The sequence below is a fragment of the Chelon labrosus genome, assembly GCF_963514085.1.
Source record: "Chelon labrosus genome assembly, chromosome: 20".
Lineage (NCBI taxonomy): Eukaryota > Metazoa > Chordata > Actinopteri > Mugiliformes > Mugilidae > Chelon > Chelon labrosus.
The window spans coordinates 22,959,503-23,103,681 of NC_140353.1; the positions used below are offsets into that span (position 1 = coordinate 22,959,503).

Sequence of the window (144,179 nt, forward strand, 5' to 3'; positions counted from 1 at the left end):
TTGTACACAAGACCAGCGGGAGAATCTTGCAGCTGCTCCGTCAGGTCGTCCGGCACCCTACGGAGGGAGAACTCCCTTGCATAGGGGCAGGCTTTGCCCGTATGGCAGGTTCGGCAGCCTTCAACCGGGTGGTTGGAGGCATTGATGGCTGCCACGTACGGGTGAAGCCACCATCTGATGATGCAGCCTGCTATTTCAACCGGAAGCTTTTCTGTTCGAGTCGGCCATCTGTGATCACACTGCCAAATTCGTGGATGTGTTTGTTGGTTACCCTGGGTCAGTACACGACGCCAGGGTCCTGAAGAATATCCCTGTGTACTATGCCCAAGCCTATCCTCCACCGGGGTACTGCATCATCGGGGATGGTGGCTACCCCTGCCTGACCCACCCAATCCACCTCATGACCCAGGTACAGGCAGCCTGTCCGCAATCACCTCCAGGCTCGCTTCAACAGCCACCTGTCGGAAGCGAGGTGTGTTGTGGAGAGGTCCTTTGGGATCATGAAGACCAGATGGAGGTCCATTTTCCAGTAGGACGTGAAGTTTGTACCGGAGGTCATCACCTGCTGCATGATCCTCCATAACATCTGCCTAAGCAACGGGGACCTGCTGGAGCCTGATGAGCCAGATGTCAACCGGGAGGGTGCAGCAGGAGACCAGCCAGTACCACCAGGTGCTCTCCTTTCTGATTGAGCACAGATCTCCCCATGCCACCTTGTTCCAGGACACAGACTGGCTTGCAAAGCTCTGCTATCTGGCAGATATATTCAGCAAACTCAACGAACTGAATATGTCTCTGCAGGGCAAGGACACCAGCATTTTAAACATGTATGACAAGGTGGGTGGCTTCCTGAAGAAAGCAGAGCTGTGGAGAAGGGCCTGTGCACAGGAGGATTTCACCTGCTTTCCTCAGCTGGATGATTTTCTCTGTAGTGAGGATGTGGACAGAGCTCCAGTCAAGTTGGTCATAGTGGGACATTTGAACAAGTTGATTCAGGATTTTCATTCCTACTTTCCTGACATGGAGGAGAAATCTGCACAGGTGGATTGGGTGAGAAACCCATTTCTCTTGTCTGAAGCAAACCGAAGCAAGCTCCCAGTCACCTATCAGGAAAAACTCTTGGAAGTGTCATCTGATCGTGGCCTCCAGATGAAGTTTGCCATGTTGATACTTACACAGTTTTGGGTGTGTGTGAAGCAGGAGTGTGTCAGTGTTGACAGTTTGTAATGTTAAGATGTCAGTCTTCTTTTTGATTCTTAAAAAGATATTTTAAGATGATAAATACTTTTATTTTTAGCAATTTCTGCTTTTATTTAAAATTCATTCATTCATTCATTCATTCATCTTCTATACCCGTTTAGTCCTGTTAAGGGTCACGGGGGTCTGCTGGAGCCTATCCCAGCTGTCATCGGGCGAGAGGCAGGGGTACACCCTGGGCAGGTCGCCAGTCCATTGCAGGGCCAACACAGAGAGACAGACAACCATTCACACTCACATGCACACCTACGGCCAATTTAGAATCACCAATTAACCTAATGAGCATGTCTTTGGATGGTGGGAGGAAGCTGGAGTACCCGGAGAGAACCCACGCAGACACAGGGAGAACATGCAAACTCCACACAGAAAGGCCAGCCGGGCCATGGATTCGAACTGGTGACCTTCTTGCTGTGAGGCATCAGTGCTAACCACCTCGACACTGTGCCACCCCTTTATTTAAAATTAAGTTAATGATTTCTTTTTGAGAACAGATCTTTTGGATTATTAACATTTAAAAAGTTTAATAAATTAGACACTGATGGCACAGTGCTCTGTTTTAAGTCTTTTTTTTCTCAACTAAAAATGCTTTGCGCTGGTTAGGGGGTACTTGGCTGAAAAAATATTTCATAGGGGGTACATCACTGAAAAAAGGTTGAGAACCACTGGTCTAAACCATCAAACCTGTTCCTTCTCCTCTTGATCCTTCCCGGGTTTGGCTTTCCTCTATGTGAAGAAAAAAACATTAGCCTATAGGGTTTGATAAAATGGGCAGACATGTCATGCTAATAAGTTTTACAAATGATTAAAAGCACAAGAACATCTTCACTTGTTTTTGTTGCCTGATGAGTTTGATTAACGTTAACGTGAGCTAATCTCAGCTAGCTTGGAGACTACACGGCTAGTTTGGAAAACTAACGTTAGCTGTGTTGTTATTGTGCATGCAACCTGTGGCGAGCCTGTCGACTTTTGTAGATTAATAAAAAGTAATGAGATTCCCGAGTCTTGATTTTCTTCTTTTTAAAGAAGTCTCTGACATCGCATTGTCCAGCCGCTCGTTTTATGCTGACATTGCAGTGCAATTCGCCTTTGGCTAAGCCACACCCTAGAATATAGATTGACCAATCACAGCGCAGCCAAGAGAGCTCCCACAGGGGTCCGACACTTTTTCTATTGACTTTAACACAGGCTATACTGTCGTAGTTTATCAAAAATATGGTTAAACGTTGTGCCTGGGGCATTTGTAACACAGATACGCGTTTCCCAGAAAGGTTGGAAGGGGGTGTCCGTTTTTTCCCCTTCCCAAAACCGAAGTCAAATCCTGACAAGTGTCGTCTTTGGATTAAACTGTGTGGACGTCCTCACAGTCAGCTCAACCCTCAAAACCCCCAATGATGTGCGCGCAAAACCCTGTGGAGCTAACCAAAACATCACCGTTACAGCTCAAGTTGCATAGTTGTTGATACGCTAGCACACGCTGAAGAAATACAACGTTATACGTGCGTAACATTAGTCCGTTTTCTTCGTAATAACGATTATAGAAGTGAATAGAGACGTACCCAGCTTTGCATGAACAGTGTTGCTCCTTGATATTGTCAGTCCCAACCTCCGTCTCGATTAATAGGATATGCGGTGGTTCATTTTTTGACTGTGACCGGTATGCTTTTGCCTCTATTTGGATGCCTTATTGTTCGTTGCGTTTCACTTGTATGTCCTGAATATAGCCTTCGAACGCATATTGCAGCCCCTTTTGCCTACTTCTATCGGACACTTTATTTGCTGCTTTATAAAAGTTTGACAAAAGTTCAGCAGGAAGAGCTGTCACAGCATAAGCCATGTTGATACCAGAGCCTTATAGATAACCAGAAAACCAAAGCCCAGAAGAGAATGTCGGACGTAGCAACAGTAACTAAGGGGGGCGGGGCTTAGCCAAAGGCGAATTACTCCTCAAGATGTCATAGGTAAGATGTAAGTAAGGGATAATCTATAGTGTGAGCAGGTTGTTATGAAATAAACCCTGACAGGACGGACAGAACCCCTCAGCTTCGAGTCCGGGTTCTATCCATGATATAAAAACAGACCCAGACTGCAGTGATTGATCGGTTAGAATACAGCATCTAATAGAGCTAATACATTGATTATTATTAGCTCTATTAGATGGAATTATTTTTTGTTGTAGACAATTCTTTATCTCTCGCTACGTTTCTCATATTTTTAAAGTTTCCCAAAGACAGCAGTTTAAAGAGACGATGGGAACTGGCAGTGAAACGGGAAGGTTTTGTGGCAACTGAGAGGTCCTTGCTCTGCAGTGAGCACTTCAAGCCAGATGACTTTGACAGAACAGGGCAAACTGTCCAGCTGAGACATGGAGTCAAACCATCTGTCTTTAACTTCCCATCTCATTCACAAAAGGTATGTGTGCCATTTGGCTAAAGAATTCATTAATTTCTATGATTCATATGTCCATGTAAGCATTTGATAGCTACTTAATGCCACAATTTTTTAAACTTTTTTTCTGTCTGCATGTTTAGGAATAAAGTACAGTATACTTTCTACACTAAACTTTTTAAAAATGAGTCTCAAGATCTTCCTCTGCCACATCCCCATACATTGCAATGGTATTCTCCATGTTGCCTGATTGTTAAATACATTGTGAGGGACCGAGCTGGACTAGTGTGTGGTATTTATTCATAATGTGCTCAAAAAATGTAAATGTAAACTAAATAAGGATAACATGTAGGTGCAGAGGGTTACCGACATTCAAGTTGGTTGTGTGGCTACAGGTGTGGCCATCACATACCACTTTAGTCCTACAGACTATGTTTTGTGACAATGAAAATTACCAATTTAAAAGCTCACATCACACACTGTGTTCTGATACATTTTGAGCTTTCAGATATGCTATTTTCTGTTTATTTTGTTTTTTTCTGAAGGGGTTGGGGTGGTCAAATGATCACATGGTCACATTTTATTTTTCAAAGGTGGCTGACTTCAGTGGATGCAAAGCCTGGTCTCAATAAGATGATGCTGGGCATGCTGGGAAGAAGATGCAAGGAAGACCAGACAAAATATGGATTGGTGACAATGATTTTAGATGCCATGGCCATAAAAAAACATGTGCAATACAATCCCCAAACTTAAAGAATGTCAGGGTTTGTGGACATGAGGGATGGATTAAATGAGACGGATGTTGCCTCTGAGGCTCTCGTGTTTATGGTGGTAGGCATACAAGGGCACTGGAAAGCTCCAGTTGCTTACTATCTGACCAGTGCTCTCTCTCTCTCTCTAGGTCTTAGTTGTCCATGCATTGGAGGAACTTCATGCTCGTGGTCTCAGAGTGGTGTGCATGACAATGGATGGACATGCATCTAACATCAGCATGTGCAACCAACTCGGCTGTGACCTCAAGGCAAACCCTCGTGAACCCCTGAAGACCTCTTCTGCACATCCAGTGACTGGTGAGACAGTGTTCGTCATGATGGATGCCTGCCACATGCTGAAGCTTGCACGCAGCATGTTACAGGTAAATGCTGAATGTTGTTCCAGGCTTATTTATTTTTTTATTATTTTATTGTTGTGTGTTTTATTTACATAGTTATGACTGCATGTGATGCACTACATTTTCCTGTCTGTACTTGTGTGAGCTGTGACGAAAAAGGATTCTAATTCTGATTCTGATTTTGAAGGCATACAGCCCAATAATGAACACCACTGGCCCCATCAACTGGAAATACATCGTTTGTCTCAACGATGTTCAGACGAAGGACGGACTGCATGCTGCAAACAAAATCACACACAAGCATGTCCACTTTGACAACCAGAAGATGAAGGGTATAATAAAGATAATTGACAGGCTCTTTGACACCTTGAACAGCTGCAATCCCCGTACCAAAGGATTCAAAGCTCACCTTGGGGCTTTGTGCAATTATCAGTAGTATATCACCATATATACCCCATTTCGTGCCCCACAAGGTGACAACGGGCAGCTTTTGAAAGGCAAGTCTATTAGAAAATGTTGTGCTGTGTAACCACAGAAGTATTTTGCACATTTTTATTTCATGACAATTTGTTGGACAATTTGTTTTTATCCTGGTTTAAGACCTTGCCATCCAAAAGATGACAGGGATGCTTGCTGAAGTGCTAGTGGTGGTAAAGCAACTTTCAAGAGATGTGCATTTCATCATGGGGGAACTAGCCGAGGGTAGAACCCCAGCTAGTGGACCAGCCACAAGCCAAGAGCCGTTCCCCATCCAGCTGCCCATCACCAACGAGGAGGACTTTAATGAGGCCGAAGCCCTCTTAAAAACAGAGGCAGTCCGACAAAAGATGGTAATTTGTTTGATAAATTGAGCTGCATAATGAGACATTCTGCATATTAGGCGGGGCCTTACCAGGCGCTACTGGGCCTTACCGCGCACCCCACCCCCTACCCCATAATCCAACAAAATTTTTTTTGAAAGGTCTGACCATGCTGAACATTGATCAGAATGTTAAGTAAGGAATAATGTATAGAACGCCGGTCATTATCGGGATTCGCCTTGTGAATCAAGTAGAAAGACTTTTACATTTTGGTCTCTACTAATTAGGGAAAGCCAATATACCACTCAAACCTTACATTTTCTGAAAGCTTATGTCCTCTACATGTTATTAAACATGCAAAGACAGACCTTCCCCTAGCTCATGGAGAGTCATGTTCCTGTAATGCATTTCCCAACATTTCTATATTTCAACATTTTAACATTTCACTGTTAACATTTTTTATCCATGTTCTGCATGGTCGGACCTTTAAAACCCGTGTTCCAATTGAGTTACATCAACAGGCAAACTGGCATTGTACTAAAATCCATTTTTCCTCTCATCTCAATAGATTGCCCGCTTGGCCATGGTGGGAGGCACCAGCTCTACATGTATGATCAGGAGGATGCTGGCTGCAGCCCTGACAAACGGCCTGGCCTACAAATTTAGTTGGGCAGGCAAATCTGCCATTTAAAGACACTTGCCTGCAAGACTGCATGTTTGGTGAGTTTAACTTAAAGGTTGTATCAGCGATTTCTGGCCCAAAAAAGGCCCAAACATAAATGATCACATTCATCTAATCTTTCCTAACGATCCGCTAGCTGCCTGCCCCATAAGCAGGCCGTCAAAACACTGCGTCTCTGTAGGCAGCCTAGGCTCCGAGATCTGTATACAAAAACAATTGCTATGTCACTCTGTTAACATGTTGTCTCTGCTTCTCTCCCACAGTGTCCTCTTCATATGGGCTATGGCCCTGGTTGGCCCTGGTGTCATAAACACACACACACACACACACACACACAAAATACACAGCACAGTCCTATACAAAATGGAGAATGACAAAAATGACAGAAAAGGTTTGAGAACCACTGGTGTGGGGTCACTCGTTTAGCTCTGTTAGTTGGACCTGGGTGATGCTGTTATTTGTGTAACGGACCCTTTTTCTGTATTTCCTAGTGCCACAAGATGATTGGCAGCAAGAGACACCCAGTGATGAAGGGATGTGCTCTCCTGAATGTAAGTTAATTAACACGCAGACACAGAACAGAGTCTGTAAAGAAACTTTGTAAGCAATTAAAGCTGTGTCACACACAGACACTCAGTGCGGTTACATGACCTGTCCAGTCTAGTCTAGTCATCAAGTCCGTTCTCCTGCAATCAGACTAGCTGTCTTAGTCTAAAACTGTGCAGAGTGCAAAAAGGCTGCCCTCATTCATACGGTCATTCTGACTGAATCCGATATCATCTGACACTGATTACCTGAATCAGTGTCAGAATCATTAATCTTTGTTTTAACCTTTTTAATCTTTGTGTTTCAAGTGTCCCCTCTATCTCGTCCAGGCCTTCCACACAGGATCCCTCAAAGTAAGACATATTTTATTGTATGATGTGTTTTATGTGTCTGTACTTCTTACTCTGTGTTATGGTAGGCAAGAGGCTGAGACATAGATTGCACTTGGTAGTCACTGCCTGTTTCGGTTTTAATTTGGGTAGGAAGTCTCTCTCTCTCTCTCTCTCTCTCTCTCTCTCTCTCTCTCTCTCACACACACACACACACACACACACAGTTTTATTAAAAAACAAGACACATTTCATACATTGTATTTTTGTTAACACCTATATTTTTTCTGTTTTCCACAGGTCAAAGATTTCCCAGATCAGCTCCTGCTGGATGCACAGGTATTTTGGACAGGTTCTCTATGCTGTTGTCAGTACACTACTGTATTATGAGCATTGCTTGTTAATTGTTTTATTGTATAATTTTGTATATTTTCTTCCTGTACTTTCCCCAGCTGTTGAAAGGCTCCTTTTGGAGCAGGTTGGAGAACTGCAGCTAAAAATGGATTACATCATCAAATTACTGCAAAAAAATAATTCGGTTCCACATGACGACAATTTCAATTTGAACATGCTACCGCTGCTTACCCTGCAAGACCTGGAAGATTTTGATGAAAAACTTCGGACCGATAGTACATTTAAGAAAAAAGTGGTATGTCCCATCTGTGTCTATCTCTAAAGCACAAACGCCCTGATTTATCGTCAGATAAGACACCTATATATAGAGCATAGATACTCTTTTGATCATGTGAGGGAAATTTGGTCTCTGCATTTATCCCATCCGTGATTAGTGAAACACACAGAGCACACAGTGAGGTGAAGCACACACTAACCCAGAGCAGTGAGCTGCCTGCTACAGTGGCGCTTGGGAAGCAGTGAGGGGTTAGGTGCCTTGCTCAAGGGCACGTAAGCCATGGATGTGGGCATGGGAGAGCAGTGCTTCAAAGACAATGTAATACAGCAGGTTGTGAAATGGGGTTAGTCAAATTTATCTTTTACTTTACAGATAACTAAACTGTCATTGTCTGGTGGCAAGAATCTGAAAGAAACGGTCTGGAGAATCTGTACGAAGATTTTTCATCAGCATCTTTCAACCCAGCTGAACTGGTGCGGTAGGGGACAGAAGACAGGCCTTAAATCAAGGCCTGTTCATCATGTACTCCTGAGTAAGTCCTACAATGTGCTGAAGCAACATTCTGTCACTATTCAACCCATATGTGTATATCTGAATTGTCTTTATAGAAACAATCAAACGAAGCTATAGACTTTTGTGCTACTGTCTTATTTTTTCCCTCTGTTGCTTTATTTTTTTTTTGTTTAGGTGCTGTGTTAAAAGATCCTGCCCAACAAAACTCCACTGAGGCTGATGTCGAGATGACAGTGAGAAACTGGCTGCGGCTGAGCAGGGACAGGAATGGGGGGCGGCAAAGGCGGGGCGAGCAAAATAATTGACTGGACTGAACTGACTAACTGACTGACTATTTTTCTTTTGAACTGACTGACTATTTTCTTTTAAACTGACTGACTATTTTGGAGGGAGTTTCTTCCCGTGAGGATGGACACTGGTTTTCAGCGGCCCTCACAACCCACCCCCATCCCCCCTTCCCGTGAGGATGGACACTGGTTTTCAGTGTTGTATAAAGTACTTAACAATCACACTCAAGTAAAAGTATCGGTAGCTCTCCAAAAAATGACTTTGGTAAAAGTCAAAGTCACTGACTGAAATATTACTTGAGTTAAAGTCTTAAAGTATCTGAAATTTCTTGCACTTAAGTATTACAAGTACTGTAAAAATAAATGTACTCAAGTAATGTAATTAAAAGTACAAGTAAAAGTAAATAACAAGCAAAGGCAGTCTGAAGTTCCTTTTTTTTTATTATGATTTACTTGGTCAAGTACACTATGAGGCTACCAGTTAGGACCAGTTGATCCGTGTAAACCATTTCTCACATGTCAGCCCAGAACATTGCACAACAGTGCGAATCACACCATTAATAGAAAGGTGGCAAGTGCAGATTTTTTTTTTCCTTCTACAAACATGACCAATGGCATCACATCAATACAAGTCAAATAGGGAGAAAACTGAAGCTTATCTGGCTTGTGAAGGAGTCCAGTTTGAAAGCCCTTTTTGTAAACCTTTTAAAAATAAAAAAAAAGTCAGCATTGAAAGTGAGGCGAATCACCAAGCAAGGAAAAGCTGCCATTACTGCACTTTAAAACTAGAGGTACACAAAACCAATTGGCATTATTTTAACAAAACACAAATTGGCAGAAGAGAGGAGATCAGTTTGAAACCCCCTGTAAACTCTTAAAAAAGTGCTGGAAATGAGGTCACAGAAAACACTATTGCTACCCTTCTTGCACTTTTGAGCCAAAATCTTAACATTTTACATAGAACCAACTTTGCAAGTCAAGCCCCTCATCCCAACCCCCACACACCTTTGCCCTTGGCCTTTACTTTTCTCCCTCTTCAACTTAAACCTTATTTGAGGGCGTCCTTGCTCATAACCCCATGATCACTTGAAACTGTAAAACTTTTTGTTCATCTTCAAAAGCAGCTGGCTTTCAAAATGCCTAGAATTTAGCCGTACTCTTCGTGGGCTGAAAACAAGGCCTGCTATGCTGAAGAGCCTTTCGCATGCTGCCGACGCTGGGACGGGCGTGTTGAGTTTGACAGACAACTTGCAGACAGAAGGAAAGGACTTAAGCAGGTCCATGTGGTCAGCGGAGCAGGAGAGGTAGGCATCAAATTGCTTGACGCCATCTTGGGTCTTTGATGATGCTTGCAGAGAAGAGAAGAAGTCATCCTCGTCTGATGAACTCGACCTGATCACATCACCTGGCTGCATCGAGGGATCCTCGATATGCTGCTTGATGTAATCGATTCCTGAAATGTAAAAACAAAGAAGGGTTATACCCAGGGATATAAGTCAACTTCTCATCACTAGCTAAATTTGGCTCGTTGATTTGCACTAGTCAGACATCCACTCACTACCAGTGAAAGTGGCTACTAAGCTTCATTTTCTACCAGCCAAACTGAATTTACCAGAATTTGGCCGGTCGGCGGGTGTTAATTTAGAACCCTAGTTATAGCACTTATTAATGCAACTCTACCATGTCATCTCTGCCTGAACAAGTGAAACATTAAAGCATTTGATTCTCTCCCCATGTTCCTTTTCATGCACCAACCAATATGCAAACCCAATATGTTGATACTAACTGTCAAGGCATAGACAAACTTAAGTACAGTATATGTATGCCTTACCCATTTTAATGGTAGCATCATCCTTCGTCCATGTCGTCCGGAATTTTGGAAGAAGAATTGCAGCTGCAACCAGCTCGGCATCCATGAACATGTGCCCGAAGCGGTTCTGAATTCCAGACTGTAAAGCATCAACAAGAGGCTTGCAGTACTTCAGCTGCAACTTCACCTTCTCGAGTTTGACCTGCAGCAGTTGAATTGTAGGAAGCAGCCACCCCATTTGTGCCTTGGTTTCTGCTTGCAATATGTTGGTTGCCTGGGCGACAGGGCTCATTACAGCAGCATATTCTGTCAGAAATGCGAGTTCGGCTGGGTTGAACCTGCGCACACACAAACACACACAAAAAATTATGCATGATAGGAAGTGAACAGCGTCTGTGATGCATTAAACCTCTATTATATGGAGCAGTCATTCCACTTTTATCTCATCATTTTTAAATCTTCGGCCTACTTACATTGGGACCTTCAGGTCAGTGGCAATGGCTCTCAACGCTGCTTCTCCCTTCTCTTTAGAAATCCTGAGCAGGCGTTCAACGGCCATGAACAAGGAATTCCATCTCGTTTTATTTGGTCTTAGAAGCTGAAGGGAACAGACATCTTCAATCAGCTCAGCTGCAAGTGTGGATCTTCCACATTTGTTCCATAGGCCATAACACTTTCCAAATGTTGCATGGTGCAGCTTCTTGTATGCGTCGCTGGAGGTTGCAGTAGAGGAATCTTCACTGGCGATAAGATTCAGGAGATGGCATGCACAGCGTTGGTGTCTCGGTAGCTGAAATTCGAACCCATCATCTTCATTCAGAAGAGCTGCTGTGTCAATGTACTCCACATCTTCCTCCTCATCTGCTCCATCCCCTTCCTCTTCAGACTGTGCAGACTCTTCAGAAACTTCTTCATTGTTGTTTTCGTCTTCCCCAAACACACGAAAGGCCTTCAGAAAATTTGAACCGTTGTCAGTGGTTGTTCGCACTATCTTGCCTCTAATATCAAATTCTGCATGAATGTCATTCAAAGCATTGGCCAATCGGTCGAACGTGTGGGATCCTCTCAGCTGCCGGCACGCCAAGGCTGCTGAACATCGCTCGAGATTCTCCGGGTCAATCCAGTGTGCCGTAACCCCAATGAACCCTCGCCTTCTGACTGACCAACAGTCAGTAGTAGTAGCGATGTATTCGACCCCCTTCATTGTCTCAATCAGAGCTGCTTTCATTTTGTTGAAGACATCTTCAATCTTGGAGGTGAGAGTCACCCGGGACATCATTTTGGCATTAGGGACGAGGTCACTGACAAATTCTCTGAAGGGTTCCTGCTCAACTATTGAGAAAGGTCGAAGCCCATGTACAACATAATTCACAATGGCCTTGTCAACGGTCTTCTGAGGGGTCATGGACACGGTCTGGGTTAATGTGGTCTGCTTGCTGCTGGGGGTGGGTGGTCCACTGGCCCTTTTTCGTTTTGCTGTGGTCAACTCAACATATTTTTGAAGATGGTGCGGATGCTTTCTCTAAAACAGACAAGAAAATGAAATTAAATGTCAGCCTGGAAACAAATTGCCTCACCCAGTTACAAAGAGGGGGGGGGGGGGGGGGGGGCTAATGGCTTTAAAGTTTAAAATAAATAAAATCATAGTATTATTTTGTTTAAAATTACTGCGGCTGTACAATTAAGATAATTGACACGGTATAAGTTGTTTGACGCATCTGGGATTTACAACGAAAGTTTAAACTAGAACTTGCCGGTTCAATTAAACACACACACAGACACACACACACACACACACGCTGGCGGGACAGGTCGCACTGGACGACAAAGACAAATGGATAAATAATACGCTAATACGCAAAATGTAAAAGTAGTACACGTTAAATGTTTTGTTTTTAACATGCATGCCTATCGCTATCGTTTCACTTGGCCTATAGCACGCTTCTTCCTTCCCTAGACCCAAAAGGCTAGCCTGCTACAGCCATGTGGAAACGAAACGCTGCCGCACACGAAGTTAATTCCTTCAGGTTATGCTCAGAATTCCACATAAGTCCATGTAATGTCCATCATATACATACTGGACTGCATGAACTTCATGAAACCCACTTACCTCAATATGTTTCTTCAGGTTGGACGGAGAGTTCCTGTATGATAGGATCTCCACATTTCTTGGAAGGCATAGCAGGCACTTCATCCGGTACGATGAATCCCTGACATCGGAAAATGAAAACAAACGGCTCAAATAAGGCCACGGGTGCTCGTCGGGTTGTGGTTCCCCTTCATTTGTAGTCGACGTTGTCGCTGTCGCTGTGTCTGGCGTCTCCTCTTCTTCTTCCATTGTTGACTGCGAGACTCGCAGGTGTTGTCAATGTAGGCTAAGCAAAGGTAATTGCCAACAAGCCCGGGCATGCACTAACTTCGCTGCGTCAGACAGTGAGGGTGGGGCGGAGCCAAAACACTGTTTCCTTTTATTTCTTTGTTTTGTTTCATTTTTTTTTTTTTTTTTTTTTTTTTTGTAACGAGTAACGAAATGGGACTTTGAAAATATATCGGAGTAAAAGTATGCAATTAAGCTCGGAAATATAGTGAAGTAAAAGTGAAAGTTGTAAAAAAAAAATCAACTCCAGAAAAGTACAAAGTATCCCAAAATATACTTAAGTACAGTAGTGAAGTATTTTTACTTCGTTACTATACAACACTGCTGGTTTTCAGCGGCCCTCACAACCCACCCCCATCCCCCCTTCCCGTGAGGATGGACACTGGTTTTCAGCGGCCCTCACAACCCCACACCACCACCCCACTCCTTTCAAGTGTACATATTGTATGTAGTTCTCTGCAAACCTATGGTGGCATCATGCCTTCAGTGTGCATATTGTATGTAGTTCTCTGCAAACCTATGGTGGCATCATGCCTTCAGTGTGTCTTGAACAACCACACATTATATTGGTATTTTATCGTATTTGACTGTAGATTTATGAGTGAAGTTACCAACACAATAGATTGGCCGTAACACACTCACCCATTTTAGAATCACATTCCCTCTCTCTGTCTCTCTCTCTCACTTTCTCACAAACACACATACAGACACAGGGAGAGAATGTTAACTTGTGTCTTTATTATTTTGTCAGAATGCACCAGAATGCTTCGTTTGTATGTGAAAATCACAAAAAATTCACCAGCCGCCACTGATCATGAGTTATAGTAATACTAACCCACTCTATTTCTCTCTTTCTTCCCCTCTTAACCTCACTTGTGAGGTAAACCTTTTCCAGTCATCAGCCATCCTTGTATTTGATGTCCCACTGGCCCTCATCGCACTTGAAGTCCCAACCCAACGACTGCAGCTACCATCTCTTGTTGCTGTCCCCTTGTCCAGACTTCCTGGCCCGCACAGCCTAGCGACCCACAACCTGCCAACCTATTCACTTATCACTTCATCATCACTTATCATGCCCAGCAGGATGAGGACCAGAACCAGCACCACCGTGACACTGGGACACCTTGTTACCCATCAAATGTCTCTAACACCTCCGTCCAAACATTGATTTTAATAAATCTTCAAAAATCTTTGAAAAGTGCCTTTATAATGTCTAAACAAACTGGTTTACTACCAATTTATGTTTAAAAATATTTGCTGTGTTATTGTCATCTCTGTAGCTACAGGGTGGGGATTTCAACATGCAGCGTTTCTTGATGTATATTTGTTAAGGGAAATCTTGTAGGCCTAGTCTACCTATTCTAGAACATTATTCTATTTTTTAGAACATAAGATAATTATTCAAAGTATTCAGTGTCGTAACTACATCTTTGACGTTTATAATAAACCAAACTGTTTGAAAATCGGTTGAAAATTGAGCAAGTTATGGCTATTTAAAAATTACATGTTTTACTATCAATGTTTTGGGTGAGCGAGCTGCCTGTGGTAAGATGGCCGCCATATGCGGACGTTCGACTCCGTTGGCCAGCAACGCGGACGAGACGAGTCATTCTATATATATCTATGGTGTAGACGTCCAGAATTGGTCATGGACCGACGGACGCAATATAGACATGATCTGCACGTCCATTAGACGTCTAATGTTTAGTAGTGGGACATTACCTTCAGGAAAATCCTCCGCTGCGTTGAGGATTACCCATAATCCTTTGCTACTACACAGTCGCAATGCAAGCACAGCTTCACAACAGCAGGTGGCGTAGTGGTCCCATTTAGCAGAATTTAACGTGAACCTATTCAACTATGTTACACATACAGCAGCATGCGCTTCGTTGTCCGTCAAAACACAATTAGACGACGATGACGGATTAATGTAGGCGGGAGCGGCTAAATCATTTTGAAGGTAAGACCAGAGAACGTCTAATATGTACACGGGCTCTGGTAAGACGTTCAGGGTTTTTCCTGCACACGTAACGGAGGTAAAATCACGTATCACTGTAGCCTAATTTTACTATGGTCACTAAACGCAACGTCCCTGTGGACTTGGGTCGGACACCCCAAGGGTACAGCAGTCGCCGGACTTCGCTGTCCCCACTTCTGTCCCCTTGGTAAGTGCGCAAGTTATGAGCTCCATCATGGTTTTTATTAATTGTCTTAATTTTATACAAAACGAGTGGTTTATTTTGTGATTATGAAACATATAGCCCCCGAACAGTCGAGCACGTTCTTTTAATGTAAAGTTGACGGTAGTTTTCTTTCTTTATTTATATGATGTGGCCAGTGCAACATGTGTTGCTAGCTAACCAGCTAACCTCTTTTTATTTTGCACTTGCAGTGAGATGTATGTGTGTGACTGGCTGTATGATTAATCCTTTGCTAGATGCTGGATGTATGAAAGATGTAATTTTTTAGATCGGAGCAGCCTTATGGACAGTATATTATCAAAAATACATTGGTTTGACACCCAGCCAGCATTTCCATGTGGGCCCCACAAGGGTTTAATATGGGCTGTGTGGGTACTGAGTGGGCATGGGCTTGAACTGGGCAGATTTTGCAGGTCCCATGTGGTTTCAGTTACATGGGCCCCATATGTGAAACCCATGTGCTGACTGCATGGCCCTATAGGGAATATAAGTGGGCTAAGTGGGCATGGTATGGGACTGGGAAACACTACGTGGGACCCATTTGGTTTTAGTTACATGGGTGCCACATAGGAAGCCCATGTGGGCTGACTGCATGGGCATATTTGGAAAAAAATGGGCTAAGGCAAAGCAATAGAATTTAAAAACATTCCGATCCACACTCGAGTTCAGAAGGTGGCGGTAATGCACCATAAGCTGTTTGCCATAAAAGAAGAAGAAGAAGAACGCATGCTTCCCGCCACATGGGGACGCTTTCACCCTACTGTAACCTTCCGCATCATTGTAGTCCTACATTAAATTCAGTTCGTGATGGTGGTTACATTATATTTGTTAATGCCTAATTCCTTCAAGTTATAATTTAATCATAACCGTCATACGCAATGCAATTATTCGGATTTTACAGCTTAGATGGAGGAGTTAAGCGAGTTCTGTGCGGATGGATATGCTGTTGGAATACCAGCCCCTTGGCATAACGGTTTGGCGCTCAGACTGCTCCTCCTCTCGTCTCACGTCTCCTCAGTCTCGTTTTGATTAAGGTAAGACTAATGATTTGTCAGCATGAGTGAATATTTCCAGTTTGTTTTGTGTGTCCAGAATGTAGTTTACAGAATCTTGGAGGGAATAAATACGTTTAGCGCGGCGTCGTTAGCTAGCAAAACGGCGTCTTTAGCTAGTAAAACTGCGTTGTTAGCTAGCAAAACTGTGTCGTTAGCTAGCAAAACGTGTTTGACCTGACGTGTTTGACCTAACGCTAACCCTGTTTCTGACCATGGGGTACAAAACATATTGAATAAGAAAGCATTGTCAGTAGATAAGCAGCATTGTGGCTTGCCTGCTTGCAGTGTTGCCAGATTGGGCTACTTTTGTTTACTTCAGGCGGGGAAAAAATACATTGGGCGGGTGAATAAAATTTGGGCTGCTTTTGTCCACATTTGGCGAGTTTTTAATATTGTGAAAACAGCACTCTCACTCTCTCTAACTCTCTCTTTTAAATAAATAAATAGCTTTAATAAATAAATAAATAATTGACGTGAGTTGTAGGTTATTCAATCGGCATCTTTTTTTTTTCTTTCTCAATCGGCATCATTTAATTTGGCAACTTAACCGTGACGTCAGGGCGGGAGTGAGGGAGAAGCAGACTGAGACGCACACACTCCATACACCGCGGGGAAATTAAAAGGAAAGTAAAGTGACATGAGTGCGGAAGATAATGCGGCCGGTGGCCGTGCAGAATAGAGGGTGACAATTTTTCGGCTCTCCCGCGGGTCACGGTATTTCCGCTGGAGTCAGTTTCACTCTTGGTAACGTGATAGGGACGGGATAGAGCAAATAATCAACGGGAGCGGGACGGAGCCAGTCACGTGATCGAGATATGACGGGAGTATTTTTGTAGGATGGGATCGACAATTGATTACCGTGTCACCCTCTAGTGCAGAATCTGATTTGGTGCCAAAACATAAATCACCCTCCATTATTTGGAGGTATTTTGGATTTAAAAAGGATGATGTAAACCAGAGTGAGGTGTTGTGCAGGTTGTGCTTGGAGAAAATTGCGACGAAGAGTGTATTGCAATGAGAGAAACACCGGGGACTTCTCAGTCATCCCAAAAGAAGCCCAATCAAAGTTTGATTTCTGATGCGTTCAGTTGAGTCGACGTCCACCAGACATAAACACATTACAGACACTATGACATACCACATTGCAAAAGATATGGTACCTGTGTACACAGTCTAGAAAGAGGGCTTTAAAAATGGTTTGGACGCTCAATATCGAGATATCTGGCATAAGTATCGAGATATGAAATGGGAGACCGACCCTGAACTTAAGACCAGGTCGTTGTGCGTCTTTCAGCACCACAGGTGTGGAAAGCAGCGTGGAGAAAAAGAGGGGGAGGGAGGGAGAGAGGAGAAAAAGAGAGGCAGGGAGAGGTGCTCTGTGCATATTTTTTTTTGTTTTAAATTGTTTTGCAAGTAGTCCTCATACGGGTCATTTGTGATGTAAATAATGAAATTTATTAGGCCTACACGGCTTAAAAGTGCACCTTTTTACGTGCAGCTGACATTATTACTAATCTGGGCCTGGCGCTAGGATGCCAGAGGTTCATCTTGCAATTTGTGTAGCCTATGGTTGATTTACTGCGCTCTTGTTGGTTGCAATTTGCAAAAAACCTATTTATCTATCATTTATGTGTGGTTATTTGATGCAGATATGAAGCTCTGGATACTTACGAGTGTTTTCTATTGCATGTGTATTGCATTTTACGGGTTTACACGGGTGTCTGGCAACTTCGTGGTTTGGGCTGGCTTTTATTGGATTGGGTGGGTTCTAAGATGTGATTGGGCTGGAAACTGTCAATCTGATCTGGCAACACTGGCTGCTTGTCATTTTAAAGAGAGAGAGGGAGAGAGCGGTTGTGTATAGTGCTCAGTAAATTGTTTAGTGAATAAAGCGTTCTGTTATTCACATTTATTTTAATATTATTAATTTTATGAATTTGATCGTTTAACTTATGGCTGCACAGTATTCAAAATAAAATGGTTTGAAGCATGTGACAATTTTGCCATTTGCCAATTCAGCTGGTGCCGAAATTAATTTCTGTGTGTTGTGCTCAAAGAAGCTAATTTACGCTGCTAGCTACAGCGTCACGAAGGAGACCCCAGTCACAGAGCAGCTGTTCGCGCTACAAGTGTACCGGGGTCAATGACTGATCTTGTTTGTGACTTGAAAATATGTGCTTGTTCATTGCAGAACACGATTTATCATTCATGATTGCTGTAGATCTGTGTAAAAATTAGCTGTTGATAAAAATGCTTTGACAAAACTGTCCGTTTCAAATCAGCATGCCAGTTATATGAAGACATTGCACCAGAGTTTAAGAAACGAATGTCTGAGAAGCTCAAAAAGTGTATGTTTTCTCTTAATGTTGTAATATTGTAGAGGTGTTATCAGGAGCTATGTACACTGTGTGTCAGTTTTATGAAAGACAGGGAAGCTTTTACAATTACCCTATTGATTCATCTTGTGTGGGGATCAGAACAGTGACACAACTCTCTGACCAGCTTCATGGTGTGCCTGTGACTGACAAAAAAACTCATACTGCTTCCTATGCAAGAGGGGTATGTTGCTTTTCCACAGTTACATGATGAGTGAATGACCTTATGAACCTTGCAGCATGTCCCTCTTCAGCATTGTGGAGTTCAGAGATGAAGAATCGAGAGAAGGGAAGGCTCCAGTGGATATAATCCCATCGTGCTGGTTTACTGATGAGGACAAGACAGATTGTTTTTGGCCAACAGGCCTAAGTCTTAATATCACTAAGGCAGTTAAGCAGCAAGTCCAGCCAGATGCTTCATGGAGGACGTACAGTGTACGCGTTATTGGAAATGCAGGCAAAAAAAACAGATTTTTGTGGTGTGGAATAAGTGAAGCTGTATGAGATTTGGATTAACCTATACCCTAACCCTAACCTATTTTTGTCTTTTTAAGCTACATATGGAGATGCCCGGCGTAAGCTTGCACGAGCAGAGGTTACATCTGATCTCCAAACAGACAACCCTAACCTCAATCAGGTTTTCTAACCCCTGACCCTGACCCTGGACCAGGACCGAACAGGACCGAAACGTTGCCTTTGATTCTTGCTGTCAAAGCAATAAAAGACTTTGATCGGATTCCGATTTTGGAAGGGTCGTTTTTTCCGAGGTTTGTCCCTTTAAACGCGGCTCGACCTTCAAGATGGCCTTCGATCGGGGGGAAGATGGCTGGACCATGGTGCGGTACGGCAACCGACGGAGAAGAGACAGGTATGGGAGATCTCCGTCACCTGCCAGACACAAAAACAACACCCGCCACAACCCCCGATTGAACACTTATAAGCGCTCGTATGCACAAGTGACCCGTGGGTCGCCAAGACGGGATGCAGTGGCCTACTCCGGCTCCCGTACCAGACAAAATGGCGCCCGGGGTCAGCAGTACACACACCAGAGTTGGGATTATTATAACCCACGTCCTCAACATAATCAGCGATCCCCATTTAATCAGTGCTCTCGACAACGCCAGCGCTCCCAATACAACCAGTGCTCCCAACACGATGCGCGCTCCCGCGACAGAGGAGCCCCCAACGGACAGTGGTGGCGATCGACCACCGCGGACCGGCAGGGGACCGCCGCGTCTTATAACGGGGCCCGCACAACCGCAGCGTCACGCGACGGACCCATGCCTCCACATTCCACCGACCCAGACTTCACCAACAAAGTACAGATTATTCACAGACTCATCAAAGCGATGCATCACCTCCAAAACGTATCGGGTGACCATCCTCCGACCACAATTGACAATATGACACAGACTTTGACCACACTTATAAAGCCAGCGACACCGACGGACAGGACGATGGACTTAATTAGTGGCATTAATTAATGCCAAAAACTGGGCCCTTACCACTGTCTTTATCCTGAGAGATCACCACTCGGACATTATTGAACAGGAATGTGAAAAATTACTGACTTTGCCTGACCCAGACTGGAAACAACCATTTGACGTGGCCGCAAACTGGGCCAGACGCAACTTGGGCAGACGCCTCCTCCCTGAGACTGTGGAGCGCATGGAGGCTCTACTCATTGCCAGACAGGCAGACCGTGGGAACACAACTCCATTAAACATTAGACCGACCCAGACGGAAACCTTACCACTGACTGAGGCACTTCCACCAGCGCCTCCACCTATACCTCCACCCCGGAGGAGACAACTAACCGTCACTGCTCAAGTGCACGGGAGACCGACTTCGTCCCCCATACAAGTGACAGCACCCCCCTTTCTTCCTCCTCCCTCTCTTCTCACCTCCTCCTCCCCTCCAACGAAACACTCACGATCAGCAGAGACACAGACACCACCGATGGTGGACACCATGAGAGACCAGAGGGGTGACTGGTCTTTATCTTCACTATTCGATGACCCGGATATGGTGCCCCCCACGCCACCTATTCCACCACCGAGGAAGACCGTAAATCGGGACACAGAACCCAAGGAACAACGACCAAGACGCACCACCTCCACTAGACCAGGGAAGGATAGGATCGCGCCTCCTCCGCAGCCCACCTCGACTCCATGTGAGAGGGATCAATCGACCGCGACTACGGAACCCCGCCCCCAACTACTTACCTCAACACCGCCGGGATCCAGGATGCCCGGAGCATCACCTCTGCCGTCCGGACCTCCGACGCGCTGCGCTTCTCCCTCGGCCTCGATCCTGGACCGATCCGCCGTTGGAGCCGACGACCTCCGCGAGGACTGTCAGGTAACCAGCAACTTGCTAGGTACCACCACGTCCCCTTTAAAGAAAAATACTGTTCAGTCTCAAATTGACTTTAACAAATACAGTGGAGATGCTACACACACCACATTGGCTAAAGACTTACCACCGTCCACACCCACACGCAGGCCTACAAGGCACATCAACACTCCCTATAAGATCAGAAACTGGAGCCTGGCAGTTAGGGAAAAGTGGCTAATTTTGGGAGACTCCAACGTCGCCAGACTCCCACCTTTCACGGTAGCCAATCTACAGGTAGATAGCTTCCCAGGGGCCGCCTTCAGACATGTGCAGGGGGTCTTATCCAAGATGAACAGTGCCACCACAGTTGAGACAGTGATCCTATCATTGGGCCTCAATAATAGAACCCAAACGACCCAGACTTCAATTAAAGACCTGCAGAGACTAATTAGAGTGGCCAAAACAAAATTCCCTCAGGCAGAAATCTGGCTCCCCCTCATAAACTTTTCTAGAGGTCTCCCTCAGCGTGAACAGATCCACCTACATGCACTTAATAAGTACATCAGATCCAACCAGCAGTTCATCCCTGAGCTCCCTAGGAGCCAGTTCTCCACCAAGAGGGATGGAATCCACTGGACTCACGCCACAGCATCCCGGCTGCTCCGCCATTGGAGTGATCAATTAAACTAGCAGTCCCCGTGAACCTGTGTTCCCAGGAGGGGGATAAAACTGTTATCAATTTGAGTAAAACTCTTTTATTGTCTACCACACAAATTTTCTTACTGAGCAAAGGGCTCACATTTGTTCCCACTAAAGGCAGCAATAAGAATATATGGTATAGCACCAGATTCGACCTACAACAATACCACAGAAAAGTAAAAATTGCAGCTTATTTTGATGGGAAGAGTGATTCCGACCCCCCACCTTTTACCCCCAAATCGGTTTGGACCCCTCCACCAGCACAACTGCCTGCCGAAATTAATAATATTATTCAAAAAGACTTACAACATTTTGACGCCAAATTTAAAATAAGCAGACCTAAATCCAATTTGACCGGAGCCAAAATAGAGGCCTTGAAATCCTTACAAAACAACAAATTCATTGTGATTAAACCGGCTGATAAAGGCAGTACAGTTGTCATTATGGACAGGGACCAATATATTTGGGAGGGGAATAGACAGCTGCTCGACACAAATTATTATACCCCATTGGAGAGACCTATTTATTTGGACACAATTCCTATGGTGGAAAAAATTATACAAAAATTATACAACAAAAAATTCATTAATGCCAAACAAAAGGCATACTTACTTGGCCTGGAAGAACCGAGACCCAAACGGTTCTACATGCTACCCAAGATCCACAAGGAGCCCGAGAAATGGAGTAAACCCCATCAAATTCCTCCTGGTAGGCCTATTGTCTCGGATTGTGACAGTGAGACGTATTATATAGGGCAAACATATGGGGCCTACATGGGTCCTGTGCAACTCACCAAGTTGGGCCCCACCTGAAACCCAGTCAGAACCCACTTGTGACCCATATGGGCAAACACAGGTGGGGCCACCGTGGAAACTGCGGACAAACCCACTTGGGACCCTTATCAGCAGCCCAAATTCAACCCTTATGGGCCCCACATGGACATGCTGGCTGGGCAGTGGTACAGTTTATTTTGGTTACATGATTCTGTAGTATTTCTTGAAGTATCTGTAGTTTTAATGTGTGGTCTTTGTGTTTTCGTCCTTAAGCCCAAAGCAAAACATGGATTCACATATATTTTACAGGATATCAGCAGAGAGGCTGCTCAAGAGGACCAGGCTGAGCAAGTCCTGAGGATCTGTGTCTGCCACACAAGTGAAGAAAATGAAGGTGCATCCGACGCTGCTGTGTCAATTGTTGTTAAAGGGACTGAGGTACTTGGCAACTGTGGAAGTGTTGCAAAGGCCTGTCCCCTGCTGATGGGCATAATTTATGCCATGAACTTAAGTTACCCACCAAAAATGAAGTACATTTTTGAAGTGTTCCAAAAACTTCTTCTAGAGCTTGATGTTCTTAAGCTGTCCCCAAAAATCCTGTCTCTGCGAAACAAGCTTATAGCTTGAGTGCACATGTTTGACCCAAGAGTTATCCTTTCAAAGAGGGCACTAAAAGAAAAAAATGGCACAGTTGTTTATGTGGCCATTTGTCTTCAGACCCATTTTAGCTACCCTTAGATGAAAATTCTGTCATCATCCACTCACGCTGATGCCTATAGAAGGACTGAAGTTTTGTCAACATTCATGCTCTTCTGGGAGATGTTTGTGTCTCACAAAACTGCAGTGAACGGTAGCTTGGCTTCAAACATCCAAAAAATATGAATCAAAAAAAGTGTATGTTTGTGTGCGGCGTTGGAAGGAGCATGCATGGGAAGAGCAGCAAACAAAGCTGAAAACACAAGTTTATGTTTTTTTACAAGTCTCATGGCATATGTGAGCTACAGGACACTTGGATTACTTCAGACGAGCAGTATGGCAACATACTATTGATGTAGTTTTGGACGTTTGAAGCTAAGATATCGCTCACTGCGGAAAAATCTAGTGGAAAAAAACTCACAGAAGAACACAGATGTTAACAAAACTTCACCAATCCTTCTATCGACAAAGGGGTTAGTAAATAATAACAAAAATGTAATCTTAGGGTGAACCATACCTTGTTGTTTTGCCATGCAAACTTGTTGGAAAATGTTTTATTGAAAAAATTATTTTTTCACTCAAGAAAAATTAAGGTGTTAAATTAAACAGTTGCCTCAGTTTTTTAAAGTCGTTTCAATAAACAAAACCGTTAAGAACAAATTTAGGCAATTTAAACTGCAAAAAATGTAAAATGTTGTGTAAATGTTACTTAAATATAGTCCATAAATAAAAGAAAAAGTATTTAAAAATGAATGAAGGGCTGAACATCCTCATTATCCTGAGTCTCTCCTTGCAGAGCGTTTTTGAGTTTGCTGCGTGTTTTTGTATTGATGGTGTTGTAAGTCTATTTGCATTTGTTTTCTCAAGTTGCAGTGCATTGAGCTCTCTCGGCCACCGTACCCCCACCATATGAATGACACTCCTTGATGGTAGCAGTCATTCCCGGCAGGATGCAGACAGGCACACACACAAAAACGCTTTGGGAACAACTCAAAAAACATGAACAGCACAAGGTGTTGACCTGGCCTCCAAATTCACTAGATCAGATGACTCATAACTGTTTTTAAGTCCCAAGGGAGATCTAAACAATATTAGGAAGGTGATCATAAACAGGGCCATGTCTAGCTTCGTGGGGACCCTAAGCAAGATGCTGTTTGGGGCCCCCTAGTTTATCAAACTTTGATGAAGAGATTCCTAACCCTTAGTTGGTCCACTAAGATGCCACACTCTATTACACTTCATGAGCAAAACAGACTACGGTTAAAATTAAACATCTTAAGTTGAGCCACTCAGGCAAGTTAAACTGATAAAAAACTATATACAAGGAAAACAACAATCCTCTATATGTCAATTAAAAAAACAGATTTTGAGTGTTTACAAACCAACATCTATTTTAAGTGCAAAAATGAAAACAAAACAACACTAAAAATAATGCTTTAACATCACAGTCTCACACTTATCAGCATAACACCTAATATACTTGAAGTAATAACGTTTTTTTTTTCACAGTAACAGTCACAGTGTATTGTCCTCAAAATGTCTGCTTCCTGGCTTTTATAACTGCCGTGATGTTGCAGTAATACAGAAAATTTTAATAAATCTGTTTTTATATTACCCCGCGGCACTTAACAGGAATAAGCGGGTACAGAAGATGAATGAATGAATGAATGTTTTTATATTAAATATTGAGATGTCTGCGTTAATTTACACATTGGACTAGTTAAAAGAAATAAAACTAAGATGAATGATCCACTGCCACAATAGTCTAAAATAATAAACAAGATGCCTCAGATTTATAAATCACTTATAAAAACAAACCTTTAAAATTTTGATTTAAATTATAAAACAGCAGCAAACTTCTAATTAGAGGCCTATAAAATACACACTAAACTTCGTAAGTGAATCTTCTGGACCTTTATCTTTTGACAGTTTTTCTTCCTTCTTTTTCTTTTTGATGCCATTACTGTGTTTATTTTGTTTAATATTCGGTAGCTGTCTTTCCCATCATACCTGTCGTTGGGCCGCTACGTCACTTACTGTGTGACAGTGCGGTCCAACGAATATGACCTAGTAATGCCACAAAAACACCAGCCACAGCTTATCATTGCAGTTTATTTTATTTATATCCTACGTTTATTTCCTACGTTTATTTTTAAACGTATAAGGGATACAAAACACACGAGATATCTACAGATAAAGACAGGACATTTTAATTCTCCTCAGATGAGGATGAACATGCAGCTTTGGGGCCCCCTGGTGGCTTGGGGGCCCTAAGCAGTCGCCTAGTTCGCCTATAGCAAGAAACGGCTCTATGTTAAAGTATGTGAACATGTGTTTTCTCAGTTGTTTTAGATCCACGATTCTCAAACTGTGGTCTGTTTATGAGTCATGAAAAAACAATCAAGTATTTCAAGAGGTTTTGTTCTCTATAATACAAAAATGTAATAAATACTTGTTACTTTGCTTTATTTTTTTATTCATATATTTCCCACTTTGAAATAATGAAGCTGTAGGTGACGAATTCAGCGTAGTGTACACTGAATTCCGGCCATGGTCCCGTTCTCCGTGCGGCAGTCAGTCCTTAGTCTCATGGGAATGACACGGAGGTTTCGCACACACGACAGAAAGTAGATAGCGATCATGAAAAAGAAAACCGCGTTACACGGCTCATGGGTTTGCCACAAAATGGGCAAAACATCAGTCAATCACTGTACATCTTGGGTCACCACGAACTCCATCAACGACAACAACAACTCGTATTGACCGCTCCTGTTATCACTTCCTGTTCAACGCTGGAGTTGGTACATTCCCTTTCCGGTTGATGGTTGATATTTGTAAATTTGTTTCAGGAATTGTAAAAGTGTTTCGCGTCTTGTTAATTTGTTTTCTATTTGTTTCATAAAACCGGTCTGCGCCGTCTGTGCTGTGGCACATTGCCATTGTGACCATTGACCGCTGCCCAAGATCGAGTTGTCTTTCAGCCGAGGAAAAGAATAAGAGTGACCTTTTTAACTCAAACGAGTTTATTATTTCTCTTCCTCCAAAAACAAAGTTGTTTCAGATGGACTTACTAGAGTTGATAACGATGATCTAATTATGGTGACTGTGATGTCTGGAAATCCGCATTTCAGCGTTCTCCATTTTTATTAAAAAATAATGTAGTGATGTTGGGGCTATTACCAGGGAGGAGTGGTCTCAATTGCGAAAATTCCATCAGCCAGTTCTGCTCTGTTTTTGTGAGGGCCAGCCAGGCTATTCCATGGGTTGCCGTGGTTTTGTGGGTTTTAATCTAGTTGATGAGAAAAATAAGGATAAATGGATAAATAAGTTGAACATGTACCTGATGTTTGCCTGTATGTTTACCTGCAAGAAATTTTCCTCTCTTATGAACTGCAAACATTTTTTTTTGCATCCATGACGTACTACTTGCAAGTTGTGACCACTTTGTTCTTCCTCAAGGTTTGTACCCGTCTAAAAGATCCAAAATAACTACATATTAATGCGATGGAAACCGTATTAGTGATGGAAACCATTGATAATACCAAAACTAAAAAGAAAACTTACTCAACAACTTTTCCAGCTTCTTCGAGAAGCCGCAGATGAGCTGGTGGGCATGTAGCCTCCCCCCACTTATACTGCTAGAACACCTTGAGTGCTAAAATCTGTTGTACATTTTGCTTGTTCCTGTGGTTCGGGTTGGATCCTAGAAGGATGTGAAGTGACTCATTGAGGATCTAAAAAATATATAATAACAAAATATACAGAACAATCCAGTAAAATGTAATGACACACAAAATAGTTTCTAAACTTTGAACTTAGGGTTACAAACCAATGCTGTTCTTTTCCTTCTCTTTTGTTGGACTTTCCATCTCGTCTCTTTGTTTGGTGTCATGTTTCTTTTTACTCTTTTTCTTTCTTGGAGACCAGTCTTGAATTTGTTGGACTTGTTGTTTGAGAGTCTCAACTTGGTCTTTTAGGTTTTCAATGTTTTGTTCTTTTCCTCTTTTCTTCCGCAGTTCAGATAATTTTGCCCTGATGTCTTTTTTATTTTAGCATCCTGCAAAAGGTCTTGTAGGGAATCATCCTGTAAACGGACCATATGCGTGGGATTTTAATTAGTTCACCAAATATTAATTCCAAAAAATGTTGATTGCATCTACATAGTGTTTACAAAAACTGAAAGACCATACCGTCACTTTGTGTGTCATCTTTAAATGCCTGTCAAGACGAACAAATGTATGGTTCTTACAACCCGGTATTGGGCACTCAAGTTTTCCTCCATATCTGGACAAAAGGCCAGCCAGGTAGAGACAGGAAAAAAAGTGAGAAGAGAAGGGTGGAGAGGAGGATTAAATAATAAGAGGATTATACATTTTTTTAGTAGTAAGATTGTCTCATCTCATAAAATGATTGACTTACCTTCCTGATGTCAGGCCAAGCATGAGCTTTCTCTCTTCCTTTTCAACAACTTTGTGTATGCTTTTAAGATGATCCCAGGCATTGACATAGCATACCCTACAAGTGGGGCACCTTTTTATTTTTTTTCTCCTGTAAATAAATAAACATACAAATTATACACAGACATGTGACAAATACAGACATAGTGTATTCAGTTCAGTTCTATTAAGGTGAATTTACATAGTGTCAATAACAATACAATTGTCTCAATACGTTTTAAATATCCCAGCCTATGTATGTTTATATAAGACAAATACAGAAACATTTAATCGATGAAACAACTTTATCTGTGTTGGGAGACGTAATTTCACATGAATTTTGTTTGAAAACTTTAAAAATATGGATCATATCATATTTGAAGATATACACAAAATTATAAATCTGGTTTCTGATAACGGTTTTGTCTTTTCTGGAGCTCCTATGTTGTGTTGTCTTCAGACACAGTTGTGCAACTGCAAAGGTGGTGGGAGGCAGGATTTCATACATAATTAGTACGTAAATCCTACAATTCGCTTAAAAAAAAAAAGTAAAAAGCTAAGAAAGTTGTTTTAAAACATTAGAAATAGTTACCCTAAATGACCAACCTTGGCATAATATACATAATATACGTTGATGACAATTTACCTCACAAATCTAGCTTTTTTTAAAAAGTGAATCCTCATTTCTTTAATATACGTAACATACGTTGATGACAATTTACCTCACAAATACTGCTGTTTTTCAAAAAAAAGTTTGAAACCTCATTTTTCTTCTAGAACTGAATATTAATAATAATAATAAAAAAAAATAATTAATTAAGCCATGTGACCCCAAACCTTAGAATCATGTCAATACAAGGTGATGACGCCATAATGACACATTCGGCACTGTAAAGTTACCCTAAGTTACCAACCTTGTAAATCTGGTTTCAGATAACGGTTTTCAGTAGCTCCTGTCCTTGCAGCTGTAGTGTTGTCCTCACACTGAGGTGTACTACCTGCTGCAAAGGCGTTGGGAGGCGGGATTTCGTAAAGAGGCATTTTTCATTGGAGAGTTGAGATTGCATAATATACGTAACATACGTGGATGACAATTTACCTCACAAATACAGCTTTTTTAAAAAAGGTTTGAATCCTACTTTTTTTTTTTTAGAACAGAGTATTTAAATAGTATGAATAGAAATTTTTTTTTATTAAGCCACTGACCCCAAACCTTGGCATTTATACAATTGAACGCACAAAGGTGTTCCTTAACCGTGGTGCATTCAATTGACTGAATATGAATGTCAGAAAACATGAAATATCTTCAATAGGTTATTTCACAATACTTACCATGAATTCCTCAACAGCAAAAGGTTTGTAATTAATTCATCTTGATTAGTCACATTTTAATCACATAACAATACTTGCCCCAAAAAGCAACATTTATTTATTTATTTTTTTTAATTTAAATGGATTTTAGTGGACGACTGAATCAAATAATAGACACAGACATGAATATTGTTAACTCAAGCTCTTTTAATGTATGGAAAAATGCATTTAATTGCACTTCAATTCAAAACTGTATAAAAAGAAAATATCCCTGGCCAAAACTGAACAGACCTAAAGTTAAAGTGCCATTTTAAGTACTTTAAGTACTTTCTTAGAACAGTATTGACAGTATTGATTTGCCTTCCATCAGTCCTAGCAACATGCTTTCATCCTATTCCTCCATCTTGGTAGCCGTTAGCTGAGCTCTGACGTGTGCATCAGTGTAATCGGTGTACTGTACCAGGACAAAAGTTGTGCCTTGTTTGGAATGCAAACTGCGATTAAATGCTTGTTTTTTCAATGCGTTAATTTTTTGTAATTAATTAATCATAATTAACGCGTTAAAGTCCCAACCCTGGTTATTACATTAAACAAAGCCCTCTGATCACTGCTGTCCAATGAAATAACAAATGACATTTATCATTTATCTTATTTATTTTATCATTTCCTCACAGCTTTGTGACGGGCTCAAACGTGATTTTGATTTTACGAGGGCTGCAAAGATTTATAATTGACAAACAGAGAAACCCCCTAAAAGACAAGCTGTGAAGACGCTGGTCAACGCTCTTGCAGCTCAACTGATGGAAAGGTTTGGAAACCTTGAGAAGGTCAGTGTACTGGCTGATACAACCGTTCTGGACCCAAGGTTCAAAGGGCATGGCTTTGTGAATGATTTATATGCCAGACAGACCATGTCAAGAGTGGAGAGGGCAACAATGAGGGCAGCTATCTCCCGATGCAGTCTCAGAGGAGAGTGAAGCTGCAGCAACTGGAAGGCCTCAAAGTGAGTCTGTGCCTGTGTTCTGGGCTGACTTTAAAGAGAGAGTGATGAGCCTAAGACCAGATGTGCAGAGCCCCCAAGCTGCAGCCTTGCTTGAGGTCAAGAGATATTTGTCGGAACAACTTATTCCTCGGCACAGCTGACCCTTTTCAGGCACAAGTACAGGTCTACAAAAACCTGTGCACTGTGGAGAAGAGCAGGCTTTTGCATGGTTGCCACCTTAGTGCCCTCAGAGTGAGTTTTTTCTAAAACAGGGCAAATTGTTTCAGATATGAGGTGCCACCTCTCCACTGACAAACTGTCAGCTTGCAATTTTAAACGCCAACCATAAAAAAATCAAGTAAGTAGTCTCACTGTTCATTTCCCCACCAGCTAGCTACTTGTGTCATGTCTCCATGTTGACAAGCCAAATTGTAGTAGGCATTTTTGTTGGCATATTGTTAAGATAATGTAAGATTGTATTTTGCACATCTTAAATTTTAATTACTGTTTATTACTCTTTTGTATTTAAAATGGTTCTGTTTTTACTGTATTGTACTTTATTCTTAGTCAACTCCCACACATTATTGCACAAGATAATGTAAGGTTGTTTTTTTTGTATTTCACATATCTTGTGATGTTTATAGTATAGCTTTAAAGCAATTTGCACTTTTTCACATTTTTCTGCCATTTGTTGTGTGTACCTTAATATTGTTAGTGAACCTCTACCTTATCTGCACAAATTATTCCATTTGTTGCACATTTATGTTCTATGTTTTTGTGTTGATTTATTTGCCACATTCAATAAAAATTCAATAATGGTCCAACTCTTAGTAGGCTGCTTTCAATAGCTAATTATTAATATTCTGCTGAATGGGCCTACTTGCTGACACGTGTAATATAACTAAAGACATGGCAGGAGAAATAGTAACCCAAAAAGGCAAGGGTATATGCTTTACTTTTTGAAGTGAATGTACTGGAAACACTTTGTTTCGCAGTTGGGCTGTTTTAAATATTCTTAATATTTTTGATTCTGCACTATTTCTGGGTCATCATTCACACTGATGCAAGTTAGTGTCAGTGACCATGATCATTACAAAAGGTCAGATTTCCCAGAAGCTATCCTTCCAGTGAAGCAGTACTCAGATGACACTCATCAGAGGATCGTTCAAGTAAATCCTGTTATAAATATGTCTGTTCAAGTTTCCAGTAGAACATTGCTCACTGAAACATTGCATCAGAACTAAGTGGAAGTAAGAAGTCATGTTGTTATTCTGGAAAAAAAGAGGGCCTTTGTCAGTGTAACGGAGTAAATGGCATGTGTGATTCCACTTGCCACCTCTCACGCAGTTTATTAATTTATTAATATTAAAATCAACATTCCCTGCGATAGACTGGCGACCTGTCCAGGGTGTACCCCCGCCTCTCGCCCGATGACAGCTGGGATAGGCTCCAGCAGACCCCCGCGACCCTTAACAGGAATAAGCGGGTATAGAAGATGGATGAGTGAATGAATGAATAAAAAGAACATTATGCATTCCAAACAACGCGGAACTTTTGTCGGTGCACGATTTTCTGATACACCCATTACACTGATGCACACGGCTACCAAAATGGAGGAATAAGATGAAAGCACGTTGCTAGGACTGAAGGACAGCAAATTTTATTTAAAAAACTACCTGATGGAAGCCTTGATGAATGCGGGGTTTTGTGCAAATTGTGCAAAAAAACCAAAAAGAGTTTGCATACCACCGAAGCACTTCAACCCTATGGCCATCTAAATGCAAAGCATGTTGCAGTGAGCACAGAAACCAGTAGCTGTTGAAGCCACAGCTCGTGTCTCTTCTCTTCCTCCTGCACTCTGTGTGAGGCTGCACCGTGCAGCCCGGTGACGTGTGCCGCCAGCATTGGTGCGACTTCCCCAGTGGTGGTTCGCCTCTCACTTCCCTTAATTTGGCGTGGCACAGGGTGGTTTGGTTTGTAGTGGTTTTCTTTGGGTTTTTTATCTTTTTTTTTGCTTTAGTCTGTCCGCCAAGCAATTTATTACCAAAGAATATGTCAGAAATAGAGTTCGAATGGGGAAATCTTTTAATAATGGTATTGCATGCCGTTTCTAGGTGCATTCCTAAATTTTCTGCTTGTGCTTTTGAAATTTTCAGTAAGGGGCCACAGTGCTCAAAGGAGAAAAAGAAAAGTTAGTCTGGAGCCTTGAGGTGGAAAAATTGATACCAAAAAGAGGGGTGAGTAAGGGATTGGAACTGGTAAAGCTATAAATCATATGACACAAATTCACATGTCTGAGGAGGATGCTCCGTCTAACAATCAATGTTCCACCTAAATTTTGTGTTGCATTGTAATGAGTTGCCTTGTGTTGAACACTTGACAATATGTCTTTAAGAGGGTCTGTCCCTCCCTAACCCTCTGACAATGTTCCATCCAAACATGTTTCCTACTGTTCAGACTTCAATGTTACAGTTTTCAAACTCTTATAGGTTGTATTAGTCATTCAGCTAAATTACAGTCAAACCCATGGTGTGGCTTTCATGCCATAATTTGAACCTGCAAAAAATGTTTTGAAAAATTGAAGTATTTGAAATATTCAAAAAACGCCACAGACAGGCAACTGGACTTAAAGACATTGCACCACTCATCCAGGTAGCTTCTTCAGTTCTGAAGACTGGTAGGGAGTTGGACTTTCAATAGTCATGTGAGGTTCTCATGAGTAACACCCACAGATGTACCTATTTGAACCTCAACACCCCATCAGTCTTTTGGAACTGAAGAAAGTACTTGGATGAGTGGTGAAACGTCCTCAAGAAAACCTACAACTCCAGTTGCCTTTGTTTTTGGATATACCATGACAGAGCTGCAGTGGTGAAGAAAATAATAAAATAATAAGAGATTTTAAGTGTACAAAATATTTTTTTGCAGTTCCAAATTATGGCATGGTATAAACAGAGCACTTAAAACAGTGTACTGCTGCTCTCTAGTGGCTAAAGTCACTGTAACACATGAGTTCTAACTAATTCATCAGTCAATATACAGATCAGGCATAACATTACGACCACTGACATGAGAAGTGAAGACCCCCACCCCATAGCAATGACACTCCTTGATGGCAGCAGCCATCCCCAGCAGGATGCAGCCTGACACAGACACACACACAAATACGTTTTAGGAACAACTCAAAAAAAAGGTGTTGACCTGGCCTCCAAATTCACTAGATCCCAAACTGATCAAGTATCTGTGGGATGATCCACAGAGGCCCCTCCCCTGAACCCATAGGACCCAAAGGCCCCCACTAGTGCACTGTACACAATAATAGGCATAATGTTATACGTGATCGGTGTACAGTGGTCCCTCGTTAATCGCGGGAGTTACGTTCTAAAAATAGCCCGCAATAGGCGAAATCCGTGAAGTAGTCAGCCTTATTTTTTACAATGATTATAAATGTTTTAAACCCCTCACTACACACTTTAAACACTTTTCTCAATAACTTGCAAACATACCGCACTTCAGTCACACTGCCAGTGATCAAAGACACGGTATATGTAAATTTGGCAAGCTGAACGCATTCTGTACTGTACAAGAGACACTGTACGGAGGAGACTGATTGACAATGGTCTACAGTCCCTTAGCCAATCAGGACGCAGAAAACAATGTGCTGTAAAAAAAAAAAAAAAAAGCATGCAAAATTGCACGAAAAAAATCCGCGAAACTGCGAGGCCGTGAAAGGTGAACCGCGTTATAGCGAGGGACAACTGTATACTAAATGTAAAAACATGGCAAATAGTTTAGAGCGGAAAACATTTCTGATCATTTCAGTCATTATCCTGACAGATGAACAGTAGGAAACACCAGTTGAATAGAATATTATCAGGAGACCCTCTTAAAGCTCTTATCTCTGTCAAGAACATATTCAAATTTGGTTTGGACAGAAAATCTCTGACAATAGAAAATCTTTAAATACTTCAAACAAATTACCTGAAATTTCATCTTTAAATTAACAATAGACGTGTTATTATATACCCTTATGTTTTAAATTTGATCTCCAAGGTTGGCGTCATGCACTAGAAAGGCTTGCAATACTTATTTACTGACCAAAAGGAAGTCAAATAGTTCTAATTAAAAAAAAAAAAATAATAATAATTTCAATTCAAATTTTCTTTTTTTAGTTGAAGAATGGTGTTAAAGTCTACAAACTAAGAACTAATGAAAATTCATTCATTCATCTTCTTATTCCTGTGAAGGAATAAGTGGTGTCTGCCGGATCCTATCCCAGCTGTCATTGGGCACGAGACAGGGTATATCCTGGACAGGTCGCCAGTCTAACACAGAGAGACAGACAACCATTCACACTCACATTCACACCTATGGCCAATTTAGAATCACCAATGAATCTAATGAGCATGTCTTTGGACGGTGGGAGGAAGCCGGAGTACCCGGAGAGAACATGCAAACTCCACACAGAAAGGCCCAGTCGGCCCATGGTTTCGAACCCGGGACCTTCTCGCTGGGAGGCATCAGTGCTAACCACCTCGCCACTCCGCGAAAGCTTATTTTGATGGTGGCTACCCCTGCCTGACCCACCCAATCCGCCTCATGACCCCGTACAGGCAGCCTGTCCACAATCACCTCCAGGCTCGCTTCAACAGCCACCTGTCGGAAGCGAGGTGTGTTGTGGAGAGGTCCTTTGGGATCATGAAGACCAGATGGAGGTCCATTTTCCAGCAGACCCTGGTGGTGGACGTGAAGTTTGTGCCGGAGGTCATCATCTGCTGCACGATCCTCCATAACATCTGCCTAAGCAACGGGGACCTGCTGGAGCCTGATGAGCCAGATGTCAACCGGGAGGGTGCAGCAGGAGACCAGCCAGTACCACCAGGTGCCACCTGTGGAGCAGAGGAGAGAAACAGGATGGCAAACCAATGTTACAATCCTGACCATGACTATGTTTAAATTGAATAAAATTGAATAATTAATTTGGCTAATTAGGAGAACTTGTGTGTGTGCGTGTGTGTGTGTAGACATTCACTTGATATTATTTTAAGATGTAGAGTAACAAAAACAGAAAGAATGCTGTGCAACGTTTTCCTTATTATAGCATTTATTATATTTTATTTTTTTAATTTTATCATTCTAATTAATTACAATTTGTTGGCAAGTCTCTCTAGGACTGCCAGGAAGCGTTCCTCCCTGGCAGCCGCCTCCCTATCCCTCCTCTCCCCACTCTCTCTCAACTCCCTGATCAGCCTGTCCTCCCTCTCCTGCATCAGCTGCATTATCCTCTCCTCCCTGTCTGCAGCCTGCCTGGCCTCTCTGGCTCTGGCCTCCTCCCTCTCCTTCTCATCCCTCTGCATCTCGAGCAGCACCGCCTCAAGCTGCTCCTCCTTCCTCTCCATGTCAGCAAAGAGCTCCATGACATCCACCCTCCGCCTTTTTGGGGTGGATGCCATGGAGGTACTGGCCTGTTCAGGGGTCACCACAGAGGGGGGTGAAGCCCCTGCCACATCCCGGGAGGATGAGGAAATGAGGACAGGCGGTGTTACTGATGGCCTGCCCCCAATTGCCTCATCCATCAATGTGTACCACTTCCAAGAAGCGGCAGTGGCCTCACCCCCCTCTGTGCTGACCCCAGTTTTGGGGCACTTCAGATCCTGTTATTAAATGACAGCATAAAAAAAACACACCCCACGCATAATCAGACAGTCTAGTAGGTATAGAGTTGTTTCACCACAGCCATATTGACACAAAATAGTAGGATAAGCACAGTGTAAGTGGGTGTAAACATGGACGTTATTAATTACATCAAACTAGTCCTTTTTATGAAAACTTATTTCAAACAATATAATTCACAACTCATCTTTGTGACGTCTTACCTTACAGGCAAAGTGACAAGTGACATGTGAAACTAATAATCAACTAACCTTGAACTTTTGTTTTAGATTCTCCCATTTTTTTTTTACAGAAGGCTGGGGTAACCTTCCCTCCCAGCCTCTTCTCTGATATGAAGTTTCTAAAGAAAACAAATGTGGACATAGCAATGCAGAAACAGTTAATATAATGTAAATTAATAGTTACACTTTTCATAAAAAGTATTGTTATTTTGTGGCTTAAAAAGGTTAGGTTTCCAATGATGTACTTTAGGTCATACTTACTAATAGTTCATAAACGTATGCTTACTATAGTTGATTCAATAATTTATTTGTGTTTACTTACTCGTATCCATTGATGGCAGCGTTTCGTCTCCCTGTTGGCAGCACGCCATAGAATGAGGCCCCTCGTGTCCTCGTCCGTCCCTAAGAACAAAATGTACCGACAACAGACTCTCAAATCTATAATAATATTACAAATGTACAGTAAAGACTGCCATTAACAGGCTCTGTCGTATGTTTTACGTGACTGACCAACTGCTAGTATTTGCGTTATCGCGTTGACATCAGCCCTCGGTTCCCACTTTGAAAAACCCTGACCTACCTCTACAGGTCATTCAATTACAGACCGACAAACAATAACCTCTAAATATTCACTGAATGCACACATGCATCACTTTAGCTTCCAGTAATGTAGACATGCAACACTTCTACCTGACCATTTTGATCGTGCTTCCTAGCTAGCTTTTTGCGAGTACGTTCACTACAACGAGTCAATCGCTATTCGTGTATCGCGTCGACATCAAGCAACGTTACTTGCACTCGCACCATTAAAGTACAAACTGCCAAAATAGTGAAATAACTTCTATAGACATGCAACACTTCAAACATCTTAAATATGACCATTTTGATCATGCTTCCTAGCTAGCTTTTGCGAGTTCGTTCACTGCACCGAGTCAATACAAATCGCTAATTTAACTAAATTAACATAGTTATGGCGTATATCGAGCAGCAATTTAATAGTACTACGTGTAAAACAGCAATATAGATTATTTTCATTAAATATCATATTATAACTTACATCTGTATGGACCTGTAAGGTCCTGCTCCACCACCGCTTCCAAATCACCGCCGATATCTACCGCCAATCATCGCAAGTTTGAATTGGGTTGATAGTCCCTCCCCTTCCGCTTCGTAGCCAAGATGGCTACCGTTTAGGGTGAAAAGTGTCCATCGTTCCACACTCAGCTTTTTGACCGTTATGAGTACACCATCCGGGTACTTGCAGCGCACTTCGTCTCGTTGGAATTTTCAGTGTGAACACCCTCACGTACTCAAATTAGGTATTGTAAGTGCAGAAGTACGCGATTTGAGACACAGCCTGTGGAGTCGCCTTAGCAAATTCCTAGATGAAGTTGTACATTGTAGTTATTGTTTTTCTCTAGAAAATGACATCAAGTGCAGACAACAGGCCTGCTCCCAGGCAAAAATGGTGGCACGGGTGCCTGAAAACATAGGGGAAATATATTGAGTTGCTAACATTTTTTTAATACAAGCAGCCAACTTCATATTGGTAACACATTAATTTATGTTTGCATCTTGCAGACTTAAATGTAGTTATCTTTTGAGTGTGAAAACCACACATACACCTTGGCAGCTCTCTCATCAAGGTCCTCTGACCCTTCAGCTGCAGGGGGCACCTTTCAATCTGTAACCATGAAGAAAAATCTCTCATTGACTATAGTGTTCTTGTCAGTGATAAGAATTTGCGTTTCTATTTGTTTTCCTTCTCTTATTTGTCGTTTTTATTGTATTATCTTATTTACCCACTGGTGTAACACAGTGATTTCCTTGCCTGGGATTAATAAAGTACATCTTTATCTCAAGTAATTAAATAAATAAAAAAGCGTGAGCAATTTACCTTTTGATATAGCTTGTGCCACCGTTTTTGCCTGGGAGCAGGTCTGTTGCCTGCACTTGATGGCCAGGCACCTGTGGTGGCAAACGTTGTGAGTCGGGACAGCCACTCGCTTTCGTACATGGCTTTGTGGGGCTTTTTGGTCGTCATTTTCTAGGGAAATACAATGCACAACTTCATCTAGGAAACATTTGTGATATGAAGCAATGAGAAAACATCAGGCTAACTTGCAGCAATTAGCTACTTTGCGGCTTCTACTACTTCTACTACAGCCTAAAAACGGTGTAAGAAAATAATATGTGTAATACCATAGCAACCAACCAAACTTCCTATCGCAAATCCTCCCATAGCAATGCGTACCAGCAGAGGTTGTTAACATTAACGTTGATGGCAGTGATCAAAATGAGGAAAGACTTTAAATAAAATTTAATTAAATTCAACCCAAACAAGAAAATAGATATTTTACCTGCGCGCTGCTTCCGAAACTGCGAAGATAGCGGTAAAGACATGAAAAGAGCGGGGGTCGGGATGCGCTGTACGAAGATAGCGTAGACATAGGATTCGGGTTCTGATTGGCTGTTCAAATTTGGTTCTTGTCATTTTACTGGTGGAAAAACAAAGATGGTCTATCCAGTGTGATTGGTTTTCAAATGATTGACTTTTGATTGGCTTCCAAAAGATGGACCGCGCCACATGATTGGTTTCCAAATGTTGAGATTTGTGATGTGATTGGCTGTGTCTATACAGACGAGCGGCTTTGCGGTAGTGCCGCCAGAACTAATGAAAATAAGAAAGTTAACTACTTACTACTAAAAAGATAATTTTTTTGTGTGTTTTTGTTCTTTTTAAGGACATGAAGAACAAACTTTACAGCTAACTAGTAATAAAAAAAATTAAATTTAACTACTTACAAAAAATTGAGAGGGTGAGAAGGTGTTAAGGACTTAAAACTAACCTACAAACTAAGAACTAATAAAAACTAGAGAGTAACCTACAGACTATGAACTAAAAAGATTTTTTTGTGTTTTTGTATTTTTTTAAGGAGATGAAGAAAACGATGTTAAAGACTTTACAACTAACCTACAAACTAAGAAATAATAAAAACTACAAAGTAACCTACGAACTGAAAAAGATATTTTTTTTTTTTGCTTTTTTAAGTTTGCTTTTTTTAAGGCGATGAAGAAGAAAGTGTAAAGTGATAAACATATGTACAAACTAAAAACTAATAAAAACTAGAAAGTGGAGGAAAGGTTTGGTCTACAACTAACTGTACAACTATCTTTGTGAGAACCAGTTTGGGTTTTAGGGTTTTTGGGTTCAGTGGAGTGAATTTATTTATTTATTTATTTATGAAATTGAGGTTGGTTTTTGGGTGAATGGTGGAATTTAGGTTAGGAAGGATTAGGGCTGGGAACATAGCTATAATTGTTAAATTCAGGAGAAGGATCTAGAGAATGCAGTATATCAATGAATGCCCTCACAAAGATAATACTGTGTGTGGGGGTGGGTGTGTTACTATGACAGGTCTGCAGCTGATTGGTCCAGCTATGGAGTCCACATAGGTGGAATGGCGCTCAGCATCTGGCCTGTATCCTGCAGGAGGCTCACATCAACGTGTCCACGGATGCGTTAAAAACATGGACGGGCAAGCCTGAGAGAGAAGGAGAAGGAAGTTCCAGACTGGTTCAGCTACACCCTCTAAACTGATACAGTAGTGTGGGATACATCCGTAGGGACTATGGAGCTGGGGAAGAACAGTCCTGCCCAGAAAAACAAAAAGATGGTGAAAACCAACATACTCATTACTCACCCCTGCATAGGTGGAGGGCTGGGGGCTGGGGCTCCACTCCATAGGGACAGCTGTCGTCACACTGAGCCCCGTCTTTGGAGGTTGCCATGGGAATGTGGAGCTGCTCTTATGCACCTTCCATGAGAGAAAGATGAACAGGTTGAAAGCAAAAGACTACTGATGGAGTAATATGGGACACGTGTAGGGACCATACAGGTGGAATAAAACGGTTCTACTCAACAGAAAAACAAGAAGATGGTGAAAACCAACATATCTGGATTACTCACCCCTGCAGAGGTGGAGGGCTGGGGGCTGGGGCTCCACTCCATGGGGACAGCTGTGGTCACATTGAGCCTTGTCTTTGGAGGTTGCTATGGGAATGTGGAGCTGCTCTTGTGCACCTTCCATGGGAGAAAGATGAACAGGTTGAATGCAAAGGACTACTGATGGAGTAATATGGGACACGTGTAGGGATAATATGGATGTAAAAACAGGATTAGGAAAACCATATACAGCTTTGCAATTGTCTATCAGTGTTTTGAGTATGATTTTATCATTGCTGCTCTGTCTACATTAAGTACCTCAAAAAGGAACATGTCCATTGTTCCTCATGGTACACTCACAACATTTCTTACCTAATCAACTTGTGGTTGTTATTGATATGGACAAGGGATCTTGGGCAAGGGACCGAATATGTGTGTCTCACAATGCACCCCATGGAGGTCAGTCTTGTCAACACCCCTAAGGTGTCAACTCGGTGCATGGAAGCCCTCACACGTTCCCACTGAACCAGGCACCCCCCGGATTTCGGAGCCCTTTTGACCAGTCGATACCCAGAGTGTGGCATTGTCAGCTTTATGTCTGCAACCATGGCATCCAACTTTTCATCTGTTATTTGACTGTACAGTGAAGTAACTGACATGCTGTTTTCAGACAGTCTTCAGTGGATTGTATGTGTTGAGACTCCCAACAAGCCTACAGTGGTTGTGACAGACAAGGGGATTTCAAGTAGATGCTTAAGGTACTCAGGGCTAAAATTCAACTTTGGACGTCCTGTATGCCCTGTAACTCTTTGGATTTGAACATTTGATTTCAAATCTTGGACATGTTCCCTTTCAACCCTGATCAGCCTAGACAGTTCAGATAGTGTGTCCATGATACACACTGAAATGTTGAGGCACTACAGAACACTAGGTCTTGAACACACACAAATTCCATGCGGTCCAAATCCAATGGCCTGTGGTCTAAAATACACTGCAGACAAGAATGTAGCCTCTCAAGGATGCTGTGGCGAAGCACAATCTGTAAAACAGAAATCATTTGGCATTAGTTTAAGAGTACATTTCATTTAACATTACACCTTATTTTAAAGAGTTTGTCAGCAGACCTTACTCATACCAAGGCACTTTACACTGATGATGTGATGACAGCCACCATTAGGTCAATTACTAATCCTGGGAAAGAAGGTGTACCTACATGAAAATGATTCTGTCCTCCAGTTAACTATAACTAAACAAAAAAAACAGGATCCATTATTTCAGTTTTAAAGTTACTGCACAGTGTAATATAGACAAATGCACTACAATAGGTGATTATACGTTAGTTGGGAAACTCACTGAAACACTCTAAACCATAAACAGTGCCAGGGAAGTACAGTCACGGCAGGCAGTGCCTCACCTAAACTAAAAACAAACGTTGAGTTGTTGAGTATAATTAGTAATGTTAGACAGATCATGGCTCTCAGTTCAAGTGACCTACAGTAGCTTCTCTGAGCAGTAGCAACTCCTGCTGTGGACAGTTTGACGGCAGCAGGACGTAGTAGTACATAAGAGGGTGTATTTTGTGAACTGAATGTCAACTGACAGTGTTTGCTAAATACAATAGAGGGAAGAATGCATGGCCCAGTGTACTTGCTGATTATGGTAGCGGGATTGAAAAAATCTTCCTACATTTTTTTTTGGCACCTTCATTGATGATATAGTACTATTTGTGTTAACATTTTCTTATTATTACCAATTTTTGTTATTGCGTTTATTTAAAATTAAAAGACGCAAATGTAAATGTTACTTGCCCATGGGTCGATAGGAGATTCATCCATCTTCCAGGTTTCCGAAACATCGAAAAAAATACGCACCAAGTCAAAGCTGAGTCCATGGATGTGTTTCAAAGGCCCAGTCATTGGGTGCTAGCGCCCTCTGGTGGTATGTAGCTGTATACGTAGCTACGGAGGCACACAGACAAATCTCCACACGCATTTGCAAATCGCTGCGCACATTTGCAGATCTGCCGTGGCAGAAGTGTAGCAAAAGTCACGTGTAAGAACACATCCAATGGAGAGGCCAGATATTTACAGATCACACATTACAGGTCGCTGTACGCATTTACCGATCTGTCTACACATACAGATCAATTACGCATTTGCAAATTTTTTTTTTACCCATTTGCAAATCTGGTTACACAGACAGATTTTTTTTTTTTACACATTTGTAAATCTGGTTACACACACACATGGATTTTTTTTACACATTTGCAGATCTGGTTACACACAGATTTTTTTTTTTTACACATTTGTAAATTTGGTTACACACACACAGATATTTATTACACATTTGTAAATCCGGTGAACACACACGGATATTTTTTACACATTTGTAAATCTGGTAACACACACGGATTGAAATACACATTTGCAGATAGTTTTGCTACAATAATGGCCCCATACAGTTCGACCTCTATGTCCATGAGTGACAAACTGTTGAGGCATCTCTGGATCATTTTTGTCCGAAGTTCATTTTTTATCCTGGCCATTTGAGAAAATGACCGTTCTCCCTCGTAGTTTGTGACAGGAAGCTTCAGATACAGTCTTACGGCAATGTACACATTAGGAAATGTTGGCTGTAATCCACAATCAAGTATTGTTTTAAGATATTTCGTGGGAGGCACATTCTGTCCGTCTGATTTGATGAAAGAGCTGAAGCAAATCAGTTCATTTCCAAGACTGCTGTCCGAGTCAGCGGTATAGGCAAAAGCAAGTGCGGTCACATGTGTTTTCCGGCATCAAAAGAACACCAAACAGATCACACAGGTGCTTGTATGCATCAATTCTGTGGCTGAGACAGCTGACTAACTTATCGATAGCCTCATTGAATGTTTCTGTTTGGAATTTGCGTTTCCCGTCAAATGCCGCATCTTTTTCTGCGCACACCAGGAGTCTTCATCATGATCCCACTGCTGTACGGCACTCTCAGGTTTGTTCCTGGCCGCTAACATCTAATCCTCCGCTGGCGATGTGAGAGGACTTAGCTCAGGCTGACCTGGCTCAGCCGCTGGCTGCTGCCCCCCGTAGTACTGCTAGCATTGTCAGCTATGGTGTCTGTAGGAGGCAGCGCCGCTACACTGCTACCAATCGTCTCCGGTGAACTTGAGCTAGCAGTGTTAGCATCCTGCAGGTCGTCCCGGTGAGTTGTAGTACTGGCACCGCTGCTATGAGTACCATCATCTTGCCTTACTTTTCCGGTGGAAAATGTTGAGATGGATGGAATTTGCTGCACCAAAGCGGGATCTTTGGATTCTTTTTCTTTCCTTTGTTTTTGTTTAGCTGATCCACTGAGCGCCCGCTTCTCCATTTTGAAAGCAAGGCGGCAACCTCCGGGTCTGAAAATTGAAGCCCATGCAGAAGTGCAAAAAAACTGCAGTTCATCGAGTGGCCGCTTGAGGCCATTAGTGGCCCTTAGAGTATTATTATAATAGCAGACTCTCCTTGTGTGCCTGGGTTTTCTCCTGTTGCTCCGTCTTCCTCCCACTATCCAAAAACATACAAATTAGGTTAAGAGATGATTCTGAAATTGGCTGTAGGTGTGCATATGAGTGTAAATGGTTGCTGGTCTCTTTGTGTTAGCCCTGTTACTTTGTCTGTTCTCTTTTAGTTACAGGCTTATTTCTGACAATCACAGTCTCTTGTGTAAGACGCCACTGATATAAATTAATAACAGGGTAATAACACATTTTGGTTCCTTGGCCATCAAAGTTTACAGTACTGTATGACTTCAACACCTAACTCCAGGTCAACATATAACCTTGTTTCAGCATCTAGACTACAACAACTGGATCACTGTCCTCTGTCTCAACTGTTGGTGACTGTTCTTAATGAAGATAATCTTCATCATTGTGCAGGGTGGTTGTAACCTCTAGTTCAGGGGTTTTCAAAGTGTGGGATAGTGGGCCTCCCTCCAAAGCAGACCCCCCCCCCCCCAATAACAGTAATGAAAGTAATAATAATTGCACCTGTTTTACTAGACCGCTGTGGCGGCCTGTCATTGCCCTTGCACCATCAGTACATATTCCACAACAGCGGCTCCAGTCAATATGATTTTCCTGAATGAAGTCATTCAAAGCCTTGAAGATTTCTGCTGCTGTATTGCGCGCTGGCAGAGGATGGCAAAACAGAAACTCCTCCTGGACACTAAGCTCTTTAATAAAGCGCACATACACCATTAGCTGTGCACAGTTAGCCACATCGGTGGACTTGTCCAGCTGAATGGAGAAGAAAGGGCTCTCACGGATAGCGTCCAGCACCTGCTCCTTCACATCAGCATCCAGCTTGGCAGCAGCAGCTTCGCCCATCATTACCGAACACATATCTTTGGTAGCAGGGAGGAGCAATGTCTCACCAATGTTGTGGGGTTTCCCCGCCTTTGCAATGCGTAACGCTACGCGGTATGATGCCTCGGTTGCCTTGGTATTTACAGTAGCAAACGTCTGCATGGCTTTCTTCTGTGACTGCAATTCATTAAGTTTCCTATCATTTAACTCCCGCGGCTTGGTTGTTAAACTGTGATGCTTAGTTTCAATATGACGCCGGAGTTTACATGGTCGCATACTGTCGTTAGCTAGCACCTCTTTGCAAATAACACACTGTGGCAGCGGACAATCGTCAGGCCCAATGCATGAAAAAACAAACTTTAAATAATCAGGGTCATACTTCCTCTGTTTTCTGCTCGCCTCTGTGTCCACTCTCACTTTCACCTTAGGTACTAAAAATCGATCCATTTTGCCCCGCTGTAGTTAGCTAACCAAATGATACACTTTTTTGTATTTTTTCCCACGCCGCGCCTCCCCTGAAGTCCTCTGGCGCCCCCAACACTTTGAAAACCACGGCTCTAGTTCATCTATATATATATAATTGCAATACCCCACTGGTTTATTGTTCACTTCTGATCTGTTGTGTTTTAAGTGTTGTTAAATATTTAAGGAAAATAAATGTTGACATGCAAGTGATGTCCGTGTATTGTTTTTAAAGGACTGTGTAGAACTCCAGGTATTTGGATTTTCACAATACACCCCATTTCATAAACAAACAAACAAACAAAACAATAAAAATTAACTTTGTGTTGGAATGTAATCAGGAGTTTATTTTAGCAGTAACACTAGTTCTGGGAAGATTATAAGAACATTATAAACTACACAATTGGGATCATGTTTGTGTTATCGTGTTACGTCCATGTTTTTAATACTTCAAATGACTTCAATTACTTTTCAGTGTCACCAAAATCACTTCACCCATCAACTAATGAATAAAAATAATAACAAAACTACTAAACTGAAGGCTAAAGAAATGTTTACTTCGGTTTCAGCAGTTTTGCAGCACAGCTCTTTTCAGTAGCTATTACCTGCAAGAGCCGTTTTTTATCATTATATTTAAAATCATTATATTTGAATTACTACATTTTTTTTCTCACTGGTGAACCATTGGAAGGATAATGTTAAACTATCTATTTTTATTCGTTCTTTTTAAAATTCCTGTCCTTTTTTTTTTTTTTTTTTTTTGACTTACAGCTGCGACGCGCGTGGAAAAAAACGTCATCGTGGTGACAGGAAGTGTAGTTTCAATCTGTCACAAACGGCATCAATCTAAAACATTTGCTCATGTTACACTAACGCCCACACCCGCGTCTTATTCAGGAGCAGCATGAATGTAACATCTCTGTCTCAGACCATCGTGCGGTCTCGGCAGCGAACGCACATTTAACGTCTCGTTTCATGTAGTACTACGTTATCCAGAATCCTTTGCGCTCACGTCGGAAACTAGCGAAGAGGTCAAATACAAAACCGGTAAGTGGAAGACAGACACCGTGCGTGCAGTGTGGTAAGGCAGCTAGTCGTTCTCTGTAAAGACTTATTTTTAAAGGTAAACGGCTCGGTGTGAGTGTGACACTCTTGTGTTTTGTTTGCCGACTTGAACGCGCATGTTACAAAACGCAAGCAGTCGTTGCATAACACACGTACAAGTGATCTTTAGGTCACAGCCGCCATATAGCATACTGTACATCAGGGATTCCCAAAGCTACCTCTAGTATTATTGTGTTCTTTTGTAAGAACGTCTAACCTGAACCCACACCAGCAAACACACTTATACGACCTTCTTCTTCTTCGGTCACTGCAGCCTGTTGTGTAGGAACACTGTTGGGAGTGTAACAGCATAACTTGCTTTTGGAGTTGCAATTTACCGGAGTACTTGCCTCTAGCTGCTGTGGGTGAATGCCGAATTGAAGACTGGGTTCTGGTGAGGTCCACAGTGTATTATGTGTCAGTTAAATACTTACAAGTGTGTCTGCACAAACAGGAAATTATTTAATTACGAAATTTATGAATGCAGCTTGGTTAAATTAGTTCCACAGATATACTGGAGTTGGCACAAAAAAAAAAAATAATAAAAAATTCCGATTTAGTTATCAGAATCAGAATGGCCTCTGTTTTGGCTCATAGTTTTTTAAATAAAGTCTTCATTACCAACTGGAGGTGTAGACTTTGACTTAAATTGGAATGTATCAAGAGAAGAAGAAACTCTTGATAAATGCCTCAGTTTTAGAGCTTTTTTTCAGTTAAGTGCTTTTCTGTTTGGGAATTACTTTACAAATACATAATATTCTAAATTGGAATGTTGGGAAATGGGAAATATGGAGGGTTTTTTTGTTTAGTTTTTTTTTTGAGCTAGTGATTAAAAGTCCAGACGGCTGTTGTACATGCACTCTGCATTTCACCTACCTATAGACTGCTTCATCCCTTTTCACTGCACAGTCGCTACTTACTTTTGTGGAAATGACATTCCCTCTTCCTGGAGTAAACAAGATGCTTGACAACAGCTTGTGATCTTAAGCAAAAGATGAATCATCCTAACACAGTGTGTGCATGCTGTATTGTATCTCAGTATTTGCAGTCTGGCATTATATGCGTCATGCCTTCCACACAGCTGAAGGCCCAATCTCTTTGTTCGACCTGAATCTTGGCAGGTCTTCCACTCTGCATGTGTAAATGCTGGTTTAGACATCTTCAGCGTTGTACATGCAGTGTTTGAATGACACAGGCATGACAGCAATTTAAGGCCTACATTCTGTATTACTCTGTGTGTGTTAATAAATATGAATGAAGTCCGAAGAAAACATTTGAAAAAGTCTTGGAGCCAGCATTGACAGTGCTGAGATCATGTCCTCAGTATATGGGGAGCAACTTGGAGGAGGTTTACAGTGCATCTTTAAAAACGCACATGTTCAACCATCACCTTATTAGTTCTCTGAGTCGTTAAATTTGACTATTTTTTCGACCAGTATGTTGTTTAAAAGACTATTTTCTCACTATAAATGTATGACTGGAGAGGATTTTTAATCATGATTTAAAATCATGTTAAAATAATGCATAGAAGGTTTGTATTCGAACAAATCAGATCAAAAATTCACACTACAGTCCTAGAACTTTGTACAATGTTGATAACGAGCTTAAATAGTGAATCAAAACTAGAATCTAAAAGGATTTCAGAATATCAGCACTTGTCCCCTTTTGCTGCAGTGACGGCAGAAACCAAATTGAAGAATTGACTGAAGAATGTTTGTCTTCCTCCGTCTTCAGGTGCCTCAGAAATGTTCAGTGGGGTTGAGATCAGGTGACTGTGGAGGAAAGTCCATGACAGTCAAAACTCCTCCTTCTTTGCTCTTCTTCAAGTAGTTCTTCAAAGCTTTGAGGTGTGTTTGGACTTATTATGCTGCTCCAGTATTAATCCTTCTGTTGTTTTCTCAAATCTATCTGTTTCATCATCGATAATTATGAGTCCTTTTTCATCATTCACTGTTAAATGCTTGTATGTCAGTCAATCCCAAGTGTTTGTCTTATTTCCCCTCCTGAGAAGAAAGGTAGTTGAGACGGAAAACTTGTAACAACCTTCCTTTGAGAGGCTTTTTGTTGATTGCATTATTTATTAGGCAAGTTCTGCATATGTGGTGAAGTTGGTTTTCTATCTCTCTGTAAACAAAGCTTGATGTATTATTCTTCTCATGGTGTCATCACTTTTGGTCTGCCTGAGTCTGATTTGGATAGAACAGATCCAGTTTCCCCGAGGGGAAAGCTCCATGCACTGGATCTTAAAGCTTGGTTTATAGTGGTGGGTCACTTCTACCAATGGCATAGCTCCTGTAGTATAAACAGAGGCTGTTCTGGACCTATGCTGTACTTACGGTAAAGTGTTAAGCGTTGCAGAACTATAAACCAAGCTTTATAAACCCTTACTCTGTGATTTAAGCTGAGAAATAGCCTCTTTTCTCAAAACAACAACATTTGCTACTGACACTAAAACCTGAATCACAATGCTACATACTAAGCAATGTCCTACTGGAAACCTGGAGCCGCAAAAGCTTGCATGAGAGCTCCTCTATTCAGACTTTTTGCAGGTTCAACAAAGTCTAACAATTCAAATGCCATTACCTGCTAAAATGGATAATAGGGGTTATTAGTGACAATAATAATAGCCTGTCAGGTTAAAGACTATAACTGCAAAGCCTAGAAATGTAGCCGCTTAAAACTGCTGCATATCTCATCTTGCAGTAGAATAAATTTCCCTTTGACTTGCCATGGTTAGAATCCATGTATCTCTACCTGAAGGATGAGTCAAAATAAAAATACTTAATTCATCTTTAGAAAGGGTGAAACATTTCTGTCCTTTCTTACTTGTTTTTTTCACTGTGAGGACTTGTGCCATACGATCTGTGTTCTGTCTTCTACCTGCAGGGCCTCTGATGGCTGGTCGGCTCCTGAAAGTCTCCTCTCTGGCCACAGCAGTGTTTGCCTCCTCTGGATTTTACCTCTATAACAGACAGGTGGACCTCAATGACCTGAGTATCATCCGCTTCGGACGTGCCGCAGCCACTGTGAGTTACTGCACACCTTCGCCATGAAAGTATTACTCTGTGGAGTATTGTAAATTCAATGCATTTGTTTGACCTGTGTGTAATGAAGCAAGATTAGTAGGTTGGCTAGTAATCATTGGCATTTTTACATCACACAACTGGCTTCATTTGGATCACTTTGGTAAGTAGATCACAATAGATTTTACAGACCTGACCTGCTCTGGAGCAGATTAATTGATCAAAAACCTGCAGGATTTGACAGGGACACATGTCTACAGGAAAGTAGATCCTTATGAGGCACTTCCTGATTAAGTTTTTTTGCCCCACATCTAATACTAATTAATTAATATTATCGGCCAATCCGAGTCTGATACAATTCGGTTGCCTCTCTTGGTAATTCATTCTTATCTTACTTGTATTCTTGTAGAGTGTGTGTGTAATGTGTAACTGTATTAAGTACAATAAACTTCAAAATCAGTTCAATGTAGGCCTTTATGCTTGACAGTTAGGGTTACCCTAACCCTGTACAAATATCTGCTTCTAAACTATTCTTTTAAGATTTTAATTTTATTGTACAACAGTGGAGCCTTGTTTTTGTGCCAAAAACTAATAATAAAAAAATAACACTAAAGAAACTAAAAGTGTATTGCTTTTATAACAAAAAAACTGGGTTTAATAAAATAAATAACTAACCAGCTAACAAATATCTACAGAAATAGCTGTTGGATATATAGCTTAGCTTGAACATTCACACTAGCATAAGAACTATAGATCACAATACTGGCTCAACCGGTGTTAGAAAACTATATGACAGAAATGTCTTACCTCTGTGGAGAACGTCCAGGCATCAGACATATTTAGTATTTAACATTTGGTTTGGGTTTACGGCAACCACAAAACACATATAAAAGATTGAGATTGTGCTCAATTAAATAAGATAGGATAATTAAAAAAATGTCTTGATTGGTCGTAGTACCTATGTGGACCCTGATTCTTGTGTGTATCAAGTTAAAGCCAACACACAATGATGTGTGCACGTTGTGTAAGTCCTCCTCTTAGACCTTTTAAGAAACAGAAATAGTTTAACACACTTTCAGACACATAAATGGATAGGAAGAACATGCAGACTTTTGCTTATATCTTTTTTGAGTCTAGTATAGCGATGCTTATCATCCATGTAGGAGCAATTTCTGTTAATACCATGTTGACTAAGCAGAACATTAAGTTTTAGACATGTTTGACCGTTCTGCCCATTGCTCCCTCTACATCCGTGGGATGTTTTTCACAGATGTGTGTGACCTACAGAGCACCTTCTCCTTCTCTCTTTACATTCCACTGAGCCAAAGATTAAGATGCCTTGTGTGCTTTCTTTGATATGTTTGCAAGGTTAACTATTAGCTTTCCTGAAGTGTTTTCCCTCATCTTTCTGTTGGAAAAAGTATTTGGATTTATTTGCATGCTCTTTTTGTTGCATTTGTCAGATGGCACCTCAGCCCTGACTGGTGGCAGCTGGAAGGCAGATCACACATTGTGGTTTGCCGACGCTGCTCTCAGTAAAGCCAAACTTGATATACTGTGGCTATTATCATACTTTATTAGTTTGGCTGATTTAGGCTATGTGTCACTTGATGTGGCTATGACCTTGAATTACCCAGCAGCTGATGTGGCCAGCATCATGGTACTGATTGATTTTAAAAAGGTCACTGTAACATAGACAGACAGACAGACAGACAGACAGACAGACAGACAGACTGTGGGGTTCAGTAGGTAGAGCAGGTTATCCACAAACCAGAAGGTTAGAACTTCGATCCCCTGTACATGCTATACGCCGAAGTGTCCTTAAGGAAGACACTGAACCTGCACACACAGCATTGTTTGTGAGTCTTTGTGTGCATTCGTGAATGAACACAAAGTGTTTTGCACAGCAGTAGGTAGAAAATAGCTATATAAATAACGTAGACCATTTACATGGTAAATGTACCGCAACGGTGTATTTGTTTTATTCCACAGACTCCCGTTAAGTTATCATTATTAGACCTGAAATTCTGTATAGCTGCAGCTGTATTCATAGAGCATACTTTTAAGTAGAATGTTTTGGTCATCTAGACCATTTTGGTCATTATCTTGGGAACATTCTTGTACTTCTATGTTTTGCAACAGAAACCTTCTTCTTTACATGAAACTGCGCATCACCAGTTACCTAATAAATTTCACTTTGGATTATTGTTAATGCATTAATTTTCCATAACCAAACACTGAACATGATAGTACTTACATGTAGAACTCCTGATTGTTGATAATTTTTTTTAATCAATCCATATACCATATGGACAAGTGTATATACCATATACACGTGTGCTCATGATTGTAACTTTGTTCATTTGTCCATTTCACTCTGGGTTCATTTTGGTTTTGATAGATAGATAGACAATAAAGCTATCTATCTATCTATCTATCTGTCTATCTATCTATCTGTCTATCTATCTATCTGGATCCTGTTTCAGGTAGGTGACTGGACACTCCTCTGTCTTGTCGTGCAGTATATGATACCATTTTCCTTTTGTAGTTGGAGTATTTTTTTTTTTAAAGAAAATGCTTGCTGCTCTTTACATGTCACTGTTCTGTTTGTCAACAGACGGCGGTCATCAGCTACGACTACCTGACGGCATTCAAACAAGTCGAATATGGCACAGAGGAGTACTGGGCTCTCAAGTCCAAGGTAGGCAACCTCTTCCTTTTCATAGAGATGTGGTGCTAGCACTGAGTTTCTTTCCACAGGACAACAAGGTGAATAGAGTTGTTTACCTTGATGAGGAGTATGAGTTGTGACGGTCTGCACATGCCACAGTGCTGTTTTTATGTTGAATATCTTCCCCTACTATTATTCAATGGGCTGATCTTGGCTTCCAGTGCTCAGTTTGTAATAAGCAATTGAATTTAGTAACTTACTGTAGATATGATATTGTCTGTACCTAGATGTTTCTTTTTGATATCATATCAAAGGGAGGAGCTCACAGAAAATAAGATCTGATCTCAGATGTCTGAGCAGCATACATGTTGTTTCTATATCAGATTTCAGTCAAATCCTCCAAACAGGGTCATATTTGTAGGGGAAATCCCACTAGTAGGATAACGGTAATAACGGTAAATGTCAGCTGATATGCTCTGAATCATTTGTTCTGGTGTTTGTTAAAAGGCCACAGCTCAGTCAGGTTTACTCAAGAGACTGCTACAGGAAAGGTCAGAGACCACCTGCTCTGACAAAAAAGTGCACACAAAGAGCTTCACTGCAGCAAGATAACTGCAGTGAACCCTGAAGAGCGTGGTTCGGCATGGCTGGCCTTGTGTATGTGACACACACATACTCACAGTTGGTACAGCCCCTCGGGCCCTGCTGGTCAAGCCTGGCTACACATGCTGATTAGAATTAATGCACGGCGTGGATTTAATACAGAGAGGAGGCCTGCCTCCTAATTATTATGAAGTCATAGAGGAGAGGTGACAGATTAGCCATCCCACACTTGTTTAGTGTCTTCATGCTGTTGATATTTCCTGCAGTGTAATTTTTTATTCACAATACAGAGGACAAGAGGGAGGGACAACAGGTCACTGACGGGAAGGACGAAACAGGAACTTTAAAATGATTCCAGGTCTTTACATGTGACAGATGGTGTGTTAATGAGTTTCAAGTGGCATGAAACAAAATTGGAAATAATCACCAGCTCATGTATTTTTATGTATTTGCTCAGTTGAGGCATCTTTTGGCTGTAATGTGATTTATTCAGTAACAAGTTGTGTTAGAGATTAGATTTTCAAATCCAGAAATTGCCACTTTTACTGGCCGTTAAATAGCAGGTTGACATCAATTTGTCAATATGGCTTACTTATTATTTTATTCTGGTAGCAACCTGTCAAGTATCTGTCCATACCTGAAATATGTATTATAGAACATGTTCCTGTGTTCCTTTGGTTGCTAACAATCAGATGATGAAGTGGTGATGGAGGCAATTCCAGTAAGGTATTTAAGCCCCTATTAAATATACTTATAGAATCTGAAATGTGGGTGTGACTAAATTCCCCCCAAAAAGTATGAAAACATACCCCAGATCCCACATTCATGTCATTTGTAGTAGACCCCTGTTTGGCATCACGTATAGCTTTGATTCTCCTTGGGTAAGACTCTACAGGCTTGGATTTGGGAAGTTTATCCCATTCACCCATGCCAGGGGCTTGTCCTGAAGTCTTGCTTTGGTTCACTGTCACGTTGACAGGTAAACCACTGTATTTGGCCACATGCATCCTACTCTCAATGGCGTCTTCCACTGCCACTAGGAAGCATTGCGAAGCCTTCCTGTACTGTAGGTAAGGTGTCTGCCTGTGTGATGAATAGTGACTGCTGTCTGCCATACATACTGTTTGAAGTTCACTGGGTCATAGCATGCCTGAGTGAGGGAGTGCAGCTGAGAAATAACCGACATGGCAGGTAAGTCCATCTCTGGACATGGCTTCTGAAGTTCTTTGCAGAGTAACCTTTGGGTTCTTGATAACCTCTCTGACCAAAGCTCTTCTTGCATAGCCCCTGCTCTCCGTGACACCAGTTTTCATAGCGTTAACTGATGTCTTTTCAGATGAGTGTGCATTGCAGTAGAACTTTAGTGGTCTTTCAGGACTGACTTACATATTCTGCTTGTCATGATAGTATGGGCCTCATCTTTAGTGAAGTATTTCCACATACTTAATGAACCGCTGCTAGTTTGCTGCAATGACTGACTGGGCTCATCACCTGTCTTTTAGGAGGCGTCTCTGTTGTTATTGTCACAGTGAAAAGTCAAAGGTCTGCTGGGAAACTGGTCTATGGGGATGTACTTGCTCCTTAGCTTTGCAGTTTTTAATTTGTAATCAAACAATTCCGGTGTGATTTTAAAGGGTGGGTTTATTAAAGGGGATCTGTATATAGTTTGATTACACCATATAGAAATGACAGCCCATTTTATACATAGTCCCCACATTTTAATTTACCATAATAGTTGAGACATAGTGCTGATGTTTATTGAAGTGGTATTATTGAATTTGCTTCTTTGCTGCATATCCTATACAGTACATGACTGCTTGATGTCTGCATTTCATAAACATTACTAGTATTTTCTTTGGAAATGGCCTCTATTGCAGACACTTCTTCTGTCTGACCACTTTTCTCTTCAGCAAATGGAAGACATGATGAATAGGATTTACAAATTTTCTTGTTGAAGAGGCATAATGCCTGACTGGGCCATTCAAGACTATTCCACATTTTAGATTTGAAATGTATTTCTGTAGGATTAAGCGTGGTCAGCCTAGTCTGGAGGCATTTTTATCAAGCATATCACCTCATTAGATGCTTTGGATCTTGGTCAGTTCCTTTATACCTCCACATTTTGTTACTGCCAGCACTTTGAGACTGGTACATCTAGGTCTCATGTGTTCACGGGGCCCTTTTCCATGACTTCTCAAATAACACACCTGCCTCCTGAAGAGCCTCCTGATCTGTCAGATAGGAGTTTGGGGATTTTCTTTCATTATGGTGATAATTTCTCTGTCATCTTCGGTTGGATTGGAGGTCTTTCTTGGCCTTCCTGTGCATTTGCTATTGTTGAGGTCACCAACAAACATTCTTCTTAATGATTTTATAAACAATAATTTATTGTAATAGTAAGGTTTGGTCGATGTCTCTTACTTGTTTTAAATTCTGGTTTTCAGCCTTATAATGGCAACTACCAACTTATACTACTCAAACAATCAAACACATGCGAGTAACTGCAAACACCTGGAAGGCCAAATGTCAAATTATTGTATCCTCCAATAAATTTCAAATGACTCTAGTTTATTTTTGTTTGTATACAAATGCCCTTTAATAAAATCTGTAATGAGTCATTAAAGTTCAATCAATTGTGATGATCACAAAAACAGACACAAATAAAGAAATGTCTTTGTCCCAAACATTACTGAGCAACAGGCTTTAAAAGCATGCCATCCTTTGTGTCAGATAAAGTCATCATGTCAGTATCATCTGACCTCCAACTGTGTATTTGTTTCTTGTTAAAGGGCAAGTATGACTGCTCAGTTAATGAGCTCTTGTTTCTGCATCTCATCTTTCTTGTGTTCTTGTCAGTCTGTCACCCTGTGTTCAACTCTGAGCAAAGCAGCTCTGCTGCTTTCAGCCTCTCATGAAGAGCTTCACTCAAAAGCCACTTAAGCAGCCAGTCTTCCAGGCTCATCAAAGGCCTCCCTGAGTGAACCGAGGGCCCATTCACAGCCAATTAGAGTGTATCACAGAACAAGCATGGAAGCACTTGCAAGTCTGCCAAATGAGCGGTGGAACATGCCCTGCAATAAGAGATTATATGGACTGCTTTTTGTCCTTTACAGTCTGCTAACTTTAACTGGAATTTCTTCTAAGGAAAATGCAGTGGCTCCCCACCCCAGGTAATGGCATTGTAACATGGAGCAAACATATCACCACATGTTGAGATGCCTTTTCTTTTAATTTATTCGAAATTAAATGTTATATAACAACTTACTTAAAAATGTGTGTATGGTTGTCTGTGTTATCACTTAATATACTAATACATAATAGTGTTATGGTATATACTTCTCTATTGAACTGCAATATGCCATCGACAGCTATTCCTTGTTTTCCAGTATTTGTTTCTTCTGTTTTTTCTCTGAGTTGTTTCTTCTGATAACTGAAAAGTCCAGTCCTTACAAGATGGTGTTGTTTCATCCTTGTGGTTTTGTTGTCTTAATATCTGCAGTGTTCTTGTTTTAACAGTTCTACAGCAGATAAGAGGGTTTTGCCAGAGTTTGCGGTCTTCCATTTGTTTGGTTTTTGGGTTGATCTGAAGCTGCCTTATAATGGGGTTGTTTACTTTGTTCACTAGAAAAGCCCATATGAACAGTGTGAATGTGGTATTCACAACCCACCTAACTGAAATGTTTTGCTAAGGTCTGAGTAGTGACGTGTTTGCTGATGTTTCCAGAAATGACTGTGAATTAAGTCAATATATTGTAATTTAGTCTTGCAAAGTGCTCTTGGTAATGTTATGATCTGTCTTAAGGAAATGCTGATATTCCCAGTGACCTCAGCCTTCCATTATGCCTTTGTGTTTACCTATATTCATTTACACAGTCGATAGCTTGGTCAGCTGTTAGCCTCAGTGGTTTCTAGTTGCACTGGTGATGACTTGCCACTTGAATGCCCTTCATTTTGTGTACACGACCTTACATATTGTAATCACAGGCTTACAGGTTCCATTCAAATTCATTGTAACCGTGAAGAAATGTCAGTTCCAGTGGGTTTGTTTGAGGTAGATCCAACTCGCCAGGGAATGACCCACACTCTATGATGTTAGAACCATCCTATGTGGCGCATGGTTGGAGACATGCACAATCGGGTGACAAAACTGTCACAGATTAGCGCAGTAAAGTTGCACCCTATTCACATGTCCCTCTGGTGTTGCCCTCTTCCTCCTCCACCTGCTTTGGCATTGGGGCACGTAACAGGTGTGAAACTAAACACCTGTTTCACAGTTGTCAGGCTTGGCTGAAACAAAGTTTTGTGCAAGAATCGTGTTGCTTTATTTGTATGTCCTGCAAATTCACATATATTGCTCACTGTAAATACCAATACGTGTGTATATATAGATAGATATTTATCATACATGCCATTTAAGTACAATGAGAACCATGAGTCATTCCTTGTATGTGTGCATACACCGATCAGCCACAACATTAAAACCACTGACAGTAACCAACATTGACCGTCTTGTGACAATACAATGTTCTGCTGGGAAACTTTTGGACCTGGCATTCATGTGGATGTTACTTAGACATGTAGCACCCACCTAGACCAGACCAGGCACCCCCACCCCTTAGCAGTGACACTCCTTGATGGCAGCAGCCATCCCCAGCAGGATTCATCCTGACACAGACGCACACACAAAAACGGTTTTGGAACAACTCAAAAATCTGTGGGATGATCCACAAAGGCCCGTCTACTCAACCCATAGGACCCAAAGGCCCCCACTAACAACATTCTGTTGCCAGACACCACAGAACACCCTCAGAAACCCAGTGCCAGACTGCTGATGTTCCCACCTCCATACTTTTTCCACGCAAAGTTTCTTCTATCAGGCCTCTGTAAACTACATATTTAATCCTAGCTAATTCAGGGAGCTTATGAATGGCTTCCATTAGGGTATACGCAGCCTGTATACCCACTTATTGCTGCTTTTTCAAATGGTTTGTCAACTGGGTTATTTGTTGCAATTTTTCCAAATTTTACAACTACACGCTCCAGTCTGCTGCTGGACTGTCTGCCATCCACGTCTGCCTCTGTGCCCTCTGCTGTCAGTCACAGACCTTTTCTGTACTCAAGTAGTGGAGAATCAAAAATATTTATGCAGGATTCTCATAACATTAGGATGCAATATCAGCTGCTACTATATCATACAACAGATTGTCAACAATACAAGGCTGATAGTTCTAGTTTAAATAAATGAAGTAATGTGTTATTGGAAGGTGGGTCTCGTGTCTTTCTGTAACAAGTGGACAATACCACTGTAGTGAACTATGTTATAGAGACCAAACTTTATGATGTAATTAAATTAATAGAGGCAGTGTGTTATTTTAAGTGTGAAAATTATAATGCCTGTACAATAGAGCCTGCCTGACTATTTGTATTTAAGACTAATGTAGACATCAGACTGTTGAATCACTGACAATTGGTAGGGATGTTGATCCTAATCTAGTAGTTCAGACTAGCTTATGCTCTCAGTGCTGTGGTATATGGTTGTGGTCCAGCTTGTCTCTATGTATTTGTCCCGGGTACACTTGGACAAATTCATTGTGTTTATCACAACAGATACGTCAAACAACCGTCTGGGCAGTTGTGTTCAGACATAGCTCCTGTACTGCATATTATGTAGTCCATTTCCTGTTACACATTTTGTTCCCCGAATACAGAATTACTTTGCATGAGTAGGCAAGATTGATCTGCACGCTGTCTTGTGTCTGAGCTGGAAGGGATTCGTTCTCCACTGGTGCAGAAGAATAAAACAAACAAAATTAAAGGATCAAGAAAAAACTCCTGATCCATTTTTGTGTGCATTAAACTATTCATCTTTAACCCCCCCCCCCCTCCCCCTACCAGTATACCCTATTGCAATGTTTAATCACAAGACTGTCTAGACCAACAAAACATGAAGTGATAAGTGATGAAAACAAATTATTGTAGAGATACTAGATAGTAGGGTTGGGTAACGCTAACGATTGCCTGAATTGATTTGATTCAAATGCACAAGTTCCCGATTCAATTCAGCTGCGATTCATTCAGAGAAATTTCAGTTCTGAAACTATTTTTGCTTAGATTTGTGGTATTTCTGCAATATTTCTGTTCAAATCCAGACCGACTTGGGCCTTTCTGTGTGGAGTTTGCATGTTCTCCCTGTGTCTGCATGGGTTCTCTCCGAGTACTCCAGCTTCCTCCCACTGTCCAAAGACATGCTAGGTTAATTGGTGATTCTAAATTGGCCGTAGGTGTGAATGTGAGTGTGAATGGTTGTCTGTCTCTCTGTGTTAGCCCTTACATAGACTGGAGACCTGGGTGTACCCCGCCTCTCGCCCAATGACAGCTGGGATAGGCTCCAGCCCCCTCGTGAACCTTCACAGGACTCGCGGTTACAGAAGATGAATGAATGAATTTACCTATTTTTGGCACATCTTTGTCCAGCTCTTCTCTGTCGTCACACAACAGCTTTCAGGCTTGACGGTGCTCTCAGAGTTAGTGCTTCTGTTGTTTTGTTGGATATCCCAGAGAAACCTCACAGTGCAGTGAGATTTCTAATGAGAGGATGCAGGAAATGGCATATACTTCCCTTGACGTTAAAATAAGTTCTTCTGTCAATATGTGAAGAAGATATTTTACAGTTATTACTGTATTAATGCAGGCTGCTCCTGACACTCTAATAGGCAGCACATCACTCTAGTGAGTAACATATCTTGTCCTTTGGGTATATTCCCTGTAAAGCCATGTAGACCGTGTAGACAACAGTGATACAGATAACTGTATTTTCATTTTTTATTGTATTGTTTTTTATTTCTTCATAACTGTGCAGCTCCCCACTGTCTGTATATGTATGAGTCATATGGTTTATATCCCATAGTGTCTCTATCTGACCCAAAGGTTAACAGACCCTTTTTAAAAAAAAATAAATAAATAATAATGGTTACTGATGGCTACACTTATTAACTGTCTTATTTACTCAGAGCCAGATGCACACTGTTTCTCTGCATCTGTCTTCCTTCCTTCTTTGTTGATTTTCCACACGCCCTCTCCAGCCCTGTCCTGATGAGACAGATTAAAGGACAAAAGAAAGGGAGAAATTAAAACACATCAATAGAATGAAAAAGACCAGAAACATCAGTGAGCTCTTATCTCTGGACTGATTATGCAACCCTAAACGCCTCTCTTTTCACTCTTTCTCTGTTTTCTCCCTCCTGTTTCTCTCCCTCCTTCTCTCCCTCCTTCTCAGGCAGTTCAGGCTTCTGTTAGCATCTCATTACAAGCCATGCCAGCAGATGATTGGGAAATTAAATGTAGCTTATTTAAGTCCCATGAATAATGCATAAAGGGTGGCTGAGGCCTATGTAGCGGGGATTGGCCGAAAGGGTTGAATACCTCACACAGGGGTTTAAAACTGATTTAAAATGTTTTACAAGTTCATATCAAAGTGACTGAAATAAAAACACTGAAACTGACTTGATGTAGTATATCTAAATATCCAAACTCTATTTTATCATTTCTGCTCCCCTCTACATTAGACAGAAACCGTGTCATTGCATTCAAAACAGCATTTGCTATGGCTTCCGTTGTTTGTTGTATTACTGTAAGATAATATCAGCTGGTTTTGGCACATACAGTCTTTCCTCCAAATCATTGGCTCTATGCACGAGGGACATTTTTCCACATGTATGTTTCCTGTTCACATTCAATGCTTTTCCGCTCATCTCTCGAAGAATCTTCCATTACCTAACTGTAAAGGAAGTGATGCTGGTTAAGTGTTTTCACAAACGTTCTGCATCTTAAAGACCCAACAATACTCATGTTAGAACATTAATATAAAAGAAATTCTTTCACATTAGTTGCACCGTGTTTGGCTTAAAAAGCTGTAAAGCAACGAAGGTTAAATAACGCACAGTCTGCATTCAGACTGGTCTTCAACCATTTGTAAATTCATACATTCATTTGTGTGCATGGATTGTGCAGCTGGAAGACCGTGGCAATTATCCCCTCTTGCTCTGACATGTAGATCACTAATGCGCCAATCTTGAACCATATAAGAAAAGGTTTATTAGAAGAAGAGAGGGTTCTAAGAACCTAGAAATTCTGGTGTACATCTTTTGTTCTGGAGCCAGTCCTCTCACTGAGTCATCCCACAATATGCTATAACACTAAATATGGTTATTTGTGATTAAATTAAGTGATAGGTTGTTTATTGTTTGTCAGATTAGAAGAGAACAACCTCAGGATTCGTGCTCCTTTCACTGATGGCGTGTCTTCTGGTGAAAAAATATCAACTTTAAAGTTGAACAACTGGCCTCCGTGTCAGACTTTCATTTTATAAGGTTTGCTGGATCACTACAACTATCATATTTACAGTTTAGCACTGATATTGGTGTTTACCTTGTCAGGCAGCATCTTCAGCATTCTGGATGAATGCCGTGATGGCATACAAAGACAGAGATTGAACACTGATAGTGACAAACTGAAAGCAGCCTCATGACGAGATGAGTGCACTGCAAGTCACATGGCTATTTTAGGGAATGGAGTGAAAAGAGGAGGATAAGGAGGGGAAGGAGAGGACACGACGAACTGGTGACAGCGAGGACAAACAGATACTGATGTCTAATGATCCCCTTGCTTCCTCAGCTGCATGAGAAAAAGGCAGGAGCGTCGAGCGTATTTGGGGAAGCAGCCATTTTGAAGGTGGCTTTTCATGGCTGAGATGAAAGGGGGAACAAAACGCTGATTCACTCGGCACATCTGCATAGTATCATGCAAATTCTCTCTCAACACCACCCCAAGGTTAAAGATAAAGAGTTGTCTTTTACCCCCATTACAGTGAATGTGTCTGAGGTTGTCGCAGTAATATGAAAGCACCGTGGGGAAGGAGATCAGAGGCTTTACGGATGGTGATTATTGACTTCACACCGGAGGAAAAATATCCCCCCACATCAGCTGCTGTGGCAATAAGTTCCTCACTGCTTCCATTTTACATATCCATCATATAGCTGACTCACTTCTATTGAGAACAGCTTAAAGGGTTCACTGCCACAGACAGTTTAGATACACTACAGTTGAGACCTCAATCCACACAATTCTATGATTAAAAAACAGGTGAACATTCTAGTAACTGAATAGCCCAACAGTAGAGGTCACAATGACATCAAAATATTTGGCAAAAATTATTTTTATCAAGTCATGCAACAAGTTTTTTCTGTTTTGAAGCTCACCAGGGGTTTTGCATGTGGCCTTGTTTTTTGATCACTGACAAGGAAACATGTTAGCCTTCAACTTGGAGACCATTCTGGGCTAGCTGCGCAGTCAAAAGGGGTCTTCTTTACCATGCAAAAGCGGGTTTGTCTTGAATAATTTTCACTTTCAAAACTACAGTCTGGAAGGTGTGAAGTGTCAGAATTGCTTCGCCTTCTTCTTGCAAACAATGTGGTTTTGCCAAGGTCTTCAGCACTAACTCGAGTGTTTTTTTCCCCCCTGAGAGTGAAGCTGTCAGGATAAAGCCATGTTTACACAACAAGCGACAACGTTGCAAGACGGCCAAGCGTAGCCTGTTAAATTGTCCGTCAGTCACCACTGAAATGCTCCTCATGCGTTTGTTGATGTTGTTATATCATCATCCTTTTAAAGATTACTATGTTAAACAAACACATGCAATTGGTTGACACATCACTGCATCACTGAGACACTGGAATTTATTTTTTTTATTATTTGCTTTGATTTGTGGTGCATCCTGCCCTTCATGCAGTTCCTTTTTAACAGTAATGGAAACAAGGAGAGTTCTTATGTGGCCATGGTTCACTGCTGGAAGACACTGGACTGCTCAGTTTGAGTTGGGAGTGAGTATCTTGCCTTGACCAGTACCTTTGGAGCTTTTCCATAAGTGAGGACAAATGGAGGACATGTGGTTCCTACTAATGGATCACACACAAGTACTGGTTTAAATCATATGATAATGATGATTTATAGACATGAGGAGGGATTTTCTGACCAAATTGGTGACACAACACCAGTTCAATGAAAAGTCAAATCAGCACCATTATTTAGAAATGATTATATATCTACAATAAGTGTATGTTTTGTGTGTTGTATGCAAGAGTAAAATAAAAACTTACATTGATGCATGTGCATGTTAACATGCGCTTTCTTGTTGAGGTTATAGTAGCTATAGAGACACTAATACAATGCACAGATGTTAAAATCAACAATGGATTAACACTGGGGTGCTTGTATTCTTTAAAATGTTTCCGATGCAAAAAATTTCGTGTAGGTTGCGTTGTGTGGTGTGTCCCAAAATAGGAACATTTGGACCTGGCATTCATGTGGATGTTACTTAGACATGTAGCATCCACCTAGACCAGACCAGGCACCCCCACCCCATAGCAATGACACTCCTTGATGGCAGCAGCCATCCCCAGCAGGATGCAGCCTGACACAGACACACACACAAAAACACTTTAGGAACAACTCAAAAAAACATGAAGAACAGCACAAGGTGTTGACCTGGCCTCCAAATTCACTAGATCCCAAACTGATCAAGTATCTGTGGGATGATCCACAGAGGCCCCTCCACTCAACCCATAAGACCCAAAGGCCCCCACTAATAACATTCTGTTGCCAAACACCACAGGACACCCTCAGAAGGACCAATATTAGTAAAAGTAGATACTTTGTACAAGTAGTAAACAGTAAACTGGTCTTTTTACTCAAATGACCTTTAGGATGCACTTCTAGTATTGCAATTCACCTCTCCACCAGCAGATGTCAGCATTGACTGCATCCTTCAGCACTGCTGCTCTCTCATATGGCAAAAAGATGGTGCTCAGCTCAGATAAGTGCCCGCCGCCACTCCTCCAGCCCTGCACTTGTGTGGGACGCGCTATGTAAATACTGGGGTGGGGCTAGATAACTGCTGACCTTGACGTGCTCGTGGCAGCAGCTTATCAGCCCCACAAGTCTGAGGCGGGAAAATCCTTGAGGGATGTGGAGAGGAGGGGAACGTTTAACATTTGCTTCCCAGCTGCTTGCTGTAGTTAGATCATCGCTGACAAGCTGATCTCCAGCAGCAGCAGCAGCAGCATAAATACAAAATTTCTGTGTCACTGCTATTTTCTATGTGCCACCCAGGGCAAAGGACTCCGACAGCAGCTGGCCACAATGCTGCAGAGCACTGATTTTAGGCATAGTATGTTTTTCAGGAATGGCCACTCTGACAGGAAGGGTACCAGAGAGCAGCTTTAGTGCAGGACTTTTACATATAAAGGAACATCTGTACTATTCAAGTCTTCAAAGGTCAAATTATTTCACACAGTGCTGATTAAGCTAATAAGCTGAATTTCTGAGTTTTGCAGTGTGCCTGAGTTTTAAAACTGGTAACAGTTGCAACATTCGGATGCTAGCGATGTTGTGTTCTGGTGACATTTCACATGTTAAGAGTTTTTTCATCCCTGCTGTACAGGAAATTTGGGGATTTTTCTCTATAATACAGTAAAGTCTTGACCTAACTGTGTAAAGTATCCTCAGATGGCACATGTTAGGATGATTTGGCTCTAAATGATTTTTTATTATACAATTGTTCTTGTGTGTGCCATCAATTTCAGATCTTCGGAAGAAAGAAAATCTGAATCAGAAGGTCAGAAATGTACAGAAATGGACTGGAGCAGCAATGTGCAACAAATACGGAAAACATGACCAAATGCAGAAGCATGGCCTGCAACAGAAATGTTTCTGGGGGTGAACTAAATGTGACGGACAAGTGCTGGGGCTAGACAACTGACATTTTCTGTCACTTTCTTCATAAACCTTCGTTTCCGTAAAGGAATCGCCTTGCTTTTGTGACAGAAGACTGTAGTAAATAAAATGAGTCAAAAGTGAAGATTGTGTAGGAGAGGAGTTAGTCTCAGCCTGGTGTATGGGTAGAGAATTAAGTGTGTGACAAAACAAGCCTCTGGGTGGCCTTTTCAATTTCAAAGGTTGGTGGAATCACCACATTTGCATTTGTTAAGGCTTTTTTTTTTATTATAAACTAGGCTGTCATATCTACTATAGGAGAACAAAATGAAAAGCAGGACAATCCTGGCTAGCTAAATATAATGTAAAGCATCACAGCTTCAGCAGGTATCCAGAGCATGCTAGTGAGCAGGGTAGGTCTGTGTGACTCTGCACTTCACCTCCATGTCACCACTGATTTACAGCAAAACTGCAAGCTGCAGTGTGGTGTGATATCTATATGTCATAGCTAGGCACCCAGTTCTTTGCACGTTGTTGTCTATGTTATAAATATGGTATGGATACAAAAATTATCAGCATTTGAAGAAAACCTAAGGTCTGTGTATTCTGCTGCAGTTATATTAATCTCAAGATATTTTTTTTAAATAATATTTTAGATATTTGCCAGGGGTGCCCTCGCTTTTGCAGTTCTGTTTTTTTACTGAACTACTTTTAAAGTTGACAAAATGCTATAAATAATGTTTGCACGTTCCCAGGAATTATAGAGTCCACTGTGGTCTAATATGTGTGTGTGTGTGTATGTGTGTGTCTATACTGTGTACTAATAGACTGCTCTGCTGTTTCTTACTGATCCTGAGCGTCCACTGATTCGTGGCAGGGAGCGTTTCAGCCGTTCATGTGGCTCTCAGGCACAATTACTGAGGCATGACAATAAAATGCAGAGCATGAAATTAACTGTGGCTCCCACTGAAAAATCACCCCCACCATCTCTCCTCCTCTTGTCCCTTTGTCATTTTGTTCCCCCCACATTTGACACAGAGTCCCACATTTTTACTGTTCTTCTCATATCCCGGTGAGAAAAGAGACGGCACCATCACAGCAGCACAGGAAGGGCTTGCTTCTACACGCGGCCGTGAGAGATAACAAATAGCTTGCATTTTCCCCACCTTGTTGTACTGCTGTTGGGCTCTGTTCAAATAAATGACTTTTTTTAATACGCGGCACAGCAAAGGGGTCTCAGCTGAGCCCCAGACTATTTAGATACCATACATGTATCCCTGTATTAAATGCTGGAGGGTTTCTGGTGAATGGCTTTGATAACTCCTCAGGCTTTGCTGCTATAATACTTGTAGACAAGGCCTATTGACTACACGGGCTTAAATCTAAGCACAAACACACACATCCACGCACAGTTTCCTCTCTCCCCTGTGACAGGCGGCTAGATGAGCCTCAGTGAACTGAGTAACGAGCTAATCATGAGCATCCCAGTAATAAATAGGCCTTGTTCATAGTCCACTAATCCCAGTCATTTAGCCCTGGTGTGGCAGCAGAAATCAATTACTGCAGCTGGGCTCCCAGTATAGGACCCTGCTGTCTGCTGTCCAGCTGCACATCGTACATTCACACCTCTTGCAAAACCTTAGGACATTATTAATTATACATCCCAGTTGGCCGTAATGTCAATTATCCCAGAATCCTGACAAACCCAGTCCAGAATCTAAATGTTTCAACTAATAATCAATTTTATTACCACCTTGCACTGTTTGTACTTAAGTTCTGTTTGCTTGTCATGGTTGGTACTGGTCACTATTTAAAACAGGAATAGCGCGTCAAATTTATTAAAATCTTGTAAGAGTCACTGAAACGATCAGTTTTAGTCATGGCAATTAATATTTTTGAAAGCTACAGCTATAAATCTATCTTAAATCATTTGACTTTATAGGAAACGTTCCTGTTCATGTTTTCTCAGAATGAGATATTAAGAGGAAAAACTTCCTCAAGTCCCTGTATTAACGATTAACGAAGAGGCTTTTGAATTGAGTCTTTGTAAGTCAGGTGGCCTAGGTCTCCGTCTGAACATTAAAATTGATTTAGCTCATTCTTCCTGCTCACACTAAGAAATCCATTCATAGTGCAGTGTCAGCGATGGAGGACAGACTCAAGAATCTTCTGTCCATGCAAAAATGTATTCATGCTGTAACTTTATCTGAAGCTAATCCAAGTTAAAAAAATCGCTCAGTCTTTCAGTACATAAGGAAAGAATCATTTAATGTGCAGTGTGACTAGGAAGAGTAATTACAGCAAGCACATCCAGCTACAATGGGCACGTGAACCTATTCTTTAAGGTAGGAGTTGCTTATAGCAAGCAAATGCACCTACAAACGTATCAACACCCTGAATTTCTTCCTCCCTGTGGCACACTTAGTACACATTACGGTGCTGTCGATCTTCTCCTTGAATGCATATTCCTTTAATAACACGGACATGACTGGAAAGGTGAATAAACATGGAAGTTTCAGATCAGCTTTAGTCTGCCATTCAAAGTAATATAATCTAAATTCATTGTTCTTTTTTTTATTTTATTATTTTTATTATGTGGTTGTTCAAAATTTTAAACCTCACACAACAAATACTGCAGTTTTCAGCTCATGCTCACAAGTTGTAAACATGAATATCCTTCTTTTATCTTCTACCATACATCACATATGAACGTCAGTCTGAGCTGCACCAATTTTGACCATTTCTTTTATGATCACATTTGAGTCACACTATACTGCTATGTACACAATTCATGATGAAATATACTGTAATAAAAGCTGGATGTCTTTGAGCAATCCCCATCTCTGACACTGTGAAGATGATATGGACTGATTTTAGGCATATCATACAATTAAAGAATAATTTTCATTTTTAAAAAACCTGGTGTTTTATGGCTGGAAACATATTTTAACAGGAGTCTGGCTGAGGCCATTGAACTTGTCTGTCTCTTAGTCTGCAGTGAGGATCTATGCGGAATTGATTTAACCATTGTGTGTAATCTTCTGGCTTCATGGGCCTGCTTCACCCTGCAACACTTGCACACAATCAGAGATCACAAAGGGAGGGGAGGAGTTATTCAGAGAAAACAATTTGCCATCTGTGCTTAATGGCATCTGAAGGCTGTCCACCGACCTGCACTACAGGGAACTGGCCTGGAGGCCCATGCTTTAATTACACACGTAAAGAGAGATAGAGTTAAAAAGAAGCGCAAAGTAAAAAAGCAGTCCTTCTCAAACAATAGTGCTTTTTAAAAACCGAGTATGATAGTTATGGGGTCTAAGCTGATGATACCGAACCAAACTGGTAATTCAGAAGTTAATTCAGCTTGTAGCCTCGCAACAGACGGCCTGAAACAGACAGAAGTTTCCTACTGTGCTGTGAATTTATGGATCTGTGCTATGATTTTAGGCACTTAAGATGTTTCAACATTTGTCACAGTTATTTTTTCCTTGTCTACAGTGGTGTGACAGTAGGAAATGCATTTTGTTTAAGTTTTCCATTGGTGAAACATTTTGGTGCTATTAACCAAGAGTACTCATACTATACTATAGCCTAGTCCATGATTAAATTATAATATAAGTGAATTATTGAACAGCGTAATGTGAAGGTTGAAACTAAATCTCTTACTGAAACACACACAGCTATGTAGGGAAGAAAAAGTGGGCCAGGGAAAGGTGAGGTTGCTGAAGAGTGACAGTTTCATCTAAAAATGTTACACCATGGCAAGAACTAGACACAAGGTGAGCATCTTGCATTAGCCAAGTTTCTCAGAAAATTCCCATCAGACATGTGTTTTCAGACAAGGAAAGATACATAAAGCTGATGTCCAACAGTGCCATTAAGACAGTCAAACAGCCATTTCCGTGTTAAAAGAGCAGTTTAGTACTTGGTTGTCCCTGTATGTAGTGTATAACTTTATGTGCATTGACCAAAGTCTACTTTCATCTGTTTTTAATTAGCTTTGTTGCAGTGGTGGGCCGTCAGGGCCAGCAAAGCCTTCTCTGTTGGCCTAAACTTTATCAACATCACTGAAATTATTTTTTTTTCCATTAATCTTATTAAATTATTCCCAATAGCCTATTCTTTTCATTTTATGTCTTGTCTCTCAGCTGTGGTGATTCCTGCAGTGTAACTTTGCATTAGAGCTTTTATCCAGTCATATTTCGGGCATCACTAGCTAGCTAGCCAGACACAGCCGGGAAAACTTTCAGGACAGCGACTACGAGCGCTACCCTTGGTTGACAGGCTCCAACGAGAACTGGATTTGACGTATATGGCAGTGGTACGCATCTGTAGCACATCCGTGGTTGCAGTGAGTGAGAAGAGACTTTTTGAATTTGTTTAAGTGAATTTCTTGCCTTAGTAATGGCATTCATCTTGCTTTATGAGATACGGCGCAACACCCTTTTTTATTGGGTAACATGCAAAAGAAATTAACATGTTAAGTTTTACAGAAATGTAGATGCTGGCTGTTGTGAATTTGGCTGCATTAAAACACAGTAGGTGATTCCTTGCAAGTCTTATTTGACTCTGTTTCAAACATTCTCAGATCTGTGTTCATTGAGTATTTATGTAGATTTTGTCAGATGATTTATGATTGTGAAATAATAATTTGAAATACTACAGATGTTTTATGGGCTTAGTAGAGTGCCAGGCTGTCTATTTTTGGAGTGCAGGGGAGGGGTCTTTGTTTTTGTTTCTCCATCTGGGCATTACCCAGACATTACCTTTTTGTTCTGATAGTATGCCCTTGAAGAATTTAGTCAAATTCATGAAAACATTCATTTGGACGTAGGACCAATCAGTTTTAGTGGTCAAAGTTTACTATGACCTTTAAAAACCTTCATCGCCATAACTCAAGAATTTGTACACAATGACTATGAGTTCATAAAAATGTCTAATTGGATAAAATGAAATTCCTTCAAAGTCTCCACTACATATTACATGAATCCAGACAGACGTTAATGAAAACAGCACTCGACTGGTTGGTGGAGGAGTACATCAATGAGGAAGAAACAATTTTTCTTATTTTTGTGATGGGTGACCATCACAAGTGCACATACAGTGCAACGAGTGAGTGAAGCAGAACAGGGTTGGTAACTTATAGCTCTTGTTGGATCCTTATAGATCTAGTTATATTTGGTTCAGAGGTTGCGCTAGACTTTTTCGTTGTCTGTCATTTTGACTAGGGTTGAAGTGCTTCGGTGACATGCAGACTCTGTTATTTTGCACAAAAACTCATCAGTCCTAGCAACGTGCTTTCATCCGATTCCTCCATTTTGGTAGCCGTTAGCCATATAGACATAGACATACATACATATATATTGTATACATTTCTATGGTTAGCCGAGCTCTGACGTGTGCATCAGTGTAATCGGTGTACCAGGAAATCGTGCACTGATAAAAGTTCTGCGATGTTTGGAATGCAAACTGCGATTGGAGACAAGAGCCAATTAATAATGTCACTCGCCACCAAGTGGTCAGGGGTGTGAATTACAATCTGTTAAAATGACAGATGGCCTTCAGATTTTTCCGTCACAGTTTAAATAAAACGGCCAATTACGGAAAATATTCGGTTAACGTGACCCCTGATTTAGTTACTGTAAAGCTATACCATAGGGCTGGGTTGATTGTACTGTTCCAAAAAGCAGTTTCATTTAGTTCAAGCATACAACCAAAACTAACCATGACAGCATGTGACACATTCAGTTCTTGTCTTCTTTGAGCATTTAGATCAAGAATAGACCCTTTTCATGACTGACTTATTGACTGGTCGCCGTAGGGAAAGAACAGGACATACAATGGCTCACTTCCAGTAACCCAATTAACAATTTCACTTTCACAAGTATAAAGTAAGGAGAGTACTTGAAATGATCACAAGACAAAAATGAGACTTGCACTCTGACCCAGTGCCTGAAGAGAAATATAAAAGCACTGTAAGGCAAGCCTTTTAAATATCAGGTACATGCAGCTGTCCTCAAACTAAACTAATAATCCAACACGAATAAATGGACAAGTTAAATGATTTAATATGAGCAGGCTATGTGCAGTTCTGTCATAAATACAGTACTTGCGTGTGGTTACCATGCATTGATGCATGGAGACTACCTATGTGGAGGTAACTGTATTTCTTCAATAATGACTGTGGCCTTTATTTACCTTTATTGTCAGAGGTGACAATTAAGGTATAATATAAATAAATTATAAATAAATAATAGCCTAACGGGTGTGCTTTCCATGAGTAAGAGAGGCTTCACTCATTAAGCGTTCCAGCACTTTTTGTGTCACGTCGCCATGCGGTGCATACACCCATACAGGCAATACTGTTCACGGTCCTGAAATGCCAGGATCAACAGTGATCCATTATTTTCCATCCATGTTCATTTGAATATTGACAGCAGAAGTGAAATCCAGTCACAAGTGGTCACTGGAGACGTATGTGGAGATGCTTTCAAATGCCATGTGTGAACAGACGTATTTAGAGCTGTCCACTCCAAGTGTGAACAGGGCCAACCACTTTAATGCCCTGTTAAGCTGTGGTGCTGAATCAGCACGCATAAAAACTTTACTTAAACATCATTAATACATCAATACACAAACTAGAGAGGTCCTGATCGGATTGGGAGATCGGTATCAGGACCAATCCGGGCCTTTTTTAAAAAAAAATTATCGGATTGATCGGACTTCAGCCAAGCTCCAGTCATTTAGTTTAGGTTTGCCATGAAATCAAAACTATGACTACTTCTGTTCTAATGGCGGTTGGCTAGCATTAAAGCTGCAGGAATTTTTTTAATTCTGCAATGTGGATGTTTGGTGAGGTGGTAGTAGAAGATTGCCATTGAGTACTACCAACCTGATTCACCACTTCCAAAGAATATCACAAAACAGAATACATCGAGTACACAACAAAAAGTGAACGCTGCGTTTAAAAGAAGAGAAAAGTTTCCCTAGAGACCGAGTTGATCAAGTTGCATGTCTAGAACCTTTCCTGGAGCGAAGGTACACTGAATCTCCAGGGGAGGATATTTTGTCTATTTAAGATGGGATCGGAACTCAGATCGGCCGATACTCAGTAGTAAACGATCAGTATTGGATCGGAGCCAACAAAACAAGAAACAACCAAAAATGAAAATCTGGAAATCAACAAAACCAACTATGAGACAGGGAACTACTTCCTTGTAGGAAGGGAGCTATATTAAAAAAGCAGCTGTCTAGTTAGAGCAGAGGGCTTATGAGAGCCCACTACTACTACTACTACTTTATCTCATCATGTGTGAACGCCGTGTGAAATCTGGATAAACTGAAATACATTTTAGGAATGTTACTGAATAAGAAAAATGTTGAGAATTAAAAATGTTCGATTGCATGGGAGACAAGACAGGCTTTAGTAATAACATCAACTATGGCTGTGGCAAAGCAGCATGTTATGGAACTGTGCGGGAGCATATGCAGTGCTTTTCCTCAGCATGTTACCTGCTCTGTCGGCCGTTCGCTGAACATTAAACACCTGCAGTGAAATATCGTCTTAGTGCGTTCTGATGTGACATTGCCTTCCAAGTCGCAATACTTTAGTGAGTTGCCACTGCGCTTCTGCAGAAGCATCTCATGAGTGTCAGATCTCAATGATGTGAAAGGAAAAAAGAACATAGGTTTGTGTTCCATGCTTTCTCATGCTCTTTCACTGACCATTGTTGCTAGACAACTAAACATTTGTGGTGCTTTTTCTTCAAGCCCGCACTGAAAAGGGCTTTTTAGGTTGGCTTCTTAATATTTGAGCATATCCAAAGGCTTGTTGATGTCCAAGTCTTACATAGAGTTTAAATATACGTGCACCTCTATCCCAGCCTCAGCGACTGTTGTGTATTTTATTTGCTCAAAGCCGGGCCACCAAATATAAAGAGGCAAGAGGCCAAGGAATGAAATGCATCTTCCGAATGGACAAATGTCCAAAGAATGCCCCTAAAACCTGACAAATCCAACATGTTAATCTGAAAATACTATGGAATATTGTCATTTTTTGGATCAAAAGAGGAATATCTGTTTTCATGTAAATGAAAAGCTGCTGAAAATGATGCTGATACAGTAACACAACGTATACTTTGCAGTTACGAATGAGATGTGCTCATAATCTTCTTTTCTACAATCTTGTGAATACATTTTCAATTTATTTAATCGCTAATAGATTTTGAATGGGAGGAATTTGCTTCTGTTAAAGTGTATTTAATTCAGTAAATTAACAGCAGCCAAAGGTGGCTTCTTCTTCCTTCTGACTGATTTCCTTCCACATTTGGTACCTCCCATTTCACCGCTTCTTGCTTTATCCATCCTTTTTACTGTCTTGCTTCCTCTCACCCTCTCATCCATTATACACCATCCTCCAAAGCCCTCACGACACACACAGGCACGCTCTCTCCCTCTCTCTTTCCCGCAGCCTTTTATTTTCTATCCTTTCTAACTGCGTGAAGAGGATGAGAGCAGAGATACCCAGAGGCATTCTGCTCTGATCTCCCGTGTCTCTGTGTTGTACCACAAATTAACCTATGTGTCTACATGCTAACCGTCCATTTGATTGGATTGCGCATGTGTGGGGACGGTGGGCTGTGGCGAGCGTCAGCCTATCCCAGAGCTGCGTTCCCCCTCGGGCTGTCAGCGAGCAGCATCGCCATGGTGATGTCATCCTCAAGCTGCGAGCCCGCCTCCTTCCAACAAAGCATACTGATTACTGGGAGAGAGGAGAGGGAGAGGAGTGATTATTGATCTGATGATTAGGCCACGAGCCGTTGGCAAACTGATGCCACATTTTCATTCTGTTCAACCCCAAATTAACTTCCAAACACATTCTTCCAGAAGAGCTGTGGCTATGCGGAGGAAGAGGCTCTCATCAGACTCAAATGACATAATTGTCTGAATGTCACCACAATGTTGTAGTGTAATAATAATAACAATAATAATAATGATTATACCAACTTAGATTTTTACTGTTTTTATTGGATCTCATCAGGACAAAAAATCCTGCAGAAAAGCCTTCACCTTCCATGGGTTTCCTAACCTCAGAGTTTACTTGTAATAATCTACGTAAGCATCTAAACAGGATCTTGCTCTGTGTCATCATGCACTTTAAAGTATAATATGGTGCAATAGTTTCAGGGTCGACGGAAGGAATTAGATAAATACAAAATAAATGATTACACTTCTGTTACCTATTAGGTAACATCTGTCCCAGATGTTCTGATCTGTTCAGATCAATAATCAATTCATTTTTTAAACATACTGATAAACAACTACGTATTGTATAAAATAATCCTCAGTACTACATTTATGGTATACTGAATAAAAACACATAAGAAAATCTTTTGGAATGGGACATTTTTTCTTGATATCATTTAATTGAGAGGCAATAAAATGGTTTAATTTCAGTCCTTTATTTCCTCTAAATGTGTTATTTGCCCCCCTTCAAGTATTAGTTTATTTTAAATAGATTAATTTATTATTGTTGATTACTGTATATTAGGTATTACTATAAATAAGGAAATAATTCTAGATTGTATAAATAATAACTGCCTGTGCTTTTTGTGTGATGAACCCCATTAATAATCCTGCCATTCATGTGTTGGTAAAAGCTTTTTCTGTTCCATATGGTCCGTAATGAGTAGGTGATTCTGGTGTGCTGATGGCTGTTAGAAAGGGCTCATAGTGCATTTCTAAGCAGAAAGGCTCATCTGGTAATCTCTGGTGACTTGTTTCTGTCATTGCTTTGTCATCATCGCCCAGATGACACTTATGTCAAATGGCCCTGTGGGAGCATGCTGTGTGTGTGTGTGTGTGTGAAGGAGTGTGTTTGTGTGTGTGTGTGTGTGTTGGGGGTTGCAGAGGTTAAGGGGAGCTAATTTCACGCCTTTTTATTTGCGCTGGTCTCAGGAGAGGAGCTCTCTATAAGCATTATCACTTCCAGCTGGTTCAAATGAGACAGACGGGATGTCCGCCGCACACGCATACCTTGTAGGGCCCTTAAAATAGCGTCTCATTTGATCATGTGCCTTATGTGTTGTTAATACTAATGTTCATTTAGATTTTAATTAATTGTTTCTCCTCATTTTTGATGTGTAACTTTATTTACTGATTCACTGAAGAGCAGTTGTAATGCTTTTTAGACCACTTTAAAATAAATAAAAGGTTTCTACTTTCCTGTTATTATAATGATTGTGACCCAGTGCACAAAGCCCAATATTTAAAGAAACATTTTTATTTTACAATTTGGTGTGGAAGACGAACTGAAACACAGCTGCTGGATAAGAAGTCTCTTCAGCATAGATTTAGTAGCACAGTAGTAACTAGATTTAGTATCCACATCTGTCATTGACCTTGTTCCTTTGGTGTTTTTACTTTACTTTAATATTTCTTCAACCCGACTGAAATCATTCTGATCACAGATTCCAAATTTCCATCAAAATGATCTTATAAAATATTTACATGCCCCCAAACATCAATCAGAAAATACATTTTTTTGACATGCAAACAGTGAGTCTACCCTTTTTGGAGTGTTGAATCTACCAGAAATGTATGGAAAGAAGAAAGGGAAAGTTTTTTGTTTTTTTTTAACACTGCATTCATCAATAAATAAAAATGACTTACACAATAAAACACTTACAGGACTATACTAATACACCATTTCCTGATTTGGAATTGTATGTGTCATTTTAAACTGGTTATATAAATGACCATTGCTGTCAGGATGGATTTAGTGGGACTAAACTATTTAAACTTCATGTACATCCATGGCTAATAGTACCATGATATTTGTTCAGTGTTCTCATTTGATTTGAAAGACCCCCAGTCTTTCTAGGTATCCCTTATTACAGTTTCTTATTTTTGTTTTTTATCTGTTCCGCTGCCTGCAGGTACATCTGCGATCCGCAGAGCGTCTTCGAGACTTGTGCTGTGCCAACCGGGGCACTTTCATCAAAGTGGGTCAGCACCTTGGTGCTCTGGATTACCTGTTACCCCAAGAGTACACTTCTACACTGAAGGTGCTCCACAGCCGAGCTCCTCAGAGCAGCATGGAGGAGATCCAGCAGGTCATCAGAGAAGACCTTGGGAAGGAGGTAAGCTCCAACAAATGGATTCTGTAATTATTCAGGTTGGCAAAAAACTAAAGATTATTATTATTTCAAGATTCTAGATTCTTTATTGTCAAATACAAAAGCAAAAATGCAATAAATAAAATTATTGGGGTCCTCACTCTTCCCTGTACCCGAAACCTCATTTCCCCATGCTAATTGTCTCTTTGAGATGCTTTTAAGTATGAGGAATTTATTATTTCTGGGTCATCGGATGAAAGGGAAGGCGAGGAAGCGTAAGTTAGCATCATGAAAAGTACCCCTGGTACCTGCCTTTCACAGAATCCCCCCTTCTAGGTCACATTACATTTGCTTCCAATCAGGCACTCTGTTGTGTCCTACAAAAGGTGACAATGTCATGTTCCTAATGTAGCTAATATGTTAATATTGTTGACGTAATCATGTATTTAAGGTAGTGAAGAAACACACTAAAAATTTTGCAATTTTCAAACATCTGCTCCATCAAAGCTGAAAAAAGCGAATTATGATCCACAAGTCTGATGGAGCGAGTTGGAGATTGCAGTGCAACAGAAAATACACACTTAAATACAACTGAATAGAGCTGAAGTGAATATGAGGGAATATTTGTTGAATAACCTCTCACCCGACTGCTCCACAGCACCTGCAATGAAGGAAGTTGATCAGGTCCTTCCTGATTTAAATAATAGCTATATTTTAACTGCAACTGTTTGTGTTAAGTCCTTTAACATCACAAAATTCAAAATGAAGGATGCCATATTTATTATATCACAATGTTCAGACCATTATTATTCTAGAGACAAAAATCAGCAGATGTTAAGACACTCATTCTTTTTATTACTGTTTATTTTACTAATTTATCTTTGTATATCTTTGGGTATGTTGATGGATTTCTTTTAGATTTAGTCTGGTCTGTAGCTGCCTCACTCACTCTCTGAAGGGCGAGGGCATGTGCTTGGCCCTGCATGTGCACTTTGTAGGGACAATAAATCAAAAATGGATATGTCAGACACTCTCTCCTTGTTTCATTTCATAAGCAAGCCGTGCTCCTGAAGGAGCTGTTAATGCGGCTGTTAGTACAGAGCGCAGCGTTTGCTTTCAAACTACTTGTTATGACAGCCTTTTAGAGCCTGCAGGAGGCAAGGCAATTATTCTGTTATTTTCAGATACAGTACAGTTGGTCTTTTCTTTCTACAGCACACTCCCTGGTTCTGTGTGTTTTAAAGAAAAAGCTTCGAGTTTAAGTGCATTACATCATCAAGTCAGGGAAAAGTCAACATGTTGTCTCTTATATGACCCTGTCGTACACAATCCAGAAACGGTTAAATTACACAAAATCTGCAGAAATCTGTTATACAACAAGGCTACAGTAGGGTAACCTTGTTGTTCATGGTTAGGCCAATCACATTTGTCAACTGGATTCTAGCTTGTGGTTTATATACCAAGGAAGCTTTCACTTTAGTGTGTTGGCCATTGAGCGTAGAAAATCATTTATTTGGATTTTGAGTAAGTGTCTTGTTGCCTTAGTTTTGCATTGTTTCTTTTTTGATATGCTGACAGCATAAGAGGGAGATACTGATAAAAGCAGAAAAAGGCCATACATATACATTTTTTTCTCATGATTTGCATTCACCACACCCTGGATACCACTCCAAGATGAGGAAGATTTGGTTCACTGCTTTAGTTTGCCGGCATCCACATAGACCGCTGGTGTTTTCTTTTTTTTCTTTTTTTCAGTTCACGTGTGCGTTGTTTCTCACTGATGTAGATACTGTGTGTCGTGGCTCTTTTGTCTCACTTGGAACGGTGTAAAGAAACTGTGAAAAAAGACCCCGTGGGAATTAAACATTTGTCTAATTCCCTCATGGTCCTTTCCAAGCAAACCGGCTCAATAACGTAGCGCAGTGTATCACGGACTGGTCGATGGGATTTCACGCTACATGGGTTTAACAATCTCTAGAAAGCAAATGTTTGTTTTAGAATCGGAAAATCGCTAAATCGCTATATATATAGTTCACGATCATATAATGGCCCTACGTAGGTGCAGACGCAATAAGTTTCTTATTTATTTAATAATAACAAATAAACATTCAGCTGAGTGCTGACATTGCATCACTACTACTGAGAGTGTCATTTTCATTTTCTATGCATGTCATCCAGTTCAGTGTATACTATGAATGTGCAATCATAGTCATTGAGGCCTGCTTGTTGAATACACTATTATTTGCTCTGTTTGCCAGCAGCCTCAGATTGTTAATCCTTATATCTGATTATTGTGATTCTTTAAACAAAAAAAAAAAAGAAGCAGCTGTCGAACAGGTGTTATATAATAGGTGGATATAAATTCATTTGTAAACCAGTTTATTTATACGTATATATTCAAATTGCTCCTCTCTAATTCAAAGCCAACGCCGTAGAACAGTCTCCTGTCTTGTTCATGTTTTTTTTTAATTAAAGTGCTTGTTCAGTTTGATCTCTTCCGGTATCTGTGTGGGGCGTCATTAAGCCTGAAAAGATGGTAATATAACTCTTCTGTCTGCAAAGAGGGCAGCAGAATGAATCAGCCCTCCTCCCTTTTGGAGTGGCAGGAGAAGAAGTGACACTGATGAGTTGTAGCAGGCAGCTATGGAGTCGGGGTGCAGTTACAGCATCATTTCCGTTTGACTACACATGCTTCTTTTTTAACACGCGTATGCATTCTCGTGTCTGTTGGATATTCTCACGCGCAAGTAGTAGGCGGAGAGCAGTGTGTGGTGCCGTGCTGTTTTCAGCACCATTTGTGGTGACATATGCATTCACACTGTGCGTGGATTTGGAGAGCGTCGCCTCGGTTCTGGCTGTCATTTCCCTTCTACAGTGAAAACTGCTGAAAGGCCAGCTTGTGCAATATGTTGTTTTACCAAACACTATCTGTTTCTAGGCTGAATATTACACTTAGTTGGCGCTGAGGCGTGACCAAAGAAAACACAAGTGCATCATGGGTACTTGGGGTCTTGTCAAGGTAGGGTGGCACAAGTGTTGGGACATCTGTGGATATGGAGCTTCAGGAAGTAGCACTAGGTTATTGTTTTGATATTTTTGCCAACTGTGTTTTATTATTGTTTATTACTGATTGCAGATGATAGGGTTATATGTGTCCAAAATCTTACCCAGGTCAACAAGGAGAAATATAATGCAAGTATTAATATAGAATTAAGTGCATTAAGTCAGACCTTGAAAGCAGCTCTGCACCCCTGCTACGCTTTCAGGGGAATAAAGCATAGCAACTGATGGAGATCATTAAGTACCGAAAGCACGGTAACAGGTGAGCAGGGAGGATGTCTGAAGGTATGGGGGAGCCAGATGAACAAGGATCCTGTGGTGCTAGATGAGCAAACTCTGTGATGGAGAAGTTTGTTGGGAGTACCAGTGAGAATGGCTTTGCAATGGTCTGTGTCGGTTGTTACCATGTGAACAAGAACTGTGTTGAAAAAGAGAGGGTGAAATCTGGAAAATGTATAATGGTATTATACAATAATAATGGGTGGTAAATGATATCAGTGGTAATGGTATTTATCTCAAGTAAGATGAGGATAGTCAAAGGACAGCATCTGCTTCTGGATTGTGATTATTTGACCAGAAGTATTTCTGTCTTCAACCACATGTTTGTGTAGACAGCCTTCAGCCTCATAGTTTTTCCATGTTTGTCTACTTTGCATGTTACTGGAGGATTCCACTAGAGGGAGCAACAGAGAACCCAGACTGTATAGAACCTATATATTATTTAATTAGCTTATTATTTGTGGAAAGCTGGTGTAATGTTCTCGTATGGAGCTAAATCTCATGTCAATGAAGACTGAGTCGCAGTGGGCTTTAAACGTTTACTTCACTGACATGTTGGTGAAAACCACAAACAAACAATACAAATATAACCAGTTTTATAAATAACTCGAAACATGAATTTACTTGACTGGCGACCTGTCCATGGTGTACCCCGCCTCTTGCCCGATGACAGCTGGGATAGGCTCCAGCAGACCCCCGCGACCCTTAACAGGAATAAGCGGGTACAGAAGATGAATGAATGAATGAATTTACTTTAAGTAGCAGTAATAACAATTAAGTGTTTTTTAGCTTGTAAATGAAATACATAAAACATCTTTTTAACAAACAAATGTCATTTTTTAACTAACGTTGCTATTGATGTATTTTCACCCTTTAAACATTACACATAAACACTTACGATGTTGCCTGTTTGATGCTCCTTTGTCGATAGCAGCAGATTGCACTGACAGCATGCCCTTCATGTCTACCACACTTTTTCAACATAAACCCAAGAAGAAGAAAAAAAGCAGGACGTGAGGTGACCCAACAGGACGTGATGTTGCTGAACAACTGACCTTCAAAATAAAACTTTTTTCCAGGCAACTACACACATAACAATTAACTTTTTCCAAAACACATAATTAGAAACAAAGAAACAAATGCCCTAAAGCTGGGATTCCTAAAGTGTGGTGCACCCATGGGGGCTGCCTCTGGGGTGTGCGCGAGATGAAAAATGTAATGGTTCAAACGCAAGAGTGCATTGTTTTGATCGTGATTATTATTTTATCTAGTCATTTGAGCATGATTAAACATGCCTCCTTTTATGTGGCTTTAAAAAAAGCTTGTAATTTTTTTATTTATTTATTTTTTAAGGTGTGGGGGATTGGGTGTGCGTCAACCCGGTTGGGACATAGAAGGGGGTACGCGGCCAAAAAAGTTTGGTAACCGCTGTCCTAGAGGCAACACAGTTGGTTTCGTTGAATGAATAATTAACAGTACAACTTGGCCAGCTCAGATGTCTGGCCTATGTTGATTGGCTGACCTGGTGAAAATGTTTTTTTTTGCTATTTGGGTAGGCCTGCCACTGAGTTGCAGCAGCATGTACAGGCACTGTAGAGATAAATGGAAGGCTGGAAATAAGCCAGTAGTCATAGTTTTGGAATTGTTAGGGTTAGGGTTAACCCAGGAATTTCAAGAACTGGGCAGACAGAGGCAGTTTTTAGTGAACAGTAGAAGTGGACAGGGAGGAATTAATTCGGATCAATAAACTGGTCAAATTTAGACCAGATATTTAACCAAATACAGGGTGGCCATTTAAACAAAAATGATAAGAGGGTGGAGAGGGAATGATCCAGGTGGCCAGAGAGTATTTGCTAATGAAAGTCCACATTACTTAGACAGCCGTTTGAGTCGTCGGCCCAGTATTTGGAGCTGGGAAGCTCATGGTACACCAAAGGGAAGAAGTAAATGTAATTTACATTCCCACAGCAGTTTATGAAACATTTGTACAGAAGGTATTAGGAGTATAAAATTATTTCTTTCAGACCAGATGAAGAAGAATTGAATTTGTTTTAACTAATTATATGCACGTTTTTTAAAGAAAACATCAAATCTATGTATAAAATGAGATAAATGAAAAGCATACTATTGGTATTACTAAAATCCCTTTTTCCTCTCCATGTAAATTGAACAGTTTAATAATCAATGTACTATATGCACAGATTCCTTCTTTAGCAGGCTTTGAGCCTAGTATTAAGAGAGTTGGACAGGCAAGTTTTTAGAGTTTAGACCTCGATTTCCTCTTCTCCGTTAAGCAATCTCTTTTATTTCCTCTCTTCTCGGTGGTAATGATTTATGTGTCTTCACCCAGCTGGGGCTGTGGCTTGCCGCCAACAGCCAAAATGGCCACCTTGCCACACTGACACAGACACCGATGTGTTGCCATCCAACTGTGAGGCCTCAGGGGCCATTTTATTTGTGCCATAACTCATTTCGGGGAACGTATGTCACTGCGGGTCTGCCCTGTGGGAGCGGGCCCCACACGCATACATTACCATGTTTATTAACTCCACAGCTGAGATTAACATAAGCAGGGACTGGATGGTAGGACAGTGTGTGAACCAGAAGCTACAGCCTGAACTACACACACATAATATAGAGGTTGGTCCGTTAGTAGCAGCCTTGTCTTTTACCATGATGTGAGAATGATCTCAGTTTTTAAATTTCAGTGGGATTTCTCAAATTTCTCACATCTGCTTAAAGTGACAGGCTCATGTGAGACATTACACGTTTCCTTAACCCATGAAGGCACTTTCTGCATGTCAGATCCCATTGGATGCTTATCATCAAAGTGAGTAGACACTGGTGGGTGCAGACAATTTCATTCCATTTAGCATATTTGCATAATGAATAACTCAGCTGTTCCCACACAGGATCTCGTGCTGCTTGTATAATTTATCATCCAATGGCATCTTCTACGGGGCTCATGTTCAGCCTGTACCTGATGGGCCAACATCGTGTTCAAATTAGCCTCTGTTCATGTTTCACTTGGTACAAACACTGGGGGACTTTTTCCCCATGGTACAGTGTAGTTTAAAGTACAAATATGGAGGAAGATGTCCAGTCAAAGCCTGATAAATACTATACTGCAAGAGAAGAGTGACGCAAATACACTAGAAGACCATGGTCCTTGTTGTGTTGGTTAGAGGGATCGTGGAGTTGTTGCAGTTTGTGACTGGGCAGTGCTAAAGAAAGGTATTCACTGATTAGTGAAAATGGAATTCTTCCAATTTCACAATTGCAGAAATATCTGTAGGGAAAAGTCAAACTTTCAAATACTGCAGAAATTGGTTACATTTCCCTCTGCTTTCAGTTCCCTGAGGGTTTACTGAATAATAAATAAAGACAGAAGTAGATATAAACTGGTGTCTATGGTGGTAGCTGCAGTAGACACTGGCATCCCGTATAAAGCTGGTAGTAATGATGAGTTTTGCTTCTTCTGCTTTTAATAATAAAAGGTGGATGTTCAAGTAATCCCTATGTGGTTGTTCTCTTAGAAACTCTCATAGGTATAGCGCTTTAGTATTTAATAAGGAGGCATGCTCATACCCCAGCTTAGCATTACTGTGCTAACAACACACTCAAGCCATGTTAAAAAGAAGAAAAAAAGGTTATTTGCTTTATTTGAAATATTCAATCAAGCAAACATTTGTTCCTGAAGCAGGCATTTGCATAATTGTCCACCAGTCTCTGACATCAGAATGATGAAACGTTTGACTGTCTTAAAAGCAATATTCCTTCAGTTACAAGATGATTTATTTTTCTTGCATGAGTTGACCGTTTCAGATCCCAGAAACATTCAGATCTGGGCTTTGACAATTAAGTTATTTGCTAATGCAATGGGATTGTTTTTTGAAACATTTTCTCACCGAAGTTCCCCTTGACCAGCAGGAAACATTGTTGGTGCAGAAAAAAATGCCTCTATGAATAGGTAAAGTATAGTCTCTGGTTTAATAAACAGTTCCAACTGAAGGAGCACTAGCCTCATAAAATGCTTCCCTACTAAAAAACGCCATGGCTTGGGATGGTTGCAGCTTAATAAAACTCATTAAAACCTATTTTTCCTTACATTGCCATTATTTTTTTGACTTTATTTTCACTTTCGTATTTTTCCTTCATCTTCCAATTGTGTTGCAGCTACATTTAAACCAACAGAAATATCAATTATAAAATATTTTTCCATTCTAAATCTTTTGAATTAATGCCAGTGTAATGGGTTTAGAAATTATGCATGGCTAATATTTTTTAAATGAGCATTTCCAAGAAAAGAATTATTCTGTTTAAAGGTCCACCTCCTGTCCAACTTGGACAGGTGGCCTCATATTATAACATCAGTTGACTGTAAACTGCCCAGTCCCTGAGGCAGTGAAGCAGCTGACAACAAACCTTAATATTTCCACCACCAGTCCCCAGAGTTGTTGTGAAGTAGCTCCCGAAAAGCTGTCTTTGGGTCTGCACCAAACATGCCTGCTGTTTCTGAGGTCAGAAACTCTAAATTTGATTTGTCTGTTCAGAACATATTACTCCAAAAGGCCTGCGCGTTGCCCATATTTGCAGCCAACTGAAGGGTTGTTCTAATGTTCTTTTTGCCAAGCCAAGTCTTTTTACCTGGCACAAATCCAGCAAATCCTGTGTACAGCATTTACCTTGCAACCAGTCCATGCAAGTGATCTGTTTTTATATGTATTTAAATGATCAAAGTAAGAGAGGATTAAGTATTTTCTTTAATATGTTGAAAAATTCAATAACTGATACACTGGTGATTCAGTATTTGTGTCTGAGTAGGAGGTGTGTTCTATGTGCTGCACTCTGCCTTTTGCTTTGTTCACTTAACAGATTTGTATCCATGAGGCAGGGAAGCCTTAGGGCGATGTGGAGGTTCCTACAATAAGTCTGTTCTAATAACTCCAGGTCCCTTGGGAAGCCTCTTTAACCTTCAAACCCACACACTAATTAATGCATATGTGTTCTGTGAGTCCACAGAGATGAGTGGAAGCTAATGAGGGACTACCGCTGCCCAAAGGGCATGCTGGGTGCTAAATGCTCCGTTCGGTGATAGAGATATGTGGGTGGGCAGAATATATCAAAAGGCAGCACTAGACAGGCATATTTACAGTCGCTGCATGAAACCCTGAGTCTGTCTCCTCAGATTGAGACCATATTAATACCTACTGCACACTAGCACTTATGAAGTTATGAAAGTAGGAATTTTAAAACGGCACATGGCCCTGATATATTCCAGGATCCAGAGTCTTTTACTGGCCCATACTGATCCCAAGCATCTGGTGTTCTAGGTTCCTTCCTACAACCGATGTCATGGGTTTGTTTTAGACAGTTCATAGGTCATTTACAATTTCCTTTGTTCTGTTAATATTTTCTTCATGGAAATGACTCTCACAGCACAAGCGGAACTCATCAGTCTGCCTCCTGTAATTACTTCCGTCTTCCAGAATTAAGCGCAGTGGTTTTCATGAGCAGCTTCGATCGTAAACACACCAGTTACTCCTTTACACCAGTTATTAGCACAACCACTGTCTGGTGGAACTGAAGGCTAACAGACATTATGATGTTGTTGGCAGTCCAAATGATAAGTAAATCTGTATATACAGTAACTGTCAGTACTCTTTATGGAGTGAGGTTTCTGATGAAAACAAGACGTTTAACGCTGTGACAATGTGCCCAAACCGTACATTATGAAGAATTCAAGACAGAAGACTATACTAGGATTTTTTTCTTTCAGTATCCCTGATGTGATGGGTCCCTGGCTCGAAGCAAAGCATAACAAACTGCTCTGTTTCTTTCATTGCACAATGTAGTGTTAAAATGTATAAATACCATTCTTGTGTCAGTACAGTCTTATAAATTATTAATTTCCTTCAATTATTTTGCAGTCCCCACGGCAAGGTGCAAATAACCTCTAGGTGTTAGGGCACTCTACTTTGAGAATAACAGGTTTCAGATATGGCACCAAATTTAAGATGTTAAAAAGTTCTCAATACAAGTTGGGGTTTAAAATGAACACAACGGGGAAAAACCATTGATCAGGAGTGAAATTACTCTGACAAATCTGTCGTACGTTCAGAATAAGAATGTCATGTCATGTTTATCATTTCACTGACAACATTGTGACTTTTTAAATTCCTTTTTAATTCCTGCATAGCTGTTTCACATTAAGAGTCTTCCTATAGCACAAAGGATCATCTTGCTCTTTGTAAGCTTTATTGTAGCTATAGAAATCAAGAACAGTATATGTGGTAAAAGAACAAATAAAAAGCAGCAGAATGATGAGTAGAGCATGGTTCTGCTGTTGCAATGGTGGAATTGATGTCAATAGAGATGATCAGGTTGATGATCTTTTCACCTCCTCCCAGCTCCACACCCCTTTCGCCTCCTGACTACTTTATCATCACCCGTCCCTCATTTACCCTCTGCTCTCTCCTGTTCGTTCAATCTCCATCACTATCTCTCTTCTACAGTTGTCAGACGTATTTCTCTCCTTTGAGGAGAACCCTCAGGGTGCAGCCTCCTTAGCCCAGGTCCACAAGGCAGTGCTGCGTGATGGGAAGACAGTGGCGGTCAAGGTCCAACACCCCAAAGTCCAGAGACAAAGCTCCAAGGACATAATGGTGATGGAGGTGAGTCAGTCTCGGAAATTAGTATGATCTGAGACACAGATTTGGTTTCAGTGTCCTCATTTATGCCATGCCACTCAAGTTAATAGAGCCATTTTTATAGTTTTATGTACACCAATCAGCCACAACATTAAAACCACTGACAGGAGAAGTAAATAACATTGACCATCTTCTGACAATACAATGTTCTGCTGGGAAACTTTTGGACCTGGCATTCATGTGGATGTTACTTAGACATGTAGCACCCACCTAGACCAGACCAGGCACCCCCACCCCATAGCAATGACACTCCTTGATGGCAGCAGCCATCCCCAGCAGGATGCATTCCGACACAGGCACACAAACACTTTAGGAACAACAAACATGAAGAACAGCACATGGTGTTGACCTGGCCTCCAAATTCACTAGATCCCAAACTGATCAAGAATCTGTGAGAGATGATCCAGAGAGGCCACAAACACCCCCACTAACAACATTCTGTTGCCAGACACCACAGGACACCCTCAGAAGGCCCATGTCCATTCTCTGATGAGTCACAACTGTTTTGGAGGCACAAGGGAGACCTATGCAATATTAGGAAGGTAGCCTGATTAGTGTGTACTGTAAATGAAGGTGCTTATACGAAGGTGGCCACAATTTCACACCATACTTGAAACCAAACAGTACTAAGTACATCGTGTTGTATTTTGCAGTCTATCTCACTTTTCTATCTGGTGTCTGTGGCAGTATTAAGAATTCATATAACACTGGCACAACTGTAGTCATATTTGTTTTATGTCCACTAGAAATTATTGATCTGCCAAAGCTAAAGCAGCCATAAAAAGAGTAGGCTATAGAAACTAGCAGTATGGAGGAGCCTATGGTGGAGATAATGAACTATAAATATAATGGTTCTATGAATTCCCTGTCTATGGTGGTCTGCTTCTGATTCTTCTGATAAAACAAGAAACATTCAGTGATCGGCGGTCTGGAGAACGCTGAAAGAAGAGAAGGAACAGAGAGACTGCAGGCATATATCATACACACATATCAGCAGTGTTTGTGAAATTACTCTCACTGCCAGAGGCTGTAGCTTTGTTCCTGAAACAGACCACATGCCTGCACATTAGCAATGCTGCTTCAATGCCTTTTTTTTTTTTTTTTTTAATTTACTGAGTGTTTATGTTCTCGCCAACATACATGAGATGGACTGAAAAGGGTGTCTAAAACAATTCCTGTGTAGACATTAATGAGTCTTAATGTTAGCACATTGACAAAGAGGACTCTGATGGTGACTACGTTGTATGAGTACAACATTTGTAGCAGGTTTTGCCTTTTGCACTTTGGACATGATGTCAAGGCAGGTGTTCTGACATCTGGGATAACGTCTCTACCTGCGACCTTTTGTTAGATTTTAGTTAATCTAACCCTCGATTGTGTAAAATTGAAGGCGCACTTTGGCCAGATGTGGAACATAACTGAGGGTTTTAATTGATGCAGAGCTTAACTCTTGTCCTAATATATAGTAGCAGAAAATGTTAGCAACCGTCAAGACATTTCTGTACATGCTCATGTCTGTTTTATTATGCCTGGCATTGACGCTGATTCTGTTTTGTCACATAAAGGTGCTGTTGAGGGCAGTCCATTGGCTCTTCCCAGACTTTGCCTTCATGTGGCTGGTGGAAGAGGCCAAGAAAAATATGCCGCTGGAGCTGGACTTCCTTAACGAGGGACACAATGCTGAGAAGGTGGCCAACATGCTGGCCCACTTCCCCTTTCTCAAGGTACACACATAAGTATACACATGAAAATGGGGCGTTTTTTTCTACAAGGTCTTCTTTTATAGGAGCAAACCATTGGATTTATTTTTGACTCTGTCCTGTGTGTATACATGTACTCGCAAACAGCCAATAATAATCTGAGACAGCCTGTTTCAATTGAAGATTCCAGTGTGTAAAATTTTACTTGGTAGAGTTAATAGAGGTCACACTCCTCCGCTGTGTATGAGTATGAGAGCGCTCTTTGTGCTGCCTGTCAGCTCAGCCCATATTCTAACAGAGCAGGGTTAGCAGAACCCTGCAAATCATATTTCCTTTACTAGACAGTGTTGGACTTCAGATCCATTATCATTTAATTTCCTGGTGTCCTCTTTCTTAATACGTCTGTTTGAGAATTTTTATTAGCTCTGGTGAATGTGAATTAGACTTCTTTTTCCAGCTCTCCTTCTTTGTTCAATGTTTAAACCCAGAGTGCTAAAACATCTTTTGTTTCCTCTTCTTTTCTGTCGTTGGCTTCTCATTCTGCATGTTTTAATGGCACATTAATAGAGACATAAAACATGGCAGACGGGAAAGATAAGTCTGTGCATTCCAATACACTCGGTAAAATTTCAGTTTGCCAGAGCGAAATCCGAAATTACAACTAAAAAGGTATTTCCTAAGTTGTGACATTATTTATAGCTACAAATGGTTTGTCAGATATATGAAATAAGACATAATGTGGATAAAGGAAAAATATGCAAAAAAGTTACATGTTTATGTTTTACTGTGTGCTGTTAAAAAGAAGATAGAGGTTTAGACAGAGATTTGTTGGACTGTAATATATACAACTTATAGCACTGAACCAGATCCAAAACAAAACAGCTGTCAGAACCCAAATCTATAATCTGATGCACCAATTGTGAAAGAGGTAGAGGTCCGCACGTTGTTCAAACATGTCCAAAAGCGACATTGTGGTCGTCTCTTTTGCTGTCTCTACAGGTTCCCATGATCCACTGGGATCTTTCCACAAAGAGGATCCTGACGATGGAGTTTGCAGAGGGGGGGCAGGTTAACGACAGGGACTACATGAAGAAACATGGCATTAATGTCAATGAGGTACTGCCTGCTGCACTGCCTGCTCTCAGTGCACTGTGTTTGTGTTAATAGTTAATAGTTTATTGATGGATAATCCCGGTCCTATCTCACAGCCACATGTGCACACATATTAACAGCTTGCTGTGAAAGAAACACAACAGAGCTGCAGAGATGCCGTTTCTGGCCCTCCCATCAGTCGGTACACGTGATGCCTTCAGGCACAGTATTGAGTGTAGGTCACCTGCACTGTATTATGATGGCACTCATGGCACAGCACACAGTCATTGTAGTTACTGTATATGCATGAAGCCGAAGAAAATAAGCTTTAGGTGTCTTTTGCATTCTTACAGTCAAGTGAAACATGAGCTGTTAAACAACTGGACTGATTAAAACAAGTGTATCTGTTCACCAGATACACACAAAACACATGACTGAAAACGCAAGTCAGATGTTGTCAGGTTTCGTCAGATTTTTTTTGTAAATAGTTTAAATCATAATCTGTGAGTGAATGAGGAAACACAGTGTCTAAAGTCTATGATCCACTGATGAGAGAATTGGAATATATTTTTGATTTTAAACGTGCATCTTGGCTAACTTTGCAAACTATATACCCTATACGGTCAATGCTAATATAATCTCTATAAACAAATATCTGACGCTACACCGTCAGCAAGTGATAGTTTATAGGATTTCTGCAAAGGCAACCCAAACAGTTCGTACCACGACAGCTTCACATGAACAGGCAAAACACAAGCTGATATTTATTATAAAGTGGTCACAGTAAATGCAATGTGTTCAGTGGGTCTAACACTTACTGCTGTTGTTCATCCATGCATCTACAAAACACCACAAAGGTCATGTTGGCATGTTTTGACAGGGGATCATTTTGAAATATTTCAAAGAGCAGAACAAGAAGGAGCAGTAGCAATGAACTGTTAGATGAAGAACTGCAGGCGACAGGCAGCAAACCTCAAACTTCTTAGTGTCATAACCCTTTCACTGTGCTCTGAACAACAACCTGAAGTCTAATGTTTGCATATGCTGCATAACATCAGATCATGGTTTCTCACGGACTGATGGGAAAATTGAATTTCCAAGTAATTAACCAAGTAATCATTTTGCTGCTAACATTATTAAATATCCCTTTTCAAATGGAATTTCACAAAACATCGTCATCATACATTCTAAATGTTGCTTTGGCAACACTGTTTATGTTACATAATACATGATCTTTGGATGTCACTCTCCAGTGCTTTTGGTGACTTGAATGACTTTGGGCTTTCTGTGTGCATGTGAATGTAACGTACACACAAACACACTCTCACACACAGGGTGAATGGAAATATTACTTGGCAGTGGTTCATGCTGTGATGCACCCTGTGTCTGTGTTTGTAATCACAAGATGGATGAGGGCCCAAATTGACTTTCCACCGAACTCTGCCCCTCGATGTGACCAGAATGGATACATATGTTTGTTTTCTTGAGTTTTTCAAAATCCTTTTGGTAAGATTTAAGATTTCACTGCATGGACTCCATGGGCCATTTCCCAAACTTTAAAGCTAACATTCTAATATTATTTTAGTGATTTTTGGTGACACTAGCCTGGAAGCCACACCAACTTCCCCACCCATACATTTTTGTTGCTGAAAGTTGGTCTGGAGCTGCTCTGTTGCTACCTGATTATGCTCCATCTGCCAAACCAATCAAATCACATCCAATTTAGGTTGGTTTTATGCCGTGATGGATGAGTAGGGAAGAGTCACCGCAACCTACATACACATTATCTGAGCGTGATTGAGTTCAATTTGTTTACAGCAAATTGGCTCTGATTGGTTGTAGGGCTATCCAATTGCGTGCAGAGTTATTTTTCTCAGTACATTGTTTTGTCAGCTGTAAATTAAATTAACATATCAATGAGGTTGGTTGTAACCACAACATACAACCTGAGGACTGTTGCACAGGGTATGATGTCACAATCAGGATCACTCTTCGACCGTTTTATGGTTTGTGCATATGTACAGTACATGTTTTCATGTGGTTCATGAAAATGCACCACAGGTCTTAATGATCACAGACTTGTCACGCTGACTTATGTGGTACTGAAGTCCTTTGAGCGCCTTTAGCTGCCTTACCACAAACACCCTCCTGGAAGCCCGGCAGTTCATCAACAGGTCTGAACGTGATGCGGTCATCATAGCCTTCCTCTTTATCCTCCAACAACTGCACACTTCAGGAACATCTGGATTCAGTGGACATCAGCATCATCCCTCATGATCTCAAGTGGGAGACGAACATCAGTTTCCTGCAGCAGTTGAAGAAGTTCGCACTGCAGTGGTGTTGCACCTCGACACCCCCATCACTGAGTCCATTCCCCGCCTCTTCCATCACCAATGCTGTGACTCTCCTGGGACAAGGGGCACTCTGAGAGGTTCCACAGCAACCTGCCATCCGGGACTTGCACACCTGCAGGATACTGGGAGAGGCAGGAATGATGAGGGCCATGCCTCCCACCCCAGACATAATCTTTTTGTAACTCTTTGCTTTGGCATAAGGTTTTAATCACAAAAACAGTTTTTTGCAGACTGCAGCTGACTTCATTAACAAAATACAGGACCCCAGTGATACAGGCTCTATACAAAACTTGGCCACTGCACTTTATATTAATGTAAAATTGTATAATTCTATTTTGCACATCAGCTTATACATATATTGCATTAATATAACTCCTGTAAACATGTTTTATTTCCACTGCATTTCACATGGGGTCCGTGGGCATTGACTTTCCAGCCTCAAGTGATCTTTCAAGCAACTGTAGTGTTTGATGCTTTCATGTTCATATTTCATCCCCAGAGGTAGATGATAGTCTTTTCTCTTACTCATTGCTTGATTGTTCCTATAAATACTTGGCTGTTGTATAACCCTACATGGCTATAAACATGACTCTGAGGGACAGGGACACTTAGAGGAGGTACAAATACAAGATAACAGTAAATGGCACATTTTGTTATATAATTTTTTTTTTTAATCAAAAATGTTAATGATATAAAATCAGCCCCACTGATGTCACGATGAATACCAACAAAATAGCTTTATGTTACCCCCAAATTTGAGGCAGCTGCTAGCGTAAGCAAAACATATTCTGGAGCTATATGTTGATAGCTGTGTTGGAGACCTAGAAATAACCACACCATGGTAGACCTGTCTGAGACAGAACAGGGTCAAGATACGGTATTGTTAGATAGTGTCACACACACTTTTACAAGATACTGTTTAAATTCTTTATATGTTAGGATTCAAATCAACCATGCAATGCCGTCAGAGAGAATTATTTCTGTAATAATCACTTCACACAGGATGTGAGCTTCTCTTCTTTTTTCAGTCTTTACTCTGCTATTTACAGCCAGGTTCAACACCATAAAAGCATTCAAGGACAGGCTGTCTTGAAAGTAGGATGTTAAAGCATATGTAAAGTGAGGTATATGAAGTAAAGGTTGTCTTCTTCTGTGTATGCCTGTGCAGAAGAGCACATTTTATAGATATTTATATATGTGATGACTTTGGATTTCAATTCAAATGAATCTGCTGGCCTGGTCCTAGAATAGTTAAGAGACCATATCTTTGAGCCCCACATTGTATGTTGAAGCAGACAGTGTTGGAACAATTGAAATATTTTTTGAACCAGACAAAAGGGAAATCGCAGGCCAAATGGGAATGTTGGTAGCGGTGCATTTCTCCAGATTTTCCGTGACCATGTGCTTCTTTCTCCCCAACAATCTGAGGAGCTCTAATTAATAGCTATTAGTGTCTGCCTATTCCTCTCTGAGATAATTTCTTGGCTCTCTGCTTTCTTGCTAAATAAATGTGTGTGCATGCGCGCATGCGTGCGTGCGGGCGGGCGGGTGTGCGTGCGCAGACTATTGTATTGTAGTCTCTGTGAGGACTTTCAGTTTTAAGACAGAGTGAGGACGTGTGTGTGTGTATTGTGAGGACATTTTGGTTGACCTTCACTAGTCAAAGGACTGTCTGAAGGATGCTTGTTGACATGCAGAATGTTGTATCAAGTTGATGTGTTTTTGGAAGACAGAGGGGTTGTTTAGTATTTTGTGACTGGCCTCCTCATTGAGTGGAAATACACAACAGAGAGTGTGGTGATATCAGTGCAGTTGTATACAATGCAATTTTGGTGCCATGAATGAATTGCAGGACTGTAAAGCTCAGGTTATTTGCAATGTCTTAGTCATTGGACCCATTGCTGAAATCCCACAAATCAGGCAGAATACTAATTAATGAGTGAGTAACTCTTTTTTGCATGTAAGCTATTTAAATACTACATAGCTGAATAAGACTTAATTCAAACAGCCATATTATATTTACAGTATATTTTAATAATTAAAACTGCACATTAGACAACAATAAATTTAAACTTCCCACTGCATTCCAAAGTATCTTTTCCAACCTTGTATGCAACAGGTGTGCAAGCTAAACCTGGCCAGGACATGACCTAAGGGATTTTGGCCCACACAATTGGCTGAAAACTGCACCTTGTTGCATGATTCATGAAAACAGGGCAATTCATTTGTAGGTTCTGGTGAGGAATTAGGTTGGTTTGGAGGCAGGATTTTAGTTGTTAGGGTTAGGGGTACAGGTTTAGGAATGCATATTATTACTGAGTGGCTGCCACCAACACGAACAATGTGAATAACTATGAATCACATCTGCACAGTTTAAATGCTCCATTTGAACCTAGAAATATACTCACTTAGCATGTTACACAAGAGGAGAAATCACACATTCACATTTTCTCCTTCATTCATTCCCTCAGCCATAGTTTAGGCTGCTACAATTTGAAGTATCCCAACTAAAAACAGTAGGTTAGGTGGCGTGTCACAGTGTATCGCTTTAATGCAGTTCAATTAATAACACTTGGTTCACAATATATGTGTCAAGACCAAATGAAGTTTTGATATGGTGAGTGTTGCGTTAACACTCACCAAAGGTGACAATTACAGAGTATGCTTAGTATGGACTACAGGTGTAGTTGGGGTTGCAAACAGAACAGATAAAGAGGACTTAAAGAGGATATAAACAGTTCAGTTAAGACCAAAAACATAATTGTTGCTTTAATTGGTGATTATAATTAGGTCTGTGCGACTCATTGTTTGTCTCTGTGCCATCATTGTGATGGATTGGTGGCCTGTCCTGGATAAGTGCTTATAGATGGATTGATGGATAGATGTTGCACCCAGAATACTTCCCCATATTTTCACATGTATGGTTCAGTGTTCAGAATTTTGAATATGGAGATTCATTATTTTTCATATAGATTTTTTTCTTCACGACCCAACAGAAGTGCAGATTTTGAATAAACAACGGGACTAGTAATTTACTCTCCCCGAAAACAGCAGGAGATTGGAGTGATTTATGTGACTAGCTATGAACATTAAGCTTCTCTAAGTGCTCAATCAAAGAATATAGGTCAGTGAGAACTCTCTATATTTAACTCTATTTTCAAAAGATAATAGGCTTGTTTGTTCTATGACATAGGATGGTTAACAGATCCCTTTTACCACACAGAAAAAAATGTTTGTGTACAGTTGCCATATTCCAAGCACGTTAGGTGGAGCGGGTGGTCCACACACCAGAGGGTTAGCTGTTTGATCAAGGACCACATGCCGAAAAGTCCTTGAGCAAGAACCTGAACCTACAGTTGTGTGAATGTGTGAGTGTGTGTGCTTGCGTGAACAAGTGGGTAAATGTAAAATTTTGTCTGTAAAGCACTGTGAGTACTACAAAGTGGTATGAAGGTGCTGTATAAATACAAGCCATTTGCCAATTACTATGTACATAAATCATTAATGGTGATAACACTAATAAGCCATTATTGTCACACTGACTGAAGGTGAGACCATAGCAGTTCTTATTGCTATCCTGGCCACCATTTCAGGCTATGGTTTCCTTAAGCATCTGCAGACACTGTTTTATCAAGACAGTATAAAACAAAAATGTATTGAATTAAATTAATTACATAGCCTTTTAAAAAAATGTTGCAAATTGTTTATATTTTTATAACTAACTTTTTTTCTTTTCTGTTTTTCAGATTTTGCTAAATTAATGTAACTTTACACTTCTCATCTGTGTTTCCCACAGATCTCAGAGAACCTGGGTAAGATGTACAGTGAAATGATCTTTGTCCACGGCTTCGTCCATTGTGATCCACACCCAGGCAACGTGTTGGTCCGAAAGTGTCCCCAGAGCAAGAAGACCGAGATCGTTCTGCTCGATCATGGCCTGTATCAGGTGGGGAATCTCCAGGCTGCTTGGACATAAAGGAAATACCATTTGTTCTAATATTGCAGTCCATTTTTCATGCTGCTGGCTGAAGCCTTGAGTAAATAGGTAGAGCAACAAACACACAGTCAAGATGCGCATAAAATCATGGACGTCACACACACTTTCACACACAGACACACTTTTATTAGAGCTACAGCAGAATAAAAGCTTTTTGATAAACAACTCATTTGATGTTGTTCTTAGCAGAGTGCAATGTGCTGTTATAAGGACTGCAGCCTTAATCATACAGACTTGTATGTGCGCACTAATGTTCTACACACACACACACGCTTCCTCTTACAAATACACGTAGGCTAATGCGAACATCCAAGGGTCTTACATGAGTTTGTTTACTGCTTGTTCCCGTATTCATGAAGAGATTGGAGTAATAAATATGCAACTCCATCATCTTTTACACACAGTGTACATACACACACAGAAGTCCCTCGGACCATAATGGCACCAATTTATTTCTAATCACTTGTGATTTTAGCTGTCATTTTGAAGTAGAAAATTAATTCAGTCGTCATATACACACATACACACACACCCATTTCCCGTAGCATTACCAGTAGGGTTCAACATATTGCAGATGTGTTTAGAGTGCTGTAGTTTGTGAAGAAATAGTGGTTTCAGTTGGGTATATGCATTGATCAGCTTCAACATTAAAACCTCTGACAGATGAAGTGAGTAACAGTGACAATGCAATGCTCTGCTGGCAAAATGTTTGGACCATGTGGATGCTAGTTAGACATGTAGCACCCACCTAGACCAGACCAGGCACCCCCAACCCATAGCAATGACACTCCTTGATGGCAGCAGCCATCCCCAGCAGGATGCAGCCTGACACAGACACATACACAAAAACGGTTTAGGAACAACTAAAAAAAAACAAAGACAGCACAAGGTGTTGACCTGGCCTCCAGATTCACTAGATCCCAAACTGATCAAGTATCTGTGGGATGATCCACAGAGGCCCCTCCTCTCAACCCGTAGGACCCAAAGGCCCCCACTAACAACATTCTGTTGCCAGACACCACAGGACACCCTCAGAAGGACCATGTCCATTCTCTGATGAGTCACAACTGTTTTGGAGGCACAATGACGACCTGCACAATATTAGGAAGGTGGTCATACGTTTATGCCTGATTGGTATACATGTTGCATATACATACGGTAGTATGCTGCTCAAAAGAATTAAAGGACAGTCTCAGTTGCAAGATCAGTGGCCAGTCAATGGTATCAATTTCTTCATCCTCCAGGAACTGCTTGCGTCAGGCATTATTGTGCACCAGGAACCCAGGACCAACTGCACCAGTGTAGGGTCTGACTACTGGTCCATGGATTTCATCTTGATACCTAATGTTGGCAGTCAGGATGCCATTGTCTAGCCTGTAGAGGTCTGTGAGTCTCTCCATGGATATGTCTCCCCAGACCATCACTGACCCATCACTGACCCGGTCTTGCTGAACGATTACAGGCTGCATAACATTGTCCCCGGCTTCTCCAAAACCTTTCATGTTTGTCACATGTGCTCAGGATGAACCTGTCTGTGAAAAACACAGGACGCCAGTACCGGATGTGCCCATTCTATTGTTTTTATGGGAAATCCACTCAAGCTCCATGGTGCTGGGCAGTGAGCACAGGGCCCACTAGAAGAGGTTGGACCCTCAGGCCATCCTCATGAAGTCTGTTTCTGATTGTTTGGTCAGAGACATTCACACCAGTGGCCTGCTGGAGGTCATTTTGTAGGGCTCTGGCAGTGCCCATCCTGTTCCTTCTTGCGCAAAGGTACACCGGTCCTGCTGATAGGACCTTCTATGGCCCTGTCCGTCTCCTGGAATCTACTCCATGCTCTTGAGACTGTTCCGGAGGGCACAGCAAACCTTCTGGCAATGACACGTATCATGTGCCATCCTGGAGGAGTTGGACTGCCTCTGCAATCTCTGTAGGGTCTAGGTACTGCCTCATGCTACCAGTAGTGACACTGACCCTAACCAAATGCAAAACTAGGGAAAAAAAAGAAAAGATGAGGAGGGAAAACATGTCAGTGGCCTCTGACACCTGTAACACCAAAGCAGCTGAAACTGATTAACAGCACCCTCTGCTACTTAATTGACTAAATCAGTATCCCAGAATATTAATTGATTTGATGCTATAGTCTGAAAAATATTCCTTTAATTTTTTTGAGAAGTGTATATATTCATTAACGCATAGTAAAGACACATTTGCCTGATGTCAATTTGGATTAGAGCTCCATGCACTACACTGGGAATGCTAAAAAAAAAAAAAATCATACTTTTATAAATTGTATCCTTTACTGTGCTGTCCCAGAGCTTTGTTGTTGGAATAGATGAAATTAAAATGCCAGCAAAAGACACCTAATCGCTCATACTCCCTTGCCCTCCAGGTCCTGCAACCAGACTTCAGGTTGGACTACTGCCGGCTGTGGCAGGCTCTGATTAAAGGCGACATGTCTGGGGTGGAGCGTTACAGCCGCAGACTGGGAGCTGGAGATCTGTACCCCCTCTTTGCCTGTGTGTTGACTGCTCGGTCCTGGAACGCTGTGAACGCCGGCATCAGTTCTGTACCTGTCACGCACTCTGAGGTAAGACCTCTCCCACACATGTTTATCAAGTCTTTACGAGCTTGTGCCTCTCATACTTTGACGCCAAAATATGAAAGGCTGCTATTATTCTGGTAGCATTGTCTACACATTATTCAGATGCCTTGAAAAGTAGAAGAAAAACGTGTCAAACAACAAGGTCAAATGTCTCTGAATAATAAACATGTAGTGGTGGGGTTTGTTAATTCCTAAATCATGCAAGGTGCCCAGCTTATACTTTGAATGGTGTTGGAATTGTGATAAACACATTTTGTTTATACTCTTAAGTGTCCGTTTGGCTGGGTTCTGCTTTACAGTATATGGCTCAGAAGAGATTTACTGTAGGCTGCACTATTGCTAACAAACTTGAGTGTTCTCTCTCTCTGCTGTTCTCTTCTCTCTCTTTTCTGTCTTTACCCGGTTGGCCTTAGGCAGATGGGTCCCTCCATATGAGCTGGGTTCTGCTCAAGGTTTCTTCCTGTTAAAAGGGAGATTTTCCTTGCCACCGTCGCCTTCAGGCTTGCTCCGAGGGTTTCAGGCCGGGTTTTGTAAAGCGTCTTGAGACGATTTGTATTGTTATTGACGCTATATAAATAAAATTGAATTGAATCATGTGATGTACACCGAACCAGAAACCACTTACACACTCACTGGAAAAAGAGTGGCTGTAAAACCATGAATAAACAAACCCCTCAAAATGACTTCATTAGCAAAGTTTGATTCATTTGGTGCAGGGGCTTTTGCATAGTCTATCCCATTTATGTGTGTTGGGAACCTATGGGAAGTGAGCCAGCTTGGCCAGTGGAAGTCTTGGCTTTGCTGGGAGAGGCCGTAATGAACATGATCTACAGGAGCCAAAAACCCAGAAGACTGAGTAAGACTCCTGCTGAGTCTCTTAAAGCGTATGCACTGAGTGAGCAAGTTCCATAAGAATGAATGGAGTGATGTCTTTCAAGGCATTATCTGGTTCTCCTCAATCTGTCAGTGCTGGATCTCCGATGAAGGGAAATCTTAATGCTACGGCATACTGAATAAGAAGTGGGACCTTAAGAAGGTTTTATGAGCAAAGCTTGACTGATCTCAACACCTTTAGGGTGAACTGGAATGCAGACATGAGCCAGGCCTCATTACCTGTCCGTGAGTATGAAATGGCCACAGTTCTATTGGCCATGTAGTGTAACGTGTTATTTTTGAAAAGAGGACTGGGAGACCCAAATATTAAGTCTAAAACAGTTACATTTGTTCCAGAATTAACCAGCATAAAACTGGTTTATGTGTATCTTTACCCACAGGTATTCCTAAAAGCCATCTGTGCTCAAGAGAGTTTATTTATATCTCTCTTATGCAACGTTTTGAAGCTGGCAAAAGTACTACACAACAGTCTGCTACAGTGTGCCACCCCCTCACATGTGACGGGCAGTACCAGGCTGAATTTGGCAGCGGGCGGTACATGAATGACTCTCCTTTTTTAATGTTTCTGAAAATTAAATGTGTATTTTAGGGAAATCATAAAGGAGAGCTGATGTTACGTCCAGACAAATATCAGTGAGAAGAATATTCTTATGCTGTATACCTGAAGCATGTCCATAATGTTAAAGGCCTATCAGATGTGACATTTTGGGTAAGTTTAGTATTTTACATTTTTTAGATTTTTGAAGGACTCTTCACAGTCTCATGGGATTGGAAATTAAAATAAAATAAAACGTGACACAACCAGTGTATTGTGGCATCACACTGCCAATAGGATTTTGTAGAGATCATATTAATGTACAATAGAGTTTTTTTATAATGGCCAATTCAACCTGAAAGTCTTTGATTTATTACTGGGCCTACCTTCTTGTCTCTAGTTTTAACCCTTCAATAATCATTGGGCAATGAGTGGAATAAAAGCACTGAGAATCAAAGGGCAGAATTAGTTTACCACAAATGGAGAAGGCGTCATGACATCCTGGAGAAGCTTCGATTGTTCATTGGAGCTCAGACTGCAGTCTGAGTGCCAAGGTTCGGGCCAGGTTACTTGGTAATGTGAGGTGTTTAGCCGCATAAGTGATGATGAATGGCTAAGGTAGGGTAAGATAGCCAATCAGCGGCAGGGCAGTGTTGTTTACACACAAACACGCGCATAGCAGTATCACACAAGCGATCAGAGATAGACTGCAGCAATGGAGAAATCGTAGCATTCAGAGGTAAAGTTGCCGTTTTCAAGGTGGAAGTATAGGCAGTACTTTAACCTCATTGAGGTAAAAGGCAAGAACGTACACGTGAAGTGTACATTACGCTCAGAAATAAAATATCTAATTCTTTGACGTATTTAAACATTTTTTTTTTTTTTTTTAAAGTAACGCAATAGTTACTTTTCCTGGTAACTAGTTACTTTTATAGTGGAGTAATTCAGTAACTAACTCAGTTACTTTTTGGGAGAAGTAACTAATAACTATAACTAATTACTTTTTAAAAGTAACGTGCCCAACGCTGGTGTTTACAGATCCGTACACACCCATTAGCTGTTGCCCCAGTTAATATTAGACTTGTAGGATTTAAAATGATGATTGTGTAAGTACTTCCACAAGAAACAATGAGAGAAACAATGGAACAAGGACACAGAGCAGCTGACTGTGTTGTCAAGCAACAGCAAACATTTTAGCCCTCTAGGCTAACTTTAGCTAGCATGCCACTGTTGACAGATATTAAAACTGATCTCACCTCCAGTTCTGAATGAAGAAGAGATGCCCTGTGTTGACTGCGTCTCCCCAACTATTTTATCATCCACACTTGTTTAACCTTGTGCTTATTTTTTTCTCTCTGCGAATAAGTCCAAAATTACAGCAAGTTTTTTTTCTTTGTCTTTGATTGGCAGTTTGCAAACCATCTTGCAGGTGCATAACTGTCACCTACTGGACTAGATATGGAGACATCGGATTTACAGCAAGTTGTTGCACCACAGTGTCTGTGTTGTTTACATTTGTTTCACTGTGTGATTGCGTGGGGTAATGCATTCAGTGCTCCCTGATCTGGCAGGATAATCGGAGCACTATCCTGTGGTGAGTGTTGGGCAAATATTTTCAAATTTCATAGTGAGATTAACATTGGAGAGAAATGTCTCAATGCGAGCATCTATTCTTCATTCGATTTTATCGATGTCATCAATGCTTGTTAAAGTTAGCATCGAGGGCTACAACTAGACAACGCCGTGAGCTCAGCTGCTCTCTGCCCTAGACTTGATCTTCTCATTGGTTTTTGTGAAGTCATCCAGGACTTAAATTTTGGATGGCTGATATTAGCCGTTTGAGAGGTTTAAGGGCAGATATGTCAAGATATCACACCACTAGGTAATCTGGGCCGAAACTTGGCACTGAGCAAACGCAAGTCATCTGGTTTGACATTACATAACAGTTCTAGCATATGTTGTCTCAGGACACTTGATAATTTTATTGTGTTGACAAAATAAAAATAGGCTGTAGAAGGTACGTGGACAAGTGAATTTAGAGGTGACAAATGGCCTCCTGTCTTTCCAGAGATGCTGTCTAGTTATGAGAGTGATTAGATTTATGCTAGCTCCACATTATTTGTATATTGTTATTTTTATTTTTGTTCTATGCTCGTCGTTTGAGCATTTTTAGCCAATTGTCAACCTAATAATTTCTTGGCGAGAATGGATTTAATTAAGTTAGGTGGATTTTTCTCCCTTCCTCTTTCTCCCACTTTAGCTTAGATGGAAGCACTCCCACCAATCTAACCCCTCTGTCCACACAGGCCACACATTCCATTAGGCAGAAGCCACTCTCGCGGCTTCTACTTCACCGCACTTGTTTGTGTATCATTCTGGAGTCAAGAGTTTTAAGTTTGGAGACATTTCACAACCACTCATCTGCTTCACCTTGTCTTTGTATTCCATCTCCTCTTTCCTGTCCTTTGTTGTTGCCTCTCTCCTCTCTTTTCCACTCTCTTATGCATGGATCTTTTTTTTTTTTTAAGTCCTGCTTCTAACAACTGATGATGCATTCCATTAGTGTTAATGCAATCACATGCACGCAGCAAACGTTGAGTGCTTTTAGAGCTGTGCCTTTTTGCTGCCTTTCTTCCACATGCAGGAATATTTTATCTTTTAATGAATACGTCTTTCCTGAGCATTGAAAACAAAGCAATTAGCCAGAAATATAACCAGGTGGTGGAACTACAAGTCAAGTATAATTTGTTATGTGTTTTTTGATCTACTCTTGTTATAATTTACTGGTGCTAATTCAAAATTCAGCACTTTGCCCTTGTTTATCTGTTATCTTTATAAAGTCAGTGTTATGTATATTTCACTACTCTGCTGCTCTTGGCTTAAATGACTTAAAAATTTATCATGTCACCATTTCTTGTATAACTTCATCTGACATATTTCAGGGGTTGATGAGATTCTTTTACACGAGCTTAACACAGTTTAAAAATCAGTGTGACTCGAACCCAGTATTGTACTGAGTTAACTAAGTTCCAAACAAATGTAGTTACAGCTGCTTCTGTAGCCATTTTGTGAACTCCATAAGGCTTCATACATTCCTGCTAATTTGTCATACACAATTTTTCACTCTGCCTATGATTCATCATGTTTTCATACATATTGTCACCCTATTCACCCGTAACATAGACCACATCATTGACAGTTTTATGCCCCATTGCTTATCCGTTTACAGTAACTTTATGATCACAATGTACACCCAATAAGTTGTAAATATTTTAACTACAGAACAATTTTAAGGCATTTCATCAGTTTTATCCAAAAAAACTGACTACGGCCTGTTATTAGGACCAGATACTTACCTGTAGTTGGAGGAATGTGTTTTGATCTGTATTTCTTTTCCAATTAATGGTTCTTCTAATGACCCATTATCAACTCTGCTGGTTGTTAACAGATCCTAGTCATGCAAGTTTCTGATGGGCAACGCCAACAGATGTTTCTTTTTAAACCCCATCTTTAATTACCCTGAAACAATGGCAATTGGACACTACAAGTCCAATTACCCTTGTTTCAGCTTGATTTTTAAATCTACCATGACCTGGGTGACTGAGAACATTCACAGGCATTTCATCCATTCCTTCAACATTAGACTAATGTTCTTATGTGGCTGTATTGTTTAGAATTCTTTGCAGAACATCCATCTTAGAAATGAATAAATATAAAATAAATATTTAAACTGGACAAGTAACAAAAAAGATCAATCTTAAGAGACGCTAATGCCAAGGTTTGGTTATCCAAACCAAATACATTATGTTGGATTTTTTGTTTCTTAGACAATTTTGAAGCACAGACCAGTGTTTGTTTGAGGTATTTTGGTCTGCTCTGCATTTTGAATGTGGGTGAAAAATGAATAAAACCCATTCTGGTAACCTGGCGTCGGGACGAGGCTGTAATACCATATGAAATTAGACTGAATGTGGTTTCTCTTGTGTAGGAGCAGTCTTTTTACATCCTAGTCTAGCTGTGTTCAATAAAGTGACTGACAGTATGTCTGGAGATTTGAGTCATATTATGCTGGTCAGAATACACCAGGAGGGTATGAGTGTGAGGGTTAATCCAGAGACCTTTTTAATGGGTTTTCAGCAAATGATCTCTAAATGCATGCTATATTTTACTGTATAGTTCAGTGACACATGGAGAGTGACAAAAAGGAGTTAAATCACACCTCCACACACCTGTTCAATCACTGTATAAAATGTACTTGATTGTCTCAATATTCGTTTCAGTAAGATCGAAAAACAACTCAGACAGTGCACTCCAAGTCACACTACAGACCCTGTCCAACAATCGGTTCACTCCTACCGACCACTAAGAAGCCTTATAAATTAAGGTAACCTCAGTTGATGTTTCAGAGTAGAGCAAAACCTCAAAATTGACTACCTAGAGGTCAACCTATCCATTTGTTTAGTACAATTTATCTTCTGCCTACATACAGTTGCCTTTTACTTCCGTGCTTAGTAAAAATAACATTGGTAATAGCAAACCATGTAGTTGATTTTGACATTCTTCTTCTCTCTCTCTCTGTCTCTGCCTATTATTTTCTTCTGTCTGCTGTATGAAATCAGCTGGCCGACTCTCTAATATGCTGGGGAAAAAGAAAAATAACCAGCACAGATTCCACACCCCCCTTCCAAATGAATTCCCTTTGCCTTTTGCGCGGCCTATTATCGCACCACTCGCAATACAATATGTCCTTATTGAAGCTTTCAGATGCAAATGAGAGCACTGTCACCTTCTCTGTGTCCTGCTGACAGCTGTGAGGCCTGCTACCCAACCTCCTATAATTGCTACTAATTGTTATTCCCCAAGCAAGACTCAGCAGAGCACTTCAGAACACCCAGCGCCCCGGACTGGAGGGGTATGGTGGAGTATTATGTTGTAGGTTTACGCCTGGTAACTGCCTGGTAACTCTGGGGTTTGATTTTTTTTTTAAGTAAATAAAGAAGAAATTCAGAGGTGTGATGTAATGATTCAGCAAGGATTAGTGCTTCACCTAAACCTGTGTTCTGCATTAGCCAATTATGTTTAAAGACAGTACGCTGCCAATGAAGGAAGATTATATTGAACCGTTTCATAGCTAGGGCGGCACAGTGGTAAGGTGGTTAGCACTGATGCCTCACAGCAAGAAGGTCCCGGGTTCAAATCCATGGGCCTTTCTGTGTGGAGTTTGCATGTTCTCCCTGTGTCTGCGTGGGTTCTCTCCAGGTACTCCGGCTTCCTCCCACCATCCAAAGACATGCTTGTTAGGTTAAGTGGTGATTCTAAATTGGCCGTAGGTGTGAATGTGAGCGTGAATGGTTGCCTGTCTCTCTGTGATAGCGCTGCGATAGACTGGCGACCTGTCCAGGGTGTACCCAGGCTCTCCAGCCCCCCTGCGACCCTTCACAAGACAAGCAGTTACAGAAGATGAATGAATGAATGTTTCATAGCGAGAGCTTGGAGCCAATCCAGAAGTAGCACAGCAGGCAATACAACTGGCTCTAATGCACTCCTATTAAAAAAATAATATATATATATGCTTCCCTCTAGGCCAAACTTCTCAATGGCCAGTTTATACTCATCAAAGAATAATATCTTTAAGATGCAATCATATTTAATGAGTCGGATAAGTTTGCAGTCATAAAGTAATGATTTGATGAGTGTCTCTGTAACTTTTGAGTCACTGTAGCTTTTTGGAGCATAATCATATAACATTTTTTGGTGTTTTGGGCTTTCTTAGGTTTTGCAAATGAGCCACTACAAATTGCAAGATGGTGTGACAAAGATTCATGAAGATGACAGTGAGAAGTGACTGACTGCTTGTAGTTGGCATGTGATAGATGGTGATGGACAGATGGTTCATCCAGTCACCTGTCTAGTACTTCTTTAAAGTTCCTTTCAGAGGGTCCTGTGTAACAAACCACCTGGGTCATTGTGACACGCCAGTCACTTGCATGAAGAGAAACTTCAGCAGTTGTTTAATGACTTTAAGAAACAATTTGTGTACATTTGGTGAAACCTAGTTGAATATAGTAGTCAGAATAATGACTAAGTTTTTAGTTCAGTTCAGCTTTAAAATTCCATATTAACTGACGCGTTTGTACTAGTGTTAACAAGTGATGTTATGTGTGACATGAGATTGTTATCCTTTGTCGGTTTGTCATCAAACCACAGTACAGTCCCTCTGGGACTTGGTAGTGTAAGTGTAGGTGGGAAATAATCAGATGCTGTTTGTTTGCTGCATTGCTGTTGTTTGTTCACATCACTTCCTGTGGGCATTAGACAGAGACAGAGAGCAGAGACAGACTTTATCTGTGTCAGAATGTTGACTAGCTGTCTGCCTCTCTCTGTGCCTGTCAAATCTCTGTTTATCTGGACTGACAGCTCTGACAATGCTGCTGTCACATATGCACATGTGTACACACACACACACACACACACACACACACACACACGCGCGCGCGCGCACGTGCACACACAAACTCATAGGCTGAGTAGATAAACAGGGCTATAAAATTTAAAAGTATTAATACTTGAGACTATGTATGTGTGTACATGAGAAATTCTTCATAAAAATACTCCATGTACAGTATGCAGGTGATATGGTGGGTGATTCAGTGTACAAAGGGTAAGACTTGCTGTTTAGACTCGAGAACCTCAACAAGAACCTGGGGTTATAGCATATGAAACACACGAGGTTTGCTCGTTTTGTGTGAGCATTTTAGCAGTGAACGGATTACATTTATGGTGTCTTCTTTTTAAATTTGGATAGCACTATCAGCTGCTTTGTGTACTTGTAGACTTGTTTCTGTCTTTGGTTATTCTAAACATACTGATTTTTTTAATCGTCGTCCAGAGTTTAATTTTTAAATATCTTTTAAATAATCTGAGTGGCCCCAACAAGTACCGAGTGAGGATATCTTATTGTCAAGTCTGATGTTTTCTTGATCCACTCATCCACCCCAACCTGTTCAATCTTCAGGTCTTTAGGCATTGGAGGAAGTACCCCCTTTTTGTGTCTTAGAGCAGCAGGATTTAGCAGTGATCACAGTTCTTAGAATTCAGTTTACACTTTTTTTAGCATGTGCTTTCTCCAGCCTGAGAAGAACCTTTAATGATACAAGAGGAACCTTTAGTGACAAAATAGTTACATTTAACATTAGCCTTAAAAACTGAACAAAACACAGAGAAATGGATCCACAGGATGCACCTTTGTTTTATGTTGCTATATGACTCACAGGACTAAGCGACACTGCACACCATCAGTCGGCTGTTATGTTAATTCAGGATTCACACTGGCAGTGCGAATGCAATAAGAAAAAAAAAAACATAGAAAAAAGGTATGAAGTTCTCAGGGGTGCTCCCCATTGTGTGTAGTTCTCCTCACGGATTCTCCAGAACTGATTGGTGTGAAAGCAGGTCACCTGATTTTCTCCTTTAATTACTGTGTCCACTAGAGGTCACACTGACAATGAAATGCTACTATAGGTCCATGGATCTGCATGTACAAGCCATACATGCATGGTTTTTAATTAATCCTGGACAATCCTTGCCCACATTTCCAAGGATGGTGTTAAAACTGCATTTATGTATTAGTGTTACTGTCCAGCTTGATCAGTGACAGTGGCTAAGTAGGTAGAACGGTTCAGTCTTGGACCACATGTGAAGTGTTCTTGAGTAAGATGCCAAACCCAGAGTTTCTTCTAATGCATAGCACTGGTGCATCATTGTGACTGCAAGAGTACCAGTGGGTAGAAAAGGGCTGCATTAATGCAAGAATCTTGTATATCTTACCATTCCTTTTACCACATGTACCAGATGTCCAAATTTGTTGTATAAATGCAACACCGACTTTTAAAAATGGTACTTTGTAAATGTATATTCTATTATGTTAAGCCAAAGACATTGACAATGAAGATTATATTGTAGAAAACTATATTTGTAAGACGTGTACATTTTACTGCAACTTTAATGTGAGCTGGCAGTAGTTAAAAAACAGAATCAAATACCCCCAAGTTTTATTAGGAGCATATTGTTTGTGCTTCTATTTAGAGTTTTAGATAATGTTAAAAGGTATTTCTTCATTATATTTCCAATTAGCTTGTAATTTCACAGTTGTACGGTTCAATCTTGTAATGGCCTGTACTCATACAGATTGCTAACCTTCTGATTTTACTTTCTGTCTAAAAATTGCTAAATGACTAAGGTTTTGTAAGCTTGCAGTCCACGTCGTTCCATGAATAATAGTGTAATTTAGGCCTGCTGATGTGCAGCAGGGAGAAAGCCTTTGAAGTGGAGTATAGCAAGACGCTGATGCTCACATGGCTGCTCAAACAGCCATCTTAAAGATCAAAGAGAACAAATAGTTGCCATGGAGGTAAACGTCATACCTCTCATTTTTCTTCCTTCATCATTTCTTTTTTTTCCTGTGCTCTGTCATTTACACTATGTTTTCATTTGTGTGGAGGCAAAAGTCTGGACTATTCTTGTTTTAATCCAATCATCTATGCCCATATATTTTTGTTTACTTCCTTTTCCCCCCATTTTACTCTCAACCTCATCTTCCTTACCCCTGTCTTTCTGGCCAGCCTTTCGGTTAACAATTAGTCAGTTCACTTAGTTGAGCAATTCTGACCATAATTTCAATTGCTAAAAATAGTTGCTGTATACCTTGGCACAACACAACTAGGCCACCGAAGGCCACCCAAATAGACAACAGTCTTAAAAAAGATATGTGCTGCATACCACATTCTTTTTTGCCACCTTACCAGTTAATCAGTCTACTCGTTAGATATCATTCTGTTGTACTGAACAGCTAACCCTCTGCTTCACTCTACCTACTGAGCCACAGCTGCCCACTGGGCCCCAGGTGTGTGCATCCATTCAGAAGAGATTGAGTCAGTCAAAATTAAGCATGGGTTTACAGGGTGTTTGACTTGTACAGGTACATAATATCACCAGTGAGTCAGCAAGAGACAGCTTGTCTTGTTATCTGTCTTCCCTGGCAGGATGTTGAGATACGGACCAATGCAGCTCTCTACTTGCCCCAGATCAGCGATCTGTTGAACCGAGTGCCCCGGCAGATGCTGTTGCTGCTCAAGACCAACGATCTGCTGAGGGGCATTGAGACCACATTACAGACCAGAGCGGCCTCCTCATCTTTCATCAACATGTCCCGCTGCTGCATACGAGCCATGGCCAGGTCAGAAACACTGTGGTGATTTATCTGTCATTGTAGTTTCTTTGTTTAGTTTTAACTCGATGAGACATTTTGTTCTTTTATTTAAAGTTTGGTGTGAGAAAAAATACTACACGACCGTTGCATGTCCATTCAGCACTGGCCAATGCAAAAGCCTGGCATGGGTCTGGAAGCACTGTGGCTAGTCTTATCTTGCTCTGAATTCACATCACAAGTGAAGCTATGCAGTACACCATAAATCCAGTTTAGATAGATTCTGATAAAAAGGCCATCTATTTGATGTATACAGAAGAAAACAGATGTCAACATTTCTTTTTTTCTTTTTTCTTTTATTTATGTTTTAAGTATGTCATCACATGGATATGCATTTACTATTTCTCAGAAAGGTAATAACTGTTGTGTTCAAAAGAAATGTAATGACTGACTAAATGACACGTGTTACTCATTGCCCAGGTGTTTCCCTTTGCATAGATTGTTCACACAGAAAATAGAGGCCACCGGATATCTAGCCTTTATTTCAGTCTTTTCAATCTGTTCATCTGTTGAAATAGTAATTGGAGCCAGAAGGCAAACATAAGTCAAGGCCAGAACACTGATCATGACAGAAAACAGCTCATTTGCAAGAACAGAAAACAAAAAAGTATTGAGACACAAGAAGAAATGGATGTATCATGCACATCAGCGCGGAGCAATCTGGAAAAAGACATTGGTGGACTTAAATTCAATAAGTTCAGGACAGGTTGCCCAGTTAAAGGAAATGCTGCTGATGATTGGCTGGCATAGGTTTTAGACAATTGTTCCAATTCTCCTGCATTCATAGAAACCTTCTATTGTCTGTGAATAATTTGCTTTCAGGAGTGCATATATACGCACTGGTATGGTCAGACAGGATACGTTACACAACTAAAAAGAAGTTAAGCTGACAACAAGTAGGTGGCTTTGGAGGAGAAAGTGAAATTTGCCCTTATAAGCTGGGCAAGGAGGGATGTGGGCTGTCACTTCAGCTCTCAGCTGATGACTGAAGGACAAGACTCTCTCTACACACACACAGACACACACACAGACACATAGGGTCTGTGCCTTGCCTGTACTCCTGACAGCAGTAGAGCTTCTCTGAAAAAGCACATCTTATAAAATATTAATAAACAGTAGTGCCATCGATAGTATACAGTAATGCAAGCTCCTTGCTCCCATACCTTAACTCATTCTTTACTCTCAGCTGGTCTGTTTGACTGTAGGAAAGCCTTTTATACCTTGTATTGTATATATGCATTGCATTTATGGGCTGTGAGTAACCCTATACTGCCCTATACTGGGGCAGGTATAGCCTCTTTTTTCCCTCATGTTCATGATATATCTAAATTAGGTGCATTATACATTAAGTTGTCTGTATACTAGCCAGGGCCTTGTCTGCATTACACTGACTGATGACGTCACTTTTAAAAACACAGTAGGAAGTAATGCTTTGCAACAATTAAATCTGTATTCTAAAATAGGCTGTTGTAATGGTGTTTAATAGTACTTCACAGCGTTGTAAGGTGGGATGGTGTAGTCGGGTTAAAAAAAACGCGGTATTTCTCTGAAACCTTCTCCGTGCGCTGCAGCTAAAGGTCTTATAACTTTGAGAATGAAATTCACCAGTAAATTGTTGATTTGCAGCCACCCTCACACCGGCCATTGTTGATTGACTGCCGTTGAGAGGATTTGGACTGTGCCTCTGCTAGTGTTAGCGGATGTCTTTTCAGATGAGTGTGCATTGCAGTAAAACTTTTGTTGTATTTCAGGACTGACTAACATAATCTGCATGTCACGGTAGAATGGGTGTAGTGACTTAAAGCAAACCAAACAAACTTAAATAAGACACTGAGATGGCGTGCGGGTGAACCTGTTCTGACACGCGTTCTAGGATAAACAATGAACAACGTCCAGTGCGTTCCATATATTCATATTCTTTATTTTCTTTATTTTCACAAAAATTAAACTCTCACCACACTGAATATACCACAGCACTGTCCCAAATCCACATACTTAAAACGTCAGCCATTCCGACGAGCTCCCGGTTGACACGGTCAAAAACTTTTTGCTTCCCACACCAAACACACACACCTGATTTCTCCCACCTGTAACTTAGCTATATCCCCATCCACACTGGTGCTCCCCCTAGGTAAAACCCCAGAACTGCATGTAAATACATGAACACAGTGATTTAAATTAGCGAGAAATACAAAATATATAATGGCTCCAACAATGGGCTTCATCTTTAGTGAAGTATTTCCACACACTTGATGAACCACTGCTAGTTTGCAATGACCCACTAGGCTCATTGGTGACCTGTCCGAGGTATATGATCCATGATCCCTGACAGGTTTAACAGCCAGTGACTCACGATAGGAATAAGAGTCACGTGTCAAAAGTGTGCCACTAAACACATTTGTGACTTTCTGTAATGGTAAGGCCTGTCTTTTATACAGCGCCTTTCCACCTGTTTCTGGTGTGAAACAACAGCATAAATTTGAAATAGTGACTGAAACACAGCTAATTAAGGCTACCATGTGAACTAGCAGTCACTTCAAAGGTATTTCTACGCTGCTGCTCTGCACTGCGTGCTGCACTTGTGCTGTGATTGTGGTTGTATTGACATTCAAACTGATTACTCTGAAAGAAAGTGAGTCCACATGTGCAGCTTGTTCATGTCACTGTGAGTTTCTGTGCCATCACCTGAATGTTCTGCTGCCTTTGAACTTTGGTCTCACAGAGAGTAGTGCCTGCAAGAAAAAGCAAGATCTTGCTTTGTGGGTGGTACGAGCAACTTTCTTCAAGAGAAGTTAGCTAAAACTTGTCCAAAAAGTCACTAAATTAGTCACTTAATGCCTTTCGAAAATAGAGAATTGCTGAATGGCTCTAAAAAGTCACAAAGTTGATCTCATTGAAGAGATGTTTGTTACAGGGTTTGCCTGCAAGTGCTGAGGGAGACTAGAGGTGGGATTTACAAAGAGTGAACAAGGATAGATGCAGACGCTGGCACAGCTTTACAGACGAAATGGGTTGAGTAACACAACATATTAATATTCGCAATATTAATATTCATATGACCAGCATTGTTTCATCTTGTATCACAATTGAAAATATATCACAATACATTACCTCATTAAGACATTATACCATACTTACCAGTGCTAGGACTTTGGTCAGTTGGTCACCTGTTGTCGTGTGCCCAAAGACTAGATATTTTGAGCTCAGATTGATTTGTTACATACATATCTCATAGTAAACTGAAATCGGCCTCCTTGTTGATGGCCCCTCTTCTAGGCTGCAATGGTTATTAGAGCTTATGAGAACCATGTAATGTAACTGCCATTCTTAGAGCCTAGTATTTTCCCTTATCATTCATTGTATGGTCATGCTAGCCTTGAAGCTAGACAAACATCCCCGCTCATAATTTTGTGCGGTGGTTAGCACTGTCGCCTCATAGCAAGACGGTTTTGGGTTGAAAATGCTAGCTGGCTGCATCCTTCCTGTTTTTTTTTTTAGCATGTTCTCCCTGTGTCTGCGTGGGTTCTCTCCGGGTTCTCCGTCTTCCTCCCACCGTCCAAAGACATGCTCGTTAGATTGATTGGTGATTCTAAATTGTCCGTAGGTGTGAGTGTGAGTATAAATTGTCGTCTATCACTATGTGTTAGCCCTGAGATAGACTGGTGACCTGTCCAGGGTTTACACTGTCTCTCGCCCAGTGTTAGCCGGGATAAGATAAGATAATCCTTTAATTTATCCCACAGTGGGATATCCTCTGAGGATAAGCGGTAAAAGATAAGGGATGGGTTTTCTCTATGCAGCAGACTATCAGTGGGTTACATCACCTCTCTCACTGTGATTGAAGATTTCTTCTGAAAGGCCCAGTCTGTTCTGACTGAAAATCTAGTTGGGCTGCCATTCAAATTAATATTGAAATACTTGTGTCAATTTAATTTAGCCAGGGTCAACAGATAAATAAGTTAAATAAGATCTACTTTTTACAGAATAAGTCACAGAGAATCAAGTGTAGACAGTGTTGACATGATGTTTTTGCACCTCAAACTGTTGCTGTTTGTATCAGCATGGCAACATTTTAACAAGTACATTTATTAACACCTCAATACATAAAACATCTGTGCAACTATACCGACCAGCCACAACATTAAAACCACTGACAGGAGAAGTAAATAATATTGAATATAATTGACCATCTTGTGACAGTTCAATGTTCTGCTGGGAAACTTTTGGACCTGGCATTCATGTGGATGTTACTTAGACATGTAGCACCCACCTAGACCAGACCAGGCACCCCCACCCCATAGCAATGACACTGCTTGATGGCAGCAGCCATCCCCAGCAGGATGCAGCCTGACACAGACACACAGATGGTTTAGGAACAACTCAAAAAACGTGAAATGAGGCACAAGGGAGACCTACACAATATTAGTCATAATCATATGCCTGATCAGTGTAAATACCCTTACTGAAGAGTGAGTATGGATTTGGGTGACCTGATTTAAGCCAGGAGCTACCACCCAGGCCAGAACTCTAGGTCATGTGCATTGCTTTTCCATGTGCCACCAGGTTGTGAGGTGTCTGACCAAACGGTATCACAGCTGGTTTCACTGATTAGCACACCTGCAGTCCCAGAAGAGGAGCCAATCAGTGAGCTGTTCAACTGTCAAACTGCAACGAAAACCTAAAAAGGTTCATGATAACTCATGCTGCTATTGAAATTTCAGAATCGTGAAGTACCCCTTTGCATTGCATCACATGTAAGACTTTGACAATGCCAGAAAGTCAAATGAATGCACAAAATCCACAAAACCACATACTTGAACTGAAATACCTAAATGGAACGTATGCATAGGATGATTATTAGTTGCATTATACTCACAGTATACAATTGCTTGCATTCACAAGTCAGTTATAACTGGTCTTCTTCCACTGTCCACAGTGTAGTACATGCTGAAGTACGAGTGCGGTTATCTTGTCTGTTAATATTTGTTAATAAAGCAGTTTTCCAGTCTTAGGGAAATTAGTAGTTTCACAAAACGGCATGTGACCAAGCAGTGTCCAAAAGTTGGAGACCTCTAGTGAAGATATTTCATTTTGCACAGACCCAAGTGCAGGATTTAAATCAAATGTCAGTGTGAAAGTATATAACTTGTCTGCATTTTCAGTGATATAATGTCCGTCACATTTTGAAGCTGTTTTTTAAAAATGCATTAGACAAGTCCTATTGATTAATTATATTTCATTCTACAAAAATGCTAAGTATGAGGGTTTCTCACCAGAACAGCAAAAAAATGTGGCATTTGAAAATAAAGTCTTGTCGGTGTCACGATTCCACCCGATGCATTTCATTTGTGCCAGACCCTTAACACTTTTCTTCTCTCCGGCTCTGGCCGACAGGCACAAGAGGAGTAAGGCTCAGTCCAGGAGGAGGCGTCTGCAGGTCACGCTAGCAGAGTCGCTCAGCCTGTGGAAGCTCTCCATGTATGAACTGTTTCTGTGGGTGAAAGGCTCCATGATGGTACAGTGGCTCACTGCTCTGCTGGGATTTCTGCACTGAGACACATCTGGACGTCACACTGGAACATTAGCAGCAGGCTGAGAGTGTGAGCTCTCGATGAGTTCCACTTATGTTAATGATACAAATGTAACTATGGTGTATACATGGACACAAGCTGTCTTTGGACACCGGGAGCAGCTGTGGCTGTGTTTTTTTTTTGTTTTTTTTTCTGGATGTTACAGTACCTCAAGATTCAAAGCTGTCTACTTTGCATTGTTGAGATAAATATTTTCTTTTATGACAATGACAATTCTACTCCATTGACTTAATATACTTTTAGTTTTGCTCTAACTTCTTTTAATGCTACACCTGTCATGTAGTGAGTTTAATCTCATTAACCTGTTCTCATTGTCCATGCCTGCCATCATAGACGCAACACAGCACTGGGTCAATGGATACACTAGTTTGTCAAGAAATAGCTCAGTCAGTTCTGTCAGAGGCCAGATCATTCACCATTACCTCCATCTCATGACCACAGAGCCAAATCCCCTCACACCACTGTTTGTACCAACAAGGTGACTGCTGACTGCTGAAAACCACTTTCCATCTTGATATGAAGAGCAGTCTTTATGAATTGTAACCACTACGGAGGTGATATGTCCTGATAGTGTTCCTACCTAAATGATGAGGGACTACTGATTCATTCCTGCTCCTCAACAAAATACCTCAGAATGAAGTTTGCTTCTTGTGGCAGAATTTTCTGGCGATGCCGAATGCACTGCATGCTCGACTAGTTTAGGTTTCTTCTTCATTATTCTAATTACTGTATGGCGATGGATCGTGTTTACCATTTCACTGATACTGTTCTCAGATCAAATACAGTGCACTCATTCCTCAAGCACAACAGTTTATATTGCTGTTACTTACAGAAGTGTTGTCCTTCGGAACAGAAATGGGATCTTCTTGAGATAAATCTTAGCCGACCAGTGTGAACTGTAGCAGCTGATAGGGTGGCTCAGCACTCTAGTCCACTGCCTTGTTTTATTTTTAATTTTTTCATTTTATTTTGCAGAAAGTCACTTAAACTTTATATTACCATATTTCTGATTTTGCCTCTGTCGATGTAACTGTGTTCACCATGGTTCAAATGTACCTGCTGAGGTCTTGTTCAGCTACACCCTTTTAGAACTCCCCTGTATGTCACAATGTTACAGCAGTCCAGTGAAGATTTGACTTCAGGCTGCACTCACAGTGGGCAGCTCTTGAAAACCTTAATGAACAAGACTACACCAGCAGTCAAGCATCAGTTGCAGGGGATGGACAAGGGGATGGACATGCATCAGCACAGCAAGGCAAAGTGACAGTTCATGCAGTATAACCAAGTCTGTGAAGCTCCCTGGAATCATTTTGTCAAACCAAACAGTTTTGTGTCTGAGCCACCGTGTGCCACAGCTATAGCCAGTCTGTGGCCCGACTTACTGTGTGATGTTGAGGTTTGCCACGTTAGGATCGAGAGTAACGCATAAAGGATGTGCTGCTTGGTCCTAATTCACTCCTTTTTTTTGCTACATAGTGCACTCTATTTGTCATTTTATTTATTATTTACTTTATAGCGTTATAAAAAACTACTCACAATCCCCCAATGCAATTCTCCGCCAAAGGTATTCCACCTGTCCAGATCATAAGTAGCGTGAATTAAAAAAAAAAATGGCTGTATCGAAAAAGGCCTTTCCAGTCTCAGAGGCCATCTTTCTTCTACCATGGAATAAGTATAATAGAAATGACATACGCTTAAGAGTTCTTTTTTGATTCTGTCTGTGCTGTCTCTATCTAAAGTTTGGGAAAAGTTCTGTTATTTTATTTTATTTTATTTTATTTTATTTTATTTTATTGGATTTTATTTTCCATAAAGCCAGTTGCCTTTAATCTTTGTAAAGCTGGTAACATATTACGGTTTCTTATATATTGTTTAGCAAACTAAAATTGTCCTTCATTTAATAATAGATCAATTAAAATGAAAGAAAGAATGTTACAGTTCAAGTGTACAGTGTTACGTTGCCTCATTATTTTACTATTTTACTTTTCTACTAACATGCACTGCAGAGACTATAAATATGTTAAGTATTCTTCAGAGGATTAATATGTAGGGAGCAAAACAAGAAGATGGAAGGAAAAGAATGAGATAATGTAAATAAGCTTTGTAAAACTTCAGTCACTGTAGCATTTGGGTGACATTCATTACCATGAACATGCAAACTATAGAATATTTTTAATCATTTCTACATGTCCTGCTGTCTGAAATATAAAGATGACAGTAGTAATGATATACAGTAAAGTCACAGTCCAGACTGGAAGCATTTGGTCAGACATAAAATTCCTCTTTACCTCCAAAAAGCTTTTTGTTTGCTCTATTCTTGTTTGGACTCAGTGTCCTACTGAATGCAGAAATGTTATTCAATGAGTTGGGAGGCATTTGGCTGAGCACGAACACAGAAGGCTCCTGTACCCAGCTGAATTCATCCGTCTGCTTCCGTCAGCAGTGAAATCATCCTTGAATGGCACCGTACACGTTCCTTTGGCAGCCATACACAAGCCAATCATTCATTCAATCAATTCATTACTTTACTTGTTCCCTGGGGGCAGTTTGTATTGCAGCAGTGTAACACACTCCCGGGGTTCAATAAAAGTACATCTCATTTTAACAGAAGCACTGCCACGTTTGACAGATGAGGTGATGCTTTGTGTCATGAACTTTTTCTTTACTTGTTTTCTCTATCAGTTTGTTTTCATATAAGCAGATTGAGTATTTGTTTTTGCAGCACTAGTCTATAGATTTATCTTTTTTGTTCATGTTTTTGGGAACTATGATTGAAGCCTTCTGTTTTTGAGACATTTTCATTACTTTTTTGAGAACATTCAACAACTAATTTCTACTTTTGATACCTCTCTGACATTTCTTTTACTGCTAATTATATTAACTCCTTCATTAGTATAAACTTCATCTCATTCTAAGTTCAGGCCTTGCATTAACATCTGTCCAGGGCAGTCCGATCAGGTGGCTAGCTTGAAGTGCCTGTGTTTACACCTGGCATTTAAACGTGTCTCCTCATGTGTCCCCAGCTAGAACATGAGATCTTACCTTAGATTTGCACTCCGTATACAGACGTCATTTGGGCTTGCAGTAGATTACTGTACCACTGCTGTTTCTGACAAAGCGTGTGTGTGTGTCATGACTTGGAGACATGAGACATATTCTGGGACAAGCTGTTCTCTCTCCCCCTCAGTGAAATCACACGCATAAAGTGTTTATTGGTCTCCGCCCTGATGTTAGTTATTTCAGAGACCTGCATAACACTAACAAACTCTGGAAGCTTCTATACACAGAGTAATAGTAACAGATTAGAGGTGGTACAGGTAAATAAAGACACTCATGCTTATTAAGGAAATACAGAACTTAACTACATGTGGCTCCTTACACACCAACACGATGGCGTCAGTAGTTAACCACATGCACATGCATTTGTTTTTAATGGCACACTGTGTCCTCATATTAAATGGGCCCAAATGGCAACTCCACCTGAAATGACTCACAGTTCCACAGGAAGCCAGGCCATGTTCTTTTGAACACTTGCACATTTGCGACAACAATTGGTGTTTTTTGTTTTTTTTCTGTATTGACAAAACCTATTCAAAAATAGTGTAATAATGCATTTCCATTCTATGGAGAGTTGTACATTACCTTAGCATGGGAAACACACACACTGATCTGATTGACACATATATAAGGGACAGGATGCCCGTCCTTTCTGGGGACTGTTTTACAGTCATCAGACGTTTGATGCCAACTTGATCTCTACAGAGAAATGGTTGACTAGCTGTTTGAAGACAAACTGTAGATTAAGTCATTCATTATTTTAAAGCATCAAGTTATTTTTTTGTTTTAAATTGATTTGAAAGCTGGATTCAGATGCCTGTGCCATAGACTTATAGTTGACGATTGATGTTGATATTACCTGTTGATATTGCCACTGTAAAACTGCATGCATGTATTGTACATGAATGAACTGTGTTGTTCTCTACAGTGTCTCCAGAGTTTCATTAATTAAATTACAATTTTGGAGCTTCCTTAAGATGCTCAAACTGCAGCCATTCAGCCACGCCCAGATCTGGGAGCGTGTTGCCGGTTTTACCCCTGCCCCGTTTAGCATAAAGGCTTCCAGAGGTCAGGTGAGGTAGCGCAAAAAGCTGTACAAGAAATTGTATTTCTAGCGCAACCACCCCTACTGTGTACAGTTGCGTGTGGAGGAGTAAAGGGAATGTGAGAAGGAAAAGACTCAACACTTGTCGGGAACAACTTTATAGGACTGACAGGTGCCAGGGCTGTTCAAACTCTGAAACTGAGAGTAGTTCTGTTTTCACACTGGTGACTGAGATTAACGCCCCCTTTGAAATCAAAGTATGTTGTCTTAACAGTTTCAGTTTTCAGTTAGCTTAGCTTGGTTAGGTTTAGGTAGTAAAACTAGTTGGTTAAGAAAGATGGTGGTTGGGATAAGATAAATAAAAATATATCATACAGAAGTCAGGTAGTAACAGTATTCCACATGTTGGATATTGCTGCTGTTATGCAGATAATACACATATATTTCTTATGGTCTTTTCCACCAGGTGCAAATAATCTGCTTTTTTTTTTTTTTTTTTTTTTGCACTGATGATGGCAGCAAGAAGAAAAGTTGAAAGACCACAAACTACCTATCTAAGTTAAATCTAAAGTGATTTCAGAGGAGGCGGAAATCAGAATATTTTGGTTTGGCATCTGAACTAGAAATACACTATATTACCAAAAGTATTCGCTCACCCATTCAAATGATCAGAATCAGGTGTTCTAATCACTTGGCCTGGCCCCAGGTGTATAAATTCAAGCACTCAGGCATGCAGACTGTGAAACAAGACATTTGTGAAAGAATGGGCCGCTCTCAGGAGCTCAGTGAATTCCAGCGTGGAACTGTCATAGGATGCCACTTGTGCAACAAATCCAGTCGTGAAATTTCCTCGCTCCTAAATATTCCACAGTCAACTGTCAGCTCTATTATAACAAAATGGAAGCGTTTGGGAAAAACAGCAACTCAGCCATGAAGTGGTAGGCCACGTAAAGTGACGGAGAGGGGTCAGCGGATGCTGAAGCGCATAGTGCAAAGAGGTCGCCGACTTTCTGCACAGTCAATTGCTACAGAGCTACAAACTTCATGTGACCTTCAGATTAGCCCAAGTACAGTACGCAGAGAGCTTCATGGAATGGGTTTCCATGGCCGAGCAGCTGCAGCCAAGCCACACATCACCAAGTGCAATGCAAGGCGTCGGATGCAATGGTGTAAAGCACGCCGCCACTGGCCTCTAGAGCAGTGGAGACGCGTTCTCTGGAGTGATGAATCACGCTTTTCCATCTGGCAATCTGATGGACGAGTCTGGGTTTGGAGGTTGCCAGGAGAACGGTACATTTCAGATTGCATTGTGCCAACTGTGAAATTTGGTGGAGGAGGAATTATGGTATGGGGTTGTTTTTCAGGAGCTGGGCTTGGCCCCTTAGTTCCAGTGAAAGGAACATTGAATGCTTCAGGATACCAAAACATTTTGGACAATTCCATGCTCCCAACCTTGTGGGAACAGTTTGGAGCGGGCCCCTTCCTCTTCCAACATGACTGTGCACCAGTGCACAAAGCAAGGTCCATAAAGACGTGGATGACAGAGTCTGGTGTGGATGAACTTGACTGGCCTGCACAGAGTCCTGACCTGAACCCGATAGAACACCTTTGGGATGAATTAGAGCGGAGACTGAGAGCCAGGCCTTCTCGACCAACATCAGTGTGTGACCTCACCAATGCGCTTTTGGAAGAATGGTCAAAAATTCCTATAAACACTCTCCTCAACCTTGTGGACAGTCTTCCCAGAAGAGTTGAAGCTGTAATAGCTGCAAAAGGTGGACCGACATCATATTGAATTCTATGAGTTAGGAATGGGATGGCACTTCAGTTCATAGAATGAGTAAAGGCAGGTGAGCGAATACTTTTGGTAATATAGTGTATGTGTGTGTGTGTGTTTTGCACGCCAACTGGACCAAATTTCATGGCGGATTCTTCCAGTAGTTGTTGAGATATTTCAGTTTGAACTCAAGTTCAAGACCAGCCAAACAACGCTGCCATCCCAGGATTGCATTAGCACCGTCTGTTTAAAAACCTTATGGGAAGAGTCACTGCAGCACATGACAACAGTTTCAACCTCAGGATGGAATAAATGGCTTTTAACTTCTGTTCTTTCGTTTTTCCAACCCCCTGAAATTCAGCCCAGACTCTGAATATCAGCCTCTCATTTCCAGCCTCACATGCTATAATCCCCACAGCAGCCAATCTCAGAGACACACTCGCTTCTCAGTCTGCTGATAATTTGTCGCTCTGTGCAGTTCATCCAGCCAAAGTGCATAATTGCAAAAATGTCCAAAAGGAGGAAAGTATTTCTCAAGCTCACGTTGGACATCCAAGCCAGTGTAATGGGGATTTTAACGGGATAGTGGTTGTGCTTATTTGCAGTGCCCTGTCAGGTGAATTGAAATTAGTTTCAGTTGCGTTGGTATAGCCACTACATGTAAGGGGCACATTTTCTACAACTCTCCTGTGGTGAATGGTAAATGTAGATTTTCCCAAGGTTACACATACTACACATACTACACACTGCACTGATGCAAATTTCCTCTTTTAGTGATAAGACACACATTTCCACCATCATCAGCTTCCAGTGTTAAAATGTCTCAACACTGTGTGTGAATGTGTGTGTGTGTGTGTGTACCTTAAAGAGTGGCATGGGCGCAGCAGATGTATTGTATACTGTTGTTTCTCTGTGTGTGTTTGTGTGTTTGCCACAGGAGGACCATCCATCTCTATCACACCGAGCCACCCAGGCCTGCCATGGCTAATAAGAGCAGCTCTCTCTTTCTGCCCTCTTTCCTACTCTGAAAGAAAGAGAAAGAGCAAACAGTGACAAGCCCTCCCTCTGTGGAAGTGGTCTGGAGGAGTAGGAAAGGTCACGCATTTACAAGTTAAAGTCGCAGCGACGAGAAATTGGCTTCAGACAAAGTGCTCAGTATGTCTTAGGAGCACTTAAGAGCTATATCCCCTCTCATATTGTGGATGGGATAAAGTCTAGTCCAAGTATTGATAAAAATGGACAAACCCATCAAGACAAAAGGCTTGTGTGTACTTTAAAATGCATTTCCAGTTGTGAAATATGACTAAAGATCCCCCCAAACAGGGGACTTTTCTTTTTACTCCATTAGTTCCCAAATATTTGTAACTCCTGGCAGCCATTCATATTATTATTCTCATTATTTTATTTTATCTGTCAAGACAACCTCCACGGGCAACATATCCGTAAAGCTGCCCGCCAAGTTGATGTGGTAGTCAGAGGTCAGCTCTTTTGGTCGGCTCAGTTTCAAGCATCTCAGATTACATTTAGCTCTGCACACAGTGACTGTGTTGAATGGCCACCACCACTTCTGGTGGCCGTGGACCTAAAAATCAGTTATTATTATTCCGCGCAACTGTGACAGTTGACCATTCTGCACTGATGGGGAAATGCAATGCACACTGATGGAGTGACATTAACTTCTATTGCTTATTTTGCTTGTTTTGATACGTTTGAGAACTTAACATAGAGTACAGTGCAGCAGTCTTGCATATCTCAGACTGCTGTCATGGCTCCATATAGGGGCTCTGCAGCTTTTTTGGGGAACCTCTGTGTTACAGCACCTACTATACTCTTTCCAGAGGTCAAGAATGAAGGTTCGTGTTCACTGAGTCACTGAGTGTGCTTCCTGTATAAAGCATTAAGTTGGTGATTAATTAGGATAGATGTATTGCTTTGTCTTTTTTCATACTGGGTTCATCCAATGATAAACTTTTTTTTTTGCACATTGCTCACAAACGTGATTTCTTTTCAGTGTTGCTGCAAACAAACGAGCCAACAAACAAACTGTCACATTGGCCTGTAGTTCAAAGTCAGCCTGGCCAAGTTGCCTTTGCTGAATGATTACACTTTAAGCTTATTATTAGAAAAGGACTAGCTAAACTAAAATCTAGACCTGTTTGCTGCATCAAGCTCAGGTGACTGAACTGCTGTTCCAGTTGACTGCCTGTACTGTCCAACGCAGGTGTGTCAGAGAGCCTCATCTTCACCACGTAGTGCACCGGGAGTAGCCTGGTGAGGTCCCTGGAAGCCCCTTGTTTTTCAACCGCAGCCTGGAGCCTTCAAAGGGGGGAAGGTCGTTTTTCTTACTCTCCATGACAGGAGTGGGAGCTGGCGGGGACTGGAGCCCAGCGAGAGAGCAGCGTTCTCGGGCTTAAAGTCCTCGCGTAGCTCCCTGGAAGTCCCATGGTTCTCATCCGCGGAGCCACATCCACAGTAGGCAGCGGGTGAGAAAGTATCATTGTCTGCATAGTCATGTTTTCATTGTTGCACTAATTTGTAGGTTTTGTTTTCTTACATTTTTGACCTGTTGCCCACATATCCCATATTGAGAGTGTCATCAGTCCATGTCGTTAAGACATTAAGAGAAAGCAACTAAAGTACACGTAATTAAAGATGTGTGCTTGTGGTGATATTCAGTATCTGACTGTGATCTCTCGCTTTGCAGCAGCTGTTTTAGTAAACATATCAAACTGTGCTTAATTAGTTGGCTTGTGTTTCGTGTATTCACCTGTTTTCAGAAGTTCCAGTCCTGTGCTTTCTCATAGCCTCTGTGCAAACCACCTTTAAAGCACTTTTCAGTGGTGCTCAGGTAATGGTCGGGTAAATCTGGCTGTGCCATGTGTGCTGGAGAAACATGCTGCTGGCCTGAACTGCAGCGTGGGTGGCAGCAATGTCATTGTACCTCTGTTCCAGTGTGTTCAGGGTAATAAATGAGGTGTCACAGTCGATTGGCCCACGCTGTTCACAACACCGCACCGACCACACTCTGTCTCACTGGCCGCTGAGGTAAGTACAGGGTAAGTGTTTCTTTTCTTCCCCCCCATCCCTCGTTCTGTCTCTCTCCCTCTGGCTTTCTCTTTTTTATTGTACAGACAGAAAGTACGCTCACGTTGTCCTTTTGGTAATGTCTTCTTAGTTACACTGTGGCTTATATTTTCTTCTTATTAAAAATCCAATATGCAATTCACTGCGGTCTGCCCACAGCGTGCTAGATGTGATACAGTTTGTTTGATTTGAAATTTATTATCAATGAGACTTTTCCTGACTTTTCAGAGGAAACTCTCTGAATTGATCCCAAAACCATATTTTAGCTCACTTATACCCTTCAATTTAGAAAAGCTTTCAGCAGTTCTAATGGTGGCAGTCACTGTCCCCGTCCCTGTCTCTCCTCGTGTCTGCCTGTCTGTCTGTCTGTCTGTCTGCAGTGGATGCTGCATTCAATGACCATTTCTCTTGCACCAGTATCAAGGTAGAAATTAATAGTTTTGTGCAGTAACACTAGTTTATTTGGAGATAAACTTGACATATTTATTGAAGAAACATATCAAAATAATATCAGATCAGATTAGCTTATTATCAAAATCTTCTCCATGGGAACCTTTTACAAAAAAGGTGATATATGTATTGTTTGAAATGCATAATCACAAATATTCTGTGTATGAGTCAAGCTTGAACATCATAGATAGTAATATCTTTAAGTTGTCTCCTCAACCACTTGCTGCTGTTGCTGCTGCCGAACACACGCAGCACACCCCGGGCTATAAGGAGCCTGTACCAGAGACGATGTACGCCTCATTACATGCAAGTGCGACAGTTGCCACCAGCTAGCGTGTGAAACCAAGTGGAACCCGTGGAGGTTATAAAAGTTATCCGATCTGTTCTTTTGCATTACAAAACTATGTGGCAATCCATTCACAGAGAAATCTTGCATCATGATAATATATCTTGAAGTAGAGAAGTACTCAGTGTTGCAAATTTGAAAACGTGCAAGAATAGCAAATGGTGGGAATTTCATCCACTGACAAATCATGAATGCACCTTTTAGATGTAACATTTGCGAAACTTTCTTATATAAATTCAGAGTGAATGTTTACGTGTTTCCTTCGCTAGCACTCTTCGTCCTCTTCCTTTTGTTTCTGGCTCTGGATCCAGGCTTTTATTGGGGGTGTACTCACACCAGACCTGCTCGGTTCAGTCAAAACAAACTCTGGTCCATTAGTCCAGTTTGTTCAGCTTGTTTGGGCTGGTGGGAAAGCTGACAATCAAACTCTGCTAGAGACCAAGACTGTTCAAGCCCAAGTGGGGTCTGGTGCAGTTTGAAAGCAAACTGATCAAATACATGTGACAGCTGATTTATAATCATAGCTTTCATCCAAAGCTATACTACTATACTACTACTAATTATATCTGCTGGTCAAATTATGTGGTAGCCCTTTTAACACTGACTCACATCAGCAGGGGAGAGCGGGTAGGGGGAATCAATTTGCTTACAGTACTAATACTGCAGATAATGCAGTTGCTACTTAGGAGCAACACCATGCAGAGTGACCTGCTGTCTGTCTCCAGAATCTGAACCGATGATGCAGCATGTTGCACAAACCCACAAAGGGTATTATGTTTTGGAAGAATGTAGTCCATTGCAGGCCGGGGAGGGAATGCGGTGAACAGTCCTGCTAAAGGATTGTTCCATATATAAATTAGATGTCACTGCAAATTCAAATGCCATTTTCAGTTTGTTTCCACCCCATCATTTACATCCAACCAAGACAACAGCCACAGCGTGATGTTGGGACATTCTGTTAATCCAGAATGACCGTTTGACCACACTGATAATTCATTGTTCCTTAATCCTCAAACCTATTTCCTGATGCGCAGAGCAGACAAAACCTTTGGGGAAAAAATAGAACGGGTTGAGTGTGATAGAGTCTCCTTCAATCTCTCACTTTCTTGCATCCACTCACACATAATTCCAGGGCTAGAACACCACAGGTCAGCTGTAAAAGAGGTAAAGGTAAAGCTGTCTTATGTAACTACTCTATTCTCACATCTTTTAGAGACACATTTACAGATTGATGTACAGTACCGGACGGCTGGGACACTCCTACTCATTCAAGAGTTTGTACACAAAAGAAGAAGTCATCGAAACTACAAAATCACACAGATTTGCAGACCGGTGGCAATATTTTAACTTGTTTTATGAGGCTGTCACCTGGAATGGTCTTCAGTTAACAGGTGAATACTGTATCTTTGTGAAGACTACTCAACTGATGAAAGGAAGTCAACACAGGTCATCAAATATGACCTGAAGCTCAGTCAATCTGGAAAATTTCAAGAACGATCAAAACCGCCAAGCACTGTAAGGATACTGGCTCGGAGAAGGACCGCCCCAGGAAAGGAACAGGAAGAGTTACCTCTGCTGCAGAGGAGAGGTTCGCTAGAATCAACAGCCTCAGAAATCAACAATAGCCAACAGCACCGAGATCAGAGCCCACATCAATTCTTCCCAGGGTTCAAGCGGAAGACACATCTGAACATTGACTGTCGGGAGGAGAGTGCCCGACCGCAGGGTTGGGTCATTGTTCCAAACGCCTCCATGCTCTTTAAGGACCAAGACCAAGAATTACAGCAAGAAGCAGAATGATGGAATACACCATGGTTCTCACAGTCGCCCAACCAGAACCCTGAAGAGAGGGTTTGGGACGAGTGCAGAATGAAGGAAAAAGAACTGAAAACAAAGCTCTGCATACCGTGTCTGTCAAGACCCTTTCTATCCGTGACCCTTCATTGATTTACCATATTTTGATTTTGCTTTCTGTACCTGTCAAATTTTGCTGCAGGCTTCGTTGTGATGGGCTCATTAACATTAACACAGTTCAATGTACATAGCTGCAGTTCAAGACGTTTTCCTTATATGATTTATAAAGAAACAAATGAAGGACATAAGCCATCGTACTGGCTCAGTTAAAAACTCAACTCAAAGGTGGTGGTATCCATGCACTCTTTAACTATTATGTTTTGCCTTCACATTTCATTTTTAGTTTAGCACCTGTTGAAGACTTCTTTGGATGCACAAACCTATTTTCTTCTCTTGTCAAAGATACGCAAACAACATTAATTTAATAAGAAGTACAGCCACCAAATAAATTCACCAACAAGTGAGGCTCTTCTAAACGTTTTATCGTTCTGCGACAGCGTGTGTGTCTAAGTGCCTCGCTGCATTTCCTGTTAGCCATCACATCTGTGGAGGGTGGTTGATCTAATTTCACAGCTGACAGTTGGCAACCATACGGGCTCACACACTGTGGCAAAACAAACGCGTGTGTGTGGCTGCATGTGTTTAGAGCCACGCTAGCTACTTGGTCTCAAGTTACCAGAGCGCTTCAAACTAAACTGTGTGGGATGGTCAGGTCTGGGAACCCAAAGGCCAGTACGCTGCGTACAGTGTACGAATGTGAATGGTAAAATGGAAAGTGAATGGTAGGTAAAAGCTCAATATACTGTATGTGCAGTCATTAAACATTTATACCGCACAAGCTTTGTCACTCTATCTGGTCCACTCACTAATTTAATTTGCATTTTTACCAAACTTCCTTCATCTAAATTGCTGGCTTACTTATCTCAAAGGTCCCCTGGAGCCTGTACCACAGAGTCAAATGATCAAGTTATCCAGCTAGCTCAGCCTTGGGTTTTCTTGTATCATGAAGCAGGGCAGCTCAGACTGGATATACTCAATCATCTTTGCTAGAGGATTCCAACAAGCTGGGACTTTATAATAAAATGACCAGTACAGTACAATAATAATAGATGGAGAAATTTGAAAGGAGGCAGAGTTACACTAAACCATGATATGATATAGTCTAATTGCACAAAGATTCTGTTCATTCACGACAGGTTCTTCTGATATTCATTCATGCATTCATTTTCTGTAACTGCTTGTCTATCCCACCTGTCGTCTGGCGAGAGGCGGGGTACACCCTGGACAGGTCTCCAGTCTATCACAGGGCTAACACAGAGAAAAAGACAACCATTCACACTCACACTCACACCTACGGACTATTTAGAATCACCAATGAACCTAAGGAGAGCACCCGCGCAGACACAGAGAGAACATGCAAACTGTTCCACTGTGCTGCCCTTCTTCTGAGATTGTTGTTTTTACTTTACTATTTCATCAGTGGGTTTCTGATGCTAAGTGGATAGAGTAAGTGGATGAGTTTTTTGTTTTTCTGAAATGAGAGAAATAACAGGCTGGCCTGTCTAGATTGATTGCAAAAACAGTCTCAGATAACTTGTTACTTCTGTAAACATTCTTGTAGTCATTTTCTTGGCCTCAACATTTAGAGTCTCAATAACGTTCTCTTTCTAGTGAGCACCCTTGTAGCTGGATTGGTGAACTCACAATTAACCCACAGAGCCAGGTGAAAACCAGCTTCATACTACAGGATGTCCAGTATTGTCAAAGTCAGTTTGTTGTTAGTCATCGCTACAAGAGATCCAGCTTTAATTTTCCCAACTTTGTACGTAACCTACATGTCATGACTATAGTTGGTGCTTACACGCTGTGGTTTGTGGCAGTTTAGCAGTTTTAAAATAGCTCATATCGAGCGAGCCATTAGCAACAAATATGGAGTTTTCATTTACAGAGCAAGAGAACATGAATGATGGTGAACCTCACTTTGCTTGCTTCCAGACTATAGCCCGAACCTGACAGATAAAGCCTCCATTCATCTCCCAGAATTGAACTGATGAGTTAAAGCTCCTGCTCTGCTTAGAATGTCACTACTCCAACCACAGACTGGAGGAGAAAGAGAGTTCATCAGTCGGTGATGGTGCTGCATTTCAGGTAGAACTTTGACAACTCTAAAAATTGGTGAAGCTGTTTGCTTGATGACAGCCTGGGCCACTTGACAACAGCGTTGACACTGTAAGACTCAATTCATCCGGATGCTTCAAAAGCCCTTGGACTTCTCAGCTTTTACTAAACATCTGTTCTCCACAATCTCTTGGAGAATGGCTTGTACCTGAATCCAAAGTGCATTACCCAGACATGGACTAAACAGTAGGTATTTTTCAGTTCAGCTTTTTGAATATGGTGACCCTTTGTGACAGCTGAAAAGCAGGAGAAATAAGATGGTACTTGTTATTGACTGTGATGTTTTTCATTCCTAGGAGGTCAAATGGAAGCATCTACTGCCTACTAATAACTACTAATTATTAGCTTTTAAAGAGAGCCAGAAAAGTGCCAGGAAGGAGGAGCGTAAGGACAATGTGGACGCGGGTAAGTGCCTCAGTCCTTGTTAAATACCTCCTTCTAATAAAGCCATTGTGAACAGGTCAGGCGACCAAGGTACTGACTTCCTGGAGGAGGGCGACAAGGCATATGACATGGCACTGTAGTCTTCCTCCCAGATTAGCTCCTGCTGCACAGTCAACCTGCAGGTTATGAATACATAGTCATGGATAGCTAGCCAAAGATGAACACATGAGTGACTGGACCTTGTGAATGCTAGCCCTCAAAGCTAATCTCTCTCTTTGCTGCTCTTGGAGGCAGATTTTATGACTGTTTAACCCAGTTAATTCAGTTAAAGGTATCAATTCTAAACTCTGGTTATTTTCGCAGAAATGCTCTTTCCCCGTTGGTCTTGTTCAGCAGGCATTAGCATTACAGCTGCAGCAACTGGACCTCTCCACTGAAGAGCAAATAATTTACTCTAGGAGATGAGTCACTGACTTGTTCACTGTGTGGCTTTACTGAGAATTCTTTAGCAGTTGTCTAGTTTAAAGATCACGCCGCTTATAAGACAACAGTGGGCCAATCATCTAGGGTTATTTCTCAACAATAATTAAGCTGCTTAGTCAGGAGCAACAGCCGTATGCATCTTTAATTCACAGACATCATTTGTTCATATTCATCACCGTTGTCAGAAAATACGAATATCTTAGACACACAGGTATAACGTGTACACTGCACTGCATCTGAAATGAGGAAAGTTATTGACCATAGCAAAGGCTAGCAGCAATAGTGAAAGAACAAATGACTGCATGAATGAACTGTGATACACAGGCGGCAGATTACACTGACATAAAGACATATCATTAGCTAATTAAATGCAAACTGAGTAATTAGCTTCATCCATCTATAAAGACACACTTTCTGTTAGAGCCATTGTTAGAGAGACTGCACCTGCAGGCCATGTTCAGAGTTCATGATTTCTGAGTTACACAACATGACAGATTTCCAGCGCTGCCAAGCTGAAAGGTCAACATTAGCACGACTGTCAGAGGTGAGACAAAGTAAGACTACTGTTGGTGGTTGCCAGTGCATAATCCTGTTAAAAGCTACGATGCCACTGGATGTGTGTTACCATCTAAAACCTGGGCGTGATGTTAATGGTTGTGTAATGTTGTTTGGAAAAAAAAAACGCGCATCATTTGGCTGGTTAAAATGTATCAGCAGTTTAAGTATTTAAGCGTGCTGCTGTTTTAGCAAGTGTAAACAAAACCCACGCACACACTTCTACTCTCTTCCATCAGCCTCTTCACTGAGTGTGCATAATAACACGATGGATGTATCCAAATGTAACAAAAGTGAATGCGGGGTGATGTTTTCTTTTTCTCTAAAAATCATGTAAGAGTAGAAAGTAGTAGAACGCATTAAAGTTCTATCCACCTCGTTGTCGTCTTTCAATCAAACAAAATATCTGAATTTTCATTTGCAATTCAAACTTGTCTCTCAAATATGTGCTTAAAAAAACTCTGTGCCACAACTTTCTCATTTGGCTGTAACACAACTTTTATATCCATGGATCTTTGTGTGTAATTTAAACAATATATAAATGAGCTGTTTTATATCAATACCTACAAGTACTGGACACTGAAAACACACACTGAGCTCATTCCATTCATAAAAAGACAATATGTATGAACAGAGGGTGGTCAGAATGACAGCTTTATTGTCCCTTCATGTGAAATATTCTGCACCACATGTGATTTCTCTCAATCACCTCTCTGACTTTCAGGAGAGATTGTTGATATGTGCCGTCCGTGCAGGCTCTCAAAGACAATGTCTACCTCTCCTGCACAATAGACATTGTTTAATCAATGCTGGGAAGGAGCTCTCTGGTACAGACACTGATAGAGAGGGACAAAGGAAAACGATCTGCATCGAACTCAAAAGTCTGTTGTCTCATTCTTTGGTGTTTTCTCCCTCATCGGTCTTCCAAATCCATCCCAGCTAAAAGGGAGACAGACGGTATCAAGATATATTGCATATATCTGTGAGATCTTAATCAATTCCAGCTTTACTTTGGGTGCCATACTTTTAAGAATAGAATCACAACGCTTGTATTGACTAAAGCTCATTAAAAATGATAAAAGGCAAACTTTTTTTTTTTTTTTTTTTACTTTTCTTAAAAAATGCCCTAGTTTCCCAATTCTAACATACTGTCACTTCTACACACACACACATGTGTATTGTCAGCCATTTTCTTTATTGCCTTCTGCCAATTCAAGACATTTGCAAGAATCTTTGGTATAAGCTGGGAGGCTCACAATCCTGTTTGAAGTTTTATTTTTGTACTATAAGCAAAAATATGGATCCACAAGAAAGTTACCGAGCCTGATTCAGACTCTGTTCTGGAGAAAAAGGAAGCATTTGCAAAAAAAAAAAAAGAAAAAGGAAATAGTAACTTATATTTAGACCTGTTCAACACAATTGTCTGGTGCAATGCTCCAACTGCCGCTGACATCGTACGCGTACTGTAGTAACCGATAGAAAGTCCCACTTGTGCAGCCCCTTCACTCACAGGCTGTGGTTGATTAATGATGATTATTAACAGATTACAGAGTAGGACCAGTGTAATGGAGCACGGCTGATCAAAGATTTGTGGTGGAACGGCAAACGCCCCTGTGCTGCTTATCTCAACTACAAATATAAACTATAAATCTAACAAAGACGGACATGAATACATTGTAATTCTGTGCTGGGTTCTGTGTTTATCATGACTTTACTGAGCTACTGGGCGTGGGTGTGTGTGTGTGTGTGGGTGTGTGTGTGGGTCCAGGGTGACACGGTTAGTAAAGGACTTACCATAGTGAATTAACATTGCTGTGTAATCACTTTGCATAATGGACCAATTCAATAAGTTGACACTGCAGGTCATAGGCATGTCAAGCTTCTTCTGTCAATATGTGTTTCACCCCTCCACACACACATACACACACACACACACCCATGCAGTAGAGACACGTTGTAATGCACATATCTAAACACACACACCGATGTTCCCTGCAGGCAGGCATGACTTATATACTCTGAAGTGGACGAGATAACACAGTGATGTGATCAATAGCACTTTGGTGGCCACCACTCCCCGTCCCCGTGTCCTTAGGATATATACCCTTTGAGGGCCGTAAAAAACCCAATGGATTCACCCATTCTCTTCCACTCTCTTTCTCTTGCTTTATCTTTATCACCATCACCGTCCCTCTGTGCTCCGTCCCCTGCTGTAAAATATCTGCCACTCTTTGCAGAGAAGACGTTTCCATCCTCCGCAAAGATCCCCTCAGAGCTCTGAGTTTATGTAACGGCTCAGTTTGTGGCTATAGATGCGTCAGCATGTACATGCACTGCATGTGGTTAGATAATTGAAATGGTAGATAGGCCTGGGAAAAGAGTGAGATGGAGGAAAATCTATATGAAAACATTTCACTACAGTAAATTGAATCAATTTAAACTTTTGCAGAATGGCTGAATTTAGACAGAAGACTGGATCCCCATCAATCATCCATCCACTTTAACTACAGGTTTATTTCAGGCTGACAGTCCATCACAAGACTCTGACACACTCACTAACTTCTTGTGTAGAGTGTTAGATGTACCAAACAACATTTTTATTTATTTTTTTCCTTTTCATTGTGCATTCAAAAATTTGTCCTGCCAGGACCATTAAAATTGTAAGGATTATAGATTGTGCACTGTAAAACATTATAGCCTCATTAAGTTATGTGAACGTTTTTCTTCTCTTTAACTGGGTGATATGATTTGAATACTAGGAAATATAGAGGCTGACATCACTTTCACATTTTTTATTAAACAGAACTACTACTATAAAATGGTGATACCTTAGAAACAAGGCTCTACAAAACAGTATTAATCAATTATACCACAGTATTACAATGTCAGCAAAAATATTGCCATAAGCGTAATGGATGGGTGGATTTTAGAAGCAGTTTCCCGGCCAGGAATGTGATCAAAGAGACCGTTTTTGGTGGATCAGATTTTACCATTAAGTGAAGACACTGTTTCAATGGCAATGCCAACCTAGGTACATCTTGTCAGTATATTTTAAAATAAATGTTTATTACATTTTTGAACAAACAACATGTGACTTGACCCTGTCCAAAGTTTACATAAACTTACCATTAGTCGTCAAGATGTGAAATCTAAGTAGAAACAAAAAGATTAGTGCTCTCAGCTTAAAATGGCAGTTGATAGTTAGTAGATCTTAACTTGGAAATGTGAGTTGAGGAACTGTGAGTTCATTTGACAAGATAAAATTAGTTTTAATAATGTAACCTAATAAGTTGTTTCAACTCATAGTATGAGATGGAAACAATAAATGATCATTAGTTATAACTTAGCTGGAGTTTACTCATATTTTTCTAGTTTTACCAACTTGAAATATTTTACAATGTAGGGTCACTGGCTCCCTCTCCCTGAAATGCACTGAACAAATGGATGAGTTCAATGCAAAGAACAACTTCCTTACATATGTATATGCTGTATTTATTTGGCCAATACAGCTGATTTACATTTAACTGTCAATCTGTATTTGTCCACCTCTGGGTTGAGGTGCTATCAGACTATGCAAGACATCTTTTTCCACCCTCAGACTCCTTCTCCCCCCAGATAGGATTGTAAAAACCTGCAAAGGGTTCTGGACATATAGGGAGAAACTCTAAGTGTAGATACTAAATACTGGAGAGCATTGCTATTATTACTCTAATTTATCACTACTATAACAGAAATTTTCCTAACCATAGTATTTTCTGAAATAAGGAATATCTGTATTTCAATTGTCTGTAATTTACACACTGTTATAATGTCAAATGTCCATGTTATTTTGCACAAACATGATAAGAGCCTATGTAAAAATGTTTTCTGCGAGTCAAAAGCACCAGCTTCAGCCAGCTGTGAATGTCTGTTTGCCGTTCCAGTTCTTCCCCACCAAACTGACGTCAGAAATTTTGCACGTCCACGGCCGCCCATTACACAGCCTTTGTTGCTAAGGTTGTTGCTAAGGATGTTCAGTGAGTTGTCAGCATTGTCCACTCAACTGTTGGAGGTTAGAGTACAGGTTTGTACAGTTTTGAACATGGAAAGACATATTTAAGAAATTGACATTTGAGCAAAGAATAGGTAAAAAGGTGGAAATCGTTTACTTTGTGATGGAACATTAATTGGCCTCTGTATGAATTTATGTACAAAGGTCACAGAAAACCAATTTGTCAGTTGTTACACACTGAAAGCCAGCTCTTTACTGCTCTTTACAGGTGTTAGGGAAGCTATAATGCTGCAGAGCTTGTAGATGCAAATCACTCTTGAGATGCATGTACTCTGAGGAGTGTGAGGATCATTAGGTTCTCTTTCCTCAGCAGTGACAGAATAATCAGGGTGTAGCAACCACTTAAACGCTGCTGGAAACAGATTCAGCTGGGTTGAGTTTCATTACTGGCCCCAAATACTGTAAAATACCTGTCAAACCTTTGGACACACTTTGACCCATCTGCTTACTCGAGGGTTTTCTCTTTGCTATTTTAGAGAAGGCATCAAAACTATGAACTCATACATAAGGAGTTGCATACTAAATAATAAAAAAAAGCAACATCTTTATATTAGGTTGAATTGGCTGAATAGAGACAAAGAAGAAACCACTACTGAGGGAGACTTATGAGAAGAAATGCAAAAAATAGACGGTAGCGTAACGGAAATGTGTTCTTTGGTCTGAGGAGTCTAAAAGAATAAGTTCGCTTCTAACTGCTGTGTCTTCCTCATGTGTGGTTCCTACCATGAAGCATCAAGTAGCGTCTGTCACATGACGCTGTGACTGGCTCAGAATTCAAGATGATTAACCAGCATGGCCACCACAACATTCTATACTGACATCTGGTTTCAACTTAGAACTTGACCAAGAAGCAGGGGTGCTGCATCAGATGACATTACCTCCAAAATCACCCAACCTGAGACCGTTTGGAATGAGTGGAACCAGGGAACAAAGGAAACGCAGCCAACCAGTGCTCAGCATTTTGCTCACTGAGAGAATAAAGAAAAAAAAAAAAAGTTATTTCCTTCATTTACGTCTTCAGAGTTGCTATGTAATATAGAAAATAATTACTGAATTATTATTACAGAATACTGATACGGTTGCAGCTGGATAGTCCTACAACCAATCAGAGCCATTTTCTTGGAAACAAATTCAACTCCACAGCGCTCAGACCGCAAACGCCTGCAGAGAGTACTGAAGACTGCTGAGAAGATCACCAGGACTCCACTGCCCTCTCTGCAGATCATCTACCAGCATGGTGTCCACAGGAGAGCTGTGAGGTACAGGAGTGTGAAATGCAGGACTGAAGCAGTCCTTTTCCCCCACTGCCATCAGATTCCTAAACAGCTGACAGGACTCTATAGTCACTGCTCACTTTTTCAGTTTCTGTTTACATTTCAGTTCATTGTTCACATTCTCATTGCACATGGATGCATATTTGCACTAGTTATTTTATATTTTGTATTTGTATTTTGTATGTATGTTTTTATATTCTATTTCTAAGATTTTTATATTGTATATATATATACAGGGAAACATGATTCTATACTGTGCAGGTGACAATGAACGCTTTGAATCTTTGAATCTTGAATCTTGAATCTTCCTCTTCTGTCCATCTCTCCACACAGCCCCGCCCAAATGATTTGATTGGTCTGGCAGAGCCTCAACCAACCATAATCAATTCAAAAAGGAGTGAATCCAACTTTCCACCACAAAACAATTTGTGGGCAGTGGAAGTTTGTCTGACTTCCAGTCTAGAAAATAGTAATAGTAAATACTAGTAGCACCTACATGGGGGATACTGATCTTTATTTCTTTAAGTGTACAAGACTGTCATATGTCAGCAAGCTCATGACATGAAACAGAACATACAGAGATCAAGACGAAACCTGGTCATACACGTGACTGTTACAGAGCTGGATGGATAAACAGATAGAGAATAGAGTAAATGTATCTGTGGGTAAGAGAGGGTTGAGGAGAGAGTAAAAGGAAAAGAAAATGGTTAGGTTTGGATTTAACAGCGGCTTCAAGAGGGATGGTCCTACTCCTAGAGCCTTAGGAGAAGGTCTTCCTTCACAGCTAAGTGTTGGGGGTCAACAGTGTGGCCCAGGGGAGAAAAAAAAAAAAAAACAGAGAAGAAGGAAATGGAAGAGACGTTAATTCCCAAGCAGTTAACAGTTCATTCTCAAGGTCTGTTAATAGAGTCAGCCATCATTCTGGTGAGAGCGGGGTGGAGATATGTGGCAAAATGGCAGCATCTAGATCATATATATATATTTTAAAGTAAATTCTACTAGTCCGCTCTGTGACTGTTTAAAATAAAACTGTGCATCATACTGGGGGCCTGATATTTTAAGTGAGTATCACTTGGATATGGATGTATATTAAAAAGCCACATGACTGTGCATTTTTACACAGAATTTGACACTCAGTTTCAGCTTCACAACCTTTATAGAACGTATTTATAAATAAAAACAACAACAGCAAAAACAGTGCATACATCTCATTAAATAGAATGCTATCTGTGAGGCAGACAAGATTATGTGCCAGAGCTTTAATAAATGATCCAGCCAGAAAAAAAGAGTGAGGAACCTGGAAGCGTTTGAGGAGAGATAAAGGCCATCAAGGCAGAGAGGAAGTGCCACAACAAGCTTATTAGCAGGCGTATCAGCTGGGAAGATAACGGGAGACAGAGCTCACTGGAAGGCTACCGTGCTCTCATAAAGACAGAGCAAATAATGAGCTAATCACACGAGATATGAGATATACATTGATGAGGGGAGAGACAGGTGTGGCAGAAGTAGGAAGAGCATTATTGGATGATCCATGAAGCTACCACTACGTGTTTGTGTTAAAAAAAAGCAGAAAAGAAGAGACAGATTTCAGTGATTATTTCAAAGCTTAAAAGTTAACGCTGCACTAATGAGCAGTTTGTGTTACTGAGCCATTTGACAAGATCAAATGGCCCTGGTGTTTCTCACATTATTTGCCTTTAGCAGTGGCCCGGTGTCAAAATGTGAAAACGAGGTAAACCATTGTTTGCAATTTTTTTTACGTTGTTATTTGAACTTAAGGCGTGGAAATTATAGAGGGCAGTGCTGTAATTTACAGTTTTGTTCCACGGTGGCAGTGTCACAATGCCTGAACTCAGATGCAGTGACACAGTGAGCTTCCACGTCCACCCTGCTGCACCGCCCACACAGCTTAGCGGACTAAACCCTGCCTCCTGACCCGACTGTGAGACTGGTTTTGATGGAGCTCCACCGAGTCTCCACCGACTGCACCCACTGCACCTTATTTACTGCTACACAGCCCCTGACTCAAAGCACAACTTTATATTGTGATATTTATTAATAGCAAATCGCACGCAAATGTTTACATGCTGCATTCTGATCACAACTTTTCAGGCATTCGTTTATTTATTTTGGCCTCTTGTGCAGATCTCTGTTCTCTTTATGTAGTAGCAGAAAAAAAAAGACTGTTTTACTATTAATTATTGTTCACGTTAGTTTGTTTGTCGGTTACAAATCTGTCTGCTTATATTTGTGTCTTTTGAAAAGTAACACAACACAAATTAACTCAACCAAAATCTCTGTTCTTTGTGATCCTCTCTCTCTATTTGTGGAGCAAATACCGTTGATGGTTCATGCCAGGGAAAGTTTGCCATTTACTTCCAAATCACTCTGTAATACAGCATAGTGGAATAGTTCATGTAAGACAAGTTAAAAGTAAAGATTAAAAGAACAGACGCCAAGTTATATCAAATATGTGGTCATGCGTGGTTACAACACACTGATGTGTCAGTTGCTGATTCAGCTCCATTCACAAAACACCTAGACATCTAAATAAATCTAATTTTACAACAGTATAGTTTATTCGACTCATTTTTAAAGCCTTGCATTTTATGTCGCATGTATTTGTTTGTGTGTCTAATCTTAATAACATAACACTGTTGACAAATGCATGTAATCTGCTGTACTGTACCCAGATGACACAGGACATTAATGTGTGCTAGAAGCTAATTGGAATTGTATTAGGCGTTAATATTTGTTAATATTTCACAGCTAGGTGAATAACTGACGTAATATTGTTGATGTTTAGTGCACAAACCGATTTAATAAATGAAAGTAAAGAGGAACAGTCACTGTAGAAGGTATAAAAACTGAAAGTGAAAGCATAAACTCCAAGAGGACTCTGCAGAGATTTCAGCACCTTGGACAGCATCACTGTGTCTATGCTGAAGCTCACACAAAGAAACTTTTGTTGGGGACACTTTGTAATTTCAACTAGATTAAAAAAAATATATAAATGGAGTGACTTTTCAGTTTTAATAAAAGGAAAGTGTGCGCTGATTTTCAGCATCACACCTTTGTAGATCAGCTTAACCGACAATAACTAGAATGTACCTTTCTGGATATTTGCATAAGCCACTTGACTTGAATCTAGAAAGACAGATTTAGACACGGGAGGTTTGGAGTCCTGCACATCAGTGAGATTATCAGTGAAATGTCATATCCATTGTACACCAATCTCCGGCTGAGAGCAGCCACAGTCCACATGATGCTTTTCTTCAAAATGTGGCAGCACACTGAAACACCTCCGGATGTGTGGACAGAGCTGAGCTGCGGTAATAATCTGAAGGGGTGAACTACAAAACCTCCTGACACGCGGAAAGCATGGGCGCTCCTTTTATTAAATAAGAGCCCAAAGCGCGCTGGAGCATACGCTGCCTACAGGCGGGTGCGTGTGCGCTGTTCTCCGCTTACTAGCCTGTGTGCCTTTAAATGGCGTGTGCTGGTGCTGAGTAGAGGGCGGACCCGGGTGGCGCGCGTGTGCGCGTTTGTGTGTGTGTGCGTGTGTGCGCCTCTTGCCTGCAGCCGCTGCAAGTCGCACCGAGCGAACAGCGGCTTTTGTGGGTATGATGCGCCGTGGTCGACGCACCTGTGAGGAACGATAAACCCAGCCCGGTACCGCCTGGTGCTCACCGCCCCGCCGCTCCGCATCAGCACCGTCACCACCGGAAACACTGCTGCTTTGAAGAGAATTCTGGATTTAAAAAAAAAATAATAATAATTACGTCTCCGTGGAGTTTACAGCTGGATTTTAGCAGTTGGCTACTCTTGGAGGTCTGTGTAACTAAGGTCAGTAGCGTCGTCTTTTTAGTCCAACCTGTTCATGTCACTTGTCCGCATAGTAAAACCTTCTGAATATAGTGTTGTGGGGCAGGAGCATGAGCTTGTTCCAGTGGCAATATGAGGCAGGGAAGGCTCGAGTTTCCACTCCTGGCGGACAGGTATCACGGGACTTGCCACTTTTGCAGGACTTTTCCAGTTTTACGCACCGAAACGGCGAATGTGTCCAGACGGAGGAGGCGTGCGTCTCTTTGAAGGAACAGCGGCGGCAGTGGGACTCAAAATGAGAATTTCTGCCATGTTGGCCTCTAAATTCTCCCGATGGAACAGAGACACAGTGACAGGCGGGTGTAGAATTACCCAGCCCTCCTCACTCCTCCGGTGTTTACTACACGAGTTATCCATTTTTATTTTTATGACGTTATATTTTGGCAAATACAGCCATGTGGCGTTTAAAACGGGCGTTTGTGTTAAATGTGAAGAGAATCAAACCCGAAAAATAAAGACTCGGACCGCGACCCGAAGGATTTCCTTCACCGTGTTTTTTAGGATGATGAATAATAAATAACGTGGACGCCAGGTGTCCGGTTACCACGCATTGTTCTCATCTGCGGCTTCGGGTTAAAATGTCAAACGAATGCACTCTGTCGCCGCGCACACCCCTCTCTCTCTCGGCCCGGTGCACACCGCTAATACACTCTTTAAATATACATGCATATTTTGATGTAACTCGAGCATGACACGCTGTTTGATACATGACCTTCCCCGCTAACGGAGGCGGACGGCGCGCACCGGCAGGCTGCACACTTCCACGCCACGACCATCACATTCCTCCATTATCCCCCCCTTCCCTGTCTGTGTTCAAAAAAATCCAGCTGCTGCTTTCACACACGTTTACCACCTCCATTTCAACAACAACACCCGCTTTTCCTCACCCCCTAAAAGCCACGACATTGTAACAATGACACTGAAAGAGAATAATTACCTAAATTTCTATTTATTAACATTTGCTCGAAATGTGTGGGGAAAAAATAAAACAACGTATTTGAATGCGACATTAGACTGATAATGTACATTGGGGTAGGAAGAGGCAAAATTTTACTAAAGGATTATTATGATGATTTGCATTTTTTCGGTCGGTCCCCCCTCTTAGATCAAATGGCGTCCTCGGGGACAGCAGGGAGGTTGACTGAAATGTGACTGCTCTGCTCCCAATAAACTGCATTTCATGTCGCACGTTGAGCTGACAACTTTTTTTTTTTCCTTCTTAATGAATCCACATTTGAAAAGCCACAGTCTGGGCCTGCGTTTTATAGATCAGGCATAAATCCATTTACTGACGGGAATTTTAATTTAGACGAGCACCTCCTTTTTTTCTCTACACAGTTTGTCATTTCCACTGCGACGAATGAAGAATGCCCCATTTATAGCAAAACTGTCAGTTTTCACTGGAGAAAAGGGACGGGGCCTTATGCGGTGCGCCACAGAAATCCAACTATCTGCGCAAAAATAAGAATCAAGGAGTCCAGGCCTCAATCTGTCCAACGCCTTTTAATACCTACTCGATTGTCTAACACCATCAGCAGCTCCAGATTTAACTGATGTGTAAGAGTCTAAATCGGTGCAAATTCACAAAAGCAAGAGGATGACAATTAGATTTTTTTTTTCTTATTGCTGCAGCGCATATTTCGATGTGTCGGATTTGAGGAGTTAATAGGATTAGACGATTCTTGTGCATTTATGCAGAGGGAATTCCTAATCAGGATTTTTTTTTTTTCGGTCTTCGGAATGGGCGTGACCCAGTCAGAGAATGCGTCTCTTTTCCCTGCAAAAAGGGCCCAAAGGTGTTTCATCACCTGCTCTTAAATCTGCTTAAGACAGTAATTTCCAACATCAAAGTTTGGACAACGAAAACGGCTTATTCTCTCGTTTCATCAAACGATTTTCAACCTTCCTTTTTTTTTTTTTTTTTGTTAAAAAAGAAAGAAAAAAAAAAGCCAACTCATTTTGCTGCATTGCTGGAAATAAAATGGCCAGGCTTGATTAATTATGACCGTGAATGCATCATGACATGACGACTATTAACAGCCATGCAAAATATGGGATATTTAAAAACGTTGATTTTTATCTGAAATTATAAAACGTCTCTTCAGTGAGTGTAAATGTCGCCAGCATGGACGGTGTGTGTTTTCAGAAAAAAAGAAAAAGAAATATATATATATATAACCTCCCCCTCCTCCGGACTGAAATTTCTCGTTTTCTTGTCCCCCTAATTTTAGCTTGGGGTGGGGGTTGTTGGGGGCAGGATGGGGGCTGTTTTGGGTAATTTGGCTGTCCCTTTTTCTTTCTTTCTTTTTTTTTTTTTCTGGTTGGCAGCCGATTAACTGCGCTGACAAATCAGGCGCAAAAAGCCAAGGGCTCTCAAGGTAACACTAATCCCTCTGGGCGGGGAGAGTCAAATATTACGCAGGATTTTGGAGACTGCTCTTTTCTTTATTTTCGTCGTTTTCTGCTTTCAGGCGGCGTTTTGTTCCCCACACTCCTATTGTTTTGTTGCTTTGTTTCCTATAGACTGTTTGCAGGTGAAGTAATGTGTGACGAGGCTGGGCCATTAATGTCCTCAATCCTGCAGGCAATCAAAAATCATCTGCATTACACCCTTTAGACAATATATTAAATAAAACAGAAATCATACGGAAACCTTTCTTTCTCTCTTTTTTTTTTTTTTTTTTTTGCCTCCACATTTATCCAGGTTTTAAAATACCAATTTACACTGTGCAAAATCCTACATAATAATACAAAACAATAAATCCAACGAAAAAGTAATCAAACATAAAGAAAAAAAAAGTCGAGCATAGTGAAAAAGACAGCGTGATGTTATATAAACTGATGGTGGTGGGGGGAAAGTGAGCTATTTGTGGGTGTGTTCACTGGTGGAGTACGTGTAGCGGTGTGTGTGTGTGTGTGTGTAGACGGAAGTGTGTGTAGCCGGTGTAGAGGTGTGTATTCGGGCTTTGGCGCTGCGTATGTGCAAGATTTTCGGTCTGCCTGCAATAATTTGTGGATGGCGTGTATGCAGCAGGCAGCGTCTGTCCTTTAATGGTAAAGGTGTGTATGCAGATATTGGTGTGCTGCACACGTCTGCGTGGTGTCGCTGTGTGTGTGTGTGTGTGTGTGTGTGTGTGTGAGAGAGAGGCTGTGCGGCGTGTTTGTGGGGTGCTGGGTGCTCTCGAACTGGGTGATGTAATGCCGTGAAGGGTGCTGCAGCAGAACCACAGAGCCCAGAGAAGGCGTGTCCTGCCTGCTGAGTAGCTGGATAACAACACGGTGCCCACGCTTCACTGCCGCCAAACCAACGCCACAATAACCCCCCCCCCCCCCCCCCCTCTTCCCTCCGCACCCTATCCACAAACACACATCCACCCTCTCTCACTTTCAGCATCTTTTCTTTTCCATTGCCATGCTGTTTATTAGTCTCTTTTTATTTCTGCATATTTACCGTGGGCAGCACGCAGCCAAATACTTCTTCTTCTTTTCTTGACAAATACTGAATAGTCTTTCAGCAAATACATCTCTTTTTATTTATTTTAAAGGTTTCTGCAGTGTTGCCGATCCCCTCCTGATAAATGTGCTTCTGTCTTTTAAAATCTCCTGCGTGGGAGTTGAGTGAAAAGGTGCAGGGGCGTCATCCCTTTCAGCAGTTTAGACACATTAATATTTTAATAATAGTAATAATGTTTTCCATTGTCACCATTCACTCTTTCCTGTTAAATAGACAAAGCTGTCTACCAATGAAATCATTTTGTCAGCCGAGAAAGCAACATAGGCCCACCTCTGATATTAAATGCACTGAGCAGATTTTGACACCCTCCTGTTTTAAAAACAACGTGCAAATGGAAGCATTTGTTCTTGTATCTTGGCAGGTGATGGATGGATTGATTATGATGTACCTTTCACAGTGTTTGTTAGGTATCTGAGTTACTGCAGTAGGACGAAAACGGCGGCACTGTCTGTATAGTACCCATAAACAGTGTCTCAATAGCTTTCCTTACTACACCACAGTGTAATGAAACAGTGTTTCACCGTCGTGCACACTACATTAAAGAATGCTATTCAAATCACCCACCTCTACTTTCCTTAACAGAAGAATTGTGGCCAGACATATAGGTATGAGCTTAAAATGGTGGCTCAGTGCTATACTGTGTAGCCTGGGAGGTTTGTGGCTGACTGGAAGTGTGTGTTTGCAATGTGACGAAGAGGAGGAGGAGGAGAAGGAGGAGGAGGAGGAGGAAGAGGAAGAGTAGTGTCTGGGTGTTTCATGAGATGCATGAGTGGGAGTGGATGAGGTGGAACATCCCTCCCTCTCTGTCACTGTTTCCTCTCATCTTTCCTTCTGCCGTCTCTCCTCCTCCCCTCCCACTGTCAGGATACATGTCCTGGTCAAATGATTTTGGAGTGTACCACTGCAGCAGCAGCAGCAGCGGAGACGGGCAAAAGAGAACGGCACCTCTTTTAATCCGGTGCGAGAGGTTAACGGCAGCGCCAGCGTCTGTGTGCACATTTGGAAGGCCTCACACTGTGTGTAACAAGCACATCAGAAAAATAGCAGCCTGTCCTTTGAGATGTTATCGGTGCGGCGTGGAGGACATTTTGTCACTGCGTCTGGACGGCGTTACTGCGTGTGCGTTTTTGTTCGACGAGTGCACGATCAGGGCACCTGCTGTAAAATTACTGGCAAGTGGCATCCATTTAAACACAAGGGGCCTACCGGTGGGCTGCTTTTATTTGCATTCATACACGCGCACGCGCCCTCCATCCCAGTTTGTGTGGCTGTTAATAGGATCCAGAGTGCTGCTGCCTTTTGTCAGTGGGTGTATGTGGACTTGTCCCTGTGGGGTTCGTCAAAGGAGCCTTTCACCGAGAACAATGATCCATGCCGTTTAGCCTTTTAACCCCTGACGCTCCTCACACTGCAACAAAAGGCAAACACACGCGCAGACACACACACAGACGCACACACACAGAAGCGCAATGAAAATGACGCCAGAACAAGTAAGCATTTGTAAACATGAGTGTACAGTGTTTATGCTCTTATGTGTGAATGCGGCGTACGAGAGCACGTGTCTAGGCCAAGGTAGTGGTCAGGTCAGTTATATTATTTTTGACTGAAGTTGCAGAAAGTTGATGTCATGCACCAGCTTCTGCACCGTGATAAAAAAAAATAACAATAATTAACACCACACAAAAAAGTCAGCAAACAAAAAAGGAAAATGTATTTTAAATATCACAAATAGAATATCAACCAATTCAAATTATGTTTGCAGCATAGAAGTCAGATTTTAAATATTTGACAATTGGTATTACACCTATAAACAAACAGCGCTCCAGAATGCCAATTAATCATGATGCATTTAACAATCATGTAGAATCCTAATGCATGGTGCAGTGTGTGTAGCTGTGGTTAGGGAGGAACCGCGCTGATGTCTGGCCTGGGCGCCATTGATTGACTGATATCTTTCATTTAATAGACTGCTGATAAGCTGCTCAGTATGTATAGATCTAACCCAGAGGCACTAAAGGGAAGGCTCTGCCGAGGTTAGATAGTGGCCACAATAGAGAAAAATAATGAGAAAAATATCTCTAATGTGTGAATCTGGACTGTTTGAAATAATAAAAAAACATATATACATATTTAAAATGGTTAAATAAAAATAGATTTGTTTTAGTTTTGTGTGATTTTAATTATTATTAATAATACTAATTTCTTTTATTATAATTGTCTTATAATAATGCTAATTGTACATATTTACCTTCAATGCAATACACTGATTGTACATTAATACAAATATATTTTAAACATATATTATGTGTGTGTCATCTTAGCTGAAACATTAAGTTTTAAATAATGCTAAATGCTTGTCCATGGCTCTCAGTATGTTATGTATTGAGTGTAGATGTAAAGCACATAATGATGATGGAGCACCGAATGGTGAGTGGCTGTTAGAATTTTTGTCGGTGATGGTTGCCAAAAGCACCTGCATGGTCAGAGTCACGGTAAGGTGACTCCTTACGTCAGTATGGGTAAACTCACTGAGATGGAATCCCCCATTTAATCATTAGTGTTAGCATTAGCAGCAATGAACATGTGAAACGTGTATTAAAGTTCTAATGTGTTTCTCTGGAAATAAAGAAAAAGTTACTCTCATTTCAACAGAATAATAATTAATAAATATTGTAAATACATAATAATAGTTTTTACTATTTGCAACAATAGAATAGAACTGTAGACCAGAGTGGAAAACAATAGAGCGGCCTGGCACAGCAGATTGTGTGTACTGATGTGGTTCATGTCAGAACATCATCACAGGCCTCTTGCAAGGATATGTCAGAGCATAATCAGGGTTTATGGTGCAAGTCTAAAACCTCTCTGCTTCTCATATCAAACCATATTCTGGCAGATAAAAAACTAAAAAATGTTAGACCTGTTGGAAATTGACATTGTGACAATAATTAAGAATCCAATCACTCTGCAGACAGCTGCAGAATGGAAAAATGTACAAAGTTCCTCATTTTGCTGGACCCACCTCGATAATCTATAAGAAAGCAGCCTTGTCTAAATTTCACTTCAGTGATGAGAAATGCAATAACGGCTTATTTTTAAGGCTCACAACTTAACTTACCACATGTAATATTGCCACTACAGCTGTCATCTGTCTAAAACATTGGTTCCTAGTCAACAAGTACAATTTAGAAATGTCCAATAAATCATTTCAACATATGAATGTTATACAGTGGCATTCACTGACCAGCATTTGCTCCTTAGTTACTAATGGCCCTCATGCATTCTATTTATGGTGAGCTGTGCTGTGGGCAGACGCTGTTAAATGTCACAAATGGCTTTCTTAACAACAGGACAGCATGATAAGTGGCACAGTGTACCTCATGTACAGGACTGGACTGATGCAGTTGAGAGGAGAGAGGTTTCAGGATGACCCCCGTTGGCTCTGCCACCATGCAGGATTACAGTGTCACAGGTCAGCAGGATTATACTGGGTTAGGAGGGCACATGTAAAATGCAAGGCTAAGGATTCCTCAGCACAGTTTTAGTGGCGAGACTTGGCCCGTACAAAGTGGTCATTAGAAACTACCACCTGTTTGATCCTTCTGTTGGACTGAGCCCTGTGTCCCAAAGGCGTTCACA

At 41.0% G+C, this 144,179-nt stretch overlaps 2 protein-coding genes across 2 annotated transcripts; one reads left to right on the forward strand and one right to left on the reverse strand.

The window, feature by feature from the left end:
* Nucleotides 1–8,974: 8,974 nt before the first annotated feature.
* LOC311505142 (uncharacterized protein) lies at nt 8,975–12,977 on the reverse strand. The gene is made up of 4 exons (XM_084568547.1): nt 12,462–12,977; nt 10,825–11,873; nt 10,373–10,689; nt 8,975–9,994 (listed from the first exon to the last, which is right to left on the reverse strand). The coding sequence occupies exons 1-4, from the start codon at nt 12,687–12,689 to the stop codon at nt 9,624–9,626; spliced, it is 1,965 nt and encodes a 654-aa protein (XP_084424673.1). The 5' UTR covers nt 12,690–12,977; the 3' UTR covers nt 8,975–9,623.
* Nucleotides 12,978–47,165: 34,188 nt separating this feature from the next.
* On the forward strand, nt 47,166–114,559 carry adck1 (aarF domain containing kinase 1). The gene is made up of 11 exons (XM_084569331.1): nt 47,166–47,185; nt 48,225–48,364; nt 50,979–51,062; nt 74,342–74,545; nt 84,376–84,534; nt 86,136–86,294; nt 87,270–87,386; nt 93,513–93,662; nt 96,106–96,303; nt 106,789–106,982; nt 112,407–114,559. The coding sequence occupies exons 2-11, from the start codon at nt 48,233–48,235 to the stop codon at nt 112,564–112,566; spliced, it is 1,557 nt and encodes a 518-aa protein (XP_084425457.1). The 5' UTR covers nt 47,166–47,185; nt 48,225–48,232; the 3' UTR covers nt 112,567–114,559.
* The last annotated feature ends 29,620 nt before the right edge of the window (nt 114,560–144,179 follow it).

What these genes read in the sequence shown, in the direction of transcription:
- LOC311505142 (XM_084568547.1), bottom strand. Translation starts at nt 12,689, where the DNA reads ATGGAAGAAGAAGAGGAGACGCCAGACACAGCGACAGCGACAACGTCG. An exon ending in ACCTGAAGAAACATATTGAG is followed by an intron (nt 11,874 to 12,461) that starts GTAAGTGGGTTT and finishes TGTCTGTTTTAG; the next exon opens with AGAAAGCATCCGCACCATCT. An exon ending in ACTGACCTGAAGGTCCCAAT is followed by an intron (nt 10,690 to 10,824) that starts GTAAGTAGGCCG and finishes GTGTGTGCGCAG; the next exon opens with GTTCAACCCAGCCGAACTCG.
- adck1 (XM_084569331.1), top strand. Translation starts at nt 48,233, where the DNA reads ATGGCTGGTCGGCTCCTGAAAGTCTCCTCTCTGGCCACAGCAGTGTTT. An exon ending in GAGAAGACCTTGGGAAGGAG is followed by an intron (nt 74,546 to 84,375) that starts GTAAGCTCCAAC and finishes TCTCTTCTACAG; the next exon opens with TTGTCAGACGTATTTCTCTC. An exon ending in TACCTGTCACGCACTCTGAG is followed by an intron (nt 96,304 to 106,788) that starts GTAAGACCTCTC and finishes CTTCCCTGGCAG; the next exon opens with GATGTTGAGATACGGACCAA.